Source organism: Acipenser ruthenus, chromosome 9 (genome assembly GCF_902713425.1).
Source record: "Acipenser ruthenus chromosome 9, fAciRut3.2 maternal haplotype, whole genome shotgun sequence".
Taxonomy (NCBI): domain Eukaryota; kingdom Metazoa; phylum Chordata; class Actinopteri; order Acipenseriformes; family Acipenseridae; genus Acipenser; species Acipenser ruthenus.
This window is the reverse complement of record NC_081197.1, coordinates 46,025,168-46,133,368: the sequence shown is the minus strand read 5'-3', so window position 1 is coordinate 46,133,368 and position 108,201 is coordinate 46,025,168. Positions and strand designations below refer to the sequence as shown.

Below are 108,201 nucleotides of genomic sequence, written 5' to 3'. Positions count from 1 at the left end.
TCAGTTGCTCTGTTGGGAGGGAAGAATTGTTTTTGTAAGATGTTAATTTGTGTTAACCACCCCAAATTTCAAAAACTCTGCACTGGAACATTTTTCGGGTATGCTATATGCTACTTGCTTTCTGCTCCAAAGGATCTCAAAATTGTGTGATACGAGGATTGCTATTTAGAGAAGCAAATCTGTCCACTACTTTATCCATGTTCAACTCTTTTGCTCGCACGGCTTGTATCCCAAGAACTTCCAAGTCTTGCATCACCCACAGAGTTTTGTAGTTCTAATCAGCTGAAGGAAAGAAAAGCTTCTTTCACATGATGCAGATGTTGCTGGTATTACAAGTGCACTGCAGGGAAAACATCTTTGAAGGGCTCCAAAAAATGTGCAGATTGCAAAAGTTAACAGTTTGGCCTTGCTTTCTTTCTACCAAGTGCTTTACCTGACTCAATTCCACATACAATTCTGCCATTGGCAATATTATGTCTCTAAAAAGAAAATTAGGGCTTGCTGGACTTAAAGCACAAACTGCATTCAGTAGCAAAAGGTGGTGACATAAAAATATCAAATTCCCCAATCATATTATTCAATAGTACAGATGAAAGCAATAGTCTGCTTCATTCTACAGGTGATTTTGTTGGCCAGTACTTTCTATCATCACATTTTCCATCATATGATTAGACAGTTTGTGTATTCTCATGCCTAAGCGCTATTTTGGTCTCTGTTTTCTGTGTAATTTCTATAATTTCTGACCATAATTTGCTCCATAATGCTTCATTTCTGCAGATCTGAAGGTCATCTTACTGTTTCTACCATTTGCACAGCAGATGTAATGTCAAGAGTTGGAAATTGCAACAAATCTGACAAAAGTTTTGTTTTGTACAGAATGTACTCAAACAGTACCAACCCTGTAATGAACTGATTATCAGTAGACGTCAAGATGCCTGTGACCTGAACTGCTTTTGGCACTTTGCTTGTTTCTGCCACATCCCTAAGTGTAACTTCTGGAAGTGTCTGTTTAAGAGCTTTACAGCATGCATGTTGGGAAGCCCAGTGTGTATCACATAATTACTTTACTGTCCAGGTCTTGTCACTTGCTGGTTTGTTAAAAGTATGTCATGCACAACAGATGATGATGATATAAAACAATTTTTCAAGAAAAGAAAAAAAGTTGTCAGCCATCTTCATGGACTTTGAGCAGTCTACAATTGCTACAGTAGGTTGAGCCTGTGATTATAGGAGTGAATGTAAATTGCTTTTGGAGCTTTCTTGCGTATCTTCTGAACACCTTTAAACTGTCCACTCATTGCCGATGCCACCTTCATAGCACTGTGCAACACATCTGGTGATGTCTATATTGCACTGCTGAAGCAAATCACAAATGCAAGTTGTAAAGTAAGCAGCATACAACTTGCGTCCATGAGCAAAATCTATGAATTCCTCATGTATACTGCCATCATACATCTTCTGTTCTCTACCATAATAGAAAACCACTGATAGTACTACTTCACCAAAAACAGGATCTGTTTTGGCCAGCAGATATATAATTTCAAGAAGTTGCCTCTGTTTTTGTTGTCTTCACTTTCCCTGTGGCCACACTGGGCTATTTTTTTACATGCTGTAAAATGCAAAACTTGAGCCAGAAGTTTGATAAAATGGCTGTTCTCTGCCATTTTTTTTTTTTTTTTGGCCGAGCAGAAGAAAGAGCAGCCTTGTGCAGTTTAGAATCATGCCACTGAATCATGGCCTGCGAATGAAATTAACTTTTTTATGCTTGGACAAGCTACCATCTTTTCCACTGTTGAAACCCACAGCTTGTGAAAGCATTTTCAGGAGTTTTGCCTGCTTGTGGAAAAAGTTAAAAGACCAAAGTTTTGGCTCATCTGTTCAGCTGGACCTGGTGGCTTACTGCTTTTATACAGAGTTGCTTTTTTATGCAATGTCTGTAGTTTTGCTTTCTTTACATTATGTTTTCATAAATTATTCAGCATTTTCTCCTTTCAGTTTTTTTTGTCATCATAGATGTTGCCAGCAGTACTTAAGACACACTCACTTGGTAGTGAAGGTGGTGGAGAGCAAAGAAATTCTTGCTACTGGTGCCAGTGCTTTGTATAGGTCACTGTTCTCCTTTCACCACTCCAGCGGCTTGCCACTTTTCTGCTTATTCAAGCACCGATCAATCTGATCCTTTAACTCTATAAACTTGTAGGAGCTTGTTTCCTTTGCCTTTTCAGGTTGCTTTCTTCATCTGTCGTCACACTCTCTGTGCTGGTGCTTCCTGCCGTTGAAGAACTCTCAACCTCCACACACTCCACTTTTTCCTTAAGCCATGCTCGAGCTTTGGTTAGGGTAGACGCAGACAAAAATGTGCATGCTTTATAGCGGGGGTCAAGCAGGCAAGCAATTACAACATTTTTAATGCATTCTGTTTCAGAGAACCATCTGGTAAGGCTCTCCAGCAACACCTTACGCATAGTCAGGATTCCTCTGGAGGAAGATCACTCTTCTTGAAGTAGCCGTTTGAAAACAGTGACACTGGGAATTACGCAAGATGCACAGGAACTGGCATTGCTTGTTTCAAAAGTTATTTAATCAACAGGAGTCAAAGTTTCCACTAAATTTGCAACAATGTCCCACTATCCAGCACTCAGGCATCGACACTGTCCATATTCAGTGCAGTAAACATTCTGTTCAAGCATTCCCTTTAGCATGTGCAATGTTGAATTCCTGCGTGTTGGCACAGACTGTATTATGCTGTGCTTGGGGAGCCCTAGCTCATCCTGTATAGCCTGTAAAAGTTTCTTGGCTAACACAGTGATTGAAATGAGTGGCTGCTTGTTTTAGATTTGCCAGAATGTCCACCACTGCCCTCTGACTAGAAATGCCATCATTAACAACAAGCTGTAGTTCATGTGTAGTACAGCATAGATTAGGTATTTCAATTAAATTCGTTCCTTTCACCACTAGCTCTCAGGACTATGTGGACTCATTCTGTGCTGATCCCCCCAGTATTTCAGCATATCCATGAATGTGTTCAATGTACTCTCCAATGTGAGATCTGAGCATTGGCCGTACATTAAGAACAGTTAAGATTCTCTTCCAGTCACTGTCAATCCAGTGAGTAGTCAGTAGTAAAAGAGATATTATGGCCAGCATTCTCAGTTGTCATGAGATTTTTTTTTCCACTTTACAGTATATTTCTTCAAGCACACGTGTACGGTAACATTTTTCACTTTTAATGTTGTATCTTTGTTCCAGTGCATTAATAAGGCATTGAAAACCAACATCTGACACTACTGTAAATGGCTGATCATCTGTTGCAATCATTTCCGTTAGATATTTTCTAAGCGTTAGAAACTGAAATTTACTTTGGCTTTAAAAAAGAAAAGACCACTAATGTAGGTGTACAACATAGAAAAGGTAACGAGAAGAACTGTAATAGTATTACTCCCACTAAAAATCTAATGTTATATGTCATTGTTATTGACAAAAGTAATGTTATTACAGTAATGCATTACTTAAATAACGCGTTACTGCCAACTGTGACTATAACTGTATCAGGGTGTGCACATAGGAGGCTGTGTGGTCCAGTGGTTAAAGAAAAAGGGCTTGTAACCAGGAGGTCCCCGGTTCAAATCCCACCTCAGCCGCCGACTCATTGTGTGACCCTGAGCAAGTCACTTAACCTCCTTGTGCTCCGTCTTTCAGGTGAGACGTAATTGTAAGTGACTCTGCAGCTGATGCATAGTTCACACACCCTAGTCTTTGTCAGTCGTCTTGGATAAAGGCAGCTGCCAAATAAATAATAATAATACATTATTTATTTTTTGTGTTCTTTTTTCCCCCCAGAGAGCTTATTCTGCTAAAATATTATATTTGTGATTAAAACAGTAGGTTCCTGACAGGGTTTGTAATAAATAAATGATTTTTATACAAAAACTTCACTTACTCTCACCTTCCTACCAAACGCCCATTCCTTTTGCACGTAGGACGTAGGCTACTGCCTATATAAGCACAGCTCTAAAAACTACAATACCCATGATTCCTGAGACCATTTGTTCCGTTGCGTGATTGACATTTCAGATATTTCGCACTGTATTTTCTTTCTGAGAGCTGGCTAAATATTTGTGTTGTAGGTATTGCCAGTGGAAGTGGTTTTACCTTTGGCAGTTACTTTTATTATTTCATTTTATTAAAGTTGCCACAATATTATACCAGGGCAGCGTGTATTTTATAGGCATCCATAAAATAACAAAGGTAGAATTGTAGTCTTTGGTCTCTTATAAATAAGAATAATATATACATTTAACATATTTTTGAAATTCAGTGTATTAGTTTGAGGTACCTGTTTCTATCAGTGTACAGTCTATAAAGTTGCTCTGGTACAGTTTTTCTTAAAGCAGGACTACATGTTTCCTTCCTTAAAGCCAGAATGAAGTTGCTAAACTAAATGTAATAGCAGGGCAGATGAGGAATGTGCTGCAGTCACGCTTGCTGTATAAACCACAGGGTCTCTTTTTTCATGAACAATGATGATTTCATTATGATCTTCAGGTTGCATGTGGTAATGGTTTAGCAGACATAATTGATAGCAGTCTCAAATAAACCCTTTACATGGAACAATTCATAGGGTTGCTGCATTTATATGCTGTTCACGATGTAAACAGTGCTCGAAAACTGTATTTACTTTTGTAGCTTAAGGTAGGTTATATGATGTAAATGCATTTTTTAAACAAAAGTTTAGAATTTGAATAAAACTAATCTGAATCCAAAAGACAGAGGCTCAGACAGAGTGTGTGACATTCTCATACTGTACAGTAGCTCTAAATCGGTGTGAGCGTGATTTTTGTTTACTGAAAAGAAAAAAAAACCCACTAATAATAAGAAACAACTTGGATGCCATATATTTGTGACTTCAAGTTTCTTGGGTATAGAGACACTACACTAAAAAAAAAAAAGAATGAAAAAAAGTGTTTCAATTCAATACAAGTTCAGCTGTTTTATCTCAGATTTGTTCGAGCCATTTGTACCAAACAAAAATGTATAAATGTGTGCCTGGTTAGATCTTTTATTTAGAGACAGAACATCATTTATTGCCACATTTTAACAACAGACGTCATGCCTGATGAGTACAAATACCAGAAATAATAACTGCTGAATTTAAGTACTGCAAATAGGTAAGTGCTGATTGATAGGATGACTAAGGTTGAGGGAGGAATTTTTTTTTTTTTAATTGGATGGAAACAGAAAATTCAGAACAGGCGTTGATGGAAACGAATGTTTTTAATTAAGAAAAAGAAAAAAAGCGTGTGCCTTCAACTGCTCAAACATAACTGAAAAATGAAAAAGATATACTCTAATCGATGAGCAGACTGTAGTTGGAGGTAATAGTTATGGTAGGCAAAGTGGATTTGTGTTTCGGGTGAGTCTGTGGGCCATTCTAGCATCTAGAACAGGTTTCGGGTTATGCAGCACTTGGGTCTGGTTTGGGTCGGATCTATTCAAATAATGTTAAAGTCTTACAGTGTATCCCATCTCCATAATTCCAAAAAGCTGTGCATTACTATTAAAAAGGTGATTTTCTTTGCTAATATTTTTTACTGTTGATAAACTTCTCACAGTACTGCTGTCGTACTAAATTTTACACCCTGACAAATCGTATTGTGGTGTCAGAAACGGCTACCCTTGTTTATACAGTACAATGGGAAAAATATGGTAATACATTCTATACGATTAGAAATACACATTGCCCATGTTTTAGAAACAGGTTAGATGAATTACCTATGAATGAACAACAAACCCTGTTAAGCCAAACCTGTGGGTTTTTATATATGTGACCATCTCCAGATTAGCAATAAATTAATCAATCTGGAGATGGTCATATTTTGCACGAGTTTAGCTTGGATGGGGAATTTTAACCCCATCTATGCTGCAAAACAACAATAACAAAACATTGTGTTTTTACACACTAAACAAATACATTTTAAATAATAGTAACACACAATAATACAAAATACAAGCAAGGGCAAGGTGTAGCCCGTCACAGCAGCAGAAAATGATGGAACACTGGTAATAAACTGGAGAAACGGGCCATTGTCTAATAAATGTATCTTATTTTTGAACAGCAACATGAAATGAAGTGCAAGTATATGTTTTGTTTGTTTTTATTCAATTATGCGTTTACTTTCTATTTTTTTTATATTGTTTGTGTGTGAGGCAAAGGGCCTCTGGAGTGGGGTTCTCGATCTATGGTGCAAAAAACTGTAGTCTTATAATGGATTTTAAGATGAATAATGTCTTGACATACTTTCTTCTTTATATATTCCAGTCCAAAGTTTATACAAGAACCCCAACCATGTATCGTGACTTTAAACTGGAGAAAGTGGTGCAAAACATGTGAAACCAGTTCCTATAGGTAGGTATGCAAATAAATAACCTGGTTGAAAAGATAATTGGTGAATGATTGTCCGTAACAAGCACTTTTTGTAAAATAAGTGATCCAGGTGATGTCGAGTACATAACATGCTTACTGCTTCCGACAAATAAACACACATTAATTAAAACAATCTCTAAGTTTTTTGTTGCCTTCAGTCATATGTCAGGTAAGCATGCCTTAAACAAATCACAGCACTAGAAACGGAAGTCCCAAATAATCCACAGGTGTGGTACAGTATGGACATTAAACAAGATGAGCATTCTTCTTGAATTTGCTTTCCAGTGTGTCAGTTCTGACATGGTAGACCACCCACGACTGGTGAAAAGATAAGCCTCTTTACATGTGAAGCACATTCTCTTATGGGAATCCCATCCCTTGGTGTTTTTCTCTCCCAAACCGACGCTCTATACACAATGTATTAACTAATATAAGACATCTGTTTTTTTGGAATGCAATTTCAAATTAGAGATATTTGTATTCCGTGCGTTAGGCGTACTGAGGAAAATCTTCTAGGGTTGATTGTCCACTTCCTACATTTGTTATGGAATGAGCAATGGAAAATACTGACCATTGATTCTTCCTGAGCATATTCTTTTCTTAAATAAATATTTCTCCAGAAAAAAAAAAATATAATGAAGGGTAATTTTCCAAATAAGTTGAAAATCCACACAAGGTAATCAGTGAGCAAATATAAAAAATGTGTTGTTGTTGTTGTTGTTGTTGTCGTTGTTGTTGTTATTACAATATTATATAGTGGGAAATGTGGGCGAGTACAGTAGTCTGCTGTAGATGTACTACCAGTATTTAGAAAATGTACTGTACTAAACATTTTGACTGGATATATATGATTAACCTAAAGTGCTGGATTTGAGCTCTGTCCAACTACCATAAGGATCGGAATTGCTGACGCTATGGTTCTGTATGAAAATGTGTATATATTATATATGTATGTCAATCAAAAATGTTTAGCAAATAATACATGGGTAGTACATAGTGCTTTTTTATGGAATGTTGTTGTTTTTTTTTGTATTTCTATTTTTGTAATGCTATGTCTTGGTTTTTGTTTTGTTTCCCTTGTATTTTTTTTATATTTGTTTGGTTGGCCAAATGAGGTAACACAACCAAAAAACTTAGTGGAAACCCAGTTTCGATATCAGTCGTCGCGCAAGACCAAATTGGAATGCAGACAGAAACATTTAACTATACCCTCTTGTATTTTAATATTAATTAGGTTATTTGCGTTTGGAAGGAGAATTTCTCTCCCTAAAAAAAAAATGACATGGAAACTCAAATTTAATAGCGTGAGGCAGGGTGAGACTTTTTTTTTCGTGTGGAAACCACGCCATCGTGTGTACTCTAGATAAAATTTTAATGGACAGTATTCCTTATCAGATTTGGCAAATTGGCTAAATAGGCAAGAGTAATATGCAGTTCATACATAGTTTATTGTTGAAATTGAGCTGTAAAGAATATAATCTTTTAGAAAAAATATAAACTTGGTAATAAATCAAATTTTTTGCAGTTGGAAACTTGCCTTGAAAACTAGCTATTGAAGTCAAGTAGATGGGTGTAATACTTGCGCAGGAAGCCTGTTAATAGGTAGGTTGACCATTTATACAAACACATAAAGCATTTAACAATATAAATACCATTATTCAGGTATTCTATTTATTATATAGTTTGTGTAAGATGAAAATTATGTCACTTTTTATTCTTATTTAACTATATATTCTTGATTTAATAGTATATATATATATATTAATATATTATATATATTATAGATACAAAGGTCAGAGCAGAAAGCCCACTCGTGGTGTGAGACCCCCATGTGGTGCATATCAGCTTGTGTTGTGCAGCACTCTTTAGAGTACTCTATGTATAGATTCAATACTAATCCTACAGTACACAGGATTTATTCTTTCTTGGAGGGTTATCATTACAAGCACAGTGTGATGATTGACAGCAACAATCTCAAGGCAAGTTCTAACAGATACTTTACTGTGCATTTTCAATAAAGGAAAAAAGAATTTTTCCGGGAACCTAAAGCAACACAGGGAGAGTGTTTTGGAAGTTGATAGCTTTGCACAGCTAACATCTGTTTGTTTAAATTCTAGTTGTGTGGAATGGTCTTGATCAAAGAAAGAGTAAAACATTGCAATGCTTAATTCATGTCCATTCAGTATTATAAAGGCATTACATAATAACTTTTCCCACATAATATTTCATGCAAATTGTTATGATTTCTAACAGTTTGTAGTGGATTGCACAAGTGCTTTTATAACACTGATAATTTACCAGCAAGTCAAAATGCATTTAACCAGTTCACCAGGGTTGAGGTCAATTCCTTTCTTTCAATTCAATTTCCAATTCTTTTTTTAAAATCAATTCCCAATTCCAATTCCAATTCCCATTCCCTTTTAATCAATTCCAAATCCTTCAAAGCAACAGCAACTTGACACTTCGATTTAAGTCAGTTCTGCACAAAAACAGCACTTAACTATTTTTTTACTTAACTGTTATTATTAAACAAGGAACACCAAATAACTTGTCATTTAATAGCAATACCTAGAGGATGCACTGAGGGTGCTTGTAGACTTTGTCTCAGATTTTATACACCTGAAAGACTTATCTCCCTATAATACATGTATAAGTACTATAATTGCTTCCCAGACCATATGAAAAAAGGTTAGAATTAACTGACACCTCTCAAAAAATACATGCAAAGCCAGTTTGGATTGCATTGACAAGGGTGTCACAGTACAAAATCTTTAACCACTCTCCACCATGGAAACATTCAAAGGTAAGAGTTAAACTGGATACTGACCCTGACAATGATTAATTTGTGATGCTTTACTAAAAAGCCTATTCATTTTAAAAAAATGTTGCTGAATCCATATATTATAAAAAGTAACAAATGGGACTGAAGTGTATTACTTTAGATTATAATTGCATCTCATTGTTCTTGTGAATTCCGTTGAACTCGAGCTTCACTCTCGTGGTTTATGATGACAATCAGAACCCTTTGATACAATTATAGACTGCAACCCATCTTTTATTCTAGATGTACACTGTATGCGCTCAGAATTATCTGTTAATTTCAGATATCTAAGATATCTTGTTTTAAAGTTTCAGTAATTTTACTTTTATGAACTTTTGCAGGTCCTGACAACGACCAGATACAAATTGAACCGCACCATACCGTTGTGTTTGATGGAGAGGGTATACAAGTGGAAAATAAGGTATTTTTCCTAATCCCTTTATATTCCCCTTCCATTAGATTGTTTTTGCTAGGTTTGGCAGAATTATGTTTTATTGGTGTCTTGTATGGTTATTGGTGACTAAAAAATAAATAAACTGGCCTAAATTGTTGTTAGCATTTTTAAATGTTATTTTCCTTCTTGCTATTAAAGCAAATTGTTGTACTGAGGTTTGGCTGAATGAATAATTGACTGTTTGTAGAAATACATGCATGAGATTTTGGTGGGTCAGCAAGAATGTAGCCAAGTATTCATAATGTAATTCATGGTTGTCTTAGACTGGTATTCTATTCATTAAATTACTGCATGAATACAAATGCTAAGAAGAGTGTAGCCTATGTTGGTCCGCATCTTTCAAATTCAATACAGCAGTTCCAAATGTGAAGCTGGAGAGTCCAGTATTGAGTTTTTCTTGTTTCATTAAGGATCCTGAAGTAGCACACTTTGTAATAATTGCAGGAGAACCAATTAAGGAACCAATTGTACAACATGGTAAGCAGTAGGTAACGTGATCAAAGTTAAAAACATGACAGTTCTGTGACAATGGCATCCAGTCCTTGGTGACAAAGGAAACGCATAACCATGTGAGTCATTTGGGGAAGTAGTAATCTCTGCTTTTCCAGCGACTTCCATGTTTTCATTGCCTCTATGTTATTTTATGCAGGGACCTGTCGGACGTGCAGGTTTACAGCTCCTTTTCTCTCTCTCTATCCATGAGTTGAGAAGCTTAGAAAAGGAAAACGATGTCATCTTAACCAAAGCAGGCCTTGTTAGCCTTTGGATTTTCTGGTAGGACCAATTAAGCTACAAATTATCCAGTAGTAGGATAAAAGTGGAACAAATAGGTATAAGTTACAGTCCCATGACACACATTTTATAATCTATAGACACTCACAACATGTTAAGATTTTTAAATTGGCCTTTATGAGCACATTTCTGTGGGTAAGTATATCATTTGTATTCTAATATGTTCATTTGATAGATGCCTGCAGGTAAGGAGTCATGACTATGGAAGACTAGTATTGTTAAGCAAACATTTCTACCAAAATTACGGTACCAAGTACAGGCTGTGCAACTCATGAAATTCTACCTTAAATGGCTGCTATTATGTTACTAATCAGTTACCATAGGAATGGAATGTTATTGTTGTTTTTATATATAAAAGTGCTGTCAGAATTGTATTGTTCCAAAAATCTGACAATATTAACTTCAAATCAACGTTAAAAAAAAAAAAAAAAATCTCATAATTTAAAAAATAAATAAATAAAAAAGTCTCATAACCACATAATTAGTTCTGGAAGCTCGTTTAGTAATAAAAAGCATCACAAAAATCCTATGTCCCTACTAGTCACCCTTAATCTTGTGTATGAGCCACCCTTAATAAGGTAGGAAACTCTGTCTACTGTTACCATGACAACCAATGTGACCTTTTACAAGCTTTTATCTAGCATCATAAAGATTAATTACTTAATGCATAGTTCTTCTTAGTTACTTATTTAACACATAAATATATTGAATTATAACACAGTTACATAAGTTGAGTAAATCCATGACCAGAGAGGTTTAAACTGAGTGCAGCTTACTTTAGTATATGTTACGTAAGCAGTTTAGTGCAGAAACACAACTTGACAACTGTATCAAACCATCTTCCTTTCGGCCCAAAATCATCACTGCCCTAGAGTCCGAAAGGTAAAATAAATACATCCTGTTTACACTGTTTATAATGGTATTTTTATTTCATTTACTAGGTCCTTTTGTGATGAACACTGAGGAAGAAATAACACAGGCAATCAATGACTTTTGATCTGGCACCAACGGGTTTGAACAGGCTAAATTATGGAAGTCAAACATACGATACAAGTGAACGTTTTCAGCATATGTTTGTGTTAACAAAATTTGACAAAACAACGAATGTGTGACGCTTGTCTAACAACTCTTTTGGGTTTTTTTTCTCTATGGTGCATTATTTAATGATTAAACAAATTCCAAATTTTTGAAAGGGGTCTTGGTAGATAACGGGATAAGGGTGGTAAATATATCTTCAAGCTCTGCTTTTATATATGTGTAGAAATAGCAGCCTTAGTTGGGAGTCAATTTCTTAATTTTTACTGAGTAAGATCCATACAAGCATCTTTTCAAAGTGCTTTGCGAGTCTGTGATTCTTTTTGTTTATTTGTAAATGTGAAAAACCCATTAAAAAATATAGGAATGATTATATTGAAAATTTGCCTAGAATGGATGGATATAATTCAATCACATAAATGGCATTTCATATATTGGGGTCTATTCAGTTGATATAAAAAGTGCCAGATCAAAACATCTTACAGTTCATACTAGTCCTTTAAGTTATTTCTGTCAGTAGAGTACAATTTCTTGGATATTGAAAGCCGTCTATTTTTTGTCTTTTTGACACTTAATTTCCCTTTCTCAGGACCAACACCATGTTTTAACAAAAAGATCACGTACTGAATGTTGTTTATCTTTACAACTTACATAACATACTGTACTAAAGCCATGTTTAATTTTTAATTATCTCCGATTGACATGTTGTAATGGTAACATAACTTTTTTTTTTGTTTAATAGGCTTAGTGTTGTGTTTGGTTTGGACATATGCAAATTACTGGGTATGCAAATTTCTCATAATCTTTAATCGATTATGTGGTCATGTAACGTGTCATTCACAACTAGACCTATAAGCTTTACTTCACAAGGGGCATGGAAGTGGGTGCCAACCAGTCATGACAGATCTTGCCCATAGACATTTACAAAATATTGTGACAAGCAACAGAGGTGATACAGTAGCCCAAATTACAGAAACTTTTAACACTGGAACAATGCGCTGGGAGCTACGCTTAATGGCCAGTTAAGGCATTTCTTACATTGTTTGGGCAGTTAATGTATTAGTTGTTGCTTAGTTACAGTATTGTAAAATTGTGAGGTGTTGTTTTCTCACATCAAAAACAAAATAGCACTCCTTAGTTTTGCCACAATTATCCCTGATGGCATATTTGATGCAGAAGGCGGAAAACAAAACAAAAACACACCCTTTTCTTAATAAGATTTGTGTTCTCATTAATTTGGACATATGTTTAACTGGTGTGTGGAAATTATGAAAATAACTAGGTATGCAGTTTCTCCATGGTATCTTAATTCCTTTATGTGGTCACATGCCGTGTCATCCACTTGACCTATATAAGCTTGTGAGAGGTGTATGTGCAACTAATCGTCAACCATGCGAAGGAGAAAGGACATCAGTGACTTCGCTAGGGGGTTTATAGCGGGTGCATGTTCTCATGGCGCTTCTATAGGCAAAGTCATTAGAGCTGTCAATGTATCCAGACAAACAGCCTCACGGGTGTACCAGGAGTGGAGATTTCATAGAAAACGCTGCAATGCCAAGAAGGGTCGAAAACGGATCATCAGTGGCCCAGCCAAAAGACGTTTGAAAATAATTACGAGGAGGAGGAGGAGAGGTGCTTCAATAGTTGAAATAACAACTGCCTTCAACAGGGGACGTCATAGTCTTGTTTCTTCTTCAACAATAAGCCGGGCGTTACGTCGTACAGCCATTTAAGGTCATTTGCTAAATGTAATAATTGGCGGTTTCAGTATTGTCAAATGGTCATGTTTCTCTTCATTTAAAGAAACGAGTGAAAAACAACAGACTGAATAAAAACCCATTGATCCTCGCTAAGCATTAGTTGTATTTGAGAATTTTTGGATCAGTTTGTTAGAATTAAAAATTACATATTGAAGAAGGTATGATTTAACTATTGAAATATATTTTTTATTTGTACCTACAGGTATAGTACAGTACTTTTTTATGTTTAATATATAAAGAAATTCAGATCTGACTGTAAATTTGTACCAGTATATATGTTTTACATATTGTTCGTTCTTGTGTTTTGAAAAGTGAGTCAGAAGCTCAGTCACATTGATTAGGTTTCTGCCTTATTGGGAGTGTATTATATTATCAGTGCCATGCTGTACACTGAGGAGGTGGCGAGTTTACCTATAGATTGCATTAGTTCCAGATCACTTCATAATACATCTGTAAGAAATGTTAATGTAAAATACAGTACATTCTTACTACAATTTTTTATTGAATTCAGATTGTTGGCCCACCCTACTTTTAACAGGGTTTTGGGTGCATTGCAAGTTTTATAATAGTTATCTTGTTTTGCATCAGAAAAATGACAAGCACATGTCATTAAAAACGTGGAGGCTAAAACACTAAACTCCAAGTGTAACTGAAACATGGTATCGACCTGAGCTGCTCATTCTGTAAGGACTCCATTGAAACAATGTTGCATTTATTTTGGAATTGCAGATACTCCAGATTTTTTTGGAAAGATGTAATTACTTTCACCAACAATAATATTAAAAAAGAAAAAAACCTTAAATTTCATATTGGTAATGTACTGTTTGGTTTCACTAACTATAAGACCAGTGAAAATAATGAGTATTACATTATAAATTTGATTATTCTAATGGCCAAATTTCATATTCACAAGTGTAAATTCTCTAATCAGAAACCTTTCTTTTTTCTTTTTGTAAAAGAAATGGAACAGTACATTAAGGTTATTAAGATGTCCAATAATAAAAAAGCTTTGAAGACACTTCATGTATGTAACCTATTTAATATTTTTTTGTAATTTTATTAAGCCCACCCCCTGGCTTCCATTATAATATGTTCACTATTCTGTTTTTTTTTTTTTTGTTTTTTTTTCTACTTTCTGTACATTCTTTGTTTATTTCAATAAAAATGCATTAAAAAAAAACAAAAAAAAAAACTAAACTCCAAGTGTGGTAGTTTCATATTTCAGGTTCATTACTCCCCAGGAAGAATGACAGCTTGCACCACAAATCAGTAGGTTTCAAAGCTCACTCCATTGGCTGCTGTGTATGAATAGGGTTTGGGTGGGATCAAAGCCAGTTTTTTTTTTTTTTTTAACTTCACTGACTGCTGTGGTGTGGTTCAGATTTAGAACACATGCTTCTGCACGCTTCTACAAGGGCAGTAAATTCAAGGAAAATATCACAGAATTGGATTAAAGCTTTCAGCAACTAGAAACCTGTGCCTGTTGAGTAGAATTTCAGCAGCAAAAAGAAAAAGACTTATTTCTCAAAGACGGAATACAGACTCTTATGAATATTCTTCTGTACAGATCACAGCATTCAAGGGTTGAACACTAGCTTATGAATTTAACAAAACCTTGAATGGGAATCTCTGAGGTCTGTGATTGCTTCTTTTCGATATTTGAATTCTTCAGTAAATTTCCACACTTATCAGTTTTCTCCTTGCTGAGAATCTAAGTTGTGTGATTACAAGCTCAACTCATGTGCAAGTGTAAACCTATGTCTGCTGCCTGTCAGGATTCAAAAAGCTGAATTTTCTTTTCTAAGGAAATGTAATACCTGTCTGACTGGTCCTGCTACAGAATATATATATATATATTGGAGTTCTAAATAACACAATGAAGACACACTGCTGTATCATTATGCACCTATTGGCGGTTTCGTTTGTACGACTAATGCAAGGGGCAGAGTATGATCATGACACTCAACAGGTAAGGTGGTTTCATATACATCTTTCTAATGTACCATATATGCACTCTTTTTGTAGTTCTTTTTTACTCTTTTACTTACTATACAACATGGTCAGCACTGGAGATTGAACATGAGCAGCTGCATGGTGAGGCTTATTCCCACCCACTGCCCAGGCAGTGAACCTCCACCCATGATGTTAAAACCTTTAGAATGTCATAGAAACTCATTGGTGAAAATGTGTCTTTTGAGTACTGCAGCAATAGATGGGGGATGGGGGGGGGGGGGGGGGGTCTTTTTACATATGGTAGTGTATCTGAGACTTAAGTGGTGTACATTGTGATAAATGTGGACATTCACTAGAAAGTTGGAGAAAGAACTCATGTCCAAGGGTAATGTGCTGAACATTTCAGTAGACAATACTGAATACAGGAGACAGCAGATTATTTTTTTTCTCTTTTTTTACAAAAACTGCTTGGAGTGGTTTGTTACTACTAACTTTATTTTGACATGAGGCAAAACCGTAATTTAATATATATTTGGGTTGAAAATACAATAACCAGTGAAATGTGAATGCAAAACGTGAGAGCAAGACGGGCCGAATGGCCTGTCATTTGTAACCTTTCTTATGTTCTTATATAAAACCTTGTACATAATCAAAATAACACAACACTAGTTACAGCTGGCAATAACTTAGCTGAAAAGTAAAAATCTCAACAGCACACTTTGAAGTGATAACTAAATTAAAATGTTTGTCATTCTTAGGCATTATTAAAATGAAAGTGTGTTGATTTTAAATAAGCTTGAAAAACAATGAAGGCTTAATTTGTGAACCCATTCTAAACCCATTAAAGCTGCCAACCATGCCATCCTCTTCTCCCTGGTCTACTACTGCTACCTGAAAGTTACCAGCTCCACAGTGCATACCTTTCCCCTGGCATACCAATGAATTGCTCAAGTCAAGCAACCTTTGTGTTTAATATATCTGACCGTTCCTGACATTATTGTTTGGACAGACAACTGATAAAACATTACTTGGTAAATACATATCATCTGAACAAGGGGGGGTTACCTGTGCATTATTATATAGCAGTAGTAACAACCTGAGTTTTTGGGGGAATTGCTTAGAAATTCATTCCTATGTGTGTGATTGAAAGCATACCTAAAGCCTTAAACCCCAGACAGCTTATCATAAGTTACCATGTTTTCATTTTATAAAAATAAGCAAGATATCTGTTCATAGTTACTTGACTGTGATTTTGAAAAATTGGGCCCTAGGGAGGATAAAACTGGAGCCAACCAACTACACTTCCCACAGCTGCTGGGAACTAAATTTACCTTGGAAAGGGCTAGTTTGCAGCTTAACTATTTACAACCATTAACAGGAATTATTTTGTAAATGTTAATCCCAAATGCAATTTCAGAGAAAACAATAGTACGAATTACACACAGAATGTTCAATAAACTGTTTCATTCACACCCTCTTCAGTATAAAGCTATTACAACCATCAGATGTCTGCACAGCTGCAAACGCTTTAATATGCAACTTTCCTTATGAAAGCAATCCAATTTGCTAGAAAATGGTTGCATGACCACCCCAAAAAAACCTATTAACTCTGACATCATACCCTGGCTTAGGGCAGACTTTTATAATATACAGAAATTAACATGGTTCATAATGGTATCTAGTGGAGATCAGAAAATATGTTTCACATATTTCACATTACATTTTCCCAAAACTGATGATTAATATAAATTGATATCAGAATTATCATTGTGTTCTTATCGAGAGGAACGGTAGTTCCTTGTGGCAAGTTACAGCGAAGCGCAAGAACTGCCAGTGATCGAGAAGAACGGTAGTTCCTCAAGCCAAGTTACAGCCAAACGCGAGAACTGCCAGTTATTGAGAGGAACGGTAGTTCTTCGTGCCAAGTTACAGCCAAGCGCGAGAACTGCCAGTGATGATGACTACTGTACAGCACGGGTTTTCAGGGTATTGGCGCAGCAAAAATAAATCAGCCAAAAATACCATTCCACATTTAATATGTAGTTCCCAACACTCTTATGTCATACAGTAAGAGAAATAAGTCGCCAAAGGAAGGTATAAATGTCCATCTCCTTCTTCTGACCCCAGGCACTTTTATCCAAGCATATGTATATTACAGCTCATTCGACTTTAATGACAATTAACTTGTTATGTCAACATGGAAATATACTAGGGAACGCACTTATTGTGACGTCTATATATCATTTATATTAAATGACTTATTTCTGTTTTAAAATGGCACATTTGCCTGCAAAAAAAAAAAATCTTTCTTTACATAAATAAAAAAAAGTCTGGTATATGTGGGATTTTGACCTACAACTTTTAGTTTACAAGTGTCTTGTGTTAACTGTCAGTGCTACACAATTAGTTGAGACAAGCACTATTTTGAAAGATGAAGTCAGCCAGCTGAGAATTCTCCAGACTCATATTTTTTAGATTTTTCAAGCTATAATCCGTCTTCATTAGTTCCCGTTCTGAGATTTTGAGCTGGCGCGCTGAAAATTGTTGGTTTCCTGTGAGTGTAACGCTCATTATGATCCCTATTGCCACAAGGAGTACGAATTCCTTTCTCTATACTGGTAGATGAGAGTAACGCTATTTGTGGTCCTTGCTGGACAAAAAATGAACATCATTTATGAGAATTAGCTTTGCAGAAGGATTATGGGGTGCCATGTGTAAAAAAAAGCGTTAATATTTTTTTCCCAGATTTAAATTATACCTTGTATTTTTTCTTTAATGTTGTGAAAATAAATAAATACTGTTTTAAATGTGTACATTCAGATATCATTTGTAAATCTAGTTACAAGTTTTAACATTTAGCTAAATATTTAACTAAATATTAAATCTTTTAACAAGGTTTAACATGTAGCTAACTATGTAATTAAATCTTAAATCTCTTAACAAGATTTAGCTAAATATTTAACTAAATCTTAAATCTCTTAACAAGATTTAACATTAAGCTAAATATTTAACTGGCCTGCTAAATCTGGAGGTTGTATGCAAATGAGCTCCGCCCACTTTGTGCTTTCACGCGATTTGATTGGCTCTTGTAATCGGGAAATATGACCATTACAAGAGCCAATCAAATTGCGTGAAAGCTCATTAAATTAAATCTGGGAAAAAATACATAATTTAAGATATGTTAAAATATTAACGCTTTTTTTTTTACACATGGCCCCATAGTCCCCAGTATTTGAATAATGCTGAAGACAACGAACATATCCACGTGATGTAAACAATCCAAGTTGCAGTCACGTGACTGTCTGCATTTTCCAACCACAGAGCATACTTGGGCCTACTATACCTTCAATCACAGGAATTAGAAAGATACCAGTTATGATGTGCCAGGTACTTGGAATTTGTGACCCCTACTGTGCACCACTGGTGAGCGAGCACACTTCGACGTGATTTGACCAAGATTATTTTTTCCTTTTAAGAAAAAGTACTTACCTGTACATGTTATTAAGAAAAAAATACATTTTCAAAAGTTTGTTTCAAAATACAGCACTAACTTTTGTTCTATGAAGCGTCAGTAACTAGAATCTGTATATTACCTGTAAAATCAGCTTCAGCGAGTGACAGCTAAACGGTTAAACTAAGCCAAGGAGACTTCTGTTCAGTTTTCAAGTTGCCTGAAATTACAGGTAGATGGATGCTGTTTGCAATTATTGTGCTTTTAAATATGTTAGAAATGATGATGTTTCTGTGATTTCATATTAGTCAGTAAAATAATACATGTAGTATAATGCATTCTGTTAACGGTAGAGGCATATTTTATGTAAGGACTGGGGATCACCAACCTGCTTAATTGTGTTAAACTGTATTACAGTATACTGCAGTTTTGATAGACCAAGGCTGACTGAGAAATATGTCCTGATTTGGTCTGTGGAAAAAATGGCAGCCCTACACTGAGTACTGCTTCCTAATCACAATATACTAAATTAACAGATCGCGTTTATTATGATAGTTTGCAAAATTAGATGAAAATGCTCAGTACAATCAGGATAATACATAATCAGTATTTACAAAAAATTGCTTAGCTCGTTACTTGTTCTAAAACTGTACTCTTTACTGCTACACTACGTGCGCACTTGCATTCTATTTCGTGGCTTGGAAGATACCGCGCCTGTAGTGCAACTTGCGTTAGAAGCATGCCTTGGGTTCCATTCCCACACAGGGTTTATATAGCAAACATGAAATTAAATGTATTTTATTTATGTGTAACAAACACATTTTTAATGTGAAAAAAGGGTAGCAGTGTGGAGTAGTGGTTAGGGCTCTGGATTCTTGACCGGAGGGTCGTGGGTTCAATCCCTGGTAAGGAACACTGCTGCTGTACCCTTGAGAAAGGTACTTTACCTAGATTGCTCCAGTAAGAACCCAACTGTATAAATGGGTAATTGTATGTAAAAAAAAAAATAATAATAATAAAATTGTAAGTTGCCCTGGATAAGGGCGTCTGCTAATAAATAAATAATAATAATAAAAGTTGATATGAATGACACTTTCATTGAAAATACATGCTTTTGCACACATAACATTAACATGCATATATATATTGTTGATAGTTTCTGTTGTATGTATTTGTGGTATACTGTTGATGAAATAATATGAAATCATGATTGAATCTGGATTATCAATTGCATTATGCTGAATCAATTATTATATTTATTTAAAAAAAAAAAAAAAAAAATCACTTTAATTTATGTGGCAGATTGCTGCTCAACATATGTAGCACCTGGGAGGGGCACTCGTTCTTTCTGATTAGGGTGGGATCAGCCAGGCAGAATACCAGAAGGAATATATAAACTAGACCACAATACTATGTCGGTCAATGAACATTATTTTATTAAATACAGGTGGTAAACTATACTTAACAAACAGGGCAGATCTAGAACACACAGTCATTGCAAGCAGTTTGCACTGCCCGTTAATTAAAACAATAACTAAACACAGAATTACAATTTAAAACTAAACGGCTCAATACCTGCACAGAGACGGGTTTCAGGAAAAAAAAAAAAGCAATAAAACCAATACAGCCCATCTCCAGCACTCCTCTAAAACCCCAATGCCTTTTAAAATACTAGTTTAAAAACATATACATGACAGAATGGAGACTAAAAACGCAGGCAGGGAGACACGTCTATAAATTTGGTGGCTCTTTCCTATTTGTCTTCCTACCACCCGCTGAATCAGAGAGCCCCGCACTGGACGAGTAGGAGAGAGCACAGCTGGGGGTGTGGCGCCAGGAGAAGCCGTGTCGCTCAGAGAGGGAGTGGGATGAGGACATCCAGGTGGCTGTCGAGCCGCTGCCGGAGAGAGTGCAGCCGCTGGCACCAGAGGGAGAGTACCCCGTGCTGCCCAAGAGAAAGTGCCCCACACTGCCAGTGAGAGCACGCCGCGCTGCCGCCAGTGAGAGACTGCACAGCGACATCAGCGAAAGAGTACATCCCGCCTCCCGGAAGAGACTGTCCTACACTACCAGAGAGAGAGAGTACCTCGTGCCATCAGAGCCCCAGGGAGAGAGCCCTGCACCACCAGAGCCCCAGAGAGGGAGTTCAGCATCGCCAGAGCCACAGAGAGAGAGCCCCGCACCACCAGAGGCCCAAAGAGAGAGCCCAGCACTGCCAGAGCCCCAGAGAACGAACCCCTCGCTGCCAGAGGCCCAGAGTGCGAGCCCCTCGCTGCCAGAGCCCCAGAGAGGGAGCCCAGCATTGCCTGAGCCACAGAGAGAGAGCCCAGCACTGCCAGAGCCCCAGAGAGAGAGCCCTGTGCCGCCAGAGCCCCAGAGGGAGAGCCCTGCAACACCAGAACCCCAGAGAAGGAGCCCAACGTCGCCAGAGCCCCAGAGAGAGAGTCCCACACCCCCAGAGCCCTGGCAACCACACAGGCTGCCACACAGGGACCAGGTCAGTCCTTCCCGAAGCATTTGAGTAGGGGCCAGTGTAGCGGCGGGTCAATTTGGGACTGCTTGGGACTGGACGCTGGGGGTGGGGTGCAGGAATGGTAGTGTCAGTGTGCTGTTGTCAGTAGAAGCATGTTTTGTGTCTAGGCAGTGTTGGCGCGCTGCCTGGGGTGTCACATGCACAGTGCAGCTGTATGTAGATGGGGTCTGTGATGGCTGCACTGTGATTTGTGCTTGGTTCCGCCAACCAGCTGTTTGCGCATCAGTATCAGTATATATATATATATATATATATATGGCAGGATTTGAACCCTAACTAGTCATACTCCAACTACATAACCGCTATGCTACACAGATTCACATCTTAACCCTTTAAATTTAACCTAACCAAACAGCAATACATTGCCTCAATTTAGGTTAAACAATTTTTGCTATTCCTGTAATGTGTGTGTGTGTTATAAAGTAAAAAAAAAAAGAAGTGATATCTGAAACAAAAATTCTTTCTACTAACTTGGCTTGTGTTTTTCAGGCACAATAAAAGCAGATCAAACACATGAAAAACACAAACCAAGTTAGTAGAAACCATAGGGGCAACCTTGGCCCCCATTGGTTTTACAGTTGTGCCTATTTGCTTTGTGCTGGGCAAGGTTGCCCCAAAGGTTTCTTGAAACTTAGCTTGTGTTTTTGATATCTCTACTTTAAGGCTTGGCACTTTTGGTAACTTGGCATTTTTTCACATTTCCAATGTGTTTTTGTTTCATAGAATAAGCCACATTAAAACATGGAACATCACATCTAAAATCGTTTCCATCATAAACAACAGGATTAATGTCACGTCAGATACAAGCCACTAGGTTGTCTGCTTGATAATAAAACTGTTTGGGAATGTATTGGTGTGCCAGCGCACAGCCAGTGCATGTGCTATTCTATAAGTGTGGGATCTAATTTCAGCCAGAAATAATAATGTCTGAGTCCTTGTTCCCTACTGCAGGAGGGTGGTTTCCTGTGGGTAGGGCAGCTATTGCTTCCGTCTGCTACAGTAGGCTGTAAACTCAGGGATAATGATTTTGCACATTTCTAACAATTACCTTTCATCAAGTCCTGCAGCTGTCTTTCTTACAGAATTTATATGATGCGTTTTATTACACGCAAAATTTTCAGACAGAAATATTGTGTAATTTTAACACTGCAAATGGGCCTGGGAATGATGCGTTCTCTCTAAATGAAAACACTTAAAAGTTAGCTTAAAAATAAAGGCTTTATTGGCTGAACCACACTGTAGCTTACACTAGTATTGTTTTTCTCTTGTACCTCTGACCTGGCCCCCTTGCTAAATCCCTCCATAAGGCCAGTGCCTTAATGCATTGTCTGATAAATGCAGCAAGCATAACAATAACTACACTCAATCTTGGTATGTAGCATTAAAAGATACAATTCTAAGACAAACATTTCATCTAGAAGTCTTTGTCTTTTGGTACTTCCAGCACAAATATCTTAATTTTTATATAGCGCCTTTCATAGTGGACCACCATCACAAAGCGCTTTATAGAGGTAGGCTGTGAACCGTGCATTATATGCAGTTTTTGTTCCTTGACCCATTTAAAACAGTTCTAATTCAACTGATATTCTTTCAAAATGCAAATACCACTGATATTATAAATAGTGCCGTCACGCTTTAAACCTTATTAAAATAGCAAAATAACACCAATTATACTGCAGGCATCAGCACTTTAACTGGGAGCTGAAGAGTTTTCTCAGTTCTAAATATTCTGAATTTGAAACCATTTAAGAAATAATCAATACAAATATTCAATTAATTGTATAACTGGTTCATTCAGCACTAGTTTCTTCAGCCCCCATCCAGCAACAGTGCCAAAGAATGTCAACTGCCTCTGCCCGACTTGCCCTGCTGCATCACCATTATGCAGCTATTCTACTAACAGCTTCTTCCCTACTGGCTTCTTTATGCTCTGATTGCTGCATACAGTGCTAGGTTTAGTGACTGTATTTTAAAGTGGGGACAATGACTAGGTCTTATTAAAGCTGATGATAAAGATGTAAATAATGAAAGCACACCTTAATAGTGTATTTCTAGGAGGTGAGTAGTAATTATTAAGATGCGTCTGAGACGCATTGACTGGCACTAGCAGGAAGACATTTCCTGAACAAATATGCGCTTCATATATATATTTTTTTAACATGAGTCACTACATTTTGAATGCTGTTTGGAAGGCATACCCTCTAATTAGTTTCTTAAATCATCTTTTATACCCCTTTAGACACTTTAATATGCTGGCAAGACCAGCTCATTTAAAATTCAGCACTCAGGACGCAACACAATGTAAGGTTAATGTTTTCCAATGCTAGAGGAAATCTTTCTGGTTATGGTGGAAGTAGGCATGTTTGTGCCTTTGTAGTTGATGCCAGGTATGTTTGGCATCGTCCCAGCAACATCTGTTGTGCCAGCGCATTGCAGGTTAAGGACTCACATTCATGGTTTAACTGCCTGTTCTTGGAAACCACTATATTTTCTTTTCTGCTTTCTTTAGAATGTACACACTGGTTTTTGTTCATGCACAAACATGTTGAGAAATTGAGGTGTGTTTAGTTATGTGTGGTTTGGTTTGAAGTTTCCACTTCACACCCATAAGCAAACGGAAACCTGACATTTTTTTACATGTTTTTATTTCATAATAACCAATAGAGATATCTGCCTGGCTATATAGATGTTTGTAAGACTGTGGGTTGAATTGGCCCTCAGGCACGTATCAGCATGGTTTGTAATATGATTAACAAGTGATCACAGAAGTTACTGTGAAACGTTTTTCTGGGTACTGGTCATCAGATTCTAAAAAATAAAAATAAATAAATAAATAAAATTCTGGAGCCAGAAGGCTCCAAACAGCAGATTTTGTTATGGAATTTGGTTTTAGAAAAAATGTGATTACTTTTTTGTGGTCAACCACCATGGTCAGGAACCTTTTAGGTTAGTATAATAAACATTAACATTGTTTACGCTGAAGATTCTTACACAGATTCCTGAGGTATTTTCTGCCCATAAAATACCTGTACGAGTTTCAATCTGCATCAACCTTTCTTTTTTAGAAAAATATATACGATAGTAAATAGTTGACGCAAACCATTGAGAACAGTACTGTGAGGATACTGTGAACACCTCCTTTGCTTGTTTTTTAAAAAAAATAAATACTATGTACTGACTATAAATTGGTATGGTCACTTTAGTTTAGAACTAGTTGAAAACAAAGCATTTGTTCAAAGCTGTGGTATTACTGAAAGTGAGTCAGGAGGAACATGAAAAGTTATGAACAAGTGGAGGCCATTTGTCTCATCATTTCTTGCCTGGTGTCTAGTATTTTGGTCTAGTCTGCCCCTCAAAGATCTCAATGACTCAGCAGTTACAGTGTGGCTTGGTAACCCATTCCATATACTCAACACTCTCTGTGTAAAAAACTGTTTCTCAGCCTTTTTTATTTAAACTTGTACCCTTGTATTATCCAACTGTGTCCTATTGTCCTGGTGTCTACTTGAAATAGCAAGTCTTTTTAGGAGGCTAGTCGGCTAATGTTATTATTGTACAGCCTATGTAAAAGTATATATGTAGATAATTTAGTAAAGGACACTGTTTATCTGTTTGTTTAGAAACAATATGTATAGTTTCGTTTTTTTTAATATTTTTCGCACTGCACATTTATGTGTTATTGGGTTAAACAACAGTATAGACCAGTATAAAACATTCCTATTTGTGTAGCCCCATTAGCTTACTCTATAGTTTCCAAAAGCAGCCAAGTCTGGGTGACAGTTGAAATGGCTTTTTTTGTTTGTTTGTTCAGCCTGAATCTTTTTTAATTTAGTTTTATCTGAAATAAAAACCTATACTGTACCTGATCCGAACACACCTACAATTTACAGTATTCATTTCTTAGGAAGGACAATGCCATCTAGAGGTAAGGAGAGAAATTACAGAGACTAGCCTTGTAAACCTCATTTCAACTGATCATAGGGCATTTTCTGTTAAGTAAAAGTTACTAACATATTGTAATGTTTTGTGAGAATGAAGACAGACGGAGACAGGGATTACAGTTCTCGAATTCACGGTTTATTATTTACTGGTATTTAGTCGCTGTCAGTCGTGACTCATGCCTCCAAAACAATAAACCTTGCTGGCTAATGATGTCCCTCTTTTAATTGTACTACTGGATTTTCTAGGTACTCTCTTTCCTTAAGAAACTCTTTTGGCTTCTCTCTCTCTCTCTCAACAACCAAACTGTTTTACTGTTGCCAGCTCGAGCTCTCTTCTATGAATATCTAAGACTCTGGAGTGTTCGCCTGCCCCATGCTGCTCCACTCTCACCACGTCCGAACGCCAAAACAAGTACTTAGTTAGCGCAGACTGCCAGGTCGTTACACAGCTCCCAACAAAGCATCGGAGCCTTAGTAGTGCTGGTGGCCCTGGGCTCCCAGCAGCCGTGGCTGGCAGACTTACAGCCCTGGGAGAACTAGAACATCCTGGTAGGGGAGTAACAAGGATGAACGGGGAAAGGGGGCTGTCGGGCAAGGGGGAGACAGGAGCTGCTGGGTCAGGTTCTGCCGGGTTCTGTCCTCTGTAGGGGTCCAGCCGATCTCACTGGTTGGCCACCCGTCACCCTTTGGGAGGTAGTTGAACCCAATAGACCACCTCCCTGATCCTTTCCAGGACCCAGCATGGCCCATGCCAGTGGCTGTCGAGTTTGGGACAGTGCCCCCTCTTCCGCTGGGTGCTGTAGACCTACACAAGCTGCCCGTCTTCAAAATGTCTTCCCCGTGCGCAGGTGTCATAATTCCGCTTCTGCCGGGAACCTGCAGCCATCAGTTGGTCCCTGGCAAAAGGGTGAGCCATCACCAGGCGGCCCTGTAGCCTCCTGGTGAACTCGGGACCTGGGGGCTCGACTGGGGTGCCCTGTGGCCGGCCAAACAATGCAGAGTCCGGAGCTCACGTATCAACATGAGCAAGGCAGGGGTGCAGGAGGCTGAATCTTGTACTGCTGTCCGGGTCGTTACAATATGAATACATACATTTGATTATGCAGGGCATTGTCTAGAATCATTCATGTTTTTAAAACTTGTCAGGGTGCAGTTGTCAAAAAAGGGTCCCCTTTCTGTTGTTTTTTTTTTATTTTCAATATAACTTCCTCCAGTGGAAATAAAATAAAGTACCTTTATTGTGAAATAAATGTATTTATTGATAACTCACGAATTACGTGACAATTAAAATATGTTATTGGGCAATATGACTTGTAGCATATTGTAGCGAACCTCAGTTCCCTCAGGCAGGCGCATCACACAGGGCAAGGCAATCCACACACAGGCGGAGGACGGGCGTGAACCCAGGACCTCTCGCACTAAAGCATAGCTCCGATACCGCTGTACAAAAGAGCCGTCTCTCTTGCAAGGAGCGTATAGCGGGCCTTCGTGTGATTACGTCACCTACCAGCCCTGCCGCTGCCTTTCCCCGTGCACGCTACAATATTAATGGGCTTTATATAGCCTGTGTGAGGGGGCCCACACAGAATGTGATGCATGTTGTTTCAAAATTAACAAAAATAATTCAGCAGAAAGAGCATTGTTAATGTGTTTGTTATTTAGTGGCTTTGTCTTACAAAAACATTTGAACAGCAGCAAGAACTGAATTTCTGAAAGTAACTTTTTTAATTAAACATGTACCATGAATGCATAGTAAAGCTTAAAAAATACTGTATAAAAATACTGAACTTTTATAAGGGCTCCCCACCATTAACTTTGGAAAATACAAAAAGAAAAACAAGAACAAGGTTGGATTTGGTTCACACTGACATAATTGCAGGGTGAAAAAACCTAAACTATACACATATTATTTCTAAACAAACAGATAAACAGTGTCCTTGACTAAATTATCAGTGTTTATTGTTAAGTCTAAAATTAATAAACAAAACATCAAACTCACAAAACAAAACAAAGATAATTAAATAGATCCACTAAGGGCATACAAGGTGCCACTGAGTTGTCGTGATTAGCCTGCAAATATCACAATGATCCTTAATGAAAACTGCCTCTAAATCCCTTGGGTGAGGGAAACACCACTTCACCTCAGTATTTTGTTAGTCTGTCTGCCTATCATTTATTCCATGTTTGCACCCCACTACATAAAAAGAGCAGGGAAGCCTTGGAGCACAGGATTAGATCTACCTCGAATCTGGAGGAGCTGCTGCAGACCACTCACTACGAGGACTGGAAGCTGTGGAAGTGCAGACTGAAACTCAAGGAGCTCGCGACCAAGAACCATTCCCCCTTGCTGACCTCTCACCGCTCGACGCGGTATGCTGCTGCCGTCTATGACCTGGAAATTCTGAAAGGCAAGTGTACTGTATGAAGAGACCTGGAGTCTGGGATCTTGGCAGGCTCACTTGGCCAGTTGCCAATTATTTAGTGTAACATTGGATAGCACTGGGTTTTCCTGCTGAAGGAAAATCTGCAGTAACTCACTTGAAGGGAATATCATTTTTATTTTAATGAAACATGGTCTAAGTGCTTTTTAGTAACTCCAGATGACATGTTGCTATGACACTTTATATTTAAATTTGGCAGACACTTCTGTGTCGCTGGTTAAACCATTTGTCAAACTACACCCTATTGCAGAACAGTGACACGCAATTTTATAAAATAAAAATAATCACATTGTCAAAAGCTACCAATGAGGCAGGTGCCTGTTTAGCAAGAATAGTTACTACTGGGTGAGACAAGTTTCTTTGAAATAGTACAAGATACACCAAAAATACTTTTAATAACATATTCCTTTACGATATGGCTCTTATATGCTGTATTTCTCATACTATTACTTGGAATAATCACATTACCATTGTCCTTTTCTTGAAGCCATTGATGATGAGTGGCAGAAAATCCAGTGCACGCCCCGGGAGACCTGCGTAGATGTTGCCAAGGAGCTGATCACTAACACAAACGTGTTCTTCAAGCCACCTTGTGTGTCTGTCTTCAGGTGTGGTGGATGCTGCAGTGAAGAAAGTCTGTCATGCAGAAACACGAGTGTCTCCTACATCACTAAAACAGTAAAGAGATGTATTTATTTATTTGCTCTGAATGTACAGTTATGTTCTCTCAACGCAGCAAATGCTCACAAATACCCAAGTCCTATTGCCAAGCCGATTACCTCTTTACACCTAGGAGCTCAACAGCAATCTATTGATCTCTTGAGGACAAAGGACAGTCTAGCAGGTGTCTGCTCATGCTCATCCTACACCTGGTCAGTAGGGGGCTGCTGTAGGGCAGTCAGGTGATGCAGTCCGTGCCGTCAAATCCCAACTTGGCATAGCCAGGACATCAACCTGCGCTCCCCTGACTGTGTAAGGGATATTGAAACTGCTTGGATATCACTGCCATTATACCTAATTTATGTATGTTTGCATTCTCTCTGTAGCTCTTTCAGATATCCATTCCACTGACATACATGCCACAGCCTGTGACCTTAGGAGTAGCCAATCACACAGCCTGCAAGTGTATGCCACCTACAGTGATCCGAAGACATGCTCCCCACCACCACAGAGGCAACAGGTATGTGAGTGTTTGTGAGTTCAATGAGGAGGCATGGGGGATTGAGTCCTGATGAGAGGAAGTGGTGAAAATACATATTTGTTATTACTATTATTACTGAATGTAGTACAGGGCAACAAAATAAGGTAACTGAAAGTTGTGTTAAAATTGCCCTTTTATTTTATTTAAATATTCCAGTTTTTAAACTAAGATACAAACATCATGTCTGCACCGTTATACCTTGGGAATCATGTGACTTTTTTTATCACGTGACACTTCCCCTTATTAGGTTGTGTAAAAATTGCCCTTTCCTTTTTATATCCCAGTCTAAAAGACATTCATATGTGACAAAATAAGTTTAAAGGGAAAATATGAACCAGTCTTACTAATTTATTTTATTATTTATCACAAAACTCTTTAATTTTACACAAGCCCAGGTTTAATAGGTTTTTAGACTCAATAGTAATCTAGGTCAAAGTTTTATTAGACCGTGATACTCCCTAATGATACATCAAGCTAAACCACTTCTTAAATATTTTTTAATGCATCTCTTCCAGTTGCCACCATTCACCAAAACCATGTAATAATGTTGAGTTCTGGGACAGTACAACATGTCAGTGCGTGCCATACCCACAGAGGAGGATGAGAGCAGGTAGGCGTCAGCTTTTTGAAAACGTGTGGAGGGTAACTAGTAATGTCCATTTCTGTACCACAGTTCCCCATACTCTATATAAATGATCATAAAATAAAAAGTTTATTTCATACAGTTTAAATAGCGTCTGAAGATTGAATTGACCGATACTTCTAATGTTTTCATCTGCTTCTAGTGTTTTCATGTGGTCTGATTACACTGGGTGCGGTAGTGGAAAACAGAAAGCGGATAGCGGTAAACCGTGCGGCAAAAAAATAGAATCAATTGTTCTCAATGGGTACAATTACACTGAGTACAGAACGGAAAAGCGGCGCAGCAGAAAACCGCGAGGGGTTGAAACCAGAGCGATTTTCCGCACAGTAAATTTCCATCTAGACCAATCAACTGAAGTGTTGTTGTGTGACGTTATTTGCACTATGTACAGTGAGAGACGGCGAACGAAGGACTGTTTTTTAGGGTGCAAAAATGCCCTCAACTGTATGGTACGTCCCGTCCAGATTATTATAAGGATACGCTAAAGAAGCAAGACACCTGGGACACCATAGCGGCCAAACTAGACATGTCAAGTAAAAAATATTTGCATTTGAAAAGCAACAGAAAACAAACACTATATAGCGTACTGTATGCCATAGACCTCCAAGCAAAACACTTCAAAGTTGAAAAAAGAGGCCTCAGTAATGACGGGCTTCTTGTTGTATTTCGTGGAGATTTTTTGTAAAGGTTTTTAAATTATATTAACAATTCAGTCCTGCAAAACACACTATCTTTATTTGGTGCGGAATAACATTGTTTGATTCAGACGTGTGTTAATATACAGTGTGTGTGTGTGTGTGTGTGTATATATATATGTATATATATATATATATGTATATATATATATATATATATATATATATATATATATATAATGTCATTATTATATAATGTAATGTGTATGTGTATATATATATATATATATATATATATATATATATATATATATATATATATATAATGTCATTATTATATAATGTAATGTGTATGTATAATATATAAATATAATGGCCACGCTGGAGAATGATACAGGTGAAACACTGCATGTTTTTTTGTTTTTTTTGTTTTTTTAAATAAGACACATACACAAATATATTTAACCTTTGTTTCTTGACATCCTTCATCAAATTCATTTTTTCTCAACATTAACATGTGATAATACACTTACATATAGGCTACCGCGAGGTTTCCTGTCGCCAGTGTAATAAAACTCAAGGCTTACCACTTTCCGCTGCTCCCAGTGTAATCAGACCTTAGTAGAACCTGCTCAAATTCAATAGCAACACAATCCAGAAAAACTGCACCAGAACAAGGGAAGTTAACACAAATACGTAGTTGTCTCCGGTTTCTTTTCTTTCTTTTTTGAGTGTTTATCAGTTAAATCTTAAAATTAGAAGCCCTATTTATAATATATACTCATGTACTGTTTTTAAAAACAGAATGGAGAATAGTTATTCAGCCCTGTTCAATAGGAGACCAAAAATCCCAGTAATAAAGTACTGTCAGGAATAAGACATTTTAATGTGGAGGTGGGTGAGAGAGAAACAGGTTAAACCGGACTGTATTCAGAGTAGTGCCATTATAATTTTCAAGCACTAACATTACGATTAAATAATACAAGGTAGTTAACAGAGGTCAGAAAATATTATATTCTCACAATAAAAATATATATATTATGGACAAATAAAAACAGCAGAGATCACTGTGTCAAAGATTTATGTCCGCTGCAATGGGGAGGGTATGACTGATCTCCAGCAAAACTGTTGAAGACTTTAGCCTGCACAGGAGAAATAATATTGAGATTTTTTTTTTCTTTCTAGTTTTGGCAACTGCCCATATTTTTGCAACAGTTGGGAAAGAGCCATTGGCCTAAGTAGTTGTAAAAAGCCAAGCTGTCACTTCTTTCAGGGGTTTATCTGAACAGCTTTCCACAGACTTCACTACTCCCACAAAGACCAGGTGCTTTACTTACTGAGAGACTACTAGCTGCCAGATGAGGGGCCTAGTATTCAAAGCTAGAATGCTTTTGTTCAGTAAACCTCTGATAATAAAGCTCTGGAACAAAATTGGGATTTTTAAACAGATAACATAACTGAACAAAACAGATCATTGATAATCATTTAATTAAAGGTGAAATTCAAAAACAAATCATATTTATACTTTTCAAATTGATAAAAGTGACTCATATTGCAGAGCCTTTCAGGTTAAATATCTCTATTTCCAGAAAGCACACACATCAGGATTTTTTTTTTTTTTAATTTAGGATCTCCAATTATTTTACCCCCAATTTTCTCCCAATTTGGAATGCTCAATTATTATTATTTTTCTCCTTCACCGCGGTGATTCTACACACAGCTCAGACCCGAGGCTCAGTGGGCGTCCTTCAATCCCACAAGCCAATCGGCGTCGTTTTACACCCAGGAACTCGAGAGCGGATGTCCGCAGGCTACCGGCCTCTGGAGGACAAAGACCAGCCCAGCAAATCTCCACCGCCAAGCTCAATCGGCACCTGGCCTGTAGGGGTCATCACATAGCGGTGAAAAGAAACATCTTAGCCAGATCCCACCTCCTCAACCTGGGGAGCACCAAAGCCAATGCGGTTCTCCCGCGGAATCCCCAGCGAAGACCAGCTGCATCGCACAACCAGCTGGATTTTGTTTTTAAGATCCTCTAAACTACTTTATTGATCTTGTAATTAAAACTTTTGACGTTCTGTTCTAGAACTTTCTCCGATCGCAGAGTTGGCAGTCTGTGGACCCTTTTCGGTGTTTGATGAAGATTTGTGTGAATGTGTCTGCAGACGAGAATGCCCCGTAAACTACTCCATGAACTTTGGGAACTGTACCTGCCAGTGTTCTGAGAGCTCGGAGACCTGTGCCCAAAAAGACAAACTTTTCGACCCAGAGTCTTGCAGGTAACATTATGACTGTCCCACTCAACCATAAATATTCAGTCAGTCTTTACCAATGACTGTGTCACAAGCCAGTGTGTCTATCCTCCCATGGTGAATCAGTGAGGCCATGCAATTTTTGGTGACACAGGGATGCTTTGTTTTTGTTAAAAAATAAATAAAATCTTTTGAAGGGAGGCCTGGTCAAAGTGGCGGCAAAACAAGTGATTTAATTACAAGTCAAAAACAAGAGCAGCCAAAGAAACAGATCTTTGTTTACTCCTTTAGAGTTAGTAAGGTCCAAAAGTTTGAAGTTGTTATCAAATTCTGTGTTGATTTTAGGAACCAAAAATAATGTGGGAGCTCATTTTGCACTTTCATTCCTCTTTTCTGTGCAGCTGTAGGTGGGAGAGGGAGTGCCCAGTAAAACACTGTCAACCTGGAAGGTCTAACAAGCTGAAAAACTGCCACTGTGTCCGGGAGAGAAAGCACCGCAACCCCTGAAACAGGGAAAGACTGAGCTAACTCTCTTCAGAGCACTGCTTCATAAGCTTCACTTAATTTATTAATGTGTTTACATTATTATCATTATAACAAAATGTACACCTAACCTAACTCTTAATCCCCTTACATGCAATATTAACATATGACTGTTGTATGACTGTTGCGCATCCATTAAGTAAGCACTGAACATTTAACCTGCTGTTTAAAGTTATGATATTTTTGTATTTTTTTTTGTATGTGTTTAAAATGTCTTTTATGAAAAACATTATTTGTGTGATATTTAACAATATATAGATATATAGTATATAAATGAACAATAAGTGTTAGTGTTTCGACGTATGGTATTTAAAAAAAAAAAAATAACCATGTATGTTTCAAGGGTCAACTACCCTGCTGGGATAAGCCACAACTGGATTTCACTGGAACTTTACAGCACTGTTGAATCACCCTGGATTGCATCAACCACCTATTGGTGATTATCCCAGATTTACCCATAAAAATAGGGGTTTGATGCATATCAGGGCGATTCCTCAGTGCTGTAAAGTTTTTCAATTAAAAATCCAGCTGTGGCTTATCCTGGTGGGGTATAGCTAGGGCTTCTGTTTTTTCGGTGCTTAATTTGCGCTATTTTCGAGTTTTATGTAAATCTTTTTTTTTTTCAGGGCTTTATGTACTGTATGAAATTATTGTTTTCGGTTACTTTCCAAAATGCTTGGGTGTTTTTTTTTTTTCTTTCACAATATGTATAGTAACTCTCTTGTACACTTAAGTTGTACATGCTTTCCTTTGCTGTCTTCCACAATGAAATCCTTGTTGTCACGGGCACATTCTGGAGTTTTTGTGTATCTGGGCATTTTTTTCCAAACCTATTTTAAATTCCCCCTATCTAACTGTAGTATAGCTTTAAATCCCGCAAACAAGCCTTCTGATTGTAATCTTGTTTTAAATCTAGCAAGCGGAGTCTCCAATAGAAATGCAGGAATTTGCTGCCACTCAGTAGTTGGGGTGGGTTTAAATATTCAGATCGACTCAATGATAGATACAAGTCAGGAAGGAGGGACATTACCCAACTGCACTGGGAAAGGTAAGGGTTTTTTTTCATGGGAAAGGGGTGAAGTCAGCGTGAATTGAGTAACTACTTCAAGTGTTTTTCTGGTGTTTATTAGCTGTACACCGATTTCATTGTTTTTGTGTCAGGGGTGTTTTATCAGGTTTATCTTTTAAAACTGAAAATCTGAAGCCCTAGGTATTTTCTGAAAAATTTCATTTCACTGAAATTTTCATTTCACTTGTTAAGCTACTTTTGTATGCCAAAGTTGTATAAAAAAAACTTGTGGCCAGTGGACACTGTGAGAGAGGAATCCCAAAGCAGCCATTACACTGTCTAGCATCTAGCCAGTCTCCTATGCCCCAGTCCCACGAAGCTGTACATCAGGATACAACAATGGCACATTTTAGATGAAGCGCCTTCCAGAGAAACTGGTGCCTCATGGAGTATTCTGTCAGTTTCATTGTTAAGTCTATTATCTCCGTTACAAGCGAGAGAAAGAAAAAAAAAAACATCTGAATGGGCTTTTATTCTTGATAATACGGTAGGTTCTTTATCCCATTCCCAACACGCTCAGCTACACCGTTGAAAGCGGAAGGGACTAAACACAACCCGGAAAAATAAAAGATCCATGACTGAACAAGCAAGAAAAAGCTAATATGTTTCTATCTTGAAAAGAGAGCGCGTTAACTAAGAAGCACCACGACACAAAAGGAAATTGTAGTCCGTGGTAGGAATTATTTAAATCTATATCTAAATATAAAGCGCATGATTTCGTTTGTACATCATGCGACAGTTATTTGCAGCCGCCTTGCTGCTTACATACATTACCATAATGTTTTAATAACAATATAATTATTGAATTGGGAAAAGCGAAACCATGTACTAGTTGTAATTACCGGTACACATACACACGAGAAAGAGTGGATTACGGTACTCTTCTTATCTTGCCTTTTGTACGCGCTAACTTCCTTGACGGTTGTAGAAACAATGTCATATCATATGGCTAGTTTAATGTATTGATATGGCATGTATATAAACTTTCATTTTCGGTTTATAAATTCGTTGCTTTAATTGTTTATGCTGTTTTAGTTTTCACTTTTAGTCTGAAGCATAGTCTTCCACAACTGAATTACGGTAACTGACCCACCCATTTCTAACACATGAATGGTAATGTAATGTTGTGGCAGCTTTTAATCACAGACGGTACATTAATATCTTAATATAATATGAAAGTATCAATAAAAACAAGCTAGTACTGAATGTATGTTTCTGCAAGACTTTTGTACTGACATCAATCGGCTTAAAAAATAAAGGTGATATTGTTTTTTGTACAGAGCTTATATGTATGTGTATGTATATATGTATATATATGTATATATATATATATATATATATATATATATATATATATATATATATATATATATATATATATTGTAAATAGTGATTGATAGCAATTTAAATAGCTTAAACCATTATTAGAAGCTTAGAGTAAGTAGCCGGGTTCCGAAAAATATAGCGTTATTATACGTCCCCACGTGTTGTTACCTGTTCATTGTTAACATCCTGACAATTGTTTACACTTACACTTTAAAGTCTGGTTCAAAGCTATTTTAAAAATGTCTGCTCTAGTGCACTGGGGTTTGAGATCTGTCTTCTAAATCAGGGTTTTGCAATCCTAGTCCTGGGGACCCACTGTGTCTGCTGGTTTTCATTCCAGCTGAGTTCTCAATTACTTAGTTAAACCCTTAATTGAACTGATAACTTGTTTAATGAGACCTTTTTACTTGTTTTCAGCTCTTAAACGGTTGTAGATTTCACATTAGCTATAACATGTTATAAGTAACTTGATGCTCATCATTAAAAACCTTCACAAACTACCTTTTTTTATTACTAATCATAACCTATAATGTTAACAAAAACATAAAAAATAAGTGTTTCATATTCACTCAGTTTGGGTTAAGGATTATGATGATAATTGAATAGTTAGGGGTGTGTTACCATCAGTACTGTAAATGGATGCCACAATATTTGCTCCACAGCTGTGTGTGTAACATATCTTGTAAGTAAGGTATATTTTCTCACGATTTACATAAAGTAGTAGTGGTAAATAAGCCTAGTAGTGCTGGTCACAAGTATTATTATTATTATTATTATTATTATTATTATTATTATTATTATTATTATTATTATTATTATTATTATTATTAAATAGTTTGGTATTGTTAAATGTTTAAAAAATACTTTTAATTATGAGTAACTGCAGGGAATGTCATCTGAGCTTAGGATAGTTTTTTTTATCTTTGAACATTGAAGTAATTTCAAAGTAGATTCATTTACATTTACTTTAGATTGAGCTTTATCTTTGCCTGTTACAAGACCACATGGTATACATTACTATTACAATCCGTGGAGGTTCAAATTGACTACTTTGCATAATTTTATAGTAAGATAAAATCATCATTAAAAAAAATAAAATAATAATAATTGAATGATATGGTAGCTGGGTACGTATACCAGCTATAATGTATTTGTCATTCAAGACACATTTGGTGTGCAGTACCTGTAGCTATGTGGCACTTGTTTAATGTACCAAGAGGATTAGGAGGGTTCATCATGTACAGTGAATTGTTTATCCTCATGCCAGACTCTTCAACCTCTCAACTGGAAAAGAATGAACATCATCTATTTATATCCTAGGTACATTTGTGTCCGTCTGGGTGTCTGACATACCGAAGACAGGATGAAATAGCTGTGACTGGAGAGCCTGTATGAAACTGTGGGTCGGAGGAAGGGAGAGGGACCCATCCCTGACAGTTTCTTGGATTTTGCTGCTATGAATCAGAAGGAAGTGCCTCAGAAGCAGAATGTATGCATGGTGTCTGACTTCTTTTATCCTAATATGGGAGGAGTTGAAAGTCACATTTACCAGCTATCCCAGTGTTTGATTGAAAGAGGACACAAGGTGATTATTGTAACCCATACTTATGGAAACAGAAAGGGTATTAGATACCTCACTAATGGGCTAAAGGTGTACTACCTACCTCTGAAGGTCATGTACAACCAGTCCACATCCACAACAGTTTTCCACAGCCTACCTCTACTTAGGTATATCTTTGTGTGGGAGCGGATCACAATAGTTCATTCCCACAGTTCCTTTTCATCCATGGCACATGACTCCCTATTTCATGCCAAGACGATGGGATTGTACACAGTTTTTACAGACCATTCGCTTTTCGGGTTTGCTGATGTGAGTTCTGTGCTGACCAACAAACTACTGACTGTTTCTCTCTGCGACACCAATCACATTATCTGTGTGTCCTTCACTAGCAAAGAAAACACTGTACTCAGAGGTGCAGTGAACCCGGAGATAGTCTCTGTGATTCCTAATGCTGTCGATCCTACTGACTTCACTCCAAACCCATCCAAGAGGGATGAAAATAAAATAACCATTGTGGTTGTTAGTCGACTTGTTTACAGAAAAGGTAATTTAGCACACGTACACTTTTACAATAAAACGAAGCCTTAAAGTTTAGCTTGGCAAAATAAATAATTTTAAAATCAGATAGGATAGGGAGGTCTATTTAATATGAGGCTGTGTGGTCCATTGGTTAAATAAAAGGGTTTGTAACCAGGAGGTCCCTGGTTCAAATCCTAACTCGCTCACTGTGTGACCCTGAGTAAGTCACTTAACCTCCTTGTGCTCTGTCTTTTGGGTGAGATGTTGTTGTAAGTGACTCTGCAGCTGATGCATAGTTCACACACCCTTGTCTCTAAGTTGTCTTGGATAAAGGCGTCCGCTAAATAAACAAATAATAATAATAATTTAAACAGAGCTGGATCTTTTAAAATACTGAATCAAATATTTGTTATAGCCATAATAGACTTTTTTTAAACAGGTGGATGTTTGATTTGAATAACATTGGGCTCTATTAATGATTTAAACAGTGGTGTTATTTAGGTCCGCTATCGTTTAGATCAAGTGATTAGAATTCACATTGTGTTTATGTTTACCGTTTTCCTTATAAATGTTAGAAAATTGGGTCAGTTAAGTAATTAAGGGTACAAGTGGAATAAAGACTTTGGCTCGATTTCATTGGTAAACATTTTGAAAGAACGAAAGTAAAAAAAACAAAATTACACCTTATCGTATCTGATATATCATGTTACTGTAACAGATTTATGTGCCCATCAATATGTTTATTATGCAGTTCTCATTTATACTTTAGTTTCATTTGAAAAACAAGATTTTATTGAGTAACATTATTTTTCTTCTTTAGGAATAGATTTACTTGGTGGTATCATTCCTGAGCTTTGTCAGAAATACCCTGACTTGCAATTTATTATTGGTGGTGTGGGACCCAAAAGACTAGTACTTGAGGAGGTCAGAGAAAAATACCTGCTTCATGACAGGTAAAGTGAGATCTCAGTTCTTTGCACATTTTCCATCAGCATAAACTGCCCTGCTTATGAATACTGTATACATTTATGAGATATTAATAATAAAAAAACTGAAACCTTGCATACATGTAATAAACTATAAGACATGAAATTGTTCACGTTCACATACAACTTCTATGTCACAGCTCAGGTGAATAACATTGCATAATGTATTTTCTTATAGGGTACGTCTTTTAGGAGCCTTGGAACACAAAGATGTTCGAAATGTTTTAGTTCAGGGTCATATTTTCCTCAATACATCTCTAACAGAAGCATTCTGCATGGCCATAGTAGAGGGTGCAAGTTGTGGGCTTCAGGTAAGTCTTCTTTTTAAAGATGCATTAACTATGATTTAATAGTAATAATATATTAGTTTTGTTTTCAGGAATTGATATACAGCCCTTTAAGTCTTGCATAACAAAGTTGACCCGTGTTGTCCAATGATGCTTGTTAAAATGTGTTTCTTAGCGGGTTATTACATGTGGTATATCTTGGAAGTGACTTGCTGGAAGAAGGCCATGCAGCCTGTAGGTATTACACCCACACTGCTGTGTGTACAGCACAGACAAATCAGTCTTCACATCATCATTTTGAACAAATAAATCACTGGTCGAAAGCAAAGAAATCATAACTAACAAAATAGGTTAATTTAAAAATATAAATCGGCCATCAGATGTTTCTTCATTTTTGGGAATTTTATTGTTAAAATTTTCTTGCCCTCAGCCTACAAAATTGATAATTAATGTCTGTTCGTGCAAATCGACTCATTCCAATGTGTTTGTTTTGTCCAGGTTGTTAGCACACGTGTCGGGGGCATCCCAGAGGTGCTCCCTGAGGATCTCATTATCCTTTGTGAGCCTACAGTGAAGTCTCTGTGTGAAGGACTGGAGATGGTTATAGCCAAACACAGGGCAGGGAGCCTGCCCCCACCTGCTGCCATTCACAACAGAGTAAGGACCCTCTACACATGGAGGAATGTTGCAGAGAGGACAGAAAAGGCATGTATATAATGTACATGTGTCTTATGTTTGTGTGGGATTTCAAGTTTGTGATCTGTGACAGCTTACTGTCACAGCAGTATTTACTTCATGCTTAACAATCTTCTAGTAGCTAAATCATGTGGTGATGGTACAGACTAAAATAAAAAGATTGTTGGACAAGACTGAGATTTAAGTATATTAAAGGCTTCCATGGAAGATATCCCTCCCTTTCATATGGTCATTCTATTTACAACCAGTGACCCCTGTCAACTACTGATGATACTTGTAAATTCCGTTATAGGATTGTTTCCTGAGTAGCTTAGTAAACCATTGTACAACCAATGTCCCCTAGCTTGAAACTAAAATACATGTTTTTCTATTACTTTAGGTTTACGACAGAGTGGCTAAAGAAGTTGTCTTGCCTATGGATGAACGGCTTAACAGACTGATGTCTCGCTGCGGGCCTGTTGCTGGCTGTGTTTTTTCACTTTTCGCTGTCTTGGACTTCCTGCTCTTGGTGTTTCTGAGATGGCTCGTGCCCGATTCCAATATTGACATTGCGGTGGATGCTACAGGAGTTCGAGGAGCTTGGAGACAGATGTCCACTCCTCCTAACACACGCACAAGCACAGGTTATGATTCAAACTGCCATATAGCAAGAGACTTGAATCGCACTCAATAAGTCAATACTATTGACTCCGTGTGTACCTATGGGGAACGATTGCATGCTTTCATTCCATTGAGTGAAATGCTTTACATCTGATGTTGAACACACATCTGAAATGTAATTTATTAAAATGACCTCCTTGGTAGTTTTTACAAAATATATCCTAGTTTTTGTTTCTTCTCAGGTGGTAGAATTTTATTTGTGCCAAATTACATGTGAGTTTATTTATTTTCCTAAACAAGTAAAACTTAAAAGGCTAAACATTTTAAAAAGCTGTCTATTATGGGAACTAGGATTTTTTTTTAATGTAGAAATATGTGTGCTAAAGCAGGATTATATTGTCTAAACTAGGTACAGTGCTCCCTCGCTATAACGCGGGTCTCGGGACACACACAATATGAGCCTTGTAACTGAAGAGCATTATCAACGGGGGAGGGGTTGGGAGGCAAACATCTGACTAAATACAAAATAAAATCACTCCCTCTCTATAATGCACATATAGTGAAGCAAAAATGTAACTTTCAGTGAATTAACCATGCCTTAAAGCATCATGTAATCAATGCTATATTTTTTATTTAAAAAAAAAAAAAAGTTAACATTCCCACTCGCGGATCATTTAATTAGTAGTTTTTAAACTATAAATAGCCTGGCTAAACAGCGGTTGGGAGTTCAGTTAGAAACGACAGACAAAGGGAAGAGGGAATGGGCTCGCCCCAGGTTCGGCTGCCTGAACGGGGCTGAAGCAGGGCTGAAGCGAAGCTGAAGCATCTCATCTCTCGGAGAAAGCCACAGCTCCTCTCACAGCAAAAAAGTAAATGCATTAGGAAAGATAACTACATAATAGGCCTAATATTCATTTAGTTATAAAACGAATGCTGAATAAGATGTCTGTGTTATAAAGTGCCAGTGCAGCTTTTTTCAGTTCAGATACTGTATCAAACGGGAGAGACAGAAACGGAAGTTTGTTTACAGTTTGAACAACGGTACTGTATTTACTGTAGAAATATTTCATGACTCACTAGTATAGGGAATTGGGGGACATGCTGTAGGAGCGTTATATCTGAGGTGCGTTATAACCGAGAGCCTTATAGCGAGGGAGCACTGTATATACATATTTAATGTGATTGTAGCTAAAAAATATATATATATATATATATATCCTAAAAAAATGTATTTTCATTTTTAAACATGATGCAGGGATCCGCGACTACACTAGGTTCAAATAAAATCTCAGTTCTCTTGCTTTATTTTTATTACATATGTATCCTTTTTATTTTTTTAAGGCATTTCAACTCTGAAGCATCTTTGGGGTCTAAGCATGTCATTCAATTGGGGAAGCAACATTTGGGCATTTGAGACTTTTACTGCGAATGCCTGACATGTATGATTTTTATAGAATTATTTTGTTAGCTACCACCAATTTAAGTGGGCAAGTGAGTGTTAACATTGGCAGATGACCAGGTCGCTCAGGTGGGCATTACTCATGTAATATGCCCACTAATCAGATATTTTTTTCAATTCAACTTTTTTGCATCTTTTTTGCGCTTTGAAAAGTTGCAGATTAGCTGTGGTTGAGTTATGAGAGGGACAGAGCAGCCACACAATGAGATCTAGAGGGTTTACTACACGATAAATGTGGTGCTGGGCATGTGTGGCGTGCTAAACATAGCTCTCTGACTGATAAAGTAAACTGGTTTAGAATGGAAGACTGATGAAACACAATAATGTTGAAACTTTGGAAGCTTGCTTGACAGGTACTACTTGTATAACGTAGTATCTGGCAGTTCAAATAGGGCTTTATTATATATTCTATAAATGTGTGAAATTATGAAGAAATAGATTGCTTTTCGGACATTTATCGGTTAATCTATTTACCGAAGCATATTGGTAAATGCAGGTATATCATCAAATAATGTATTTATACCTGCATATAAATGGTCAATTAACAAAATAATCATTAATGTTGAAGAATATATTTTTCTGCTTACACATTTTCCATTAACAGAAAACATTGATGTTGAACAATATATGTATTTTCTGTAATCAAATGTTCCATTAACAAAAAACATTAATGTCGAACAATATATTTATTTCTGCATACACATTTTCCATTAATAAAATAATCATTAATGAGCTTACAGTAATGCATAATTGAGCAATTCAACATGGTGCTGAACAATATGGTGATCCACTTATGTAGAACTACCAACATTCTGGTAAATCATAGGCCTACTCAATAACATTCCATTAAATGCAAATTAAATAATTTAGGACCTTTGTTTTTTCAACAGAAAATCACACTTTGCTTATGACACAAAACGCCACAAATACAGGCAGTGAATAGATATATTTACTTCAAGGCCTTATATTTTATATTTTTTTTATACCCATCCCCCTGATCTGTGCCTTTCAACAAATTTGTCCCGTAGTTCTTTTGAAAGTGCCTTGGTGCTAATGGTTGAGTCTTTGCTTTGAAATGCACTACCCATCAGAGGGAACCTACAGTAACTGCTGAATTTATCCTGAAATCATGTGAATCACTACAATTTAACACAGGTGGAGGCCACTTAACTTGGTGTGTTATTTTGAAGGCGAATGGTTACACCTGAGCTAATTTAGGATTGCTATTACAAGGGTGGTGGACACTTATCCAACCAAGCTATTTCAGTTTTTATTTAATACATTTTCTACAAATATCTAGAATTTTTTTTTTCACTTCGAAGTTGTGGTGTAGGATGTGTACATAAATGAAAAAAACAACTATTTTAATGCATTTTAATTCCAGGCTATAAGGCAACAAAAGGTGAACATTTTGAAAGGGGGTATAGACTTTCTATAGGCACTGTATATATATATATATATAATATATATATATAATTTTTGTGATCCACCCTGCTACTAAAATCTTTTGAAACTAAATAATACAGTGCTTTTATTTTTATTTGCACTGGATAAAAACTCCAAGCTTGGTAAAACAAACAAATAACAGGAGGTCAAATTTTAAGCCATTTGAACTTAAATGTTTCTGATGACAGAGGCATTAGGCAAAAAGTTTGACCTATTTTGACTTTTGTCATTAAACCTTTTTTTAATCGTATTGCTACCAAGAAGTTAAAAATAAATAAATACATTGCATCCTGCCACCAAAGAGCAACACTTCTACTGACTGGTGGCAATAAATACCAATTCACTTTTATAATTTCTAGGAGACTGAAAAAAAAGGCTTGCTTACAAACTGGCATGTACTGTAGCTGTTAGCTAAACCTGCTTATCTTTCTCATATACAGGAAATTCAGATACTATCTGGATGGGAACCGTGAAGTTTAAAAGACCCAAATAAGGAATTCATAGTTAACCATGCATTGCTGCTTTGTCTATATTTTGGCACAGTAGTTTATACACTGTGAAGTTAGTTACCAAAATCCTCGAGGAGGCTGTGTGGTCCAGTGGTTAAAGAAATGGGCTTGTAACCAGGCAGTCCCCGGTTCAAATTCCACCTCAACCACTGACTCATTGTGTGACCCTGAGCAAGTCACTTAACCTCCTTGTGCTCCGTCTTTCGGGTGAGACATAATTGTAAGTGACTCTGCAGCTGATGCATAGTTCACACACCCTAGTCTCTGTAAGTCGCCTTGGGTAGAGGTGTCTGCTAAATAAACAAATAAAATGTCATACACAAAAGTAGTGTTTTTGCTTTGGTATATGAATATTCACCGCTTGCATGCAAAATATATGACCTGATCATTAAAAGCATGTTTACAACTGGTTTCACAGACACTGATTAGCACTACTAGTTTTTGACTACCCCAGTGTTACCTTAGGTAAGATGCTTCATGATAAGACAAGGTCTGTAAAACTAGACATATATCTTTATTAGAACAAAGTATAATTATGAAAATGAATTGAGAGTAACATATTTTTATACTGTATATACAGTACATATTGTACATACACCTCATAACTTGAACCAATAACATTTTATTGACATCTATGATTTATAACAAATGTGTTATTTATTTAAATGTTATGCTACCGTCATTTTATAATATTTCCTACAACCAGTTAAGTTATCAGAATTATTTTACAACTTAACCTTACTACTTAAATAATTTTGGAGAACCAAGTGTAAACCTGCCATTTTTTTATATATATAATTATAGGAAATGCCAAATTATACACTTAAAACATAAAGCTTGTTTGTTGTTTTTAGTTATAGATCTGCTTTAAAAAAAACTTCAGTGTAAACCTAGAACAAAATAAAGCAAATCCAGCTGTCTGAGTACGAGTAATTGTTCCAAAAAAACAAAGGAATTGTTTTTGGTTGTACAGCTGTTTGTTTGATGTTTTTATTTTATTTTTGAGGTAATGTTTGAACGTTGTTTCTTTCCTACTCCACAACCACACTAATTGCAAGGAAAATGTAAGATTTTGTATACTTGAATATATATTGAATAAAAGCAAACTCTATTACGTGAATCTATAAAGGGATCAGATTCTCCTCATGTATTGTTTGATGAAATGCTTGTATTATAACTGTTTATAATAAACTGAAAAACAAAGTCCATTGTTTCTCTCTTCATTTTAATATTTAAGCATCATTGTAAAGGGAGACTTGTTTTTAATGCAGAGGCTGCTTATTCAGCAGCTGAGAATACTGTTAGAGATGCCAACTTTTTATTTTCAGTGTTATGGAGAATGCTCAGGCAAAGTCTACAACACCTTTCACATGAACCTGTGATCTATACAGTGTTTTATTCAAGTATCCATTTGTCTTGAATTGAAACTATTCTTTCTCCTTTATTGAGGTGTTGCACAAAGCAAATAAAAAATGAGTCAACAGAAACATCTTGGTCTGTTATACTCACACTCGAACACACAAAAAATAATTGAAATAGCGCAAGAAAACAGAAATAAAAGGTTATATGCTGTGTCAAAGAAAAACTAAAACGAACATTAGACAGCCTGGATAATGAACAGCTTTAACTTCCTACAATATTAAATACCAATAATTTACTTTGTAACTTAGGGACATATTTTTGATGTCCTGTCTGAAAACAGACATTTAAGTTTCACAAAGTCTCAGTAAGTCTACCATAACTGTGCTGAGATATTATCCATTTTAATCAAAATCCTGTTTGTAAGCTAAATAAAACTGTTTTTGTCTGTTTAGTTAATAGAGAATTGGCATTATTTGATTATGAAAACGGTTGTTCCCTGGGGCTTTCTTCTTAGTACTTAGTACTTCTTAGTACTTGTATTTACTGATCACTGATCTATTGTTATGTTAGCTAAACATACCCAGTGAGCTCTTAATATCACCACCTGCTTAGTCATAATCTACAACCTAAATGGAAACTTTGTAATACATTTAAAATTGTATGAACTAATTATATTCTTAGCAACAGAGAGCCACACCAACTGTAGCAGGATTTAAAATAGAAGTCATATGATTCCAAGAATAGAATAGCAAAACACTCCAGAGCTAGTTCAATATCAGCTCTAAACAAAATGGAGGATACTTCTATACTGGCTGCTTTTAACAATATTTATGTCGCTATCTTTACTTTGTTTTGTTTTAAGCTGTTTATCAAGATTTGCCTTGCTTTGCTGACTCAATTTTACATTGTCCAAGGAAACAGAAAGGAGGCTGCGAGAATTGCTGAAGAGATTTATGGAATAACTCCAGGTAAAAATAGAATATTATTTAGCAACATAGCTTACAATTGAAGCTTGATACAAGGTCCTTAATATCAGTGTATAAGCTTTGAATAGTGTTTTAACAATCTTAAGATGAGATTCCACTGTAAAAACATGTCTTAGCACATAACTCCCCATGCTGTCATATGGGGGAGGGGAGGTGGGTTCTGGGTAAATAATGAAACTGTAAATAAAGGCAGTAACTTTATAAGCAGCAAACAAATATACACACAAATATACACAGACAAGTAATTCTTGATATTTCCATTGTAGGTACACAGACTCAAGTTGCTTGTTTAAATTCGCAGCAGTAGTTTAGTTAAAAAGCAGTTATTATTTTCCTAAACTATGTGGTTTTATTTGTTATTAATTGTTATTTAACATTGTAATAAGATAACAATGTTTTTTGCATAATTTCGGGATACCTGCTAAGGTTCATGTTTTAATGGTGAAACCACTCTATCTAAATTGTTAAATACAAAGTATTTGTTTCTTGGATCCCTGGTATAGAAAGTCATGTTGGATTTCTAAAGTGCCTGTACTTGTGCATTTATTTGCAAAACTTAAAATATTCAGCATTTCATTAACAAGGTGATGTTACTTAATATGATATTTAATTAAATGTATTCAGAACAGGCTAAAAAAAATACATAAACAAATACATAAATAAATAAATAAATATGATATCTCCATTGGACGGTATATGTTGTTTTACTATTGGTCTTTTATATTTGTTGATGGTTATTATAGACCATTGCAGATCAGTTCTCCATGTGAATAGTAGCTTATACAGCAGTTGAAAAGCAGGTTGCTTGAAGGAACTGTTTATATCATGTATATTGGGGAAGGGGCCATGACCTGTAGTGTTAGTTCCAATAGTCGTGTCAACCATCATATGATGCCCCATCCAGCCAGTTACACTGTACTGTAGTGAATTGTCTTTCCACAACAGCTTCATAAAAAATGGCCAAATTACTATATAATCAGGTTGTTTAGTGGACCATTATGCATTGATCGTGTCTCTCTCTCTGTCACACTCTAACGCGGCAGAACAGGATCATTCCAATTCAAGACCATGTCTTGAAACCAATTCTAAGGTTTTAAATCGAACTCTGACTGCAGAAAAAACAAATATGTAGGCTGAACATGAAAGTCTGTGAATATGTCATAGTGTCAGAGAAATATATATATATATATATATATATATATATATATATATATATATACAGGTGATCTTGGACTTTTGAAGACTGTCCAATTGGATTGCAGATTTGATTGTAGTTTGATATTGAAACAAGATGAGATTGAGGTTTACAAACTGATTTCATGATGCAGATGGAAATGTGATGTTCTAGACCTTGTGGCATTTGGGTATCATCATTTTATACACATTTATATATTGACATCTACTGTTTATCCTACTGTGCACATCTTTACAAAGATTCTCCCTGGAGAATAATGCAATTTGAGATTATGAGAACCTCCGGTATAGGTTCACTAGTTTTTAATACTATATTGCTGTCAGTCTGTGTGTGTGGTTGTAGAAATTTCAGGTATGTTATGGTACAAGCTTCATTTACAGTACTATAAGGTGTTTGCCAGATGTCTCCTTAAAAGCTAGGAGAACATTCGGCTGTCACACGATGTTTTGTTGCTCTCTGGTAAAGCAGCAATTAAAAATAGATCCCTCCTTGAAAGCAAGGCACCATGTCTGAAGACTTTACTCCAGTCTTGGATGGTTTTATAAAAAGGAGAACTGATATAACAGGAATCTCTGCTTTATCTTGGAATGCTAGATATGACCTGTACGGGAATTACATCTGCCATCCGTTTCAAGGGGGTAAGTTGTTTAAATGATATTACCAGAATGATTGTTTTTTTGCTCAGTATACTGCTGCAATGAGATCAAATTAATCCTCTCGTGCTGAAAAAAAAAGATAATCTAAGTGCAGCACTGTTTTGTTTTAAACAGTTAATTAATCTTAGTCTGTTTAAGAATAATTGTTTATACAGTAAATCTTTACACACTAAACATTCACTCCCTCTTACTTTTTCTTTTTAAATACAAACATGTGACTGTGAAATCTTGAAAAAGCAGCCACCAAATGATCAGGCCCAATTGCTGACTGGTTTTAATGTACCTTTACAAATACATTGAAATGGCCGCTAGGAGGAGACAATTAAAAGGATCACCTAGTTTAAGAATATTTTTCCATTTTAATTATGATTAATCAGTGTGCAATCTATGCTGTCTATTTATGATACTTCTGTGTCCTCTTGTAGGAGTTTCCAATACCGTACCCTGGTTTCTTTTAATCATTGTAACTAATACAAACCAACTTGGTGCAGTACAGACAGAAGGTTTCATAGACTGATCAAGTTTACTGTTCTTAATCGAGTTCTAGATGTCAACAGTGTTTTACGGTTCTTACAATTGATAGAAGTAATACAGTTCATCGAGAACCGACTCAAGAAGGTTAACACAAAATAACTACCCTTAACACTAGCCTGGTGTCTGTTTTTAAAAATCTATTGAGTAATAAATAATATCTCTTTTTAGATCTGTTGACCTTGAGGCTAGGAAAGCTCAAGGGAGTGACCCCATTCAATAAGAAACTAAAGAAATAAAACCATAGCATATTAAAATCTTAATGGTAGAGTTGGTCAGTCAGGTATTTATTAATTTACTTGTTTGCCTCTCTGTTTATTTATTTATTATCTATAATATTCCACTTACATAGCCTAGTGCCTTTAGTATGAGAGCATCTCAGTAGGACCATTGCTTTCCTCGTGTGTGTTTAATTATCTCTGAGCTCTTCAAATAGCTTTGGAGGTTAAGTCAAGAGAGTTTAAATCATCTAGGTATTAAATATATTTAATATATGAGGGGTCCTGCTAGAGTGGAGTGCACCAGTTATTCACCACTGTAAATTCTGCAGTTTTCCTGATGTTTATACTATGCATTTACCATAGTTTGCCATGCTTGTTTTTAATTGCTTTACCATACCTCCCTGTGCTTTACAATGCTTTCACTATGCTTTATTACACTTTGCTATGCTTTCTGTGCTTTACAATGCTTTCACTATGCTTTATTACACTTTGCTATGCTTTCTGTGCTTTACAATGCTTTCACTATGCTTTATTACACTTTGCTATGCTTTCTGTGCTTTACAATGCTTTCACTATGCTTTATTACACTTTGCTATGCTTTTACGAAGAGAAGTTACTCAAACATGCTGCATTTCTACTATAAATAGATTTGAGGTCACATAAACAACTATGTAAATAAAAAAACAAAAAAAACTGTGTGACCTTGCAGCATAAAACAGTAATTGCCTAGTCCTTAACAATATTTTTTTTTACAGCAGAAGCTGTAATAATTAATAGGGTTTCTATTTAAACTAAAGTAAATGACAACAGAACTGTTGTAAATAAACCACCTTTTTATACAGCTTTGTTAAAGGTATGTTAAACGTACCTTTATATATATTGGTGTAACAAGGCATCAATGTTAACGTGATACTGAAATAATCATTAAAAATTATTAGATTTCAGTTAGTCTAAAACCCCAACCCTTCCCCCGATACCCATGTCTGCCCTAATCCCTTAGTTTGAATAACGGGTTTGCCTGGTCCTCTTCAGAAAAGTTGTCAGGCCAGTTTTCTTCGACCAGTTTGTAAACCTGACATTACATTTAAACTGTCTTCTGAGAGTGCCAGTTTGTAAACCTGACATTACATTTAACAGCTTAAATTATTGTACATCCTTTAAATGAACATCGGATTTGAACCATGCAGTTTTGAACAGCTGCTTACAGTAAAGAGGTACTAGTTTGACATACTGCAAATTAAAAAAGTACCTGCCTAGGTAGATGTACCTTTTATTGATTCCATACTGTATAATGCAGTTTCATAACTCTGAATGCATTTAACAAACTGACTAAATGAAAGGATACTGTAGTTGGTTTTTTAGTGTCCATGTGAAAGGTCAGATTGAAAATCCTCCTCAAAGCAGCTCTTTGTTTAAGACTAGACAGCTTTAGGAGGCGGGTCAGTATTGGAGTGAGATATAGTGGATAAGAGGACCCACTAGAAGAAAACATTTCAAGTCAAATTGGCCGTGGATCAGTTCAAAATGCTTTGCTGGGAAACATCAGAAATGCTCACAGAAATCACACTCTCAAAGGAATACTGGTCCAACCAGCATCACATATATGGAGGGTATATTTGTAATACTTTAATGAGTGGTAAGTGCTGTTTTCTTTTTCTTCTCCAGATGTTGGTTTGTCTGTTAACTGCAGTCTTTGTTCCTCATTTTCTGTTTACCTTGACAGGAACTCGCTTACAGCAAACAACCTTATTTGCTGCAGTCCTTGAAAATGAAGATAACGTGCAGCATCACAGAAAAATATACACCAAAGCCTTTTTTTTATCAGTGTGCTGCTTGAGATAGCTAATGCCAACTTCTACTTTTCTGCAGCTGGTGGGAATAAATATTCTATAACCAGCAGTTACCAAAAATATATTAAGAGCACTGTATACAATCCATTTTGTTTTTAACTAAACAAAATAGATTTTTGCAATTGTAGGCTAAACTTTAAATCCTGTATATTATTTCATTTGGACAGCTTGGTTAATGCGGCAGTGCATAGTGAACTTTGCATCAATAGTAATAAACATGATTTTCAAACAACGCAAACAGAATGTGTTTTTTTTTAGTATCACTCAAAATGTACATATTAAACCAAATAAGTAATACCGATTCCTGACTTATGAACACTGTTTGTTTGAAATGCAAACTGGTCTGTTAGCCAAAGAGTATGACACTCATCAGGACCCTAAAGACTGTTTGCAATTTCTTTACAGACACTGCAATGCTAGTCCTGAGGTTACTAAACAGGGTTTTTGTTTATTTATTTAACCTTCCACAGCATTTTGTGTTACTGTTTATGCACGAGCTTTGGAAGTGGCAGTCATAAAAGCTCATTACAGTATCATTTCTGACTTCAAGTTCCTTTACCTTTAGCACAAAAAGCAAGTACTGTACTAGTAAGCAAAAGTACAGCTCAAGAGAACTCCAGAGTCTTTTTTTACAACAGACTATGTACTTAAAGTTGTTGTATCATGTTTCCGGCATTTTTTTTTTTTTTACACATAATTGTGAATTTGTTTTTATGTCCTGGCTCATTAATGACACACCTCTGCTATACAACCACTAATACTGACATTGATAAACACAGACTTGTCGTCGCGATGTTGCATTTCTGAGTGCTTTTGTCTAAAACCTTAAAGGTAAGACTATTGAGGAAGCAGACAAACAACAGTGTGGTTGAGAGGACTTTTTCTTTGGATAAAAGCTTGCAGAGAGGTGACGTCTTTATGGAAAGCCACAGAGGCTTTCAAAGCCAGTCGGGGTGGTGAGAGAGTCAAATAAGTTGGGGAGAAGGTTATTTGTGGCCCAGGAATTACCTGGACAGAGGAACAGTAAGTAATAATGAGCTGGCTATGAAAAACTGTTGCACAGTGATATATCATTTAGAAGAGCCATATTGATGCAGTGTTTAAAAATGTAAATGCTACCTGAACACCTCATTTGGCTGACAGTTTTTAAGAGATTCACCAGCCCATTATTGACAGAAGGAAAAACATGAAAAGACTGTAAAAGGATCAGTCGGGTTCTTATAGTATTTACCACAGTTAATAGTCATACATATATTGAAGGTACAGTATTGTTATTGATCCAAATTAGTAATAATTAAATGGGGTTAAGGTAGTAGGAACACTACAGTATGCAATACTAACAGACAGCTCGTTAAGGGAGTCTCGTTAAGCTAACCTGTTTCCAGAGTAGCCTCTAACACTTTTGTCCTCCACACAGTCACAGAAACACACTGTATTTTCTGCTTTGCAGGCTCCTGGGCAGATAGATCCCCACTTCATGAGGCTGCATTTCATGGCAGACTTTTATCACTCAAGACCCTGATTGCACAGGTATGGGTTTGATTTGAAGCCACATTAAAGTTTTTTTTTTTATCACAATATTCCATAGCTAATTATAACTAGCTTGGGTATGTAAAGATGGGGACACAATTATTAATCCACCTGCTTAAATGTTTGTTAAAAGTGATTACTAATGTAGTTTTTGTGACAAAATCATGTGGCAACCTTAGCCGTATTTGATGTACAGCTGAACCATATGTGATTTAACTAGTTCCAGGGGTCCATCAGATTTGTAAAAATATCTAATCTCAGAGGGAGTTGTTATATTATATTGTAGCTGCTTTATTAACCTCTGGGTATTATACATTTATAATGAAATGTCAAACACATCAGTGTTTCTAAAACCATTTCTGTTTTTCAATTCCAATTACATTTCTAATTTATTTTTAAAATCAATCCAGAAGCCCTGCTGCTGTGAATAGTGTGTGTGTGGGAATGAATGTTGGCAGGGATGAGGTTAAATCTGTCAGCAATCACAGGGCTGAGTGAGTGAGTGAGTAAGTGAGTGAATGAGTGAGTGAGTGAGTGAGTGAGTGAGTGAGTGAGTGTGGGGGGGGGGGGGGGGGGGGGTTGTGCTGTGATCTTTGTATTGGTTTTCAGCTTGGTAGTGAAGGTTAATGCCCACCCTACAAGTGATTTAATATTTAGTTTGAACTTTTTATTGACCCTCGTGTCGTGTTTATTTTGCTCCTGTTTGTTTTGTTAAATAAACGTGTGCATACGCACTTAAACTGCAGCTTTCTGTCTCTGGGTTTCTTTCCTGACGGTAATAGCTTCGGCCGTGATGCCACCCTATCACAATCCCGAATTCCAATTCCAATTCCCTTTTAATCAATTCCAACACATCACTGATGCAATTAGGAGTTTTCTGTTGAAATAGCTTCTCACAGGGGCAACAAACTACTTAAATTGAAGTCACTGTCTATTAAATTGCATTCAAATGAAAGCAGTTGAACAATCACAACAATCATTATGTCTCTAAAATATCAATTCCGATTCCAATTCCTTAAAAGGGAATTGTAATTGTAATTGCAATTGGGAATTGATTTTAAAAAGGAATTGGAAATGGAACTGGAATTGTAAAACAGGAATTGACCACAAACCTCCGTGGAGTTCGGCAAAAAATAAATATTTTCAGCTTTTTAACAGTAATAATTATATCAACCCCTTGCTTTCTTGTTTTCTTTTATTAAACATGTTTTTTTTTCTGTAGCTGAATCCATTCTGTCCTGCTAAGCTGTTGAATTTACTGATTTAGACCTATAATAAAATGTGCATTGATCTGCACCATTTAGCTGATAGCACAGCAGCACGTGTAAATGGCACATGCCAGAGGTCCATCTGTTAATAGAGGGTATTGTGTCTTGCAGGATTGGATATGACAGGTTCTGCTGTATACTTTCAAAGTGAGATTGCAGTCCTTCAATGAAAGGGTATTCCAGTTCTTGAGTAATGCAAGTTCATTAATAACAAATTCCCGTTGCAAAACAGATTACTATTCAGAGCTGCTGAACACGCCAGTAACGAGCTAGGATGCAGTCCCTAATATAGTTTTCAATTGTGACTTTTTTTTTTTTTAGGGTTTTAATTTGAACATCACCACCATAGATAGAGTCTCTCCTCTTCACGAAGCCTGCTTGGGAGGCCATGTTGCCTGTGCAAAGGTTTTATTGGAAAACGGGGCTAATGTAAGTCAACAGAAAAATCCTGTGTATTTCCTTGACTTGGTGCACCAGCTGCTACCAGCTGCGCTTACTGTAGTTATTGTTCTTTTGCAAGTTAAATGGGACAAAGACCAACATTGACTGTTTTATTATTATTGTGGATTGTATCCATATTCACTCAATAAGATACAGAAGCAGTAAAAAGAAACTTAGCAGACAAACGTTTGTTTTTCAAGACAGTGTTGAATAAGAACTCTGACACAGCGTGAATAATTCAAGTGGATCACATGCCATGTTGCGTGACCCCAGAAATATTCATATATTGCAAACCAAGGGATTTTCCCATTTTTTGTCATAATGTACATGTCAGATTGTTTATTGCTTTGTTTGTGGTTTTTCCCAGGTAAATTCAGTCACAGTTGAAGGCATTACTCCTCTGTACAACGCCTGCTGTAGCGGCAGTGCTGCCTGTGTGAATGTTCTACTGGAGTACGGAGCCCATTCCCAGCCCGAATGCCAGCTTCCTTCCCCAGTACATGAAGCAACAAAGAGAGGTAAAACACTAACTTTAGCTGGATGCACTTGTGCACTCTGACAAATACATATAGGTTTAGGTAGGATGAAGTGGGGCTGGCTGCAGTAAGTTCTAAAAGAGAAAAGTTAGGACTTGCAGCTGTGAGGACAGCTGTTGAGTTAGCTACCCACGCTCACATATTGTGCCAGGGTACAATTTTAATGTGATTACTTTTCCATTTCACAACAGGCAGCCTGTTTTTGGGTACTTGTCCATTGCTTCAGTAATAAATAGGTTCCTCCTAGGTTAAAAATGTGCTAGACAGTTTTTGCTTCACCAAGCTTCATGAAGATAGACATGACTGAGAATATATTGACAAAGCTTAGTACATTAAAAATAAGTCATGATTTGGTTTACGGTTGGGGCAATAGTCTAGTGTAAAATTATTGATTTAAAAAAACTTTTTTTTAAAAATTATTTATCTGCTTGGGACACCACAATCAATAATTAAATATGTACACTGGTACTGCACTGTAAAAAAATAATTCTGTGTTGTATTTAATACACTGTATTTAATTAAATAAATATCTACATATTTTCTTATATAATTTACCTGGTTATCATGACATTTCTCTACCGATTATCAGTAATGGAAAATGTCATTATTTTACAACACTAGTTTAGGTAGAGAAATGTCAAGCTTTCACATGAATATTGTTTACAAATAGAGACAGGAAGCATTGGCTTTTCCCTTAGCCTAGTTAGCACCCTGCTGTTACAGAGGGGAGGTTGAAAATACTAATGTGAATTTCAGTATCTGCTCTAATTCACTGTAGCTTTATTCATTAACCTGACTGCCAGCATTTGGAGAACAATTTGGTGATTGAAGGATGGGGCGATTTTAAGTAATCAATTGATAAATTCTCGCTTTGTGGTATTTTCAAATAAATAAGGATTGGAAATGGTTTGTCTCTTGGTGTCTGCAAAGATCGTATTGTGGCTTTCATGTCGGCATAGTTTTACCCATCATCTTGTGATACAATCTGATAACTGTAAAGGGTTTTTTCACATTCAAAAATAACAAATATGTCAAATTAAATTAAAGGCAAACGTAGGCATAACTTTTGTATTAAAAAAATACAAAATCAGTGTAAATAAAAATCCTGTTTCATACCTTAACCAAACATATTTCAAAGCTTTGTCAAAGCTTAGTAAACTTCCCAAGACATTATCTGTACTTTTTAATAATCTACCAAAGAAGGATAAGGGGTGGTGTTGATGAAACGTTTACATTTCATTACATCAGCAATCAATGATGGCATTAAATTGTAGTGATTTACACCTTAAATCAACATGCAGTTGCAAATTAAATGTAAATAGTCATAAGCCCCTAAAAGCTCATAACATAAGTTAAAACCGTATTCATGAAGCTTGAACAACAGACCATCTTTATTTACACAAGCTCACTCCACATACCGTTTCATAAAAACAGGAGTTTTTTTTGTTTGTTTTTTTTTACATTTCTGTGTGTTTGTGTTTCAACTGATTCACAGCAATTTACAGGCACACCAAGAGGTGTGAGAACCTGTCTTCCACACAGTAGGAAAATAAACACACACAAACAACTCTATACACCCCTAATAGGGCTGAGACACATTCATACACTATTGAGAGATAGGGCAACACGCCCTGCTGTGGCGTGGCTCTGGGGCCTGAACTGTGTGAAGTGTTAATGGTGCTTTGAGCCTCCCTGGGGTTAGGAGCAGGGAAACCAACCCACACAATACAATACAAAAAAATGCAATGTTTATAGACAGCATAACAATAAAGGAATTCTGTGGGAATGATATTGCAATACAATAGTCACACATCACCAGCATGAATTTCCCACAGGTCTCTTTATGGACATCTTTTTTGTGCCCTCTTAATCATATTTTTAACGAATGAGTATGTTTTTGACTAGGTCATAGAGAATGCATGGAGATTCTGCTTGCTAATGGGGTAAATATAGACCAAGAAGTCCCCCACCTTGGAACCCCACTTTATGTGGCCTGCACCTGTCAGAAAGCAGACTGTGTGAAGAAACTTCTAGAGTTAGGTAAGTGCATGTTTTCTGGAAAAAAATAAAAAAAACGACACCTGTGGTATTCCAGAGCAATTATATATATACCAGCAAATCAGCTGTTAGTATTGATTTCTATTATAGAGAGCCCGGTCAGTGATCAACATCCTAAGCTATATGAGTTCCAGGCGCTTTAGAGTGCATATTAACATCAATGTCATTGAAAATAGCATATTATTATTATTATTATTATTTATTTCTTAGCAGACGCCCTTATCCAGGGCGACTTACAATTGTTACAAGATATCACATTATTTTTACATACAATTACCCATTTATACAGTTGGGTTTTCACTGGAGCAATCTAGGTAAAGTACCTTGCTCAAGGGTACAGCAGCAGTGTCCACCACCTGGGATTGAACCCACGACCCTCCGGTCAAGAGTCCAGCGCCCTATCCACTACTCCACACTGCTGCCCAAACATAGCATAACATGATATAGGCCAGGGTCTGGCTGCCAAGTGGATTGCGAAATCTGAAAGACATAAATCAATACAGAGACTAAACCACAAACCGAATTCTGGTACTAATGAAGTATGTATTAAAACTGTGCTCAGGGAGGGAAGTTGGATGTATTTTCACAGAATACCAGGGTTCTGTGAAATGCTACTACACTGTGTAAAGATGCCTTTTTGCACCTTAACAGGAGCCAATGTGGACCTGGGCAGATTGCAGGACACTCCGCTTCACGCAGCAGCCAGAAAAACAAGCACAAAAATAGTGGACTTGCTAATAGATTACGGGGCAGATGTGAAATGCAGAAATGTTGAAGGGAAGAGGCCGGTGGAACTCGCTGCCCCAAACAGCATGGTGGAAAGAGCACTTTTACAACGAGAAGGTACCTCTTTTAAAGAAGACGTGCTGTGATACAATAACGTGATACTGTCAACAAATAATGAAGAGGTTCTATTTTATATTGTTGTTCCTCATTACAAATTGTTTTACATTTAGAAAATGTGGAAACAATTTCGACAATGGAAACTGAAAAGAACTGTTTTTTTTTCTCTTGGCTTAGACACCTTGATTTGGCCATGGTATAGCTTGTTAGTCATTTTCTATAGTCATACTTCTAGTATTTTTCATTAAAACATTTTAAATTACATACTTACCAGATTTTCTTCAGTGTGGTGTGTGACCTTGTTTTAATTGTATTATACCAGACATACTGTAGATGTAGGTTGTGTACCAATATAATGCATGCAGAGTGATATATTATCCGGGCCAAGAAGTACCACTGAATAAGTGTACAAAGCCTTGACATCACTTTTAAATGAACAAATATAGCTCAGAAGCCCCTATCATACATGACCGACTGTCGCTACATGGCTCATCTGTAGACCTTATTTGTTTTCCTCAGGTCCTGCTGCTCTGACGCAGCTTTGTCGACTTTGCATACGGAAACATTTGGGTCGATCACGACTTCACAAAGTTTCCAGGTTAGAGCTTCCAGGACGATTGAAAGAATTTCTTCTCTACAGGTACAGTAATTAGATTTGAAATCTATTTGCCTATCTGACCTGTATTAACCTTCCATTGCCAGTATTTTACATGCAAAATGATGTATTGCATGTAGTCTGCCACGTTACTTACTACAGCTGGCTCTTTAAATTGGATCAAATTGAATGCATATAGCTCAAGATTATCACATTATTATTGAAGTGTTAAAATGATGCTTATTGAGACTACTAAAAAAGGAATAACTGAATGTTTTTTTTTTTTTCATTTTACAGAATTTGTTGAATTTAGATTGGAAGATCTCCTGTAAGATGCAGACCATGGAGCTTTTCGTCTAATCCAACGTTCCGCCTATCATCCAAACACTCTATCATGAGTTCTATTGAATACTAATAAACTAATGTAGTTAATGTCTTCATACGATAACACTGATGAAGGCATTAGCTGAAACGGTGGTCTACTTGACTTAGCGTCTTCTAGTTTTACTCCATATTTACCATTATTCTCATAATGCAACTGGATTGACAATAAATGCATTGATTAAAAGGGATGTTTTCAATCATTACACAATTATTCCTTGCATAAAACACAACAGAAAAATAGATATCCAAGTGGAGATAGTGAATATTTGTTGTGTTATTAACATCACAACACTTGACATTTTACAGCGACCAGTGCTTTATGATTTCATCATCCATACTTCAAACAGCTTTTTTCAGAACTTATCAAAAAGATAACATACTGAGTTTCAAAGTGGCTTAGGTCACACATGAAATGAATTTGATGGCTCTTAGTTATTAGCAGGTCACATCAAAAAATCATTAGACATTATATGAAACAATATTGGCACTGGGCTGGGGACGGATGGGCAAGCAGATTGAACTTCTCCAGGGCAGAGTTTAGATAGATGTGAAAACTCACATTGTCATTGCAAGGATGGAAATACTGCATAGAGCTTTCCTATTGCAGGTTATACTATGAACTGACATGCCTGGGCGTGTTACCTATAGCCACTGCTTATATGTAACATGCTCTGGCATGTCTTTCAACCTGTAGTGCCTTAACTGCTTTACATCAATTGGAGTCTTATTTCCATGCCTGCACCACTTGCACTGTACTTTCTTAAAATCTCCATTTACAATGCTAAAACAAATACGAGACTAAGACTATTCACAAGTCATTCAATGAAACTGCTGAGTTGTTTATTTTTGTACCGGTACTGAATTGGGTGTGTTTTTACTTTTTGAAAAAATAGTGCTCATAACGTTTTTGAGTAAGTAGCTGCACTTGGAAATTATGACTGTACAATTAAAACAAACTTTCTAATTCAAGAACATACATTAATGCCACAAAGCTAAGGAACACTGTCAATGATTTTATAAATAATATATTTAAAAAAAAACAAACGTTTTTAATACTTATAATATATAACTGCTATTTTTTTCTGTTAAATGTCATGGAAATCTGCAAGCATTGACTAACAAGTTACTCTGGTAGTAAGACTTTTTGTTTTGTATTATTCAATTGTTTATATTGTTATTGGATTGTCCTGAAATACTATTATACAGTAAAACCCCATTTGTCTCAACTGAATCACACACACACACACACACACACACACACACCTGTATCACATGTAATGAGGCCTAAACTGTTTATCAACCGTCCGTATCTGCGTTTTCCGACTTTAGAGCAATTCAGATGAAGGGTGTTCTATTGTAGCTGCTTACTGATTCTGTAGAAAAAAAAAAAAAAATCTGTGAAGTTGATTTCCAGTTAAATAAACAAAAAACAAAACAGATTGCTTTGTCTTGTTTGTTTGAAGTAGTAAAGCTTTTCCAAGTAATTTTAAAACAAATGCACAGCAATCACTAAAGCACAGTTGTGGGTAATATGTTTACGCCAACGGTGTTTATTACACATTGTCAATACACAAATCTTCAAATGTTATTTTTATATTTCCTCTGTTGTGATGTCCGCAAACATTTGGAGTGGTCCTGGGTTCTGTTGCTCCAGTATTTTTTTTGTGTTTGTCTTTACCTGCCTTTGAGCTTGCTAAGAGCTTTGTGACCTTTAAATTGCTGGGCCCAGCTACTCTACAGATACAGAGAGGATAGGTGGGGAGTAGAAAGGAAAAAAAATATTAAATTATTCTATCAGTAGTACCCAATGCTATATATCTAGTGCTAGTAACAAACAAATTAGGCACCATATAGATTGAAGTTTGACCAGGACGCGGCTTCGTGGAAATTAAAATTTAAACAAGCAGAAATGTGTTTAAAAAAAACAAAACCAAAAAAATAAGATACCTTGAAAGCCTAAGGCAACTGAACATCAAAAAAACTGAATTGAACATAACAAAAATAATATTTCCTGTTATTTTTGATAAACTGACCACTGGGACATGATGGAAACTGAAGCACAAAATACTTTCAGCATTCAGTAATTAAAAATAAAAGTTCCCCTTGGATACTATTAGAAATGTCAAAAAATAATTTCTGGACCTGTCAACATCATTCTGATTAAAAAAAAAAAAAAAATGTTATTAAAATCCTCAAAAGCTGTTTTTGACAATTGTACCTCTCCTTCTCCACCACTCCAGCGTTACCCTAGACGGCTTCTCTGCCAATCAACCCTCTTTTATTTGCCTCGCTCCTTTTGAAAATCAAAATGCACATGATGTGTTTTACTGAATTGACATGTCAGCCAACTTGAATGAAATGGCAAAGCAGATACTGGACACGAACAGTAAACCTCACAGCTTACCGTTCAACTAAAGAGGTCACGTATTGCGCAACACTATAGTTACATCAGCTGTTAGGGGATCCCAATTCATTCTTTATCAAAGCTCATCCTCAAGCACATTCAATCACTTATCCATTCCAATTGCCTCTGTGTAGAAAAATAATGCATTGTGGTACAAAACTGTAATTACATTGTGGGGTCAGGGTTCTTCATGTAGGGGTACCACTGTAATGGACGTGTACTGTATCTAGAGCAATTGAATGGAAAAGCAGAGGCTTGACTGGAACAGTTAACCTTGCAGTTCAGAGATGGACATCTCACTATTCAATTAAAGAGCTAGCTCTGCATTGCAGTGTTTGGTATGTGTCTAATGCGGGCTACAGTACTATATGGACATCATGTACAGCATTTATGCAGAACTATCTTGAAACTCAGGAGGAACAGTCAATTTTAGTAGGAAGAATATGGTCAAGGACAACCTTTTTAGACACTGCCTTTGTGAAGCAGTAATTTGAGTCCTGTTTATAAATCTCTTTTAGAAGCTTGCACATGGAAGACTAGATTGTAAAGTGTTTTAATGAAAGTCTTTCAGACAACTTTATCCAGTGAGGCAGTGTTTACACACATTTCCATTTTAACCCTGCTATGCTCATCATGCAAGTAGGAGTGCAAATGTTGAAAGTGGAGTGGGTAGCAGTAGTATTGGTATACAGTATATGCAAAGCATAAGAAAAAGAAAACACAATAAAAGGTAAAGCTGAAGATAAGCTGGTGTGACAACCTAAAAGCAAGTCTATAAAGACCACCATAGCCTCTACTTTTGTATCTCTAATATTTTGCTTGATGTTATTTTACTTTAATTTAGGAAGCAATATGAATATAAAAAAATGTTGTCTGTCGTGACATTTGATGCCCAATGCAAGAGCACAGATTAGGGTTGAGGTGCTCTCATCGTTAGCAAACCCCCCTGGGATCTGACAATGGATCTGACCCAAATGGATGCCATTATTGTAAGTGATTAAAGCAGCAAAGACTAATGAAAAATAGTCCCTGTTCTTATTATGGTTTCATGTTTTTTGTAATAGTTTAAAGTGGTACAGTGCGTAAAAGTTTACCCTTTTAAGAACAGTACCATAATCTTAGGGTATATGGAATTTGTTTGTACTGTATGTCTGTCCGCCAGTCTTTCTGTTTGTCATTTTAGAGTTTTTCTGCTTGTACAATAATGATGCTATTTCACGGGATGGAAACCAGGGCTGCGTAAGGGTTAGGTAGAGGCTTGGCCTCGGGTGCATAGAGGTTGAGGCGCGGCTTCATGGATAAAAGTGCTTAGGAACGTGTAGGGGAGAGATGCTGAAGGGGAGAGAAAAGAACTGACCCACCCGGGGGAGCCTTCTTGAAGGGTTTGAGGCCAGACGTGTTGGTCTACCGGGCCCCTGAAATGACAGGAACTCTGACTCTCGAGAGCTGGTTCTCGAGAGCTGTTAATAGACGTTGCCCCGCAGCTGGGTACTCAAGAGCTGTTAAGCTGTAAAAGTGCCTGTAGCCCTGAGTAGGACAGCTTCACAATTTATTCTTGGAATTGGAATTTATAATCAAGACAATCAACTTATACTGGTACCTATTTTATCATTTTTAAGCCTGAAAAATAGTAGTTTTAATAGAACTAGCCATCCACTTCCAGTAGACCTCAAATCAAAACCAGTGAGCTTTAGTCTTCTAGTAAATTGAATTTCTGATTAGACTAGTTAGCGAAGTTTTGATTGAGCTGTGGATTCATTTACTGTAGAGTATGTGCCCAACAAAGTGCTGAGATAATCTATGGAATGTGTCTGTGTGATATTCTCATAACTGGGTTCTGTTTAATCATTTTTATTAGATCACTGAATTAACTGTATTGTCCTTATCATAGATGTTTTAATCAAGGCAATTTCTCTCGACGATTCATCTATCCACTTTTACTATATTTAAAAATGATTACGTGAAAATTATTACACTATAAAACTTTATAATAAAATGTACTATAATTCAATCTATATGTATTGATTGACTTACAGCAATAACATCAATAAGCCTACATAAACAGCTTTTCAGAACCAGCAGATTCTATTGTATCACACAGTACGTTATTTCCAATTTCCCACAAGATCAGTACAATTCTATGTTATACAGCACTAAACCAGGTACTTGATTACCAAAGCTTTAAAAGCAATAGCAACATTATCCATGGTCATCCTTTTCTCATGCTCTTTGTTTGACAATACTTTTACAAGGATACACATTAAAAGATTGTTTTGCCAAATCCTAAACTAAATCTAAACGAGATGAAAGGATCATTAGAAATCACAGATTGGAAAAGTCATTCCACCTTGTCAAACAATGCAATGTACTATGGTCAAAAGAGCATCCGTCCGTGAGTGGACAGGTGGCATTTTACAATAGAAAAAGCCAAGATATGTGTTACAATAGAAAGTCACGCTGGATGAAAACATATTTCAGAAATGAAATGTTGGTTGGGAGACTTTTATCCCGGGGAATGAGAAATAAATTCAGGAGTTTTGCTCTTTTTCAATTACTGTATATGTCAAACACTTACCATGCTGCCAGTTGTCTCATAGTATAATATATGTGGAAATACTGCCATCTGCTGGTAGAAAATGTAAGCACAAGTTTAACATAAATTTTTGGTGTAATATTATGGATATGCATATAGCACAATAGTATCATGCATTACTATTGCAATACAAAATACTTGGTACCAAGGACCATGCACAGAGACTGAAACAGCATGCATAGCAAACATGTGGTGGTTTATTAAAACCAATCTAAAAGAAACATGAAATGGCATGTTAAAAAAAATGCAATTTATACAACTATGTTCTCTGGCTTCAGGTCCCTCATCTATTACTTCTAATTTCCAAAACTTCCTCTGATAGCCTACTACATCTTGCAACTCGAGTTAGAATGACTACAACTCCCAGAACCCCTTGCAAGTTATAGTCTTTTAGTGTGTATAGAATGCAAGCCCAACAGTCTGAGTCCTGCTTACACTGTTTGTACAAATGTTGTTGTCTGCCCGATGTATGTCTGATTGTTTGCTTTGTAATGCATGTATTTCCTGCTCATTAGGTTATTGATTTTTATTTAATTTGACAAAGGGTAGTAAAGTAGAACGAACTAACATTAAAGAGGCTCCTTAATAGAAACGGTTTGAGAATCACTGGTTCACACAGTCCCTGGTCATTTGTTTGGGTAGGGTGACATCTACTGGTATAACATTTTAAAATTATACTTAGACTGCATTTCTGTGTGTTATAGTACTGGGGAATCAACCTGGATTTCATCAACCACCCATACCGTTAAAAATAAGGGATTGAGGTGGACTCGCTGATACTGTAAAACACTTTAAAAAAAACAACTGGGGTTTATCCTGGCGGGTTTTAAGTTCATCAATCAACCTCTTAGTGTTCTGAACAATATCAGTCTAGTTTAACCGTTCAGTTTGATGCATTTCCCAAAGGTTCCCTTCTAAAAGTTTCCTGTAGTAAAAGCAAAGTGTATATGGTAAATGCTTAGTATAACCTTGGGGAAAGCATTATAAAACTGTAAAAAAAATAAATACCCGGAAAAAATACAATGCAAAAAAAGATGCCCTGGTAAACTTTTATAAGGGTAGTTTCAGCTGTAACGACACAATTTAGGTCAAGTGAAATGCAATTGGTTAAAATACCTAATAAATGTAAAACATAAAGCTGAATCAAGTTCAGTGAATGAGATTGGTTGTCCTAACAGGTTATTAAGTAGTTTCAGATTGTATTGTATTTATTGTATCATCTGTCCCTTGTCTTGTAATAATCATTGTTAGTGGATCTAGGTTCCTGTTGATCATATCTATATTTGTCTTTACCTGGTTTTGTCTGGAGAATTCTAGCTGCCTGGCACTGAAGTGACACCTCATTCCAGTCAAACCATGTGGCAATGTGATGTTGCACATCCTCTGGCCCAACCTACTCTACAGTATTGAGAGAATATGCAGGTGGGGCCAGTCAACTTAAAGGGCTGTTTTGTAACATGATTGAATAGAAGGAGGGAGTCCTTGGCAGTTAATATTTTCCAGACAAGATCATAAACAGGTATGTTCTGTAGAGAAAAAACTGATAAGAAATCCATGCTGGATCAACAGAACCCAGAACAACTCAACTTAATTGCAAATATCATAAAAAGGTAAAGGAAAAAAATGAAATTGTAGCCTACTTTCTCTTTAATTGGAGAGAAATTACTGCACACATCAGGAAATCTTTCTGAAAACATCCCAATCCTTAAATAAAAAACAAATGATTAAAATATAATATTAAGCAGCCTGAGTAATTACAATAAGAGCCAGGAAGAATGATTGCAAACATAATAACAGGATAAGGTGACAAAAAAAAAAGAAAATGAAAGTTGGACTTACTTATTCTATAAAGTAAACCTGGATTTATGGTACTTGAGCTAACAGTCACATCCACCTTGGTATACTGTCCCAGGTTTTACTGTTAGATTTAGCCTTGCCTAGAGGTACAGTGGGCACATGAAGGCTGGCTTAAACTGTTGAAAGACTAAGGATATATTTATCATACAATTATTACATTGGACACTTTACAAAACCTGAACAAAGTGCAATTCTCCATTTGTTTCCTTCATTGAATTAGATTTTTTTATGGGTGGACCATGGAGTCAATGGTTCTGTATAATACTCAGCTGCATGTTCTGTGTATTGCCCACATAATTGTGTTTAAAGTATAGAGGATGCTGTCGTCGAAATTGTAAAATGAAATAAATCCAGAATGTATTCTTTAAATCTGGACTCAGGTTATGTATTCACAGACAGGCTCAAATGGATCAGGAGCATTATTCAAATCCGAGGATGAAATAACCCCTTTCATGAATGTGACGGCGTACAAATTAAATCTAGTTTCATGTTCCTAATCATGAAAAAATAAAAATCTCTTTTAATACCTGTGTTTTGACTATTTTCTTTCTCCTCAATCTCATTACAATATCATTCACCCCCCTGAATACACCAGATGAATACCCCAGATGCACTGCATCAGAGATGAAGGTTAAGCATTCACGACACCACAATGCCTCAGTAAGCAATGCGACTAGGAGACTGTTCATCTGAAAGAAAACATACATATTCTACAGTATTTGCACCAGCTTTCTGATCTCAGGAGAGGAAACTGTATTGCCAGTTGTGGTACAGTCTCTACAAAACACAGATAACCTGAACATGTTTCTAACTTTTCTTATGTTCTTAACTCTAGCTGCTGGATTTCAACCTAGAAGTGGTATATATATATATATATATATATATATATATATATATATATATATATATATATATATATATAAGAATAATAGATGGACTTCAGTGAGTTACATGAAAATAATTCCATTTTGGGTTTCTGTGACGTCATAAATTACTAGACCGAAGGTCGATTAATTTATAAACTGTCACAGAAACCCGAGATGTAATTTTTTCCTGTAACTCACTGAAGAGGCAGCTTCTTGAAGGATCCCAGGGTGACAGCTTCAACAACATTACTGGGGAGTTAGTTCCAGACTCCCACAATTCTCTGTGTAAAAAAAGTGACTTCTACTTTCTGTTCTGAATGCCCCTTTATCTAATCTCCATTTGTGACCCCCGGTCCTTGTTTCTCTTTTCAGGTCGAAAAAGTCCCTTTTGTCGACATTGTCAATAGCGTTAAGAATTTTGAATAATACCTTTTAGAATTGTGTTCTGATTTACAGGCCTCTCTGGTGCCCTCTAGTGTGTCACTGCAGGAAAACAACCTGCACAATTAATTTCTCTGCAGCAGCAGCTGACACCGCATCCAAATGCGAAGACATTGTGCCTGAGTTGGGTGGATCACCACTGTTTTCTTACGATATGTAGTAAAGAAGCCTTTTTGCTTCTCCCTATGGCTCTTTGAGAATGCGATTTCCGAGCTCCATCTTCGTGTCTGTCTCCCTCTTTACTGCAGAGACGACAGCAGCCTTGTATCTGAGCAGCACGTACAGATCTGGGGGGGACAAGATCTGGCAAGGGCTGACTCTCCTCTTCGCGCTGGTGCCATCAGTGCTGGTACAGTTTACCCTGACGTTCATTCACAGGGACTTGAGCAGGGATAGACCTCTCGTTCTGCTGCTGCATATTTTACAGCTGGGACCCTTTGTCAGGTAGGCTATCGCTCTGTTTATTGGATGTAAACCGCATACATTGTTCTCTGACCAGCTGTTCTGGTCAGAGATGCTATTAAACGGTTTACGGTTCAATAGTGTACTATATATACAGTAGTTGGTATAGCATCTGCACTGTGGTGATTTGGTGTTCATATGTCATCATGGTATGATTGTGGATTTCTTTTTTTTTTTTTTTTTTAATGATTATGACCCGGTGTTGTCATTCATCTTAAATACAATTAATTGTAGCCAATTTTTGAATTAACAAACGTGCATGTGCAAATACATTGCATTTTAAAATAATAATAATAATTACATTGCACAGTTGTTTTCTAAACTTTCTCTTTTATTCACTTTATAAATGGGTGTATGGTGATGGGGCCTTGTGATATTCGATTATAAGTCATTTATCATATTATAAAAGACAAGAGGGAGAGGAAGAGAGCAGAAATCCATTACTGTAGTGGTAATTCAGTATAATATTACGAGGCCTGTACGGCTTCATACTGTAGAGAAATACTGTTGCCTTGTTAGTTTATTCGGGAGAATTACTGTCAAATTGAATGTAACTAATATTTAGGTATGCATGCATACTGAAGACTGGTCTGACTGGATTTACATACAGTATTATTGGAATCACTGGAATTACATAAATTGTAGTGGCCGAAACAGGTGTTGATGTTTTGTATCAGAATGCTTGTATCAGTGTGTGATGGGGTGCAGCCTATTTTGTGGTGGTTCTGTGTTTTTTGTATTGTTTAGAGTGGATGTGAGTGAGTTTGGGGTGTGGTTCAGTGAATTTATGTGTGAGGAATGTGTGGAATGTGCGGAATGTGCCTGGGCTAATGAGGTGCGAATTGCCCAATTAGCCCAGGCACCTGTATAAAAGGGAGTGGTTGGGTTTGTTAGGAGGTGAGTGTTTTTGTTAGGAGGTGAGTGTTTGTAACAGAGAGAAGACGTGTGTTAGAGAGAGTGAGTGGGTTTTTTTGGGTTTGTTTAAAGCCTGTTTTGTGTTTGTCTTTTTGGTTGGCCATCGTGCCTTTTTATTTGTGTTTTGTTAATTAAAATATTTTGGTTTCACTGCACTTTCTGTCTCTGAGTCTTCCCTCTGCTGCTATCCTGCCACACAGTGGAAATGATGTCACATTACAATTATCAACAAAGTTTAATTATTTGTCTAACTATTTATTACAACACACACACACACACATATATATATATATATATATATATATATATATATATATATATATATATATATATATAGTAAATTACAATTTGAATGGAAAGTTCAATTTGGCCATTTTCCACTGTCTTTCAAACTATAACAATATGAGTATTGCATTACTGTGCTGTGTCCTTGTATTATTCGCCACATTAAGGGTATATATAGCAGACTTACACATTTATTAAAACCACTGAAAACTATTTTTCAGAGTTACAGACATTTCAGACTTAGGAACAACCTCTATTCCCAAGGTGTCCATAACTCTGAGGTTCTATAGGTCTCTCTGCTGTTTACTGATAGGCAGCCTTTTAGAGGAGAGGGTTTGTTCTCTATCAATCGGTCACACAAACACACTTGCACAAAACAAGTGCAGTTCTGCAGTTGTTGTTTTTTTAATTAATCATTTAGCCATTTTTATATGTAATGCAGCTTCACCCCAGAAGGCAGTACTGTATCTAGGAAGCTACAAAATACCTCTTGAAGCTGTTGCGTCCAAGACTGAGCAGTTTTGTTTTGTTGAGGATCATTAAAGCAGTTTACAGTGCAGTAAAGAGATCATAGAAGACTCTGTACTCTGCACTTTGAGTTTAACTCCAAAAAATAAGGTGTGCTTTTTATTGTATAACACTCTGAAATACTTTAAGGTACAGGTATGAAGGCCATTGTATGTTATTGTGTCAAACTACAGTGTTCAAAAACGTCACTTTTTGATGTAGTGGATTTCTGTGTACCCTCACACACTAGGGCATTGCATCGCGTTGTGTGTCCAGATTTCCCTAATTCACCACATCAGTTTCTCTTGTGAGAGGTCTAGATGAGTATATTTCAGCAGAACATATTGATATATTCTATAAAATGTCCACAGAACTTAAATCCCCAAATAAATGCTTCGTCATATCTGTAATAACATTTACCATGTTAAAGTGCTGTTCCAGAAATGTTACAATTCACAAACAAAAACATTCAGATGTGGAAAAATGTTGAAAGAAAGAATCAGCATTACGTTGAAATAGGTCAAGTACGATGGTAGTTAAAAACACTGACGCTATGTCAAACTTTGTGTTTCAGGTGTTTGGAAGCTTTTTTCATCTATGGCTATGCTAGTAGTATTGAAGAGCCATATGTCAGTATTACAAGGAAAAGGCAGATGCCCAAGGATGGCCTTACAGAAGAGACTGAAAAAGAAGTGGGTCAGGCAGAGGGCAAGCTGTTCACACATCGGGCTGCTTTCGCCAGGACATCAGTGATCCAAGCCTTCCTGGGCTCTGCCCCCCAGCTCACTCTGCAGCTGTACATCTGTGTGCTGCAGCAGTACATTTCAGTCGGACGAGGTGTGTATGTTCTACAGGATATCTGCAGGTTTACATGCCTTTTATTATTGCATTCATTTGTATGTTTAGAACGTTCATCAAGGAATTTTCTGAAACCACCTTGGAGCCTGAACTCCTCAGGTCTCAGAAGCAAGGTTGATCCTGGCTAGTACAGTGATGGGGGGGGGGGATCTCGTGGGAAGTCAGGTGCTGTTGAAAGTGGGGTTGGTGGCTTAGAAGGGGGCACTGTTCCCTCTGAGCCACAGATCAACCAGTGCACCAGGTTATAAAGCATAGTGAAGCGTGGTAAAGTATAGGTGAACATTATGAAGAATAGCAAGGTATGGTAAAGAATATTAATAAACATGGCAAACCAGGGTAAACTATGGCACAGTAAAGGCATTGTAAAACAGTGGGAAAGCATGGGAAAACTTCAAAAATACAGTGGTAAACTTTTATAAGGGGACGAGGGAAAGGACGTATTGATTGACGAGATGTACTTCTCAGTCCACAGATGTTTTGAATGGCATCCTATCCATAGCTTTATGATCTACCTGAAATATATATATATATATATATATATATATATATATATATATATATATATATATATATATGTGAACATAATTCTTTCCCCATACTGATACATTAAGATTTTTTGATTTTTTTCTTCCAGCATTGACTTAGTGCATTTCTTGGTGTGCTTCTTCTTTCAGGTACATTGATGATCGTTTCCCTGCTGTCTATAGTGTATGGTGCCCTACGTTGCAACATTCTTGCCATAAAGATCAAGTATGATGATTACGAAGTTGAGGTGAAGCCGGCAGCGTATCTGTGCATATTCCTGTGGAGAAGTTTTGAGATTGCCACCAGAGTTGTGGTCCTGGTCCTGTTCAGTTCAGTACTCCAGATATGGATCCTCCCAGTGGTGCTCTTGAACTTCTTCATCTTCTTCTTCTATCCTTGGATACTGTTCTGGCAAAGTAAATCCCCTTTCCCGGAAAACATTGAGAAAACGCTGACAAGAGTGGGCACCACCATCGTGCTGTGCCTTCTTACGTTTCTCTACGCCGGTATCAACATGTTTTGCTGGTCAGCAGTCCAGCTGAAACTCAGTGACCCTGACTTAATCAACAAGTCCCAGAACTGGTACCTGGTGGCGGTGTATTACATGCTGAGGTTTATAGAGAACGCCACTCTCATTCTGCTGTGGTATGTATTTCAGACTGATGTCTACCAGTATGTATGCACTCCTTTGCTTGTTCTGCAGCTGCTGATTGGATACTCCATAGCCATCTTTTTCATGCTTGTGTTCTACCAGTTCTGCCACCCCTGTAAAAAGCTGTTCTCCTCCAGCATTACACAAGGACTGTGGGCATGCTCTCACATCTTTTGTCTGCTCTGCAAGCCACGGTTGCCGCCGTCTAGCACTGCTGACTTTGCAAACGATACACTGAATGAGTCCCAGAATGGGAAAACCAGTCAGAGCTTGTCTGTTAATCCTTAAACACACAAGTCCAATTCTCATTTAGAAATGGCCAATTTGGAAAGCAAACTAAATTACTTCATAAGATGAATACAATAACGGCTACGAATATTGCGTCACCTTGCATTTTCAGACACTTTATCACCAAAACAAGTTTTTACTTTCGAAGATGAATTGATTAACACCAATGAGAAGAAATCAACGATATAACAATACTTCACTATATATTTATTTTACCCCAGTCACACACTGTGACCTATAGTACATTCCCAGTTTACTTTGGAACCTCCAACATCAAGTTAAATCCCGTCTCAATAACCAGTTACTTTCCCTGATGATCTAGTCACTCAGGTACTGTGCAGTTTGCAGTTCAACCTTGACATTGCTGAACACAAAATGAACCCCAGGAAGCACTAATGGTTCTCAAGAGGAAACTTCTGAAAATTGAACTATATCTGGCTACCAAAAATATGTATAAAAAGACATTTTTGCCTTGATCTGCGGCGTTGGAGGTGTATGGCTTCACAGGTTTAACAGGATCCAAATGAAATAATCATCTATATAAAACAGTAGCTTGATATGGAAGATGTAAAGTAACTTACTATGTATGAACACTACTGTGATATATACATAGGGCTTCTGATTTTCGGTTTTAACCGATAAAACCCGATAAAACACCCCCCAATACCAAATAAAAAATTGAATCGGTGGATAGCCAATAAACACCGGAAAACACCGGAAAAACTGTGGAAATGGTTAATCAATTCACGCTGACTTTACCCTTTTCACATTTAAAAAAATAAAACCTACTACAAAAATAATAATAAATACATTTCCCAGGGCTGCTGGGCAATGTCCCACAGCACCGATGTTTGGATGTTATATAACATGTTTCATTTCATGATGCTTATGTGGTAAGTAATTATTTAAAAGTAAATGTATTTATGAATGAATTCATGATTTTTTGGTCATGCTCAACTTTTGTCTTAATGATGTCTATGAAGTATATCAATAACATACCCTGTCACAGCTGTAAATACTAGAGCTGCCAGTATCATGATAGGTTACTGTCTGAAATATTGTGCTTGATCCATTTTATGTCACACATGAGGAAAGACAAATACCTCCTCATTGATCACTATGGGTGGTGGGGTTGTAATGTTAGTAAATGGGCCAGTAAATCAATGCAACATCTACAAAAAAATAAGGTCCTTTGACTTTTGTCCATAATAAGTTCATCTTCAAATTACCAGCGTGGCTCTCAGGGATGCGGGTATCCGTGTCCTTCACACACTTCTGGTTTCTCAGAAGTGGGACTCCAGGCTGGTTCACGCTTCTGTCACAGATGAATGTGATACGTCAGGCGCAGACAGCTATAAAAGCTGCACTCCGACCATGCAGACCCACCGCAGATATATATATATTTTTTTCATACAGCTGCGTTGTGTGAGGTGCAAGCTTCAGCATGTTGGCATGCTCTTAGTCATACTCTCAAGTGGTAGTTCCTGCTGTGGATAACTGGAAAACATGGACCCCAGTATGTCTTAGATCAGAGCAGACTGAAGAACTAAACACACTACTAAGTTGCTCCCCTTTCACTTGACCTCCTGCATAAGCAACTGACCCCCTGTGTCTGCTGGTTCTCATTCTAACTGAGCTCTCAATTACTTAACTAGACCCTTAATTGAACTGATAATTTGCTTCATTAGGTCTTTTTAATTGTTTTCATCTCTTAAACAGTTGTAGAGTTCAAGTTACTTATAAAATGTTACAGCTAACGTGAAATCTACAACAGTTTATGAGCTGAAAACAAGTAAAAAGGGATCACTAGAGCTGGATCATGAGATGGTGTTTTACTAGGAGGATCTGGATCGGTCTCCACTGATCCTTAATGTTGATCCAATCCTGAAGCTCTACCCAATTTAACTAGGGAAACTGACCAATGAGAAGTGAACATACGTGGTGCATAGTTTAAATGCCCCGGCTGACAAATTTGTATACAGCCTGAGCTCACAGTATTGTTGGGGGGAAAATAGCAAACGAATGGACAAAGATAGAGGAGGATGCACTAGGTTGATGTATCCAAAACACAGGGAAATGGTTTATGTTTGTAATTCACCATAGCTTGTGTTGTTTACTAATGTTATCACACTGAGGTTTCTGTCTACTTACAGTGTAACCATCTCATTTCAAGTAAAAACAACTTAAAACAGCAAAATGACCTTTGCAAATAAATATAGACATCAATAACAACTAAATTCATTACCACTTTTTACACAATTATAGCAAATTAATGATGATATATTACAGATTCTAAATTATTCTGCATGTTTAAATTATTATTATTATTATTTATTTCTTAGCAGACGCCCTTATCCAGGGCGACTTACAATTGTTACAACATATCACATTATACATTATTTCACATTATACAGATATCACATTATTTTTTACATACAATTACCCATTTATACAGTTGGGTTTTTACTGGAGCAATCTAGGTAAAGTACCTTACTCAAGGGTACAACAGCAGTGTCCCCCACTGGGGATTGAACCCACAACCCTCCGGTCAAGAGTCCACAGCCCTAACCACTACTCCACACTGCTGCCTAAATACATCGCACAAACTCTCGCATCTCTATTTATCAATGTTCCAAGAAATCTGTCACATTTTACCAAACATTTTTAAATTAATAAATAAACAATTACCATAACGAACATTATCACGTTCATCGTAGTAAAGTTGAGTTCTTACCTGTAAACAGGAACACCTTTAAAGTTTGAAACTCACTGTCTGGAGCTTGGTGTTTATTTACATTATCATCGATACACAGCGGTTTGAGGTTCAAGCTACAAGCGCATATGCATATTATAAGTGGATGGAAGTTGAACAAAACTTTTTAAAAAACACCCTTTTCTTATGCCAACACATCATATTAGCATCATTTTAATAGCAAAACTGTATTTATCTTATCTAATTGTGGGGAAACCCTCAACGTTTCTAGAAATATATTTCAAGCGCAATCCTCATCCCTCTCATTAAATCTGGATTGTGCCACAGTCTCTCTAGCGCTCTACTCTGTCTCGGGGGCTTTATCCTGGATCCAGACCCGATCTAAGTGGCGCGTCGTGCTCTTCGAAACTGAAAGTCATGGCTTCGTAATTCCATGACTCAGAAGTGACTGAATGCAGCTATTTGCCACACGCATCACTCATGACAACATTGTGCCAACAATTTATTGTTTTGAATGATTTTGCCACGGGAATGTTTTTGGATCTTTTAATTAGACATACAAAGGATGCAATATTTTGTTATCATTGTGTAAATAACATTGTATTATTTCAGATAGAATCATCTTCATGGATGCCCCAGAAACTGCCTCCCAGTCCCATCCCCCCACTTTTGAAACCAAAGTTACATCACTGCTAGGAACACAGCGACATCACTAAGGCATAAACAACACTATCGATTGGAGACAGCCCCTTGTGTGATTGACAATGTACAAACATAGGCTTTAAAAATTTAAATTGCCAAATGAACTTGAAAGTTCAATTGCCATATAAAATTGAAAGTTTAATTGGCAAACAGCTAATTTACGATTTAACTTAAGAATTGACAAATTAACTTACAAATTATTTTATAAATTTAAGAATTAATTTATAAATTTAAAAATTAATTTATAAATAAGAATTAATTTATGAATTAACTTAACATCTGCCAACTGCTTCAGGCTGACCTGGAAGGAGAGATGCGGAGAGCACACTGTTTGCTTGTAGCACTAAGGTACGCGTAACCAACACAGAATAAGCACTTCTACGTAAATCGTAAGGAGACCTATTCTGTCAACGTGCAAGTAGTGTGTGATCTGTGATGCAAACAACTACGTCACAAATGTGTATGTAAACTATCGTTGCTCTACTCATGACTTGTTTATCCTCACTAATTTGCGTTTCAGCGGTATGACAGTCTGAAAGGCTGGTTGATAGAGGACAACGGGTATGTGAAGCGTTGGCTGCTCAACCCCACAACCCCTGCCGAAGGTATAATCGTACCTTTAAATGTGCTCGTACTGTAATTGAGCAACCATTTGGAATCCTCAGAACGTGATTCCGGTGTTTGGAAGTCTGTGGCGGAACACTTACAGTACACTCCTCAGAAGAAGGTTAGCAATATCATCCTGTCTTGTGTTTTCTCCGAGTAGATTGGTTCCCTTAAATAAAAAGGGAACCAATCTACTCAGAGAAAAGATCCTCGAGGAGGTTCAGAAGCATTTAAACTAGAAAGGAAGGAGGGAGAAATCAACAAAAAAACAGAAAGGAGACTACATCAAAACAAGCCATTAAATGTATTTATCTAAATACTAGAAGTCTCAGAAACAAAATGTTAGAACTTGAAGCTACTGCACTAACAGGTAACTACGATGTGATAGATGTTACAGAAACTTGGTTATCCGAGAGTGATAGAGACGAATATAATAGTGGGTATACACTGTATAGGAAAGACAGGACAAAAGAGGCGGAGGGCTATATATCAAAAATAGTCTTGAAGCCCAGGTGTTAAATCTGGAAGTAAAAAACAATGCAGAATTAATATGGGTCAGAATAATGGACAAAAATTCAAAGGGCATAATAATAGGGGCATGCTATAGACCGCCAAATTCAGGCACCAAGCAGAATAATCTGTTATACAATGACATTAGAAATGCGTGCAGCAAAGTAGAAGACATATTAATGAGGGATTTCAACTTCCCCCATATAAAGTGGTAAAGCCTGATGGGAAGCACGACAGATGAAATTGAAATGGTGAAAATGACAAATGACTGCTTCCTAACGCAATTTGTCAAGGCTTTTGAAATAACGAAGACAGAATAACTAAAACAGAGGTCAGAGAACCATTGGCAAACTCAGACCACAACATGGTCTCCTTTGAAGTGCTTTTTAAAACCCCAAAAATAATGACTAAAGCTAAGGTTTACAATTTTAGGAAGGCAAACTATGAAAGAATGAAACAGAGACTAACATAAGTAAAATAGAGAAAACATCCACAGAAAAATGATGGCTGTTTTTTAAAAATACTAGAGCCGCAAAACAATTACATCCAAAAGTAGACATATCTAAATCTAAACCAAAATGGTTTAATAGATCAATTAAAAAAAATATTCAGAGAAAAAAGTCACTTTACAGAGCGTTTAAAAGGGACCTTTAGGAAGGCAAACTATGAAAGAATGAAACAGAGACTAACATAAGTAAAATAGAGAAAACATCCACAGAAAAATGATGGCTGTTTTTTAAAAATACTAGAGGCGCAAAACAATTACATCCAAAAGTAGACATATCTAAATCTAAACCAAAATGGTTTAATAGATCAATTAAAAAAAATATTCAGAGAAAAAAGTCACTTTACAGAGTGTTTAAAAGGGACCAAGAACAAAGTACACAGAAAGAGTACTTGGAACAGCAAACACAAGTCAAAAAGGAAGTTAGAAAGGCCAAGAGAGAGATAGAAATGGCCATTGCTAAGGGAGCTAAAACCAATTCCAAAATGTTTTTCCAATATTATAACAGCAAGAGAACATTCATAGAGGAGGTAAAATGTCTGAGAGATACAAATGGCAAAATCAAAGATGAAGAAAAAAAAATAGCAAATATATTAAATGATTACTTTTCTCAAGTTTTTACAAAGGAGGATACAGACAACATGCCCCACATGTAGACCTGTTCCTATCCAGTTTTAAATAACTTTAGCATAACAGAGGCAGAAGTGTTAAAGGGACTAGGAGCTCTTAAAATAAATAAATCCCCTGGGCCAGATGAGATCCTCCCAATAGTACTCAAAGAAATAAAAAAGTTATTTACAAACTGCTAACCTGCAACAGTCTCTTGACCCAGGGGTTGTACCGACAGACTGGAGAATTGCAAACGTAAAACTGATCCACAAAAAGGGAGACAAAACTGAACCAGGTAACTACAGACCAATAAGTCTGATTTCTATTATAAGTAAACTTATGGAAACTATAATAAAATCCAAAATGGAAAATTACCTATATGGTAACAGTATCCTGGGAGACAGTCAGCATGGTTTTAGGAAAGGGAGATCGTGTCTAACTAACCTGCTTGACTTTTTTGAGGATGCAATGTTGATAGTGGATAACTGCAAAGCCTATGACATGGTTTATTTAGATTTCCAGAAAGCTTTTGACAAAGCATGCACATGGATTAGGGAGTACTGATTAGAGGAGAAACCTCAAAATGGAGCGAGATAACCAGTGGAGTACCACGGATCAGTACTAGGTCCTCTGCTATTCCTAATCTACATTTCCAGTGCTATAAATCTGGTGTCACAGGCTCATCATTGAGAATCATGGCATATTAAGGGATATAACAGCTTCCTGCAGACATACTTAATTGCATAGTTTATATTATGTATATGCCTGTGGACATAGCAGGTTTTACTTTACCCTGAAACCACTTTTCACTGTGTTTCTAATGACATCACAGTTCTCCTAGGCATCACTCATGACCTCACAGTTTTTCCTTTATGTTGACAGCATGACCCAGGATCCAGACTGAGGCTTTTGGACAAGCCCATGTCAGTCTTGCACAGCATTTCAAAAGCAAACACCTCTTTAATTGATCAGAATTGATCCTTTTTGTGAAAATTACAATGGGATCCAATCAAAGCACCGCCCGACTTTTGTACTCATAGTGTATTTTTATGGTTCATTATGGGGTGTGTCATTACATCTGAATGGAAAATGGCGATAGCAAGCCATGTGTTACTAAAAATAAAACGTATTTGTAGAAAAAAGAGTGAAAACATACAGTTACTATAAAAGGGATTTTTTGGGGACACCTGAGGAGAAAACAAAACAAAATAGCTCAGAGTTTGCTGCAAATTATCTTTATTTCACTTTTTAGGAAATATATTGTTGTAGTTCAATATTCAGATTTTAGAAATTCACATTTTCATTTTAGCCTCATTGCGCTCTGTTCTGATTTGTAATTTCTTTTCTGGTGAAGGTTCTTCAAAGACAAGGCCCCTCAAGCCCATCCTCCCTGAAGAGAGGCTTAAAGAGAGCTTGGCCTTGATGAAGGACCCTGCACTGGTAGAGATCCTTGTCTCCCAGAAAACAGTCCTAAAAAAAACAATGGACAGGTTAGTCATTGACCATGATGGCGACACCAAAGACAATGAGGTAATAGAAATACTTATTATTTTTATATTAAAGATGTTGCACTACTATTGTACATTCTAATGGGGACGTGACTTATTTTAATGTGTACAAAAAGAATAACAAGATTTTTTTTGCATTCCTTTTCAGACACCTCTGACTGCTGCTCAAAAACTTAAAATCAAATGCGCAGAGCAGAAGAAAATGTCATTCAAGCTTCCTGCCATGCGCAAGAAAAGAAACCAAGTGCAGCCGGCTCCTTATCGGTTGGACATGGAGAATGATAAGCTGGACAGGACAGCAAATGTAAATCAAGATCTTCATTTGTATTTCTCATGGGGACCTTTAAAGGGTTCATACAGTATATATATAAAAAATTGTTTGAATTTAAGTAGTATAATGCAGTTGTTGTACATTCAAAATATCATTATAAAGCGAGTGCACCATTGCTTCTGATTCAAGAATGTTATAGATCCCTCATAACCCATGTTTATATCAGTTTAGTAAAAGAATAGTTAAAAAAATCAAGTTATTTTTTTTTTACTTCTTGTGAACAGCAACCTCTACTGGTCCTCTATCGCCGGGGCCTGTTAAGCAGAATAGCGATGTCAAACCTGTTCTACAAAGCATTGCAGCCTGACTGGCAGCCACCTGTAGTGGTGGTCTCCAAGGAGGAAGAACCTGTCAATCAGAATCCATCACTGGAGGACACTGAGGAAGCTGGAGATTTCAGCGATGAGCAGCCTGACGTTACAGATACTGATAGTCTGAGTCTCGTCAGCTGTGACTCACATGACTTTATGAATCCATCACTGGAGGACACTGAGGCAGCTGGAGATTTCAGCGATGAGCAGCCTGACGTTACAGATACTGATAGTCTGAGTCTCGTCAGCTGCGACTCACATGACTTTATGAATCCATCACTGGAGGACACTGAGGCAGCTGGAGATTTCAGCGATGAGCAGCCTGACGTTACAGATACTGATAGTCTGAGTCTCGTCAGCTGCGACTCACATGACTTTGTTTAAGCCCCCATCCCCTTTAGGGTCCTCAGTGACTCACCTAGTAAAAGCACTGCCTTGTGGAGTGCAGGGGGGGTCATGCAATCAGAAGCTTGCTAATTCAAATCCTGGTTGCGTCAAGTTGCCGATCTTGACTGGGGGCCCTTATTGAGCGCTTCATTGGCCATTGCGCTCCCACGGGTTAGGGAGGGAAAATCGGATGGGCTTGGCTCACCTCACTGTGCCACAGCAACCCCTGGGCAGGCACTCGACGAGACCGGGCAGAGACCAGCCAAGCTTACTGTAACTCTTTCCTTCCAGGGTTCAATAGCTTGGCCACATTCGCTGCTTAGGTTCGTCAAGTGAAACATTGCGATTGGCTGGACTCCGTGGTCAGTATGTGGGTTGCTGCAGTGAGGTGACACTGAAATTGGGCATTTCAAATTAGGGAGAAATATTGGGCATTTCAAAATAGGGCAAATATCCAGACCTTTCAAATTGGGAAAAGAATATTTGGGCATTTCAAATTGGCAGAGGTAAATAACTAATTGGGCACTCTAAATCAAACATTGTCATGAATCTAGGCATTTTATGAATCCTTTATTCCCAAAAGGAACCCCACCATTAACCAACACACCTATCAGAAACCTGGACAATGAAGACAATCAGGTAATAAAAATACTTCTTTTATTTTTTCAATAGTTAAAAAAGAAGAAAAAACCTTCACATCTAAGTTCATAGAAAAGTAGCTTATGCGCAGTTATATCAAGTAATGATGTCACAGCTTTATGATGGTATCAATGACATCAAGCAGTGATGTCACTGTATTGTCATGTCATCTTGTTACACAGTGCATTTTAGCTTTGCGTCTTATTGTTGGATGATGTTCTAAAATCAAATAATCCACCTTAATTGATACAATTTTTTAAATATTATCATGCATCTCAAAAATAAGAATTAAAACGTTTTCAAATAAGCCCAGAAAGATCTCTATTGTACTGCCTAATAAATGTTCTTAAAATGCATAAGATAGGTAATTGGTTACATTCCTTTTCAGAACCCACTGGCAGTTCTGAAAGCACCCATGGTGGATTGTGCAGAGAAGAAGCCTTCTTTTTTGCTGCCATCCATGGGTATCAATAGGAACCCAGTTTAGCCTCTTTGTTGTCCACTGGCAGTCCTGAGTCACCCATGGTGGAATGTGCAGAGAAGAAGCAGCCTTCTTTTTTGCTGCCATCCATGGGTGTAAACAGGGATCAAGTGGAGCGTCTTTCACTGGATCATACAGCTAATGTAAGTCATGTTCTGTGTACTATATGTGTTCCTCATGGGGACCATTAAGGGGCAGGATTAGGTTAATTGATATAGAAGAATAACCAGTTAAAAAGATGAGTTTGATTGGATGAATAGCTAGAAATCGTTCTTTTATTGATTCAGGCCGGATTGCCATGTCCTACTTCTTTGAAAAGTCATGGCAGCTTGAACGGTGATGTCATTGTATTATGATCAATTTACTTCCATATATATATGATAGGTAATTGGTTATATTATATTTGATAGGTAATTGGTTATATTATTTTTCAGAATGGTCCTGCATCACGGTGGACTGAGCCAGCAGGACACCACAGCAACGATCATTTATTGCATTGTATCTGATGCGATGGACACATGCTGGACAGATAACCTCCTTAAAACACTGAGTACTGTGGCCCTCAAGCACAGTCTTGAGCTTTACCAGCTCTTCAGATTCTTTTATTGCTGGTATGTCAATAAAACGATACCGTTCTTAAAATGTATGGTGTTCAGTGTTTTTTTTTCTTTTTTTTTTAATGAAATACAAATATGCAGCATGTTCAATAGTGGTGGGAGCAGGTCAATATTTATATTAAACACTTTCGACAGTACAAGAGTCCCTTTCAAATCAGGCAAACAGGCTTTTCTGCTCAATATTAACCTAATATGGATGCCTGAAGAAAGTATTAACAAAGTCAGCTGATTATAATTGACACCTTGACATCATTATGTGAACATAATTTTACACTATGCTAGCTATGATTCCAGTAATAAGGGAATTACACACATACACATAATGGACAAGCTGATAACAGTTCCTTTCAGCTGTTTATTTATAATCAACCATTTGAGGCAAGATTTACTACATAATGACAAGAAATACTAAAATGATATGTATCTGTAATTTAAAGTAAAATTAGGAAAATGCTACTCATATTGAAAGGGTATGGTGTAATTACACTTCTCTCCACAAGATGTCAGGCAACACATTACTGGAGTTTTGTTGTTTATCAGTGGCTTCATAAGCAATCCTGTTGACTTTTAGCCCTGGAAGCCCTACCCTTCTTGTTCTCACAGCATTCGTGTTTTTTGGTGGGTTTTTTGGTGGTATTTTCGACTTCTGTGATACAATCCCACTATTGTTTGCAACAGGAATGATGTATTTTTTTCCATTGCTGGAAAGCTGTGGCCTGCTGGCTTCAGACCCCTTCTATTAAGCTACTGAGTAGCACCAGTGTACTCCTGGGATGAGAGTGGTCCAAGTGTCAAAGTTGTATTAGCAATGCATGACTCTGAATACCAGTCATTTTACTCCATGGGAGTTGAACTTTAATAAATGTAAATTATGAAACCGTAAGTTTGTCTATGTATGTGGTTCTCAGAATAGTTATTATCAGAAGTAATTGTGCCACACTTATCATTTTCAATTGCATGCATTCACTGATTATTTTGGCAAAGGGGGACCAAAGGTTATTGAGATTAACATTGTATTCAATGACTGAGTGCTTGCGAGCAGCTCACTCAAATAAACTGAACTGCATGAAGGAGAGGAATGCGCAAACACACTTGTATGAATGTAAGGGAAGGGGATTACACCATGACTATCTTTTTCACTTCCTTGTGAGGCAGTTATATCGCCAGCTGCAGTGCTGATCACCAGAATCAGTTTATTTCCTTTCAGCATGGGCAACTGGGTGGTGAACGAGGGACTTTCCATCTTAGTCATTGTAAGTATTAGTAAAATTAATGTTTATAATTATTGTTATTTTTTATCATGGTTTTAAAGTATGGACATGTTAACAATACACATGCACATCTCTTTTGTTTCAGTTGGTATGGCTTGGGATCAATATATTCCTCTTCGTGTATTATTATATAGTCTACCTAGATGAACGCTTCTACTACACAAGGGTCCTGATTGGGGTAAGTACGGTTTTGTATATATTTCTTATTGCTTATTCTGTTATTCATCAAACTTCAAACCAAGTAGCAGCCTGTCTGTGTGACAACGAAGCGGGTTTTCCAGTTGAGGTGAAGATGAAATCCTTTTGGAGCAATATTCTTAAATGCTAGTAAATCAAAGCCAAATTTGGAACCATATTATGTGTAACAATTCTGTATTTTTTGTGTTAGAATTTAAATGAACTAATGCCGTTTTAGAATTTAAAGAAACAAAATATATTTTCAAGGAAAAAAGTGTTTGATTCCGGTATACCAGAAATACTACACTTAAATAATTAGGTACAGTACTGTATTTACTTCATGTGCAGTAATTCAAAGTCCAACTATTTTAATATTTTTATTGCTAAATAAATGCTGCTTTATTGTACCTTTCTAGGATGCCTTATCCTGGGCACGGGCTCCTGCAGCCTGTCTGAATTTCAACTGCATGCTCATCCTTCTACCAGTCTGCAGAAATCTACTGTCCTTCCTCAGAGGATCTTGTCAAGTAAGAAAGACACTGTGGTTTTTTTCTTTGTTTTTTTCCTTTGTTAAGGTGCTTTTACGTTGGTTCAGAGCTGCTCTACATTTCTAGTTGCCTAGGACTGAATGCAGTATAAACTAGATCAGCCAGAATGTACTGATCATCTATCAAGTTTACTTTTATACTGCTGGCAATACATCTGTAGCTGTGCACTATGTGCCCTGGTATAAAGACACTATGTTACATATGACGATGGCAACTAGAAATAAAGAATGGCTCCTAAACTCAAGTGAAAGCACCTTAGCAAAGGCTTAAACAATATCATAAAAAGGCATACAGTAAAAAAAAAATAAAAAAAAAATCTGACTTGAAGCTACTTACTGCTATATAATATAGGTATTTATCATTGTGGTCTCAGAGCTTCACATTTTGTACAGATTAATAATAGCATGCCTCTGGGGGCACACCTCTTGTTGGGAAGCTAAAGTTCCAGTTCTTGTAAGTTTTAGTTACGTGCTGAAACTACATTATAAGATATGTGATACCTGTAGTATCACTGGTGTTGATTCTGCCCCCTTGATTGTATTCTTTAATGTTGGAATAGGCAGATGTTTAATAGATGCTGCAAGAGAAAAACAATTTTTTTCTCCCATCGTGCACTGCAGTTCAAACTCACTCCCATTGTCCAATCAGAATATGTAATCTGCATGAGTCATCAGCACAATAACAGGAGGACCAGGAATAATGTTAATACAGCTAATGAATGTAAATAAAATGAATCTGAAAGCATGTGTTCAATGTTCTTTGTTTCCAGTCATAGTTGTTTAAATGTAACAGTGTTGCACATTAGCTAAATCTTTCTAAACTATCATGGGTTGGGTCAAGCCTCTCAGTTTCCTGTTACTGATCAAACTTTCATGTTCCTCTCTATTTTCACCTGTTTTGAAATTCAGACTGCATAACCCAATATGAACATATTTAGATTAAAAAGGAACTGATAGTTCTATTAAAAAAGGAAGGGGTGCGATTTACAGTCAATCATTTCCCTTTTGCCATCAGTGGTTACTGTATCATCTAGTTATGCTGGGTTTTTGTGTATGGAAAGAAAGAAAGAAAGAAAGAAAGAAAGAAAGAAAGAAAGAAAGAAAGAGAAAGAGAACATGTCGAGGAAACAATTTCAGAGTTACTTATAGTGGTAGTTTTGAAAAAAAAAATACAGGTACTTTTTTATTTTTTTGGAGAAAAGAATTAAGAAAGTGCTATGTAAACATGACAGTATGTATGAGGAAGTTTGAAAGGTCAAGTAATTAAAAAAAAAAGCATATTTGCAATAGAATAATGAAACCACAGGCAATACAACAACAGTATATCTGTGCAAATACAAGTTTTGTGTGTGGTGTTTCAAATGCAAGCAATATGTTTTTTAGGTGTAGTGTACGAGGACTTAAACATTCTGAATTCAAATTTGAAGTCTATTTCAGTATTTGGAATGTTTAAATCCACGATTAAATTTCACTTAAATGCAGATCAGATTTAGAAAGCAAAAGAAAGCTCTGTTTACTTTCTTTTGCTTTTTATTCTCGGATACTTGAATAAATCTAGACATTTTGCTTTTATCGTTGCTCTCTTCTGCGGTAGTCTCTATGGTTGTGGGTATCTAGTTCCCTTTCATATACTATGGCAGCAGTGTGGAGTCGTGGTTAGGGCTCTTGACCGGAGGGTTGTGGATTCAATCCCAGGTGGTGGACACTACTGCTGTACCCTTGAGCAAGGTATTTTACCTAGATTGCTCCAGTAAAAACCCAACTGTATAAATGGGTAATTGTATGTAAAAAAAAAAAAAAGTGATATCTTGTAACAATTGTAAGTCACCCTGGATAAGGGCGTGTGCTAAGAAAATAAATAATAATAATATAGAAATCAAAAGCTGATTGGTTGTGATGGGAGTTTACTTTGAATAAAATGACTCCTTCCACAGGGACTGCTTTCTGGGCTTTGAAATTTAAAGAAATAAATCGGATGGTTTGATAATTCTATTTATAAGCCTAGGTTTACAATGTATTTATAGGCTACCGCATTAATGTTTTTTTTTTGTTTTTTTTTCAAATAGTTTGACCCAATCGAGGCTACCCTGAAGAATAATTCAAGTACTGATACAATTCGGTGCCATATAGTCCAGTATAGTTGAGAGTTGTGAGGTTTACTAATGCTGTAAACGGGTATACTATTTACCATTTACCATTAATTATACATATTTTTTTTTGCAAACTTAAACTGGAAAAAGTTCACGAAAAACAAGACACAATGAGAAGTCCACCGCAGAGTTGCAGAAGTAAAGAAATGTACAAGACCCAATGTATTGCATATTATAAATATTTGTATGCTATTTTCTTAACGGTATAAAAATTCAGTTAAAAAAGATGTAAAACACCAAAAAACAGCATAACGTACCACATTTGATGAACAGACACTTTCCTGCTTTATTAGCGGAAGTTGTTTAAGCATGCGCGAGCAAGCGCAGTGCCCTGCATACCACTTTTTATCACTTACCTGCAAATAACACTACACCGCGGAGCTGAGCTGGGGATGCTGGGGCTGGGTCACTGGAGCATTCTGGAGCAGCTCCACTATTTCCTGCCTCACATTTTAAAAATTCCTTTCTGAATTATTCAGTGCAAACATTTGAATGAACAAAATAAATAAGTATATAAAATAACTAAATGTAAATAGAAAAGTACTTTAATGTACATAATATTTCTGTTGATATAAGGAGTCGTCCACAATTATTAACTAGAATCATGTATTCCGGTATCTGCAGCCATTACTTTCTATGAAACCCAGTGCAGGCATTAAGAGCGGGTCCTCATAATCGCACAGTAAGAGGACAGGGAGTGAAAGATTATAGTCAAATGCAACCCGAAACATAGGATTGAATAATAACATAAAAGCTTGGTGAAGATTGGTACAAAACCAAGGCAGTTATCATGTTCACAGAGTAGTGTGTGACAGGCCATTAAATGAAATGCTTAATGTATATTCTAGTAATGCGTATCATAAGACATGCTAGATACTGTACTTTTATGGAACACTGATTCTATCCATGTAATATATTTATTATACTGCTGGAATGAACGTGGTATTTTCATGTTCAGGTTTGTGTTCAGGATTCAGACATGTATTTGAATATGTGTTAATTTGCAAAGCGTTATCAAAGTCAAACACTATTAGAAGAAGAAGAAGAAGAAGAAGAAGAAGAAGAAGAAGAAGAAGAAGAAGAAGAAGAAGAAGAAGAAGAAGAAGAAGAAGAAGAAGAAGAAGAAGAAGAAGAAGAAGAAGAAGAAGTGTTTGTACAATGAACTCATGTCCAGTATATGTGAATCCTGAGCAGGTCATTGTTGGATCACTGGATTTGGTTCTTGGTCAATGGTACTTTGAGAGGCGATAAAAGAGGCTATTTTCACCTGCTAACAGATTTACTTCAAAGGTAGTAGGAACCAAGTACGTACTGAGGTGGTACATTTTTAAAAAATGTATCCAAATCTGATTAATCGGTTCTACTGCTGTCATGACAAAGTAAAAAAATGAGAATCAGATTGGTATTCGGTGATCTTGACCTGGAGGTCAAAAGTCAAAGGTTTCCCACAATCCTTGTATATGCCTTAATCTACCTGTGTGACAATGACCTCCAAAACCTACTTAGTGTGCGAGTTATAGAGTGTGATAAATGAAAGCATAATTTTTGTATCCGGCCCCATTTTGCATGCTGCATACCTGAGTGGCCATTGACATATCATTGGGGTTTATTGCATAAACTGTTTTTTGTTTGTTTGTTTTTAAGTGCTGCAGTCGGAACATTACAAGACAGCTGGACAGAAACATCACCTTTCACAAACTGGTTGCTTACATGATAGCCTTTCACACTGGTAAAGTTCTTGTCTTTAATTTCTTTAAATTCAACCCCTAGCGCACTGTCTAACTTTATTGTAATAATTTATTGTATTGCTAGTGCACAGTTTTTATCACAAATCACCACAAACCAAATATGTGTTCAGAATGTGTCAGTGCATTAGTTACAGTTGTATTGTTGAGCACTGCTGGTCGCACCCACATATTACTAAAGCCCTAATGTGTTGTAACTGTGCTTCAATGGATAGATAAAAAGAGCCCACAATGTGTATAGTGTTAATCACAAACAAAATTCACTGGCGAGAATTCCAGGAAACATTTATAATAATGTGTGATTCAAATGTAGTAACGACAACTGATATGCTATGAAGATACGAACCTTAAGAGGCCTTTCTTCATTCCCAAACATTTCTTAATGTATGTGCATTTCTGTTAAAAAATTATGTATTCAAGGTATGAATAGTCTATACATTCAATATTAAATGAATTTAATTTACATTTATTTTTCACTAATTACAAGCTTGAAAAGGTTAGAGTTACATGATAAAAACGATCTAAACTAGGTGGTGTATACTCCCAGAATGGTAGGCCATGTAATTTGTGTTATACCAATATAAATACAGCTTAGACCTGGAATCCAGTGCATATTTTAATGTTATGTGATGAGATACTGTATAGGTTTTTTAATAACATGTCTCTAACACAACTATTTTCTTGTCCACAGCTATACACATTATAGCGCATTTATTTAACTTTGAGAGGTTCATGGACGCCCAGTTGGAACAAAATGAAACTATTGCATATGTACTTTCACAGATTGGCAATGGAGATAATATGCTCTATTTGAACCCCATAAGAACAAATGAAACAGTAAGTTTTTTTTTTCCAGCACAAATGTACATTTACAAGGTATAGTTTTACCTGCAAGACCGTGTAACTGAAATCTGTATCAAAGACAGACAGTCAGTAACCACTCAGGAGAACTCCTTGTGCCAGTATGTTTATCTCATGCTAACTCACTTGCAAGCAAAAACTGACACTTTGTGAGCATAGGATAATATCTAGCAGGGCGTAGAGTCAATATTTCTTCTTGTTGATGTCTTTGTATGACTGGTAAAAAAGTCTATAAAAGACTGCATGGTTCATTCCAAAGAAGTGTCACCTCTCAATACCTCTGCCACTGAAATCATTCAAATAGGAATCTTTTATTACAACTCGTAACAGTACATGTCAGTTCTGAAAGGAAGTGGCATTGGGACCCACATCTGCTAAGAGCGATTGAACAGACCCCCACCTGTATGTATAAGACCACTTCTCAATGGAGAACCCTTTTTGAAAGACCCCTTTAGCAATCAGTGAGTGACATACAGATTTTGGCAGTTATAGTTTGATGTTTTCATTGTTATGACGATTAACAATTTGATTTTCCTCTTAAAGAATCCAACATTTGTGGCTTTCACAACCATTGCTGGACTAAGTGGAGTTGCCAGTACTTTAGCTTTAATCTTAATTATTACATCATCCATGGAGGTCATCCGGAGGTCTTACTTTGAGGTCTTCTGGTTTACCCATCATCTCTTTGTCATCTTTTTCATTGGGCTGGTCATTCATGGAGTCGGGTATGTCAATTTAAGTACAGTGTTCCAGAAGCCAGATACCAACCACAGCCACCACTGGGTTGGTATCTGTAATTTTTTTTAATGTACCCAAAAGGTTTAAATGAATAACAATGTATTCATTTCAGGACTTTTCAGATAAGAGCCCTTCTTCAGCTGTCTAAAAAGAAAAGTAAACACTATATAAACTAAATAAACTTGTTTTTTTCTACACAGCTAAAGTCCTGAAATAAGTGATTTTGTAATCATATATATATATAATTGAAATCATCCATTTCATTTTGCTAAGTTACCAAGATTAGGGTAGTCAGTCATAGAGTCAGGGGGAGCAGGTTTCGGGCTATGCTAAGTTGTCGTTCTTGTCTGGGGATCCGTCACCTCACCTCTCTACAGGTGCCCAGTGTACTCAGACACCTGCAGGGCTTACCTTTGTCTTCCAGAGGCCAGTAGCTCCTCAATGTTTACTGTCAAACTCCTGGGTGTAAAGTGGCGATTGGCTCAGAGAAAATCAATTCAATTGGTTGCATTTTCCAATATAGCAGGCTTGAAAGTTCCTCAGTGGTTCATACACTTGAGTTTTGAGGTTCTTCTGTCTGCTTTTCAAATCACTTTCATCTCATATCATTTTGTTTTGTGTTTGGTCCTTAGGGAAATAGTACGTGGCCAGACTGCAAGCAGCGTTCTTACAAACAAACCAAGCAACTGTGCAGCTCAATATAAAGACTGGGGGAACGTCCCTGACTGTCCCATACCCCAGTTCACAGGAAACCCTCCAATGGTATGTACTATTGGTTATTTGTATGTATACTCAAAACAGCCCAATCAGTTTGAGCATTTGTCTTTGTATAAATATATAACAAATAATGTTATCAATAAAACCTTGATAAAGCCATGCAAAGACTGCATATCATTGAGATGACATCACCATTCAATAACATAACACACTTTGCCCACCAGCTAACTCATGCATTATTCTCTCTCTCTCTCTCTCTCTCTCTCTCTCTCTCTCTCTCTCTCTCTCTCTCTCTCTCTATATATATATATATATATATATAGCTGTTCTTATTTAATTATATATTATATACAATGTAGTATATGGTATATAAGATATAACATATAACTGATATCTCGTGTGGGTGTCATACAGCAACCAATGCAATATTCTAACTAAACATTGTAGATGATCTTAATATGATCTAATTTTATACAAACTACTGATCCAATAATAATAAATCATACAAAATAAACTGTAAATGAATTGAATATTTTTTTATTGTTGATTTTAGACATGGAAGTGGGTGATTGGCCCCATGGTTTTGTATGTGTTTGAAAGGCTGGTGAGATTCTGGCGCTCAAAACAGAAAGTCGTCATCACAAAGGTTTGTATTGAACTTTACTTGATCAAAATGAACAGTTTTATTTGGTTTGTTGCTTTAAATGCAGCCAGTTCCACATTCAATTAAGGATTCCAAAGTGCATATTTTTGTTCTGCATAAAACAAAAGTAGTCTGTTGTCATTGAACTCCAATATGCTTTTAAGTGTTCCTGTACATTTAAACATTGATAACAATGTAAATACACTGTAATTGTATATGTGGTATCATAGTAAGTACACAACCACTTGTGTAAATATAGTGTGAATACAACATTTTTGAGGAGGCAAACCTAACATTATCTCAACTCTAAACGCTTTTTGTAATGACTAGGAATAGGTTGAATTTATTGTACGATGAGAAGAAAACTTTTAATGAATAAATCGTCAGAGAATGGAGACATATTGATGGTGTAATCCTGAACATATTTGGAAAGTTTAACAGTTTAAACAAGTTAAACAGAAAATTGGCACACATATCCTGTTTGCAAGACATTTCTTGCCACACAGCAAACATGATAGCGTTGATTTTTTTTTAACTTTTTCTACAGTTCTATATTAACCAAGACATTTTCTTGTGGTTTTAGATAAGACAGTTGCTAGCAGACACACCTTATTATTTAAAAGTTGCCATTTTAACCTCAACCCTATTCAGTCAATTTAGTTCTGGTTTTTCAGCCTTATGTTTTGAAGAGTTAATAATGTACAAGTGTAAACTCCAAGGACTTTATAATTAAAAAAACAAAAACAAAGCAAGATTGTAAAGCAGCATCACTTTTGTGGTAGTCCTGATCTGCACACACACACACAATGAAGATGTATTTATGAATTTATCATGCACATTAGATTACATGTAAACATAAAACATACATAAAACAAATCTGTCATTAAGGTAGTCATAAGACCATGATAAAATGCATAAACAAGTGCTCGCCCAGTTCCAAGTAACTGGTTGATCTCAAAGTGTTACCAAATCAGGTTTTAAAGGATCCTAACGATACAGCATCAACAACATGACAAGGTAACCCATTTCATACCCACTGCCACACTTTCATAGAGGGCTAATACTATAGGCTTGATTGGCAAGACAGCACAAATTATAGAAAATAAGCATGGCACAGACACAGTGTGATGAATCTTTACAGTCTCAGCTGCCCATGGTGGCCCTATACCCAATCGACAGTGTTACAGCCGCTATTTCTGTTTTCTGTTTCTTTATACATTGTTGTTGTATTGTAGGTGGTTACTCATCCTTCCAAAACACTTGAGCTGCAGATGAAGAAGAAGGGGTTCAAGATGGAGGTTGGCCAGTATGTTAACCTTCAGTGCCCCTCCGTCTCCCAGCTGGAGTGGCACCCCTTCACCCTGACGTCTGCCCCGGAAGAAGATCACTTCAGTGTTCACATCCGAATCGTTGGCGACTGGACACAGCAGCTGTTTGAGGCTTGTGGGGGTGAAAAAAAGGAGTTCCAAGAGGCATGGAAACTGCCAAAGTAATCATTTGGTTATGTTATTCTTTAAGGAAGTCTACAGTGTAGCAGGTGCCAAGGCAAAGACAATTGTAACACTACACTATAAAACTAACGGGAAACAACAGAGTTGCAGGAAGGAGCAGTTCAATTATTGTTCTGATTGTTTTTTAAAGTGTTATACTGTTCAAATTATTTCACTGCTCCCTGAAAATGTGCCTTTGTGAGCTTCAAAACAGGGTCTTTGGATGTTATAATATTGTTAGACAGAAGTGTATGTGTTTTGTAGTTTTCAATATTTGAAAAAAAAGTTTCTATGAAAGCTTGTGAGGCTTATAAATTCTGGAATCCTTGTTAGATTTATTTGAAAAATGGTAAGGGGTTCATAATGGCCAGGGAAAAGTTACAGATGAGTTCTTCCCTATAAGCTACAGCTTAGATTTGCATACTATGTGCAGTTGATAAAGGCTGGGACAGAGTGCCCGTCATTGCGATTGAGTTTCTCTGTTATGGAGGGTGATCTTTCCCGCTGTTACTGGACAGGGTTTTGGAAGAGGGGAAGTGGTTCTAGTTTTGCTCAGTGTTGAAAGAGGGAAGTTGGACAAGAACAAAACGTTAATCGATTTCAATAACTAGTATCATGAAGGAACCAAAATTAAAGACACCCACAAAAAACAAAACCTTGCAGATATATTAGCTGATCACAGCATTACTGGAGTTGGAAACTGTAGTGTTTGTGTGGTTCTATTCTGCTAATGATCTCATGCACCATCATTACTTCTTAGTACAGAACCATTGCATTGCCATTGTGGTGTTAGTTATTCTAATGGTACAAGACCATATACAATAATTTTGCCCAGTGGAAAGGAATACAGTCTTATACCGTTTGAGACAGGGTCAGCTGTCCTCCCAACAGACCTGCATGTTACAACCTGCAAATAAACTCACCCTTACTGCCTGTATCCTCTTCCAGAATGGCTGTTGATGGACCCTTTGGTACGGCCAGTGAGGATGTGTTTCGCTATGAAGTGGTCATGCTTGTGGGGGCTGGTATCGGAGTCACTCCATTTGCTTCTGTCCTGAAGTCTGTCTGGTACAGATACTTCAACAACGACACCGGTTTAATACCTAAAAAGGTCTGTTGTGAAAACTAGATTGCTTCATTAAAAAAAATACCATTCTGCATATTTGAAGAACCCCACCTTAGTAAAATTAACTCAATATATTGTACAAATTAGCTGCATTTATTGTATCTGAAAATGTACACATTTACTACACAGTAAACTAGTGGTCATTTTCAGTCCAGGGTTTTGTTCCAATCCAGTCAGTAACTTAATTAATTGACCCTTAGCCAATTCAATTAATTAATTTAGGACATATCTGGAGGACCAGAGCTGGGAACCAGTTCAGTAAACCTTAATGTATAGACATGCACTTGGCAGCACTGATAGTCTCTGTCTTTATATTGCCCCCTGCCATAGTCATACAACCTTTACTGCGCTGCTCCACTCACAGAGATATACACATACTGTAAATACAACATGCATTTCATTCATAACATTGATTCCATGTACTGAAAGCTGCTTTAAGAACACATTGTCTTGATAACAGAGCAGAAGTACATTGCACACAGCAGGTGGGCTGTTCACATAGTGCTCAAATAATCAGTGTTTTACTGTATTTAGAAACCAAACATGCACATGAGAGGGAGTACTAATGTCTACATTTTGTCACGTCTCTGCTGTAAACTGCAGATCTACTTCTACTGGCTGTGCAGAGAGACCAATGCATTTGAGTGGTTTGCTGATCTACTGCAGTCCCTGGAGACTCAGATGCTGGAGAGGGGCAACGCAGACTTCCTAAGCTACAGAATCTATCTGACTGGCTGGGATGAGGCTCAGGTAACAACTTATTCTCACTGTTATATACTTTATAAAAGTTTACCATAATGAAATAAGAAGTGTAATACACCACGGTGAAAGCATTGTAAAGCCCAGAGAGGTATGGTAAAGCATACTAAAAATGATAAATATAATGTATAAACATTGAAAGACTGTATGCTGTATTCCCACACACAAAGCAAGCATTCTGTTTTTAAAAAAAAAAAAAAAAAAAAAAAAAAAATAGCACCCAAAGGCAGCAGTTAAAAGCATCTGTACTCTCAAGGCAGTTTGACGTTCCAGTCTGTGCGTTCTCGTCTGGGTTGGTCACCCATGCGTCAAAAAATAGCTGTGCAGCATTGTTGTGCAGTATGTAAATGTATAAGAAAAGAGAACTAGAGATCGAAGGGGGTTGAAAGCGGACAGATACTATTTCAAGTATTACTAGTTACTAGTTCCTTATTCTTTTGCTCTGTTTCATGTTGTAATTTCATTAACTGTAGGCTGTGGTATTTGAGTGCACGTATAAAGGTTTTGGGGCCTTACCAACCGCAGCATTTAAACTTTGTTCTCTTATTGGGTTTTATTTTAGCTTTCACTGCTAAAATTATTTTATATCATCTACATCTTCAAAACATTCCAGGAAAAGAAAAACGCTATGTGCAACTGAAATTTCTGTCCCCTGAAACTGTAATTTTGAATAGGTACTTTACATTTACTAATTCACAGTTATCATGGCTGCAGGGGTTGGCAGAAATCACATTTGCAAAACCCTTAATCAAAAATTCAGCTTTCCTGATGGTATAAAATAAATGTCTTTATGCTTTTTTTCCCCAACTATGCACAAAGATTGTATGCACACAAACATATCTCAACCCCCTTTTGAAATAACTCTATTATCAGGCCTGTAAAACCTACAAAAAGACTTTACCCTGAGGGACTCGCAGACTCCACACTTATAGTTTAAAAATAAACGCTTTCTCTGGGTTTGCCAAGCACACACATCACACCTGAATGTGTTCCTGTCATGGGTTCTTTTGTCCAGACTTGTGCTTGGTATTGCTATATAACCACAACTTGATGCTTCTTTTCCTTAATCCCCAATCACTTAAAGCTGGGACTCTCCATCCATCGTGAAGTTTCTTTCCTCCACCTGCTTTACAGCTGCATCTCCCTTTCGGGGGTCGATGGCTGCCATCACCCGGCCTTCACTGACCTCTGTCAGCGGTCGTAGATCTCGTCTCATAGGGACGGATCTTTTCATGCTGGAAGGCTAAAGCCTGCGCCACACCCATCCTGCTATTCCCTTTAAAGAAATATTAAAATGCTTAATCATGCTGTCAGCCCACTTACTGAATAATGAAACTACAAGGGTACCACACAGCTTACAAGGATGTAACAGTTTAGTGACAACAAAACAGCGTGCTTTCACAGCATTGCATGGTATTCCCATTTATTGTGAATGTCACATTGTAAAAAACACAAAAAATATATGATGACTTAAAGTAATTGTAGCTAACAAAATACTTTCATAAAATGTCTTCGATATGCACATCCATTCATTATATAGGTCTCAAATGTGCATTTTTGAAAGAGACATGGTGTAGCAAATATGTACAGTAATGTGCACATTTATTAGAACACCCATTTGCTTCTGTAGCTTTGATTTGTTGTGCATATGAAATCAAACCATTGTAACTGATAATCTAGGAATATTGTCAAAATAGACAAATTAGTGATTGTCTAATTTAATTGATGACTTTAATAGGGCAAACATGCAATTAATTTAAAATAGTAAGAGAAATGTTAAAATGCATGAGACTTTTTAGAAGTTGTTTAAGATTTTTCACTTCATTTAACCTTTATTTTACCATATTAAGAAGACTTACAATGACAATCTGGTCAAGAGGCAAACATCACAGCAGCACAAAGCAAATAAATACAACATAGAAATAAATTAATTAATTAACAAGTACATACGCATGCATCAGATAATAGTGAATTCAGATTCCAATTAAAAAACATCCTCTGAAACAAAACTCTGTAGTTTTAATTTGATTTGAAATTTATTCCAGTCATAAACAGCTGCAAACTGAAATGAATTACACCCAAAAACAGTGGACACTCTGGGAAGAACCAACCTAATAAATGGATCTGATCTTAAATTGTAAACTGAAGCACATAACTGTAATAGGTTGCACAGATATAGTGGGGTTTTCCCAGTCAGGGTTAGTGTGCAATGAAGGCTATTCAACCATAATATAAAGATCGCAGTGATGAGTAAGATAAGAAGCACCAGTTATAAATCCTACAGCAGAATGGTATAAAGCATCAACCTTCCCCAAAGCAGCTTTCAAGGTCATTTTGTACATTGACTACATCACCATAATCCAGTATTGGAAGAACAGACATCTGGACTAGAGTATACCTAGCAAAACATGTAAAACATGATTTATTGCGAAACAGAAAAACTATTCTAGATTTAACTTTAGGTTGAACTTTATCAATATGGGTTTTAAAAGACAAAGCACTGTCCAATTAAAGATGCCTAATTAAAGTGCTCTAACATTTTCACATGAGGGCCTATTATTTCTATATCATTGATAGCAGGTGTACACATTTCTTAAAACCAGTTAAAACTCATTTTTAGAGTTAGGGACATTTCAGACTTACAAACAATGTCCATTCCCAAGGTGCTTGTAACTTTGAGATTCTACTGAATATTACAGCACGCTGACTGCCTACAGAGACAGTAGTAGAAGCAGTGTGTGACTTCAAAAACAAAGCTGCTACTGTAGTTTTAGATGGGTGGGGTCATAAATAAGAGGGTGCTTTACTACAGTTTTTTTTTTAGCCAGTTTTTAGACCAGTTTCATTTAGTTTGGGGACAGTTTCCCTCCAGGGTGCTTGAATTTGTCTGTTTAAGCTTTGTTGTTTTTGTTTTTTAAAGGCTGCTCACTTTACTGTCCACCATGAAGAAGAGAATGATCCGATAACAGGACTCAAGCAGAAAACTCTTTACGGCCGACCCAACTGGGAGAACGAATTCAAAACCATTGCAGGCAACCATCCAGGGTAAGCTCATTATAGAAAATGACCAGTCAGAAAGCTGATAAATATACTGTTTTTTTTTTTTTTTTTTCTCATCTCAATACATTTTGCTATCATTTTATTTACCTTAAACATGTTTATATGGTATTCAAGGTAAGTTTCTCTTAGAACTTGTATGCATTATGGTTGTTTAAAATGACCCCGTGTACCTTCTACCTGCCCCAGCCACCTTTTAAAAGCTCAACCTGGTAAATTTGCATTGTAATTTAGAAGTGTACTATGCTTGTACTTTTCATTCACCTACCATGTTTAAGTATTTAAACCTATTAATCTGTGATTTGCCATGCTTTAACTTTTACTATGCTTTACTACACTTTGCTATGCTTTTACAATAATACAGCCCACTAAAGTTTTATCAAGCCCTGCTCAGAGGATACTTGTGATGCTACGTGTGTTCTCCATTTATATAACTGATGCTGGAAGCCTGGGTGGGATGTGAGTTGGCTTCTTTCATTAACTGACCGTAGGCCTAGTTGAATCTGGCTTATCTGAAGGAACAGACTTTATCTCCCATGATGTTTACCTGGTAGAGTCCACCCCAATCAGCAGGCCGGGGTTGACGGATTGCATGGCAGTTTGCCCTTAACTTGTTACAGTTACTGCAATAAAACGAGTATAAGGCAATGGATACATACATGATTCTAGTTTAATTGGCATGTTTTTTTTTCACCAGTGCCAGGATTGGAGTGTTTCTGTGTGGCCCTGAGGTTCTTGCGAAATCCCTGAGCAAGCAGAGCATCAACCACTCGGATGCCGACCCGCGAGGAGTGCACTTCATCTTCAACAAGGAGAACTTCTAACAGCTGCCCGATCAAGGAGGGGGGAGTGGGAGAGTGGGGCCTCTACTTGCTTTGGTTCTTAAATATTCAAGCTGTTCAGCTGTGAGCTGCTGCCTTCAGCAAACATGATGGCACTGAGCAAAATGCTGCTTTGCTTCTACAGATAAAAGTGTGTTTAATCTGTTTCATTGCAAATGGAATGTTAATTATCTGAGAAAGTGTGAAAACTGGTTGAAGGATGCTTTGGCATAGTTTTGGACTGCAACATAATATGGTTTCCAATGTTTAGCTCATTTGGTTTGTCAATGTTTAGTTAATCTAAGTTTAACTTGTGCTTTTATCAGAAGGTTTACTGTTAGGATGCAAAGCTATCACTGTAACCGTACTATTTGTATATGGCCTGCATTGGTAAGCTTGACATAAAAGGCCATGTATGTCTTTTTATTTTATTTTGTAGTGTATTTAAATGTGTGTAGATATAGTTGGGCCTGATGTTGATTTCTATAAATGTACCTAAAAAACTGACCTACAAAACAAGGAACATTTGTTGTTTGAAGTGTTTAAGTTGCAACAGAGTACACTTTAAATGACTGTGTAAATCCACTTTAAAATAAAGCATTTAGACAGCAAGGTCTTGTACATCCAAAATATAAGTTACAGCTAATGTGTTTAGGTGTTTTTTGTAGAGCTCATATTCACCTATCTACTATTAAATACATAGAGTGCCATTTTTTACTGTGCTGCAATAATAAGACATGACTGCTTTATTCTATAAGGGGGGAGGGGGGGGGGGGGATCCTATAATCATACTTTCTGTATTTACACCTGTTTCATATGTTCCCTTTACTCCTTAAATTGCATAACCATTCAACTTTGATATATATCTTGGGCCATTTAACACTGCTATGAGTCAATTGATTTCTGTAATAATGTATTATCATAAAATGCTGCAATCATGTAATAAATAGATTTAAATCTACAGTTTGTTGAATTGGTATATTAAGATGTTAATCTACAGAAATGTACTATTACAGTGTCCCTATGACAATTACGACTGGGCATGGATTTAATTGTATTAATTTAGATTACAAGGAATGGAATACTTTAAGATTAAATAACACCCCACCAAACCTACTCATAAACAATGTATAATCTCTACACATTTTTTTCTGTGTATTTTAATAATTGGTGCTTTGCTGTCTAAAAAAAGCCTGCTGAAATCTGGTATTACAGGCTTGAAAGTAGTTTTAAGGAGTCATTATCCTCACCTTTTCGTCATACTTCAAATTCAGAATTTACCGTCGTGGCAGGGATATGTACACTGCTGTGCAAAAGCCTTAGACACATTCAGGAGCTGAAATATACAATCAACAATTTACTCAAAGCCTCCACTAGTGTTTTCCACTATTATAGCAACTGTTATAATAAGTCAGAATTTTTATATAGCACCTTTCATAGTGGACCACTATCAAAAAGTGCTTTACAAGATACAAGACTAGGGTGTGTGAACTATGCATCAGCTGCAGAGTCACTTACAACTACGTCTCACCCAAAAGACGGAGCACAAGGAGGTTAAGTGACTTGCTCAGGGTCACACAATGAGTGAGTGGCTAAGCTGGGATTTGAATCGGGGACCTCCTGGTTAGAAGCCCATTTCTTTAACCACTGGACCACACAGCCTCCTATGTTATTAATAAAGCTTAGTTTGAGTGAGAAGAAACCAAGCTTGTCATTTAGCAATATTTAATCATTGATCAGAATCTTAAAAAACTGCTGATCACAACTCAAAGCAAACTATACATGAGCAGCTAATATGACGTGTAGTAGCTAATCCATCACATTTACCCAGTGGTTCTCAATGCGGGGGGGGGGGGGGGGGGGGGGGGGGGGGTTACAAGACATGACGTTCTGTAGATGGCGCGGGTTGATTCTATGATAGTATTAAAGCAGGTTGATTCTATGGTAGTATAACCCCCAACCCCACCCCCCACCCCCCCCCAAAAAAAAATATATATATGCAAAATCAAAATGTATAAGACTTTTGCACAATAGTGTATGTTAGTGACAAACTTGTTAGTCTTTCTTTCTGTGGTATGTTGATGGATATTAAAAAATAAATCTTTATACAGTATATTTTTAAAATGGGAGATTACGGTAAGACTTAAAATGCCTTTATTATACAGAGCACAACAAAAGCTTTTGCAGGGTATTTTATATTCGTTATACTTCTAAAGCATTGCTTTATATATGCTGTATATATATATATATATATATATTTTTTTTTTTTTTAAAAAGATGTTATGTACTGTTAATAGGAAAATAAATCATTTTAAATGTTATGCCTACAGTACACAAAACTAATTGCCTTTAGACTGTGGTAAAAGTTTAGCACTATTAACAGTGTTTAATTTTTAATGAACAAAGTCTAGTCATCCTCTCTAGAATGTCCCTGGGCTCCCAGTTATGATTAAACAACAACCCTGAACTAGGACATGTAATAAAGCACTTCAGCGAGATACTACATCAGTTGTGGCCAATACACCAAACACTGCTATCCATTTTGGTGGATCTCAACGGGCTCCACAATCCACCAGTTGACCAACAATTATTAGCGGGATTTAATATAATAGTGTCCAATACGTAATAGCAATAATAAAACAAAACAAACACAACAAAAACGTAACAAATGCTCTATGGTAACTTTTTTAGGCACATGCAGAAACTGTTGGGATATTTTCATCTGTGCTACTGGACGACACAGAAGGCTCTCCCCTTCAGCCGAAACAAAAACTGTTGTATGCTTATATGCTAGTGCTTGTTCTGATTTGTCCCGAGATCCACCGAGCGCTCTTGAGGATCTCTCTGAGTGCCAAGCGAACTGATGGGATGGATAAGAGTTTCAGAGAAGGGACGGAGTTGAGGCGGTAGAAATACTGAATTCCAGAGATGTAGGCTTTAATGGTAGTGGGGGCTAAGTGAAGAGAATCCCTTGCATGGGCGATGGAGGCTAGAATCTGTTGCTCATTGAAGCAGGATGGGATGTATTTGGTTTTGAGTGCAGAAAGTTTTAAATGTTTTCCATCCGGTGGTGTACGATTATTTGGTCACTGGGGCTCAGGTTGTAGCCATGTAGTACCGAGCAGATTGCAAAAGGTTGTAGAGTGTTGTATTTAGTTGAAACGCAGGTGGTGGTGTTGCAGAGTTTGACGAGGGCTGAGGTGGCAGCTGGAGCTGAACGAATATATGAAATCGACTGCTGAGGAAGCTCAGCGCTCTTTGCGCCCAATTCTGGAAACAAGGGCAGAGAGATGAGAGAGATCCTATGTGTTAGTTAATACAGGATCAATCATCGGTTTGCTACCATCATGTCTGCTTGGAATGGAAAAGGTGAACTCACATTAGATTTCATTCTCCTAATAGTGGAACTTAACTCATAATCAAGACAGATTTCCAGTCTCGTACCACGTCTCTCACCATGTATTAATGCTTGTAGTATTTGAGAGGATGTGTAGACATATGACTTGATTGCTGAGGAAGTCAGTCGTCCCATATATTTTGATTAGATGGGGATTAGCATTAGCCTTGACTGCATAAATGGCTGCCATGATCCGAGTATTGGAGGAATGCTGGAGCATTGGAAGCTCTGGAGGAGGGCAGTTGCAGATTTAAACATTGAACTAAAACAACTTTTGCATACTGCAATAGTGAGCGGATCTGAAGAGGGAGCCGAGATTTGCTGTAGTGAGGAGCAATTAACAGTAGAGGGCGGGACCTGCTGAACAGTGCAGAGTTCTGAGGAAGTAAACGATGGAGTGCTGTCAGTAGTGTGCAGTGGCCTGCTGTAGAGAGATCTGCTAAAGCGGAGATCTGTAACAGTGTGTGGTGGACTGCTATCAGTAGTGGGCAGTGGCCTGCTATAGAGAGCAGAGATCTGCTGAAGTGAGTGAAAAGAAACTCATTGTGAGATATGAGCAAATTTAAGCTGAATGAAGGATTGCAGGTTGTTGCACAATTGTCTGCCAACCAGAAATTTGATAGGACGTCGATGTTGGTTGTTAAGTGTTAAGGTGATTTAGATGGAGCCAAATATGAGGCTGCTTTCAGGAGAGATGTAGAATGCATTGCTGTGAGGTTGCTGCAAAACCTATTGATTTGATCAGGAGCAGTCTATGAGTGTATTGTCCATTGCAAGGTAGGAGGCTGCTTTGACTGAAACACTGATAAATCGAAGGACATGGTTTCTGTACTTGACTGGCAGCTCACATCTAATTAAATAATAACCTGATTTGAAAATACATGACTTTCGCAGTGAAAGGACCAGCTAAAATATAGAACTTGTGGTATTATACTGCCATCTGGCCGTTATGAATAGATTAAAATCGTTGGCTTTAGAAAATGCTGCAGGGGAGAATAGATTTGATTATTGTGATCAACAGTCCACGTGATTGGAATGTTTATCCAAAATGCTCTGATGCTGTTTCATGCCAACACCTGAAATCTGGTGATCTTCTATAATGTGGCTGCAAATGACAGTGGATTGTATTTGGACAGAGGAAAGTAAAATGGGCTGTGGATCCACAGAGTCCGCAGGCAAACCACTGAAAACGCAGTTAAGAGATCTAAAATCAGTTTTCTCAGTACATATGAGCTCTGACAGTTCCTCTGTTGGTGTCTTCTTTGTTACTCAATACTTACAGAAATGTGTGAAGAAACAGTTTACCACAATGACCCATGGAAAACTTCCAATCCATTTATTGCAACAGGTCAAGTGAAACATCACATTTTAAAACATTGTTCCCCTTTTTTGTTAAATGCATCTGAAAATAATGTTCTGTGGTCTCACAGCTTAAAAAACCTGTTATACTAAAACAAGGCTAGAAGTGGACATAGCAGTCAATGCTCCGGTTTACTGGTTCCAAAAACAAACTTATTTGGGAGGCATTGGATTTACAAGATGGAGAAAGGAAACTGGAGTATCCACAGAGTTAAATCCTTTACAGTTTACTGTTTTTACTCTGGATTAGATGTGCTCATAATGGTTTCATTCTTTACTACACTTTACTGTATCTGTGATTTAACCAATATGCTTGTATCATGGTACTATTCTAGTACTACAGGCAACAGCCTGCAGCATATTTTAATGTTAAAAACTGGTAATAAGCAACTTATAATAGTAAAAGGCTGATCTTGGCTGAGGGTTGTCTTGGTTGGGAAACTCTGCACTGGCCTTTGCACACCCATAGGCTGAGGAGGAAAACCGTCTGATGCTAGTTAACCCCATCATGCTTCAGCGAACGCTATCGGTCATGCCTCTGACAAGTCCTGGTGGAGACTTCCCAGGCAAGTTCAGTGGGTGTGGTAGACGATTGGCTTGACAGTCATTAGTTTATGTTTTTCCTTTTTTCTTCATACATACATATACAAAATACTTAAAACAGAACTTGATGTACAGCACTTTAAATAAATGTCAGTACCATAGTATATGGTATGATTACCTCCTTTTATTAACAGTGTGACATATATACCATGGAAGCATGAAGAACATTAATACTCAGCTGATCGCACTATTAAAGAGACATTTCATGTTATCCAGTTTTACAGTTTCTTCAATGTAAAAGAGCAAGCTATCACAATCTTAAGCTTTATTAAGGCTGAAGTATATTACATATTTTTGCAGTGTTTAGAAATAAATTCATTAATGCATCACAGGGAAGACAATAATACCACAAACCAGTTTATTTCAACTAAGTGTAAGAATTAACATATCCAGTTATTACAATCTGCAGGTGAAATTATAAATTACTGTAAATTGCAACAAAAAAAAAAAGAAAAGAAAACATGCACAATCAGTTTTGATCATTAAAGGGGGGGGAAAAGTAATCCACTTAGTGTGATTGCTAGTTATCAGTCATTCATATAACATTATTAAAATGGCAGTTACACTATAACTTTCTGTTTTAATTACTCATCAAATCAATTTATTAATATGTTGAGTTGATTAACCAAGACTGCAGAGGTATTTGCAAAGTCATCTCTATTACAGATATTTCTCCCAGGTCTGCTAGAAGAAAGTTCATGGTTCAATATTAAAGCATGTGTATGTGTAAGACAGCCCCCTGCTGTTCACACACATTATTACATGGCTGCATACAACCACCTGCATCGCCTCCAATAAAATAAAGAATTTATTCTCACTTTAAGCAAAACTGATTTCTCTTAAACTGTGAAATAATGTACTTCATACTTATGGACTTATAACATTTAAAAATCACGTTTGTAATATGCAGAACACATTTGCACATCATATAAAAGACTGCACACTGATGTTACTGGAGCTTTTCTTCTCTGATGTTGGGTGGGCTGTGTTGTTTCCTAAACTACATTACCACCATCTTATGGATCATAAACGCACTGCTGCTGGATTGTGTCAGAAACAAAACCAAATAAAAAAAAAGATCTAAGTGGTAGGCAAAATAATTTCTTCGTATGCAATCTTATTTCAGTTACCAAAAAGTAACTGGATAAGGGCGTCTGCTAAGAAATAAATAATATATATATATATATATATATATATATATATATAAAAATAATCCCCTGCAAACTATACTGCAAATATGAAGCCTGTGTAAAAGATGTCAAGCAGCTCCAAAGACTTGGTTTAAAATTGTAAACATTGTACCCAGTCCTGTTAAAATGCAAAGTGCCTTCATCACACCTTTCAGTAGAGTTTGGATATTTGTTTTACTCTACAGATTAGGACCACTGGTTTGTGTTAGGGGGTGGGACATCTTTCCTTGTTTTACCCCTCTCAAAACCAATTCAATCACTTTATAAATACCCCTCTCAAAACCAATTCAATCACTTTATAAATATCTTGGTATCCCTGAATGGATAACTGTCTGCTCTTTAAATACAAGCAAGAGTCTTTTTGCAAATCTACTAACGTTCATGGTTAGATATACAGTTATTTGGCAAATAGGGGATTATCTTGTTATGCTTTTAGTGGAAGCTCTCTTCTTTTTTGAGAATAGCATTTAGGGGGTTGATTACTTCTGATTTGGTAAGTTTACAGGACTGTGATAATTCACATGTAGACCCTTCAACCCATTCCAATCCAGGCCCTTCTACTAACAAGTTGTTAGTTATTTAATCTAGGTCCAATTTACAGCTGTTTGGAACACGGCTCTGGACTGCTCAAATCGATAGGCAAGGACGTGGCTGGAATACATTGAAACAGCCACAAGTGAATACACGTATTGTACACAACCTCCTACTGGGGATTTAAAAAACAATAATCCATCTAATTAGATATAAAACATTTAGAACTGAGCTGAGAGGTGTTTGTGGCTCTGCTGTGTGTTAAAGTAATGCAAAGTTACAAAACATGACTGTTGTCAGAAAAGTATCCCTGATGGCATTACAACATTATATTTATATTTACAGTTAAGCACTAGTGAATACAAATGCATACATTCTTCTATTTGCTCTAAAAATAACAAATCAATCTGCACCGGATGCAATACACAAGGCATGCTCTACTGGGCTATTTACATCCTATGATAAAAAGTTACTAAAATGTAGGTGAATGATATTCATCTTGTGGGTTTATTTCAAATTCTACTTTCCCGGCTGCTAATATTTAAGGATTGGCAATTCAGACACTATCAATCAAGCTCTTGTACTGTAATAAAATTACAGTAGATACAATGTATATAAGGTTTAATAGTCTATACTTTTCAAGAGAAGTGAAAAATTACAATAACATAGCAGTTCTGAAACAGAAAAAAAAACTATATTATACTGAAAATGAACAGGACTGTGAAATCTGAAAGCTGGCACACACAATTTAACAATGTTGTCCTTTGTCATGAAGGGGTATTTGAATTTGCGGTTTCAGGACCTTAATAATAATAATGCTGCTCTTTAATAATTAAATAAGACATTTTTGTAAAGAAAATGGTAATACTTAAATGACTAAGCTTTAGTTTTGTTATTGTACACTACTATCAACTAGCTGATACCATGGAAGTCACTCAGCACCACTTAAGAGACACACACAAGCCTCCCAAAAATAGAGACATTTGGGTTTCTATGCTGAACTTTTAAGACAGTGCCAAGACATCATAAGAAGGAATATCTGGCAAAACCAGCTGCCCCAGAACAAGAGGCGCCTGTGTATAGAGTGCTTTCATCACAGAATATCAATAAATAAATAAAAAAAATGGGAAAAGAGTAATGTAGTAGCTTGGGATTCCAGAACAGTGCATACCTGCATGTTCAATAACAAATCCTTATCAAAAAACATAGCCCCTTAGTTCAACCCTTCCATCCATTTCCTACTAAAGCAGCCATTCAAAGACCCCTCCCTGTAGCTTGGGTGCAAGGTTCTAGAAGAGTGCATACCTGTGTGTTCATTAACAACTCATTCTTAGTCCTTGCGTTATTACACTCATTTAATGTCAAAAACAGCATTAGATCGTCAAGGCTTTGGTGTGTCTCTGTGTGTGAGTGTGTGTTCTTGTCCAGCTTTCAAACAGCTACAGGGTGACAGCAACTGCAAAAACACAGACGACACAATACATGGTCCGATTCTCCCATCTTACTGTGCAGTTTCCTGTTGAAAACATAAACAAATAGGTGTACAAATTATTCCTGTTTACAGAGCATATTATGTTTATTTATTTGGTTTTTAACAACTCAGGATTGTTACTTCCTTGTGTAGGCCGTCTTACCGCTATAGCTAAAACAAACTGAGCTTCTAAGCTTTCCAGCGACACCGCCCCTTTCAGTCTAGCTGCTTCAATGATGACTCAATAGACTCAAATCAAAAGCTAAGCTGTGAACTCTGTCACATGATGAGAGGCTTAACTTCAGGCAGTCATAGTTCCGGCTAGGAGTACCGCATACACACACTACGTCTTTGGAAAGCCCCGAGTCTGTATTTTTAAACAAGCCATGAACCAGTTAGGTGGCTTTTACAGTGCCTGAGTAATATGTGCGTAGCCTTTGGTGCGCTGGCACCCCAAAATGAATGGGGCTGAGTTTTAAGAGTTAAAGCGGAAGTCACCGCTTGCAAAACAACACCAAGATAGACATATGTTTTGTTTTTGTTTTTCTTCAAAACTGTTTACTTATACTGCAGTGTACTGAGTTTCTATAATGCTTAAAGATAGCGGCCGAGAACCACGTACGACAGAATAAAGTCTCACGGCATTAAAATATCTACACTACTTTTTAATTTTTTTTTATTTTAACCAGAACTACTCAGAATGCAGCTCATATTGCTTTCGTCACTGACACCAACTTCTTTAGAGACTGCTGTAGCGTTTCAGGCATTCTAAATTGGATGAAAAATATAGTAGCTTGGTGTCTTAAAATATATCTGCAGGATTTTCCCGCACTGAAAGTTGCAGATATGCGGGAGCAACATGGAAAATGCACGATTCCCCCGATCCTGCGCTGAAATTCAAACCCTGCGGTGTATAGCATTGCATGTTCAATCTTAGCTCTATACACAAAACAGTGGTGATCAGAACCGATGGCAAAAAAAGCCTGAGACAGTGGAATACTACAATGCCAAAAAGTTTGGTGTGGATGTGCTGGACCAGAAGGAAAAAAAAGACAAATTAAAGATGTAAACTTGGACAAGGAGTTACTTCAGCAACACCTACTTATTTTAGTTAATTTTTTTTATTATTATTATTTTATTTTTATTTTTTACACAAGGATAGTCAAAGAAATAATACAATTTACACATTAAATTCCCTGCCACATAGCATTTACATCTCGTATCCCTTTTGATTCCTTTAAATCCCATTAGTAGGTTAAAACTCTGCATAATATGATCTTCAGAAACTCCTGTTGGGCAGAATAGCAGATGAACAGCTGCAAGCATCCCTGAAGCCAGACTGGACCTACTCCTAGCTCCCCAAGCAATGTTATTCTCTGAACAGGCACCCAAGCAGGGTTAATGCAAAGACTATATCCACAAAGTCAATTCCAATTGGAATCAGTAACAATGTCTTACCATCCGTAGTGGTGTCCCAATAACAGGAATTGGCTGTGTGCAGACCAGCCCCACTCTTCTGCATTACAGCACAGTTTACTGCAATTCACACAATATTGCTGATTAATAACGATGCACCAAGATAAATACAGAATTCAGTAAATGGCAAACAATCTTAAACATGTACAATAACACATTCTAATTGGTTTTTGGTTAACCCTGAAGGTATTTCAGCAGAACACAGTGCTGCAACTTCTAACAGAGCGGTTAGTGGTAAGTGTTCTGTTGATTTACACTTATTCCATAAAGTCCCTCAAGGTACTCACCTATGTATTTAAAAGGTTTCCCTTGTTTAACAAGCTGAGTTAGAGAGTGTTCCACGATACTGGCTGTCCACTGGTTTACTTTGTTTTGATTGTAGTCCACCCCACCAAGGATACTTTCAATGCACTGAGAATAAGATGAAGTAAGTTTCAATTTACACAAAATATGTTTCATGGTCAAAAAAATAAATGTTGAACAAATATTAGTCTGCACAGCAAGACACACAAGACCAAATCAAAAACACTGTACATACCTCTTTCACGGAGTTGCTGGCTTCATCTGCATTAAAGGAAACCTTGAGATATAAATAAGGCATCATTTTAGACTTCAGAATTTGTACAGACAACAATCTGCAGGTTTTTTTTTTTTTTTAAACTGTCCTATGTCATATACTTTCATTACAAAAGTCATGCGCACTTTACAAATCCGAAATTGCATCTATTTTGTACAACAGGTTTGCTAGATTATTTAGTAAACGCTAACATATTTGATCAGGAGAGGGGTTTAATGGTTTAAACTCTTCATTTCTAACCAAGAACACAGAGTAGAGGGTTGAATAAACTTAGATCACTAACTTCTTCAACCATTGTCTAACAACTAGTATTAAACGGTTAAGCACAGAAGCATAACTAAACCTGTCTGAGTTAATGTTTGACACCACTAACTAACACAACAGCCTCAGACGAGTCTCCACAGCCACACCCATACGATGGAGCCTGTATATCAACATCACGATCAGTCAGGTATCCAGCGGACTTTTTCTGACTTTACTGTTTCTAAGTAATTTATATAATTTGTAAACCCAACATACTTCAGACGTGTTAATAAAATCAAACCGCGAATATGTTTTCATGTTTTTCTTTTCACAGAGGACATGATAATTAATAGGTTTACTATATTAAGGTATCCTCAGCACCTACTAAATATTGCGTGATAAAACATTACTTTTTAATTTCTAGAAAAGTAGAGTAATACCTCATCGTTAGGTTGGTAGTCCTCCATTGTTACAAAAACGTAATATTTTGTTTCAGATGCAATACCCTCCCTCCAACACTTTCATACAGCAGTCGGGCAGTGTTCCTGTTTAGCTGTCACTCGGGGAACTGTTTGACCAGCAACTGTAAAGCAAGAGGATACATCACGTCACACTAGGATAGATATCCTGCTGTGTCGCCGTCTAGTGTTAGGGTGACTATATTACAGTGGCTGTTGGGAAAGATTGAAGGAATATCAATGTGTATGTTGTTACATCACTATATAGTTAATATAAACCTAGTACTGTGTAAATTTTGATCGTTCAGAGAGAAACAAAATGAAACCTTGACGTCGAGAAATAAAAAGTAGTATAAATAAGTACATTTAATCATTTCAGATTTTCTTATACTCATTTGCCATCTATTATTATTATTATTATTATTATTA

General features: G+C 36.9%; 7 protein-coding genes across 12 annotated transcripts; 6 read left to right on the top strand and 1 right to left on the bottom strand.

Annotated features, from left to right (window-relative positions):
• Positions 1-14,663: 14,663 nt before the first annotated feature.
• On the top strand, positions 14,664-33,252 carry LOC117405792 (vascular endothelial growth factor D-like). The gene is made up of 7 exons (XM_034923229.2): positions 14,664-15,255; positions 27,371-27,572; positions 28,093-28,283; positions 28,652-28,785; positions 29,322-29,416; positions 32,171-32,363; positions 32,738-33,252. The coding sequence occupies exons 1-7, from the start codon at positions 15,163-15,165 to the stop codon at positions 32,841-32,843; spliced, it is 1,014 nt and encodes a 337-aa protein (XP_034779120.1). The 5' UTR covers positions 14,664-15,162; the 3' UTR covers positions 32,844-33,252.
• A 561-nt stretch (positions 33,253-33,813) lies between these two features.
• On the top strand, positions 33,814-44,531 carry LOC117973041 (phosphatidylinositol N-acetylglucosaminyltransferase subunit A-like). Of its 3 annotated transcripts, none has more exons than XM_059030096.1 (6): positions 33,814-33,927; positions 36,595-37,379; positions 38,175-38,307; positions 38,519-38,651; positions 39,126-39,332; positions 39,703-44,531. In XM_059030096.1, the coding sequence occupies exons 2-6, from the start codon at positions 36,731-36,733 to the stop codon at positions 39,994-39,996; spliced, it is 1,416 nt and encodes a 471-aa protein (XP_058886079.1). In that variant the 5' UTR covers positions 33,814-33,927; positions 36,595-36,730; the 3' UTR covers positions 39,997-44,531. The 3 variants fall into 3 exon arrangements, with proteins under 3 accessions (XP_058886079.1, XP_058886078.1, XP_058886080.1); XM_059030095.1 differs by lacking the exon at positions 33,814-33,927 and adding an exon at positions 33,936-34,621; XM_059030097.1 differs by lacking the exon at positions 33,814-33,927 and adding an exon at positions 34,631-35,207.
• A 941-nt stretch (positions 44,532-45,472) lies between these two features.
• LOC117406107 (ankyrin repeat and SOCS box protein 11-like) lies at positions 45,473-57,977 on the top strand. Of its 3 annotated transcripts, none has more exons than XM_034923988.2 (8): positions 45,473-45,667; positions 51,589-51,668; positions 53,258-53,365; positions 53,745-53,895; positions 55,819-55,953; positions 56,623-56,814; positions 57,334-57,454; positions 57,707-57,977. In XM_034923988.2, the coding sequence occupies exons 1-8, from the start codon at positions 45,490-45,492 to the stop codon at positions 57,714-57,716; spliced, it is 975 nt and encodes a 324-aa protein (XP_034779879.2). In that variant the 5' UTR covers positions 45,473-45,489; the 3' UTR covers positions 57,717-57,977. The 3 variants fall into 3 exon arrangements, with proteins under 3 accessions (XP_034779879.2, XP_033865817.3, XP_058886077.1); XM_034009926.3 differs by lacking the exon at positions 45,473-45,667 and adding an exon at positions 47,328-47,518; XM_059030094.1 differs by lacking the exon at positions 45,473-45,667 and adding an exon at positions 47,532-49,924.
• A 7,870-nt stretch (positions 57,978-65,847) lies between these two features.
• Positions 65,848-77,111, top strand: LOC117405610 (endoplasmic reticulum membrane adapter protein XK-like). Of its 2 annotated transcripts, XR_009329514.1 has the most exons (4): positions 65,848-66,398; positions 68,698-68,960; positions 69,656-71,339; positions 76,974-77,111. XR_009329514.1 is itself a non-coding variant. In XM_034008804.3 (3 exons), exons 1-3 carry the CDS (start codon positions 66,154-66,156, stop codon positions 70,444-70,446), a joined length of 1,299 nt encoding a protein of 432 aa, XP_033864695.2. In that variant the 5' UTR covers positions 65,848-66,153; the 3' UTR covers positions 70,447-74,842. The 2 variants fall into 2 exon arrangements, 1 of the variants encoding a protein (XP_033864695.2); XM_034008804.3 differs by lacking the exon at positions 76,974-77,111 and having other exon boundaries at positions 69,656-74,842.
• A 254-nt stretch (positions 77,112-77,365) lies between these two features.
• On the top strand, positions 77,366-81,039 carry LOC117972937 (uncharacterized). Its single transcript, XM_059030093.1, has 5 exons — positions 77,366-77,621; positions 77,748-77,903; positions 78,155-79,267; positions 79,656-79,891; positions 80,183-81,039. Exons 1-3 carry the CDS (start codon positions 77,514-77,516, stop codon positions 78,623-78,625), a joined length of 735 nt encoding a protein of 244 aa, XP_058886076.1. The 5' UTR covers positions 77,366-77,513; the 3' UTR covers positions 78,626-79,267; positions 79,656-79,891; positions 80,183-81,039.
• Positions 81,040-81,527: 488 nt separating this feature from the next.
• Positions 81,528-97,428, top strand: LOC117405609 (cytochrome b-245 heavy chain-like). The gene is made up of 13 exons (XM_034923666.2): positions 81,528-81,618; positions 81,722-81,814; positions 82,230-82,340; positions 86,155-86,239; positions 86,947-87,092; positions 87,660-87,841; positions 88,487-88,616; positions 89,125-89,217; positions 90,450-90,703; positions 91,653-91,815; positions 92,434-92,580; positions 95,510-95,634; positions 96,344-97,428. Exons 1-13 carry the CDS (start codon positions 81,574-81,576, stop codon positions 96,468-96,470), a joined length of 1,701 nt encoding a protein of 566 aa, XP_034779557.1. The 5' UTR covers positions 81,528-81,573; the 3' UTR covers positions 96,471-97,428.
• Positions 97,429-101,904: 4,476 nt separating this feature from the next.
• LOC117405752 (dynein light chain Tctex-type 3-like) lies at positions 101,905-107,928 on the bottom strand. Its single transcript, XM_034009107.3, has 5 exons — positions 107,755-107,928; positions 107,033-107,074; positions 106,782-106,905; positions 106,477-106,554; positions 101,905-105,063 (listed from the first exon to the last, which is right to left on the bottom strand). Exons 1-5 carry the CDS (start codon positions 107,779-107,781, stop codon positions 104,987-104,989), a joined length of 348 nt encoding a protein of 115 aa, XP_033864998.1. The 5' UTR covers positions 107,782-107,928; the 3' UTR covers positions 101,905-104,986.
• Between the last annotated feature and the right edge of the window lie 273 nt (positions 107,929-108,201).

Coding starts and splice junctions, on each gene's coding strand:
- LOC117405792 (XM_034923229.2), top strand. CDS start 15,163: ATGAAGACACACTGCTGTATCATTATGCACCTATTGGCGGTTTCGTTT. Junction 28,284..28,651: donor TCTCCTACATCACTAAAACA/GTAAAGAGATGT, acceptor TTCTCTCTGTAG/CTCTTTCAGATATCCATTCC. Junction 29,417..32,170: donor ACAGAGGAGGATGAGAGCAG/GTAGGCGTCAGC, acceptor GTTCTGTTCTAG/AACTTTCTCCGATCGCAGAG.
- LOC117973041 (XM_059030096.1), top strand. CDS start 36,731: ATGAATCAGAAGGAAGTGCCTCAGAAGCAGAATGTATGCATGGTGTCT. Junction 37,380..38,174: donor TCGACTTGTTTACAGAAAAG/GTAATTTAGCAC, acceptor TTTCTTCTTTAG/GAATAGATTTACTTGGTGGT. Junction 38,308..38,518: donor AAATACCTGCTTCATGACAG/GTAAAGTGAGAT, acceptor ATTTTCTTATAG/GGTACGTCTTTTAGGAGCCT.
- LOC117406107 (XM_034923988.2), top strand. CDS start 45,490: ATGGAGGATACTTCTATACTGGCTGCTTTTAACAATATTTATGTCGCT. Junction 53,896..55,818: donor ACATGAAGCAACAAAGAGAG/GTAAAACACTAA, acceptor GTTTTTGACTAG/GTCATAGAGAATGCATGGAG. Junction 56,815..57,333: donor AGCACTTTTACAACGAGAAG/GTACCTCTTTTA, acceptor TGTTTTCCTCAG/GTCCTGCTGCTCTGACGCAG.
- LOC117405610 (XM_034008804.3), top strand. CDS start 66,154: ATGCGATTTCCGAGCTCCATCTTCGTGTCTGTCTCCCTCTTTACTGCA. Junction 66,399..68,697: donor CAGCTGGGACCCTTTGTCAG/GTAGGCTATCGC, acceptor TTTGTGTTTCAG/GTGTTTGGAAGCTTTTTTCA. Junction 68,961..69,655: donor GTACATTTCAGTCGGACGAG/GTGTGTATGTTC, acceptor TTCTTCTTTCAG/GTACATTGATGATCGTTTCC.
- LOC117972937 (XM_059030093.1), top strand. CDS start 77,514: ATGAAGGACCCTGCACTGGTAGAGATCCTTGTCTCCCAGAAAACAGTC. Junction 77,622..77,747: donor GCGACACCAAAGACAATGAG/GTAATAGAAATA, acceptor ATTCCTTTTCAG/ACACCTCTGACTGCTGCTCA. Junction 77,904..78,154: donor AGCTGGACAGGACAGCAAAT/GTAAATCAAGAT, acceptor TCTTGTGAACAG/CAACCTCTACTGGTCCTCTA.
- LOC117405609 (XM_034923666.2), top strand. CDS start 81,574: ATGGGCAACTGGGTGGTGAACGAGGGACTTTCCATCTTAGTCATT. Junction 87,842..88,486: donor CTGGTCATTCATGGAGTCGG/GTATGTCAATTT, acceptor TTTGGTCCTTAG/GGAAATAGTACGTGGCCAGA. Junction 88,617..89,124: donor TCACAGGAAACCCTCCAATG/GTATGTACTATT, acceptor TGTTGATTTTAG/ACATGGAAGTGGGTGATTGG.
- LOC117405752 (XM_034009107.3), bottom strand. CDS start 107,781: ATGGAGGACTACCAACCTAACGATGAG. Junction 107,075..107,754: donor ACTACCAACCTAACGATGAG/GTATTACTCTAC, acceptor TTATATCTCAAG/GTTTCCTTTAATGCAGATGA. Junction 106,555..106,781: donor GAAACCTTTTAAATACATAG/GTGAGTACCTTG, acceptor TGTGAATTGCAG/TAAACTGTGCTGTAATGCAG.